Genomic DNA, 121,653 nt, shown 5'->3' with positions numbered 1-121,653 from the left:
GCTGTATGTGAGCACAAGATCTAAGGGTAGATAAATGAGGGGGTCATCATAATGGTGAGAGGGAAAGAGACCTATGGTTAAAAGGCTGATAGGAAGAGATAGAGCAAGTTAGAGAGAGTGAGATGAGGGTCACTGTGCATGAGAATGGCTTGACCCCTCTCCTGTTCCTCACCACGTCTCCAAAAGACCATAGTGATTAGCATCCCTTCGTACCACCTTTTCACCTTTCACTTCATCCCACATATCCCCCTCCCACACTCTAGCCTCTGGCAGCATTCTGTGTCCAGGGCTGGCTAAACAGGCTGTGTCTAGACCAGTTACTGTTGGAGGCACAATAAATACCACCCATACCCAGTGGCGACCCGTCATTCAGGGCAGGTGAGGCAGAGTTACATTAGAAGTGCCTATCCAAGAAGGCTCAAGGTCATTGGCCACAGATACAATGACGTCAAATCACGTTGTATCTACAGTAGATTTGATTGGACTGATCATGTCAACATCATACTTTCAAAATATTAGCAAGCAGTCATCCTCATGAATCAAGTTGACAATCTACTGGCAAATCCTTTTTAATCCTTGTCATATGAAGAGAAATAATGAAGATAAATTATAGATAAAATGTATCAGTGCTCATCGGCCACTGGACATAAACATTACACAACAAGTTGGAAATTACAAATTCAACAATGAGTGGTTTGGAAGGAATCAGTGGCTAACTGCAAGCATTGCAAAGCAATCATTATCCTGCTATTCAGTGGAGTGGCTGTGTGGTCCCAAGTCTAAGATTAACGGTCTCTTTTCCTAGTTTCAAATTATAAACATTCAACATTGTCCATGCTGTCAATGAAGCATGATTTTTGTCGTGCTCAAAACAACTGTTAACTTGGAACTGCAAAATCTGACTTTAGTGAGTTCAAGAAAACGGTGAACTCTGGGAAAAACGAGCTACGACTGGGAAAATACGTTTTGAACTTTCCTCTAACTCGGAATTGTAAATTGGGAACTCGGGCCTCTTTCTAGAGATACGACCTGAAGATCCCTGACGTCATCATGATTCAATCTTTTTTTTTCTCTCCCAGTTGTCTTGAAAGCCCATAAATCTGGTGAATGCCAGACTTTGATGACAAAGTTGATGACAAAATTTGCCCATGAAGAACCGCTGCGCCACCTTCTTATTCAAGTGAGCACAGCTCAACAAGTTGAGTCCAAAAATGTATTGTATGCTGCTGCATAAATTATGTAATATGCCAAGGAGATATGTATACTGTAGCTAAGAAAGTAATACTAAGTGTATGTTGTGTAATAAGCTGTTAGTAGCCAATGTGCCTCACCTCACCCTATTAAACTGGTCTATTTTCACCTCTAAATTTCGCCTCCTGTTCTAACTTGGTGGTGCACATGTAGCCTATAACCTGTTTTTGAGAAATGTAATCATTGAATATTGTACGAGCCTTCATTGTCTGGTTTGTCACTGTTTGTCGCCGTTATAGTGCAATTCACGTATTGTTTAGTGTTGTGTAGTGGCTTTGCTGGCATGCATCCCACTTTCTTTTTTTTTGCCCCACCAAGATTTACATGCTAAAATCGCTACTGCACATTCCAGCCTCCTGCTCTAATCATGCATCTGCTGCCATGACTGTATTGAGCATGCTAGTGGCTGTGGGGGAGTTGTGGAGGAGCTGCTTTGAAGTGAAATCATAACCAACAAATGCTTTATAACAGAGTTATAAAGTTTAACAGGCTAAGTTCTTCATGCCAGTCACCATCTTCTACCCCAGACTGTTTTCATCATCCATTGTGACATGGTAAATTTGCATTTTTATTACGAAGTACCTTCTTGCCACACAAGAAAAAATGTCTCTCAGAGTGGAAAAATTAAATTCCTGCAATATGTTCTGTTTTATTACTATGTATTTTACTTCCATCCAACAAAATGTAAAGGATAAAACACAGACTGTTGGAGGGCTAAATGAAGTGTCATACTATCTGTGAACTGTCACTCGAACATTCCTTTTCTGCCCTAATTCCTCTGGTGTAGAAAGTTAGATCTGAGAATGTCAGTGAAAATATCCATGAGAAGCAAACAACAGCTGTGAGGTCATGATCTGTTTGAGCCAAATATAAGCATGGCCGATATCCCATATTAACAACAGCACAGCCAAACACAACTACACCGAACAAAAATACAAACGCAACATGTAAATTGTTGGTCCCATGTTTCATTAGCTGAATTAAAAGTTCCCCCGAAATGTTCAATACACACAAAAAGCTTATTTCGCACAATTATTTTGCACAAATTTGTTTACATCCCTGTTCATTTTTCTTTGCCAAGATAATCCATCCCCCTGACAGGTGTGGCATGATCGTTACACAGGTGCACCTTGTGCTGGGGACAATAAAAGGCCACTCTAAAATGTACAGTTTTGTCACACAACACAATGCCATAGATGCCTGAAGTTTTGAGGGAGCGTGCAATTGGCATGCTGATTGCAGGAATGTCCACCAGTACTGTTGCCAGATAATTTAATGTTCATATCTCTACCATAAGCCAATGTCATTTTAGCGAATTTGGCAATACATCTAACCGGCCTCACAACCGCAGACCACGTGTATGGCGCCGTTTGGGCGAGCGGTTTGCTGATGTGAAAAGATTGCCACATGGTGGTGGTGGGGTTATGGTATGTGCAGGCAGGCATAAGCTAATGGAATTTAATCAATGGCAATGTGAAAGCACAGAGATACCGTGACGAGATCATGAGGCCCATTGTAAGGCCCATTTTTCTTAAGGTATCTGTGACCAAGAGATATGATGGCTTGCGAAAGTATTCACCCCCCCTTGACATTTTTCCTATTTTGTTGCTTTACAACCTGGAAATAAAATAGATTTTTTGGGGGGTTGTATCATTTGATTTACACAACATGCCTACCACTTTGAAGATGCTAAATATTTTGTATTGTGAAACAAACAAGAAATATGACAAAAAAACTGAAAACTTGAGCGTGCATAACTATTCACCCCCCCAGAGTCAATACTTTGTAGAGCCACCTTTTGCAAAAATTACAGCTGCAAGTCTCTTGGGGTATGTCTCTATAAACTTGGCACATCTAGCCACTGGGATTTTTGCCCATTCTTCAAGGCAAAACTGCCCCAGCTCCTTCAAGTTAGATGGGTTCCGCTGGTGTACAGCAATCTTTAAGTTATACTACAGATTCTCAAGTGGATTGAGGTCTGGGATTTGACAAGGCCATTCCAAGACATTTAAATGTTTCCCCTTAAACCACTCAAGTGTTGCTTTAGCAGTATGCTTAGGGTCATTGTCCTGCTGGAAGGTGAATCTCCGTCCCAGTATCAAATCTCTGGAAGAGTGAAACAGGTTTCCCTTAAGAATTTCCCTGTATTTAGCGCCATCCTTCAATTCTGACCAGTTTCCCAGTCCCTGCGGATGAAAAACATCCCCACAGCATGATGCCACCACCATGCTTCACTGTGGGGATGGTATTCTCGGGGTGATGAGAGGTGTTGGGTTTGCGCCGTACATAGCATTTTCCTTGATGGCCAAAAAGCTACATTTTAGTCTCATCTGACCAGAGTACCTTCTTCCATATGTTTGGGGAGTCTCCCACATGCCTTTTGGCGAACTCCAAACGGGTTTGCTTATTTTTTCTTTAAGCAATGGCTTTTTTCTGGCCACTCTTCTGTAAATCCCAGCTCTGTGGAGTCTACTGCTTAAATTGGTCCTATGGACAGATACTCCAATCTACGCTGTGGAGCTTTGCTGCTCCTTCAGGGTTATCTTCGGTCTCTTTGTTGCCTCTCTGATTAATGCCCTCCTTGTCTGGTCCGTGAGTTTTTGGTGGGCGGCCCTCTCTTGGCAGGTTTGTTGTGGTGCCATATTCTTTCAATTTTTTAATAATGGATTTAATGGTGCTCCGTGGGATGTTCAAAGTTTCTGATATTTTTTATAGCCCAACACTGATCTGTACTTCTCCACAACTTTGTCATGACCTGTTTGGAGAGCTCTTGGTCTTCATGGTGCTGCTTGCTTGGTGGTGCCCCTTGCTTAGAGGTGTTGCAGACTCTGGGGCCTTTCAGATCAGGTATATATATACTGAGATCATGTGACACTTAGATTGCACACAGGTGGACTTTGTTTAACTAATTATGTGACTTCTGGAGGTAATTGGTTACACCAGATCTTATTTAGGGGCTTTATAGCAAAGGGGGTGAATACATATGTACGCACCACTTTTCCGGGGGGGGAGTTTAATAATTTTTTTAAACAAGTTATTTTTTAAATTTCACTTCATCAATTTGGACTATTTTGTGTATGTCTATTACATGAAATCCAAATAAAAATCTATTTAAATGACAGGTTGTAATGCAACAAAATAGGAAAAACACCAAGGGGGATGAATACTTTTGCAAGGCACTGTACATATCTGTATTCCCAGTCATATGAAATCCATAGATTAGGGCCTAATGTATTTATTTAAATTGATTTCCTTATATTTATTTATTTTTTATTTCACCTTTATTTAACCAGGTAGGCAAGTTGAGAACACGTTCTCATTTACAATTGCGACCTGGCCAAGATAAAGCAAAGCAGTTTGACACATACAACAACACATAGTTACACATGGAGTAAAACAAACATACAGTCATGAAGTCATACAGTCATATGAACTGTAACTCAGTAAAATCTTTGAAACTGTTGCATATTGCATTTATATTTTTGTTCAGTATAACTTCTTCCTCCCATCACCCAAATACCAGAGGGCAGCAACCATGTGTGCTGGAAGTAGGGGAAAGGTGATTCATTTTGGTATGTTCTAAACATATGAGGATGACCTTCCAGAGAAGAACTCTGAGGGTCAAACAGCTGTGTTCCAAATAACAGCTCCACTGCTTCTATTTATACAGTTGCTAGTGAAAGTCTACACACCCCTTGCACAGTCTTCACATTTTGCTGCCTTAAAATTAAATCTATAAAGAGAATACATTCAATTTTTTTCCGTACCGATCTACACAACCTTCTCCACAATTCCAGAGTGATAGAAAAATTATAGAACATTTTCCAAATTAATGAAAAATGAAGATGTATTGATTGTGTATGTCTTCCCATCCAGAGTTAATACTTGGTGGAAGCACCTTTGGCAGCCATTACAGCTGTAAATCATTTTGAATAAGATTCTACCAACTTTGCACAACTCTTAGAGCAACATTTATCCATTGTATTTGTCAAAATTGCTCAAGCTTATAAAAAATTTGGTTGGGAATCATTGATGGACAGCAATATTCAGAATCAAAAAAAATATGAAAGGAGCAAAGCCCAGATAAAAAGTTATTCTGAATACCTAACCCTGGGATAGAGTTTTATTTTTAAGTGGAACAATTACACAAATTGTAATGCCAAAGACACAATAGAATGGCTTTCCAATAGGTGTTGAGGTTTTGTGAATGGTCCAGTCTCAGTCCTGACTTCCACCTCATTACCAAAAGTGTGTGGACACCTGCCCGTCAAACATCTCATTCCAAAATCATGGGCATTAATATGGAGTTGGTCACCCATTTTCTGCTATAACAGCCTCCACTCTTCTGAGAAGGCTTTCCACTAGATGTTGGAACATTGCTGCGGGGCCTTGCTTCCATTCAGCCACAAGAGCATTAGTGAGGTCGGGCACTGATGTTGGGCGATAAGGCCTGGCCCGCAGTCGGCATTCCAATTCATCCCAAAGGTGTTCGATGGGGTTGAGGTCAGGACTCTGTGCAAACCAGTCAAGTTCTTCCAAGGATCTTGACAAACCATTTCTGTATGGACCTCGCTTTGTGCATGGGGGAATTGTCATGCTGAAACAGGAAAGGGCGTTCCCCAAACTATTGCCACAAAGTTGGAAGCACAGATTTGTCTAATGTCATTGTATGCTGTTGCGTTAAGATATTTCCCTTCACTGGAACTAAGGGGCCAAGCCCGAAAAACAGCCCCATTAATCCTTCTCCACCAAACTTTACAGTTGGCACTATGCATTGGGGCAGCTTTACACCACTCCAACCGACGCTTGGCATTGCGCATGGGGATCTTAGGCTTGTTTGCAGCTGCGCGGCCATGGAAACCCATTTCATGAAGCTCCCGATGAACAGTTCTTGTGCTGATGTTGTTTCCAGAGGCCGTTTGGAACTTGGTAGTGAGTGTTGTAACCGAGGACAGACGATTTTTACGCACTTTAGCACTCGATAGTCTCGTTCTGTGAGCTTGTGTGGCCTACCACTTCGTGGCTAAGCCGTTATTGCTCCTAGATGTTTCCACTTCACAATAACAGCACTTACAGTTGACTGGGCTACGTTGAAAGTCACTGAGCGCTTCAGTAAGGCCATTCTACTGTCAGTGTTTGTCTATGGAGATTGCATGGATGTGTGCTCGATTTATATATCTGTCAGCAACCGGTGTTGCTGAAATATCCGAATCCACTATTTTGAAGGGGTGTCCACATACTTTTGTATATATAGTGTAAATCTGCTTGAAAATGAGACAATGTTTGAATATTGCTGTCCATTAATGACTCACAACCAAATTTACTGAGCTTGAGCAATTTTGACAATGGATATACAGGTAACTGACAAAATAAATGAAACACCAACATAAAGCATCTTAATAGAGCATTGGACCACCACGAGCCGCCAGAACAGCTTCAACGCGTCTTAGTATCTGGAACTCTGTTAGAGGGATGTGACACCATTCTTCAACAATAAATAATAATCATATATTTTTAACTTAATGTAATATCTTATGTTGTTCTTGTCTATAACTGTTCTGCACTTTGCCATGTACTTGTATGTTTTATGCGGATCCCAGGAAGAGTAGCTGCTGCATGTGCAGAAGCTAATAGGGATCCTAATAAACTAAACTCTCAGGTGAGACCATGGCCAGTATATTACCTACCTCCTCTCTCTCACCTGAGACCATGGACAGTATATTACCTACCTCCTCTCTCTTGTGAGACCATGGCCAGTATATTACCTACCTCCTCTCTCTCACCTGAGACCATGGACAGTATATTACCTACCTCCTCTTTCTCACCTGAGACCATGGACAGTATATTACCTACCTCCTCTCTCTTGTGAGACCATGGCCAGTATATTACCTACCTCCTCTCTCTCACCTGAGACCATGGACAGTATATTACCTCCCTCCTCTCTCTCACCTGAGACCATGGACAGTATATTACCTACCTCCTCTCTCTTGTGAGACTATGGCCAGTATATTACCTACCTCCTCTCTCTCACCTGAGACCACGGACAGTATATTACCTACCTCCTCTTTCTTGTGAGACCATGGCCAGTATATTACCTACCTCCTCTCTCTCACCTGAGACCACGGACAGTATATTACCTACCTCCTCTCTCTCACCTGAGACCATGGACAGTATATTACCTACCTCCTCTCTCTCAGGTGAGAGCATGAGCAGTATGTCTGTACCTACCTCTCTCTCAGGTGAGACCATGGCCAGTATTGTTACCAACCATCAATTCATTGATGGTGAAGTGATGGTTAAATTCATAAACGATGGGTAAGTTCTCACTATAATTCTCTCATACTCCATCAAAATGATATGATCAAATCAACATCAATGTTTGTTTGGCATATGCACAGGATACAGTGGGGTGTATACAGGAATATATCATTGCATTGTACCGTGCACTATTAAAGTAACAATTCATTTGATGTTTTACCACACAGTGCCAACAAGCTCTCATCCCTCCTGTCCCACTACCAACCAAGCAAGAGTTTCTCCAGGAACATCAGTGCAAAGGTTTGGTAGGAAACTTTTGTTCATACAGAAGGGCAGACATTATGCTTGTTACAAGTATTTTCCCCTTTCCTGATTAAACTTCAACAATTAGTATACAATTACTTTGAGTTACAATCAATAAAAACTTGGTTTGGAAAGGCCATTGACACTAATAAGTGATTTCAATACATGTCAGTGATATTATTCTTTAATTGGTTGAATGAATGTTGAAGAAACATGGGCAACTGCAGAGTTTATAAAAGAGATGGGTGCTGCCATAGATTTACATTATAAATGCCCATCGAAGAAGGCTCAAGGTCATTGGCCACAGATAAAATTATGTTTAATCACGTTATATCTACCGTAGCTTTGATTGGACTGATCATGTCAACGTCATACTTTCAAAATCTTAGCTAGCAGGCTAGACAACCAGTCATCATCATGAATCACGTCGACAATCTACTGGCAAATCCTTTTCAATCCTTGTCATATGAAGAGAAATTATAGATCAAACGTATCGGTTCTCATCGGCCATTGGACATAAACATTACACAACAAGTTAGAAATCGCAAATTCAACAATGAGTGGTTTTGAAGGATTCAGTGGCTACCTGCAAGCGTTGCAAAGTAATCACTATTTTTCATCCCCTGCCTGCTATTCGGTGGAGAGGGTGTGTGGTCCAAGTCTGTGCTTAAGGGTCTCTTTTCCAAGTTTAAAAGGATAAACATTCCCACGCAATACCATGGGCCAGAATATATTGGCCATGCTGTCAATGAAAACAACTGGAAATTCGGAACTGGGAAATCTCAGACTTCAGTGAGTTCAAGACAACTGGAAACTCAGAAAAAAACATCCTCCGACTGGTAAAATAAGATTTGAACGGTCACCCAACTCGGAATTCCAAGTCGGGAACTCGGGCCTCTTTCTGGAGCTCCGACTTGAAGATCACTGACATCATGATCCAACCTTGTTTTTTTTCGGAGTATCCAGTTGTCTTGAAAGCACCGTAAATCCGGTGAATGCCAGACTTTCATGACAAAGTTTCATGACAAACTTTGCCCACAAGAAGAATCACCGCGCCACCTTCCTGTTCAAGTGAGCACAGCACAACAACGGTTCCACGAGTCCAAAAATGTCTTGTATGCTGCTGCATAAATTATGTAATATGCCAGGGAGATATTTATACTGTAGCTAAGAAAGTAATACTAAGTGTATGTTGTGTAGTAAGCTGTTAGTAGCCCATGTGCCTCACCCTAATAATTTGGTCCCTTTCTCTCTCATAACTTAGCCTTGGTGGTGCACATGTAGCCTATAGCCTGTTTTAGAGAAATGTCATCAACGAATATTGTAAGACCTTTCATTGTCTTCTCATATGCCCCCTTGATTTACCCTATTGTTCTGACTTGGTCTACAGGGAGAATACTGTAAGAACGGCCCATGTTCTGAATTCTGTCGCTGTACGTTTCAAAAGTGCTGAACAAATAGCTATATTGACTACATCCGTCTTATCTCGCTCATTAATGTCTTAATCAAAATTACGGATTGCCTCTAATCCGCTCATCGTTCCCTTATGCCATAGTTTGTACATCTCAATTGTCAGTAGCAACCATATTTGTTTAAGCAAGTCAGCCATATCAGCATTTTTTTTTTTTTTTAAAGACAGTAAATGAGGCTGACTTAAATGTTTCGCTGTCAGACAAGGCTCCACTGATAGCCAGGTTGTAAGGATTCACTCCATGGTGCTGAAAAGAAAGCTCTGCTGTTGGGATTGATTTATGTAGGCCCTATCAGTTTGTGGGCACCGTTTGTCACCGTTCTAGTGCAATTAATGTATTGTTTAGAGTTATGCAGTGGCTTTGCTGGTGTGCATCTACATTTTTTGGGGAGTTCGCACCACCAAGATTTACAGGCTAAAATCGCCACTGCAAATAAGCCGGCTATGTGGGAGAAGCTCACAATTATGCACTTTTCAATTATTATTTCCAGCTCTTTGTTGGACAGTTATATCGATATTAATTCATTCACTGAATCACAAGGTGGCATGTACAAAAAAATCACTCACTTTGGGTCTACCGGTGCTCAGAGCAGACGGATGTTGCATTCCATTGCAAGGCATTGATGTTACAAGTCATTATAAACTATCAGCCCAGAATGCTAATTGGCTGACAGCCGTGCTATATGAGACCGTATTCCAATGGTATGACAAAACATTTGTTTTACTGATCTAAGATCAAATTACTTCAGTAACCAGTTTATAATAGCAATAAGGCACCTAAGGGGTTTGTGGTATATGGCCAATATACCACGGCTAATGGCTGTATCCAGGCACTCCGCGATGCATCGTGCCTAAGAACAGCCCTTAGCCGTGGTATATTAGCCATATACCACACCCCCTCAGGCCTTATTGCTTAACTATACCACCCTACCGTTAGTGATCCGCCTGCTCTATACCCTGGTGGGTCAAGACTAGTGACTGTAGGCTACTCCAGTGGTTATAGGCCTGCATCCAGGGCCGGATTAATGTAGGGGCTTATCAGGTCTGAAGCCACTGGGCCCAGGGCCTTGGGGGGACCAAGAGGCAGAAAAAAAATAAAAATAAGGAAATATATACAGTATATATTATATATGCAATATATATTATATACAGTGGCTTGCGAAAGTATTCACCCCGCTTGGCATTTTCCCGATTTTGTTGCCTTACAACCTGGAAATAAAATAGATTTTTTGGGGGGTTTGCATCATTTGATTTACACAACATGCTTTGAAGATGCTAAATATTTTTTGTTGTGTAACAAACAAGAAATAAGACAATAAAACAGAAAACTTGAGCGTGCATAACTATTCATCCCCCAAAGTCAATACTTTGTAGAGCCACCTTTTGCAAAAATTACAGCTGCAAGTCTCTTGTTTGTATGTTTGCCCATTCTTCAAGGCAAAACTGTTCCAGCTCCTTCAAGTTGGATGGGTTCCGCTGGTATACAGCAATCTTTAAGTCATACCACAGATACTCAATTGGATTGAAGTCTGGGCTTTGACAAGGCCATTCCAAGACATGTAAATGTTTCCCCTTAAACCACTTGAGCGTTGCTTTAGCAGTATGCTTAGGGTCATTGTCCTGCTGGAAGGTGAACCTCCATCCCAGTCTCAAATCTCTGGAAGACTGAAACAGGTTTCCCTCAAGTATTTCCCTGTATTTAGCGCCATTCAGTGTGTACGGCTTAAAGTGGTCCTATGGACAGATACACCAATCTCCTCTGTGGAGCTTTGCAGCTCCTTCAGGGTTATCTTCGGTCTCTTTGTTGCCTCTCTGATTAATGCTCTCCTTGCCTGGTCCGTGAGTTTTGGTGGGCGGCTCTCTCTTGGCAGGTTTGTTGTGGTGCCATATTCTTCCATTTTTTAATAATGGATTTAATGGTGCTCCGTGGGATGTTCAAAGTTTCTGATATTTTTTATAACCCAACCCTGATCTGTACTTCTCCACAACTTTGTCCCTGACCTGTTTGGAGAGCTCCTTGGTCTTCATGGTGCCGCTTGCTTCGTGGTGCCCCTTGCTTAGAGGTGTTACAGACTCTTTGGCCTTTCAGATCAGGTGTATAAACTGAGAACATGTGACAGATCATGTGACACTTAGATTGCACACAGGTGGACTTTATTTAACTAATTATGTGACTTATGAAGGTAACTGGTTGCACCAGATCTCATTTAGGGGCTTCATAGCAAAGGGGGTGAATACATATGCACGCACCACTTTTCCGTTTTTATTTTTTAGAATTGTTTTAAACAAGTTTTATTTATTTTTTACTTCACCAATTTGGACTTTTTTGTGTATATCCATTACTTGAAATCCAAATAAAAATCTATTTAAATTACAGGTTGTAATGCAACAAAATAGGAAAAACACCAAGGGGGATGAATACTTTTGCAAGGCACTGTATGTAGTATATTTTTATTTTTATTTTTACTGCAGCTGCCAACCACAGGAGGACTCAGGAGCCTGCTCCCAATGAGTGTAGACAGCCTGCTGGCTTCTGTCAAACAGTTGTGGCAGACATTTGGCCAATGTTTCGCACGTTTTGACATGCAAGTTAGTTTTTGGGCGAACTGTTGCGATAAATTTGCGGCAACTTGTGAACTTCTAGCCGACAATTCTGGGAAAATCAGTATGAATATGCAAATTAGATCCGTTTTTTTGTTACTGTGTGTTAACAACATTGAAATGTATCTACAGTCGTGGCCAAAAGTTTTGAGAATGACACAAATATTAATTTCAACAAAGTCTGCTGCCTCAGTTTGTATGATGGCAATTTGCATATGCTCCAGAATGTTATGAAGAGTGATCAGATGAATTGCAATTAATTGCAAAGTCCCTCTTTGCCATGCAAATGAACTGAATCCCCCAAAAACATTTCCACTGCATTTCAGCCCTGCCACAAAAGGACCAGCTGATATGATGGGGGGTGTCAAAGGCTTTTATTGACAATTACATGAAGTTGATGCAAAGAGTCAATATTTGCAGTGTTGACCCTTCTTTTTCAAGACCAAATCCGCCCTGGCATGCTGTCAATTAACTTCTGGGCCACATCCTGACTGATGGCACCCCATTCTTGCATAATCAATGCTTGGAGTTTGTCAGAATTTGTGGGGTTTTGTTTGTAATTATACTTCAGTATTCCATAGTAACATCTGACAAAAATATCTAAAGACACTGAAGCAGCAAACTTTGTGGAAATTAATATTTGTGTCATTCTCAAAACTTTTGGTCACGACTGTACTATGAAGGGGAAGGGGAAAGGGGATACCTAGTCAGTTGCACAACTGAATACATTCAACAGAAATGTGTCTTCCGCATTTAACCCAACTTTTCTGAATCAGAGACACTCATGGTTCATCCATCCATTGATATATTCATTCACAGGAACACTTCTCACACTACACACAAGAGCAGATCCTTATCCACTATTGTTCAGTGGAAAAAAGACATGCTTGCAACAGTCTTACTGCGGGGGATTATGTTCCTGGCAGCTCATACACTGTGGTCTGTGGGAAAATGTACAGTACTGTGCAAAAGTTTTAGGCAGGTGTGAAAAAATGCTGTAAAGTAAGAATGCTTTAAAAAAAGAGTTAATAGTTTATATTTATCAATTAACAAAATGCAAAGTGTGTGAACAGAAGAAAAATCTACATCAAAACAATATTTGTTGTGACCACCATTTGCCTTCAAAACAGCATCAATTCTTATAGGTAACAAACCAGAGCCATACAGGATGTTATTCATCCTGTGTGGCTACGCATGAACCTTGATAGCACACAGGGCTGCGGGGCGAAAGGTTGAGGGTTCGCAAACCACCGTGGACAAGAGTAGGGGTGGAAAGTACTGGCCCGCGGGTCAGCTGCTTGTTCACCTTCATCTGCCCGACTAAATGTGATAAGGTGAAAATCTGAGGCCCCGCACCCAACACTAACCCGCAAATATAGAAAATGTGCTACGTTCAAACACAGCAGAATGATTTTTTGACAAGGGGTGCAGGATTTTTTTGTTGTTGCCCGATTTAGATATGTTTCTGATTATAATTTCCAACAATTTGGTAGGCTATTTGTTAGTTAACTTGTCTATAATTATTAGACACATGTAGCTTCTCTTCTGTCAATATATGATGCCCTAGAAGACTAAATAAACACTTGCTCAACATAATAATGTAATAGATAGACAGAATGAATGAATGCTTCAATCTAGTTGACATCTGTAAAGTTTTCTCTGTCATCTTTCACGGAGGAAAGACATTTAGGGACTGGGGAGAAAAGACAATAACGCAAAAAAGAAATGGGAAAGATTTTCTGTGCAAAATGTCATCAATTTGACCGGTTGCAAGGAAAAATAAAGCTGTGAAAACAACCCAACATGTTTCTGATAAGATTTCAGATCGGCTTTGATGCATATTTTACGTGGTTGAAATTCTATCAGCTTTTATTATGCTTTTATGAAGAAGACGGCACCTCTGCAGATGGTATCTAATTGCGTTCTCACAAGATGCAGAAATACATAAATCATATTTCTCCACTCCTGTTCCCAAATCGAAATCGAAATGTTGCCTACCATTTTACTGCAAGAAATGCTTAATTCTGCATGAGTTATTATTAAGGCTATATGAGAGGTTAGTGTCCATATTTCAGTTTCCATTTAACCAATCTAAACAATAGGCCACAGTTGCCTTGACATGCCATAGGCCTATTTGAAATTCTCGTCTTGAATGTGTATAGCGTCTCACAGTCAACACACATAACATAGCTGGTAACATAGCACTGCTACCATCCTATTTTACCACTTCACAAAATCTTTTCCAAACATTACTTTTCTGTCCCTCCCTTCTCTTTATTTTCAACTCTCCTTTCGCAGCTTTTGTCTTATTGGCTACCTCAATTGGCCCGACCTACCAGTGCTCCCGCACATTGGCTAACCGGGCTATCTGCATTGTGTCCCGCCACCCACCACCCGCCAACCGCTCTTTACGCTACTGCTACTCTCTGTTCATCATATATGTGTAATGGATGTGAAATGGCTAGCTAGTTAGCAGTGGTGCGCGCTAATAGCCTTTCAATCGGTGACGTCACTTGCTCTGAGACCTTGAAGTAGTGGTTCCCCTTGCTCTGCAAGGGCCGCGGCTTTTGTGGAGCGATGAGTAATGATGCTTCGTGGGTGACTGTTATGTCTGTGTGCAGAGGGTCCCTGGTTCGCGCCCGGGGCGAGGGGACGGACTAAAGTTGTACTGTTTCATTGATGCTGTTGCCCTGGATCACTGGTTGCTGCGGAAAAGGTGGAGGTCGAAAGGGGGGTGAGTGTAACGGATGTGAAATGGCTAGCTAGTTAGCGGTGGTGCGCGCTAATAGCCTTTCAATTGGTGACGTCACTTGCTCTGAGACCTTGAAGTAGTGGTTCCCCTTGCTCTGCAAGGGCCGCGGCCTTTGTGGAGCGATGGGTAACGATGCTTCGTGGGTGACTGTTGTTGATGTGTGCAGAGGGTCCCTGGTTCGCGCGAGGGGATGGACTAAAGTTAAACTGTTACATATGCATAGTCACTTTAACCATATCTACATGTACATACTACCTCAATCAGCCTGACTAAATGGTGTCTGTATGTAGCCTCGCTATTTTTATAACCTCGCTACTGTTTTTCACTGTCTTTTTACTGTTGTTTTTATTTCTTTACTTACCTATTGTTCACCTAATACCTTTTTTGCACTATTGGTTAGAGCCTGTAAGTAAGCATTTCACTGTAAGGTCTACTACACCTGTTGTATTCGGCGCACGTGACGAATAAACTTTGATTTGATTTGTCATGTTATATGCCCCCTTTATTTATCCTACAGTTCTGACTTGATGTACAGGGAGAACACTGTAAAAATGGCCCATGTTTTGAATTCTGTCGCTGTACATTTCCAAAGTGCTGAACAAATTGTTATATTGACTACGTCCGTCCTAGCTCGCTCATTAATGTCTTAATCGAAATTACAGATTGCCTCTTATCAGCTTGTCGTCCCCTTATGCTATAGTTTGTAAATCTCAATTGTCAGTAGAAACCACATTTGTTTAAGCAAGTCAGCCATATCAGCTATGTTTTTTAAGGCAGTAAATGAGGCTGCATGAACTGTTTCGTTGCCAGACAAGGCTCCGCTGATAGCCAGGTGTAGCAGTGGTAAGATGTTGGGACTGCTATTGGGACTCTGCTGTTGGGACAGCTTTATGTAGGCCCTAACAGTTGGTGGGCACCGTTTGTCACTGTTATAGTGCAATTCATGCATTGTTTAGTGTTGTGTTGTGTTGTGTCTTTGCTGGCATGCATCCCACATTGTTTTGTTTGTTTGCCCCACCAAGATTTACGTGCTAAAATCGCCACTGCCCCTGCTATAGAAGTAGCTCAGCCTCGGAAGGTCAAAGAAACGATAATGAAATGATATCCCGATATGCATCGGAGACACATCTTTCCCGACTATTTTACAGCTTGTTTCTAGCATAAAGCATAGTGGACCAAAGCACTGTTATAGATCACTTTATATAAACTGATCCGTTTCATTTTCTTCAAAATCTTAACCTAACAAGGGGTAGGCCTGTGCTTTTTGTCATTTTCTTTCATAAAAGTAGGCCGATGGCATACCTTCTCATATCCAGTTGAAGTCGGGAAGTTTACATGCACTTAGGTTGGAATCATTAAAACTAGTTTTTCAACCACTCCACAAATTTCTTGTTAACAAACTATAGTTTTGGCAAGTGTGAGAGCAAATTTGCAAGATTATGTTATAATTCTTTTATTGCATCAAATGGTTGTTTTATGCAACATAATAGAGTATTTTCTTAACTATTGTGTGTGTTCTACTGAGGATGGGCCTCTGGGAGATAACACTGAGATTTACAATGTCTTTTGGGTGATAAAACCTAACGAGCATTCCAGAGCATGAGTTAATGTTTCTGTTCTATACCGTAGCAGGGAGAGATGGTTCCAGTTTGGAGTCGGAGGGCCAGACACTGGTCTCAATACAATGAATACTGTTGACACAGCAGATACTGTCTGCTATGTATTATAGGTATCTTTCATACAAATCTTAACCTTGTGACCCATTCTATATATCTGTTGTTCGTCATGTAGGTTGAAAGGGGTGTATGTTGAGTATAAAAGACCTTTGTACTTTTGTCTCGGGGCTCTCAACAAATCATTTGATCGTGAATTGTCGACCAGCCATCACCAGCCATCATTATCGTAGAGCACTCAATCGATTCACTTTATATGTGTGCGTTGCATTGACCTGCTCCCTTATTAATAAGTGGTTAAAGATTTCGTTTAAGTATAACTCTGACTTGTGTGATAAGTTTGTCTCTCCTCATTTAATAGTAAAGAAATTAACCACCAGACAAGTGAGTTAGGACATCTACTTTGTGCATGACACAAGTAATTTTTCCAACAATTGTTAACAGACAGATTATTTCAATTATAATTCACTGTATCACAATTCCAGTGGGTCAGAAGTTTACATACACTAAGTTGACTGTGCCTTTAAACAGCTTGGAAAATTCCAGAAAATTATGTAATGGCTTTAGAAGCTTCTGATAGGCTGATTGACATCATTTGAGTCAATTGGATGTGTACCTGTGGATGAATTTCAAGGCCTACCTTCAAATTCAGTGCCTCTTTGCTTGACATTATAGGACAACAGAAAATGCCCCTGTGAAGATGCTGGAGGAAACAGGTACAAAAGTATCTATATCCACAGTAAAACGAGTCCTATATCGACATAACCTGAAAGGCCACTCAGCAAGGCAGAAGCCACTGCTCCAAAACCGCCATAAAAAAGCCAGACTACGGTTTGATCTGCACATGGGGACAAAGATCGGGACTCCGGCCGCAAAACCTGAATCCAAATGGGGAGGGTAGGGGGGTGACTAGTGTCGGTGTCGGCTCCGGTGCGGGTCTTTGCCCCCGCCCAGACCACGGGTCCGGGCATGGAGCCGGGTAGAACCCGTGCCCGGACTGGGCATCGGCGCAGAGGAGGACCCCAGCCATGGAGCTGAGTTGGCCGCCATGCCTGGACCGGGCATCGGTGCAGAGGAAGGCTCCGGCCTTGGAGCTGGACTGGACGCCGTGCCCGGACTGGGCCCTGACGCAGAGGAAGGCTCCGGCCTTGGAGCGGGACTGGACGCCTGGACTGGGCACCGGCGCAGAGGAAGGCTCCGGCCTTGGAGCAGGACTAGACGCCGTGCCTGGACTGGACATCGGCGCAGAGGAAGGCTCCTGCCATGGAGCCGGACTGGACGCCGTGCCTGGACTGGGCACCGGCGCAGAGGAAAGCTCCTGCCATGGAGCGGGACTGGACGCCGTGCCTGGACGCCGTGCCTGGACTGGGCACCGGCGCAGAGGAAGGCTCCTGCCATGGAGCGGGACTGGACGCTGTGCCTGGACTGGGCACCGGCGCAGAGGAAGGCTCCGGCCTTGGAGCGGGACTGGAAGCCGTGCCTGGACTGGACATCGGCACAGAGGAAGGCTCTTGCCATGGAGCGGGACTGGACGCCGTGCCTGGACTGGGCACCGGCGCAGAGGAAGGCTCCGGCCTTGGAGTGGGACTGGACGCCGTGCCTGGACTGGGCACCGGCGCAGAGGAAAGCTCCTGCCATGGAGCGGGACTGGACGCCGTGCCTGGAAGCTCCGGACCGTTGACCGGCGCTGGAGGTTCCGGACCGTTGACCGTCGCTGGAGGTTCCGGACCGTTGACCGTCGCGGGAGGTTCTGGACTGTGGACCGTCGCCGGGAGGTTCCGGACTGTGAACCGTCGCCGGAAGCTCTGGACTGTGAACCGTCGCCGGAAGCTCTGGACTGTGAATGCGCACTGGAGGCCTAGTGCGTGGAGCCGGTACAGGTGGCACCGGACTGTTTACACGCACTTCAGGGCAAGTGCGAGGAGCAGGCACAGGACGTACCGAACTGGGGAGGCGCACTAGAGGCCTGATGCGTGGATCCGGCACAGGTGGCACCGGACTGGTGACACGCACTTCAGGGCGAGTGCGGGAAGCTGACACAGGACGTACCGGACTGGGAAGGCGCACTGGAGGCCAGATGCGTGAAACCGGTGCAGATTTCACCGGACTGGTGTCACGCTCTTCAGCACGCCTGTACGGCAGCATTCTCATCGCTACCACCTCTCTCCAGAATCTTTCATCAAATTCCTCCTCCGACTCCCAAACAGGCTCTGGCATCTTGGGGTTTCTTTGGCCGTGGTCCCCGGTGTCGTCGCTGTCCTTCCATGCTCCTTGGCGACTCCCGCCAAGGAAGGGTCTCGTGTCCTCTCATGTCCTCCCAAGTCCAAAACTTCCTTACCTCATTTTCACGCTGCTTGGTCCTTTGTTGGTGGAATATTCAGTCTTGATTTTGGAAATGAGCGGACCAAGGAGCAGCGTGAATTGAGTTCCACATCTTTAATTACAAAGTGAATCTAGAAACAAAATAACAAAATAACAAAACTTACAAAGACCGTGACGACATAGTGCTCAAACACACTAACACAAACAATATCCCACAAATGCAGGTTGGGTAAAAGCCTACCTAAATATGATCCCCAATGAGAGGCAATGATTACCAGCTGCCTCTAATTGGGAACCACACAAACCACCAACCTAGAAATCTATAAACTAGATAACCCCCCCAGTCACGCTCTGACCTAAACACCATAGAGAACCGAGGACTCTCTATGGTCAGGGCGTGACAAACAGTCTTGGTTTTAACTTAACAGCCCTTCACTGGCAAGGAGGTTGGCTATTTAAAGAGTGCATGGTGGGTGGAGGAATTGACTGTTAAATCTATGGATATATTAGCCTAATTTCTTCCGTCAAACAGTTAGGCCTAACTCTTCTTCAATAGGAATAAATAGGCTCCAACACAAAGCCCTCTTGATGTTAGTAAAGTCTAATTAAAATGAAGACTTTTGAAATGAATTATACCTATTTGAATTTACCTACTTTCAGCAACATGAGCTGTCCATTTCTGATTGTGCTACTGCTGCTCCTTCAAGTTTCAGCACCACAATGTAAATTACTTCAATCTAGCTATTTGTGAGGTCAATAACTCTGATAAATAGGCCTACATCATGTGCAAGAAACATATTGTTTTTAATCAAATCAATTATAGTGGTATTACACTATCAATGTTGACCTCCGGTCCTCCTTCTCATCTACACGCTCTCCTTCTCAAAATGAACAGTACATAGGCTATAGGCTAGTCCACCCGCAAAACAGGGCATTTGGACTAGGCCTAATCAACAACAAAACATTTGGAAGAAGCCTTTGACTCTCCTCCTGAACTGCCACTGTAGGCCTACACAGCACAGCCATTGGTTAGGCAGCACACAAAAACGTTTTATGATCAGCATGAGCAAAGCAGGCTGGGGCTCAAGGTTAGAATATCCATTGCAGTGGGTCATTCAGCTTAGTTTTATTTACACCATCCCAGCCAGTGGCGGTCAGTGCCTTTTAAGATGAGGGAGGACGTTACATTTTTCTAGGAGCATGGCCTTACTTCTATTACAGAATATTGGATGACTGTCATTCATATTCCATTCACCCAGCTCAATGTAACATCGATAGGTTTAGGCTACTACATGATACTCTAATTTTCCCTATACTCATCTTGAGGTTGCTACAAGCTAGCCTATGAATGATAGTTTACAACGTAGGTGTACAGGTTGAGTTAATTTTTAGTAATCAAGGTGACAGTGACACATTCAATACTGCCTTGCACACTCTTACCTATATCTAGCTGATCTAGGGTGTAATCATTAGTCCAACAGTTAATTGCAAACAAGAGTTTCTATTGGACAATTTCCAGGTATGTTTATCCGCGTTTCGTACCGTTTTCTTCCGTTTAAGAAATGTTTTTTATCAGAACCTGCGGAATGGATACACCCCTAATCACACACAAACACAGTTCACTTTCATAGCAGTCACATACAAACAGCATGATCACTTTTCTCGCATCTACGTGCTCTCCCCCTTTCTCACCTTTTCCCTTCACTTGTGGACTTCAGTGCGAAACACATTAGCTGTCTGTGACCAGGCGAAAAAACCTTTCCAAGCCAAACCTTCATATCACTTTTTTTATGTTTCACTATTTTAATTTTTAGGAAATTCACTGAGGATGGTACTCCCCTTCCTTCTCTGAGGAGCCTCCACTGATCCCAGCAGCTAACTTAGAAATATAACTTTGCTCTGTGCTTCTCATGCACTTTATAGCCTATAGGCTATGGATAATTTGACTGAGACCACACTAAATAGCTTATAGGCACACTTGATATTGCGCGCCCAGCGGAGAATCAGAGATGAGGGGTGGCATCGGGCACACATCGATATATAGCCTTAAGAGCAAATAATTCTAAAACAATGAGAAATTTGGACATTTTATCAATTACAAATGATATGACCCTCTCCTGGACTAGATTTAAAAAATAGTAAACCCTCCCTTGACTGAAATTGAAAAACCATGACCGTCCCCCATTTTCCTCCAGGTACCCATTCTGTACTGTACATTTTGATCCATCCCTAAGGTTGCCCTGATCTCACAACCATGACAGTGACTGCTGTGCTACAGTATCTATCGGGGTTATATTATCCAGAGACTACCCTGGACTGCATGAAGGACCTTACTAAAAACAGTTTGTTATTGTAGTAATGTGTACAAGCAAGCCTACAAAGGTACCTGTTTTAAACCTGTTTTAGACTATAATTACCAGCCAGCATCTAACTTTTAAGTAATGACATCCAGTTAGTTGGGACGAAGATCCTTTTGAGGAAACTTGTCAAATGATGTGAGTTGCCTGTGTTGACTTTGATGCCTGTGAGCCAATTCTGTGTGTGAGTGAGACTGCCATGACTCTATTTTAGGCCATAAGCAATTGACAGGACAAAAATGTTGCAAAGTTTGTTTTAATCGCTGAAAAAAGGACCAAAAAAGACATTGTAACAAACACTGACAGTCAATGGTTGGTCTGTCTAGCTACCTCATCATTTCCACCATGCACCCATGTTTTTAGGTGTATGATCTGTGATATGTGCTCCTCTATTGTGCATGGGAAAGAGAAAGAACCTGAAATGGATAGGCAATCCAGCACAGCTCTTCATCATTAGGGGAGACCGGGGTTGGCTTTTACTCTTGTGTGTATTTCTCAGCACCTGTAGATCTTATAAACTCTTTTCAATATTAGGAGAAAGACCAAGGTCTTGGCTTGAAATGGAGACTGTTTTCTATCCTCATTAATTATTCCAACATGGAGTTATAATCCATCAAACACACTCGTGGGATTGGATGTCACACCCCACTGGGCACAGACATCAATTCAGCATCTATTCAACATCATTTCATTGAATGGATTTTTACCTTTATTTAACTAGGCAAGTCAGTTAAGAACAAATTCTTATTTACAATGACGGCCTACCGGGGAACAGTAGGTTAACTGCCTTGTTCAGGAGCAGAACGACAGCTTTTTACCTTGTCGGCTCAGGGATTTGATCCAGCAACCTTTCGGTTACAGGCCCTAAGCTTTAACCACTAGGCTACCTGTCGCACTAAATGATGTGGAAACAATGTTGATTCAACCAGTGTGTGACCGGTGGGACAGTGCCTGTTTGCTGGTAGCTTATGCCTTTTGTAACAGGAAATTAAGCAATATAGAAATAGCCTTTCTTTGATCAAACGATATTCTTAACAAAATTCAGCATTTTATGCCGTGAGAATAAAATATGGCATTTTGAGTAAATTTGTGTGTATGCGTGTTTGCACACATGTGCGTGTTGCAGAAAAAATACGTTTGTGAGGGAGAGGAAACTAAATGAGCTCTTTATAGCACAAGCACAAAAGAGCTTGGGATTTATTATAATGGAGTTGATAGTGACAACCAACCCCACATTCCAAGTGACAACCATCCCTAACCTGCTCCCCAAAGCTAACTAAGATGCTGGCTACCACATGGCTTGACCTTGGAACTCAGAAATATGTTTGAAATATAGTTCTCCCTTTTCAACAAACATAATTGTTCATGGATACTCCCACAATTAAAAAATTTACAAAGAAAATACCAATATATATATATTTTACTTCCACCTACAAAAAACATAAATTCCCCTCACCTCAATGTTTTGTCATGCTGACATGAATTGACCAGCTGGATGAATTCCTTCAAATAATTCACACATTTTTACCTTACAAATTACACATTGCCATTTAGATTGGGAGTAATTAGCACTGAGACAACCAACCCCGTTCTCCCTTACCAACACACACAAAAACACACAACAAACATACATTAAATTATATATAGCAGATCCTGAACAACCTTTCAAATTAACACACACATACACAAAAACACAATCAAATTAAAATTATGGAAGGCCTACAGTATGAAGGCCTGCTGATAAGAGATGCAGACTTTGTCATCACTTCATGTGTCCTTCAGTTCGACTGATTGCTGAGAAGCTTCAAATCACATTTCCCTGCTGTTCCCTAGCAGTACCCCTCCCTCCTCTAGGCATTACTCTTCCCTCTCTGCTGTATGAACACATTCCTCATGCTAAGTCTCTTCTACACATTCCTGCCCAGACCTCCCACAACCTTTTCCCTCTTAGCTGTTCCAGTTGTATCTACCCTCCTTCCTCTGGGCTTCCCTTCCACTTTTTCTGCTGTTCCGGGTGTGGTTTCCCTCCCATGTCAGTCTCTCACTGGCTGTTGCAGACGGTGCCTCCCAATTTGCCCCCGGCAGCAGCCTTCTTGCGCCTCTTGTTGAGCAGAGGGTTGCTGGAAGTGTCCAGGTCTTTGATCTTCACCTGGTCGTAATCCACACGCATGGTGGCCAGAGCACTGGTCATCTCATCCTATAGTACACAGAGCGTAAGGAGTTATGAGAGAGGGAAATAGAGAAGAAAGAGAAATAACAAGATTCAGAGTCAGGGAGGTTGCATTTCATGATAGATAAATAGGAGATGGTAGATAGGCAGAAGATAAAGCTCTGCTCTGAATATGCAGCATAATAAAGAGGAGGGAATTAGCCCTCTGTTAATAAACATGGCCTCAAACCAGACTGTGATGTCTGCCTCCACTTGTGGAAGGTCAACCACTCCAGGGTCATCTCCAAAGTTTGGGAGCAATTCCATTTCACATGAATTCCACAAAAGGAATGAAATTCCACTCATATTTTGAAATATCTACATGGGAAAACCATGTGTAATGTTCATAATATCAACCGTATTTAAAATGTTGTCTGGATGTAAACTCAATGGCGCAGGAAGGGGATGGCTGCCGTTTTATGGGCTCCTAACCAACTGTGCTATTTTGTGTTTTTTCGCATTGTTTGTAACTTATTTTGTACTTAATGTTGCCTCTACCGTCTCTTATGACCAAAGAGAGCTTCTGGAAATCAGAACAGTGATTACTCACCTCGAACTGGACTAAGATTTTTTCTTTAATGAGTCTGACGCAAACGATATACTGCTTCTCTGAGACTAGGTCCAATCCCCGCCATTCGTGTGAAGAAAAGACGGAAATACAGGGGGTGGCGATCGTGGTGCCTTGAGAGAATTAGTCTGCGAGTGGGTAACCCACCTCTACCATCCGTTCTAAAGGCAATCACTGGAGAGTAAACTGGATGATCTCCATTTTGAGACTATCGTACCAACAGGACATTAAAAACTGTAATATCTTATGTTTCACAGAGTCTTGGCTGAACGACGACATAGATAATATACAGCTGGCTGGGTTTTCCGTGCATCGGCAGGAAAGAACAGCTACGTCTGGTAAGATGAGGGGTGGGGGGTGCGTGTCTATTTGTAAATAACGTCTAATTTTAAGGAAGTCTCGAGATATTGCTCGCCTGAGGTAGAGTACCTCATGATAAGCTGTAGACAACACTATCTACCGAGAGAGTTTTCATCTATACTTTTCGTGGCAGTCTATTTACTACCACAAACCGATACTGGCACTAACACCGCACTCAATGAGCTGTATAAGGCCATAAGCAAACAAGAAAATTTGTCGATGCAACAACCTCTACCTCAACAAGACAAAGGACCTGATTGTGGACTATAGAAAAGGAGGGCCGAACACGCCCCCATTCACATTGACGGGGCTTTAGTGTCGTGGCACTACAGCCATGACACTACAGACTCCAGTCAACCAACTCTCTGCTACCGCACGGCAAGCAGTACCGGAGCACCAAGTCTAGGTCCAAAAGGTTCCTTAACAGCTTCTACCCCCAAGCCATAAGACTCCGGCCACCAGGACTATTTACATTGACCCCCTCCCCCTTTGTTTTTACACTGCTGCTACTCGCTGTTCATTATCTATGCATAGTCACTTTACCCCTACCTACATGCACAAATTACCTTGACTAACCTGTACCCCCGCACATTGACTCGGGACCGGAAGCCCTGTATATAGCCTCGTTATTGTTATTTTATATATTTTTTTTTTTACTTTAGTTTAGTAAATATTTTCTTAACTCTATTTCTTGAACTGCATAGTTGGTTAAGGGCTTGTAAGCATTTCACGGTAAGGCCTACACCTGTTGTTATTTCGGCACATGTGACAAATACAATTCGATTTGATTTGATTCTGCTGATCCTGGGAAGAGATGTAAGTCCCTGGATGGCCAGAAGGTGTCAGTGCTGGTCTGATTCTGACCTTCACGTCATCCCACATCTCTCTGTCCTCAGTCAGGACCCGTGTGGTGTGGAGCGGTGTGGAGGGAACAACCATGGACTGCTGCAATGACAGAACACAGACACATCATCAGGCATGAGGTTACAGACTGACATACATGAACTGATGCACGCTTTCACACACAAGCGTGCACGCACTCACATTGATCCAGGGGTGGTTCGTAAACTGTGTGATGGTCATTCTCTCGTTGGGGTCTGTCTTCAGCAGCTGATTGATCAACTGTTTGGCTGAAAAAGGAAAAGCAATAAGAGGAAAGAGGTCAACATTCAATGAAAGGCACACATTTGCGCATGCTTACCTATGCGTCAACAATCAAGTCAACAATCAACTCCTTTGTTTTGCTGACATTGCGGGAGAGGTTGTTGTCCTGGCACCACAATGCCAGTTCATTTACCTTCTCCCTATAGGCTGACTAGTCGTTGTTGGTTATCAGGCGAACAACTGTGGTTTCGTCAGCAAACTTGTTGATGGAGTTGGTGTCATGCAAAGCCACGCAGTCGTGGCTGAACAGGGAGTACAGCAGAGAGCTGAGGACACACCCCTGGTGTGGGGGGGGGGGCCCTGAGTTAACAGTCAGTGTGGAGGAGGTGTTGTTGTCAGTCCTCACAGCCTGTGGTCTGCCCGTCAGGAAGTGCAGGATCCAGTTGCAGAGGGCGGTGTCCAGACCCAGGGCTCTGAGCTTGGAGGGAACAATAGTGTTGAATGCTTAACTGTAGTCAATGAACAGCGTTCTTATATAGGTGTCTGTCTTGTCCAGATGTGTTACGGACGTGTCAATAGCGATGGAAATGGCATCTTCTGTTGATCTGTTGGAGCGGTAGGCAAATTGGACTGAGTCCAGTGTTCCTGGCATGCTCCCCTTGATGTGGGCCATGACCAGGTTCTCAAAGCCCTTCATGATGACCGGGGTGAGTGCGATGGGGTGATAGTCCTTTGGTCATGTCACCTTGTTTTTCTTGGGCCCTGTGATGATGGTGTTCTCCTTGAAGCAGGTGGGGACTACAGCTTGGGACAGGGACAGGTTGAAAATGTCAGAGAAGATGCCTGCCAGCTGGTCAGCACACACTCTGAGGACGTGGCCAGGGATCCCATATGGGCTGGCGGCTTTGTGAGTATTCACTCTTTTGAGAGTTCTCACGTCAGCCTCGTAGAGCGAAAGCACCTGGTCTTCCGGAGCAGCAAGATTCTTCCTGGACAGCTCGGTATTGTCTGACTCGAAGCGAGCATAGAATGTGTTAAGCTCGTCTGGGAGGGTGGGCACCACACAGCTGGATTTGCCTTTGTAGTTCGTGATTGTCTGTAGCCCTTGTCACATGCGACGCGAGTCTGAGTTGTCGAACATCAATTTAAGTTTGAGTCTGTATTGTCTTTTGCATCCCTAATGGATTTGCGGAGCTCGTACCTGCTTGCCTTGTAAGCGTCGCGCGCCACCGAGTCATTGAGGTTCATCCAGGGTTTTTGGTTGGGGTATGTCCGTATTGCTATTATGGGTACAACATCATCAACACATTTTCTAATGAAGTCTGTGACTGACAATGTATATTCCTCAGTGTGGACGGATGAGTCCTGGGTGGATGAATATTTGAACATACAGTACCAGTATTCTCAAAACAGTCCTGTAGCATTGAGTCTGCCTCCTCGAGTGGTTGTCACTAGTTACCACAGCCACAAAGTCAGGAGACCCGCCTACTCGACCAATCAGATGAGGGAGTGTGATGACGTTTATACACACCATATACACACTCACACACTACATTTACACTCCCACACAAAACCCACACACATTCACTTACACTACATATACGCACGAACGCACACTTTTACGAGAATAATTTCCTGCTGCTACTCTGTTCTTTATTTTACTCTTATTATTGTCTATCCTGATGCCTAGTCACTTTACCCTGCCTTCATGTACATATCTACCTCATTATTATCTATCCTGATGCCTAGTCACTTTACCCTGCCTTCATGTACATATCTACCTCATTATTATCTATCCTGATGCCTAGTCACTTTACCCTGCCTTCATGTACATATCTACCTCAAATTCCTCGTACCTCTGTACATTGATATGGTACTGGTACTCCCTGTATATAGCTCCACATTGATCTGGTACTGGTAATCTCTGTATATAGCTCCATCATTGATTTGGTACTGGTACTCCCTGTATATAGCTCCATCATTGATCTGGTACTGGTACTCCCTGTATATAGCTCCATCATTGATCTGGTACTGGTACTCCCTGTATATAGCTCCACATTGATCTGGTACTGGTACAACCTGTATATAGCTCCACATTGATATGGTACTGGTACTCCCTGTATATAGCTCCACATTGATATGGTACTGGTACTCCCTGTATATAGCGCCACATTGATCTGGTACTGGTACAACCTGTATATAGCTCCACATTGATCTGGTACTGGTACTCCCTGTATATAGCTCCACATTGATCTGGTACTGGTACAACCTGTATATAGCTCCACATTGATATGGTACTGGTACTCCCTGTATATAGCTCCACATTGATATGGTACTGGTACTCCCTGTATATAGCGCCACATTGATCTGGTACTGGTACAACCTGTATATAGCTCCACATTGATCTGGTACTGGTACTCCCTGTATATAGCTCCACATTGATCTGGTACTGGTACTCCCTGTATATAGCTCCACATTGATCTGGTACTGGTACTCCCTGTATATAGCTCCACATTGATCTGGTACTGGTACAACCTGTATATAGCTCCACATTGATCTGGTACTGGTACTCCCTGTATATAGCTCCATCATTGATCTGGTACTGGTACTCCCTGTATATAGCTCCATCATTGATATGGTACTGGTACTCCCTGTATATAGCTCCATCATTGATCTGGTACTCCCTGTATATAGCTCCATCATTGATCTGGTACTGGTACTCCCTGTATATAGCTCCATCATTGATCTGGTACTCCCTGTATATAGCTCCATCATTGATCTGGTACTGGTACTCCCTGTATATAGCTCCATCATTGATCTGGTACTGGTACTCCCTGTATATAGCTCCACATTGATCTGGTACTGGTACAACCTGTATATAGCTCCACATTGATCTGGTACTGGTACAACCTGTATATAGCTCCACATTGATCTGGTACTGGTACTCCCTGTATATTTCTCCACATTGATCTGGTACTGGTACAACCTGTATATAGCTCCACATTGATCTGGTACTGGTACTCCCTGTATATAGCTCCATCATTGATCTGGTACTCCCTGTATATAGCTCCATCATTGATCTGGTACTGGTACTCCCTGTATATAGCTCCATCATTGATCTGGTACTCCCTGTATATAGCTCCATCATTGATCTGGTACTGGTACTCCCTGTATATAGCTCCATCATTGATGTGGTACTGGTACTCCCTGTATATAGCTCCACATTGATCTGGTACTGGTACAACCTGTACATAGCTCCACATTGATCTGGTACTGGTACTCCCTGTATATAGCTCCACATTGATCTGGTACTGGTACAACCTGTATATAGCTCCACATTGATCTGGTACTGGTACTCCCTGTATATTTCTCCACATTGATCTGGTACTGGTACAACCTGTATATAGCTCCACATTGATCTAGTACTGGTACTCCCTGTATATAGCTCCACATTGATCTGGTACTGGTACTCCCTGTATATAGCTCCACATTGATCTGGTACTGGTACTCCCTGTATATAGCTCCACATTGATCTGGTACTGGTACTCCCTGTATATAGCTCCATCATTGATCTGGTACTGGTACAACCTGTATATAGCTCCACATTGATCTGGTACTGGTACTCCCTGTATATAGTTCCACATTGATCTGGTACTGGTACTCCCTGTATATAGCTCCATCATTGATCTGGTACTGGTACAACCTGTATATAGCTCCACATTGATCTGGTACTGGTACTCCCTGTATATAGCTCCATCATTGATCTGGTATTGGTACTCCCTGTATATAGCTCCATCATTGATCTGGAACTCCCTGTATATAGCTCCATCATTGATCTGGTACTGGTACAACCTGTATATAGCTCCACATTGATCTAGTACTGGTACTCCCTGTTTATAGCTCCACAATGATCTGGTACTGGTACTCCCTGTATATAGCTCCACATTGATCTGGTACTGGTACTCCCTGTATATAGCTCCACATTGATCTGGTACTGATACTCCCTGTATATAGCTCCATCATTGATCTGGTACTGATACTCCCTGTATATAGCTCCATCATTGATCTGGTACTGGGACTCCCTGTATATAACTCCATCATTGATCTGGAACTCCCTGTATATAGCTCCATCATTGATCTGGTACTGGTACAACCTGTATATAGCTCCACATTGATCTGGTACTGGTACTCCCTGTATATAGCTCCACATTGATCTGGTACTGGTACTCCCTGTATATTGCTCCACATTGATCTGGTACTGGTACAACCTGTATATAGCTCCACATTGATCTGGTACTGGTACTCCCTGTATATAGCTCCACATTGATCTAGTACTGGTACAACCTGTATATAGCTCCACATTGATCTAGTACTGGTACAACCTGTATATAGCTCCACATTGATCTAGTACTGGTACTCCCTGTATATAGCTCCACATTGATCTGGTACTGGTACTCCCTGTATATTGCTCCACATTGATCTGGTACTGGTACAACCTGTATATAGCTCCACATTGATCTGGTACTGGTACTCCCTGTATATAGCTCCACATTGATCTGGTACTGGTACTCCCTGTATATAGCTCCACATTGATCTGGTACTGGTACAACCTGTATATAGCTCCACATTGATCTAGTACTGGTACTCCTTGTATATAGCTCCACATTGATCTGGTACTGGTACTCCCTGTATATAGCTCCATCATTGATCTGGTACTGGTACAACCTGTATAAAGCTCCACATTGATCTAGTACTGGTACAACCTGTATATAGCTCCACATTGATCTGGTACTGGTACTCCATGTATATAGCTCCATCATTGATCTGGTACTGGTACTCCCTGTATATAGCTCCATCATTGATCTGGTACTGGTACAACCTGTATAAAGCTCCACATTGATCTAGTACTTGTACAACCTGTATATACAGTGGGGAGAACAAGTATTTGATACACTGCCGATTTTGCAGGTTTTCCTACTTACAAAGCATGTAGAGGTCTGTCATTTTTATCATAGGTACACTTCAACTGTGAGAGACGGAATCTAAAACAAAAATCCAGAAAATCACATTGTATGATTTTTAAGTAATTCATTTGCATTTTATTGCATGACATAAGTATTTGATCACCTACCAACCAGTAAGAATTCCGGCTCTCACAGACCTGTTAGTTTTTCTTTAAGAAGCCCTCCTGTTCTCCACTCATTACCTGTATTAACTGCACCTGTTTGAACTCGTTACCTGTATAAAAGACACCTGTCCACACACTCAATCAAACAGACTCCAACCTCTCCACAATGGCCAAGACCAGAGAGCTGTGTAAGGACATCAGGGATAAATTGTAGACCTGTACAAGGCTGGGATGGGCTACAGGACAATAGGCAAGCAGCTTGGTGAGAAGGCAACAACTGTTGGCACAATTATTAGAAAATGGAAGAAGTTCAAGATGACGGTCAATCACCCTCGGTCTGGGGCTCCATGCAAGATCTCACCTCGTGGGGCATCAATGATCATGAGGAATGTGAGGGATCAGCCCAGAACTACACGGCAGGACCTGGTCAATGACCTGAAGAGAGCTGGGACCACAGTCTCAAAGAAAACCATTAGTAACACACTACGCCGTCATGGATTAAAATCCTGCAGCGCACGCAAGGTCCCCCTGCTCAAGCCAGCGCATGTCCAGGCCCGTCTGAAGTTTGCCAATGACCATCTGGATGATCCAGAGGAGGAATGGGAGAAGGTCATGTGGTCTAATGAGACAAAAATAGAGCTTTTTGGTCTAAACTCCACTCGCCGTGTTTGGAGGAAGAAGAAGAATGAGTACAACCCCATGAACACCATCCCAACCGTGAAGCATGGAGGTGGAAACATCATTCTTTGGGGATGCTTTTCTGCAAAGGGGACAGGACGACTGCATCGTATTGAGGGGAGGATGGATGGGGCCATGTATCGCGAGATCTTGACCAACAACCTCCTTCCCTCAGTAAGAGCATTGAAGATGGGTCGTGGCTGGGTCTTCCGGCATGACAACGACCCGAAACACACAGCCAGGGCAACTAAGGAGTGGCTCCGTAAGAAGCATCTCAAGGTCCTGGAGTGGCCTAGCCAGTCTCCAGACCTGAACCCAATAGAAAATCTTTGGAGGGAGCCGAAAGTCCGTATTGCCCAGCGACAGCCCCGAAACCTGAAGGATCTGGAGAAGGTCTGTATGGAGAAGTGGGCCAAAATCCCTGCTGCAGTGTGTGCAAACCTGGTCAAGAACTACAGGAAACGTATGATCTCTGTAATTGCAAACTAAGGTTTCTGTACCAAATATTAAGTTCTGCTTTTCTGATGTATCAAATACTTATGTCATGCAATAAAATGCAAATAAATTACTTAAAAATCATACAATGTGATTTTCTGGATTTTTGTTTTAGATTCCTTCTCTCACAGTTGAAGTGTACCTATGATAAAAATTACAGACCTCTACATGCTTTGTAAGTAGGAAAACCTGCAAAATCGTCAGTGTATCAAATACTTGTTCTCCCCACTGTAGCTCCACATTGATCTGGTACTGGTACTCCATGTATATAGCTCCATCATTGATCTGGTACTGGTACTCCCTGTATATAGCTCCAATTTGATCTGGTACTGGTACTCTCTGTATATAGCTCCACATTGATCTAGTACTGGTACAACCTGTATATAGCTCCACATTGATCTGGTACTGGTACTCCCTATATATAGCTCCACATTGATCTGGTACTGGTACTCCCTGTATATAACTCCACATTGATCTGGTACTGTCCCTGTATATAGCTCCACATTGATCTGGTACCGGTGCTCCCTGTATATAGCTCCACATTGATCTCGTACTGGTACTCCCTGTATATAGCTCCACATTGATCTGGTACTGGTGCTCCCTGTATATAGCTCCACATTGATCTAGTTCTGGTACTCCCTGTATATAGCTCCACATTGATCTAGTACTGGTACTCCTTGTATATAGCTCCACATTGATCTGGTACTGGTACTCCCTGTATATAGCTCCACATTGATCTAGTACCGGTACAACCTGTATATAGCTCCACATTGATCTGGTACTGGTACTCCCTGTATATAGCTCCACATTGATCTGGTACTGGTACTCCCTGTATATAGCTCCATCATTGATCTGGTACTGGTACAACCTGTATATAGCTACACATTGATCTAGTACTGGAACAACCTGTATATAGCTCCACATTGATCTGGTACTGGTACTCCCTGTATATAGCTCCATCATTGATCTGGTACTGGTACTCCCTGTATATAGCTCCACATTGATCTCGTACTGGTACTCGCTGTATATAGCTCCACATTGATCTGGTACTGGTACTCCCTGTATATAGCTCCACATTGATCTAGTACTGGTACTCTCTGTATATAGCTCCACATTGATCTAGTACTGGTACAACCTGTATATAGCTCCACATTGATCTGGTACTGGTACTCCCTGTATATAGCTCCACATTGATCTGGTACTGGTACTGGTACATGTATATCGCTCCACATTGATCTAGTACTGGTACTCCCTGTATATAGCTCCACATTGATCTGGTACTGGTACTCCCTGTATATAGCTCCATCATTGATCTGATACTGGTACAACCTGTATATAGCTCCACATTGATCTGGTACTCCCTGTATATAGCTCCACATTGATCTGGTACTCCCTGTATATAGCTCCACATTGATCTGGTACTGGTACAACCTGTATATAACTCCACATTGATCTGGTACTCCCTGTATATTGCTCCACATTGATCTGGTACTGGTACAACCTTTATATAGCTCCACATTGATCTGGTACTGGTACTCCCTGTATATAGCTCCACATTGATCTAGTACTGGTACAACCTGTATATAGCTCCACATTGATCTGGTACTGGTACTCCCTGTATATAGCTCCACATTGATCTGGTACTGGTACAACCTGTATATAGCTCCACATTGATCTAGTACTGGTACTCCCTGTATATAGCTCCACATTGATCTGGTACTGGTACTCCCTGTATATAGCTCCACATTGATCTGGTACTGGTACTCCCTGTATATAGTTCCACATTGATCTGGTACTGGTACTCCCTGTATATAGCTCCATCATTGATCTGGTACTTGTACTCCCTGTATATAGCTCCATCATTGATCTGGTACTGGTACAACCTGTATATAGCTCCACATTGATCTGGTACTGGTACTCCCTGTATATAGCTCCACATTGATCTGGTACTGGTACTCCCTATATATAACTCCACATTGATCTGGTACTGGTACTCCCTGTATATAACTCCACATTGATCTGGTACTGTCCCTGTATATAGCTCCACATTGATCTGGTACCGGTGCTCCCTGTATAAAGCTCCACATTGATCTCGTACTGGTACTCCCTGTATATAGCTCCACATTGATCTGGTACTGGTGCTCCCTGTATATAGCTCCACACTGATCTAGTACTGGTACTCCCTGTATATAGCTCCACATTGATCTAGTACTGGTACTCCTTGTATATAGCTCCACATTGATCTGGTACTGGTACTCCCTGTATATAGCTCCACATTGATCTGGTACTGGTACTCCCTGTATATAGCTCCACATTGATCTCGTACTGGTACTCCCTGTATATAGTTCCACATTGATCTGGTACTGGTGCTCCCTGTATATAGCTCCACATTGATCTAGTACTGGTACTCCCTGTATATAGCTCCACATTGATCTCGTACTGGTGCTCCCTGTATATAGCTCCACATTGATCTCGTACTGGTACTCCCTGTATATAGCTCCACATTGATCTGGTACTGGTGCTCCCTGTATATAGCTCCACATTGATCTAGTGCTGGTACTCCCTGTATATAGCTCCACATTGATCTAGTACTGGTACTCCTTGTATATAGCTCCACATTGATCTGGTACTGGTACTCCCTGTATATAGCTCCACATTGATCTAGTACTGGTACAACCTGTATATAGCTCCACATTGATCTGGTACTGGTACTCCCTGTATATAACTCCACATTGATCTGGTACTGGTACTCCCTGTATATAGCTCCACATTGATCTGGTACTGGTACTCCCTGTATATAACTCCACATTGATCTGGTACCGGTACTCCCTGTATATAGCTCCACATTGATCTGGTACCGGTGCTCCCTGTATATAGCTCCATCATTGATCTGGTACTGGTACTCCCTGTATATAGCTCCACATTGATCTAGTACTGGTACTCGCTGTATATAGCTCCACATTGATCTGGTACTGGTACTCCCTGTATATAGCTCCACATTGATCTAGTACTGGTACTCCCTGTATATAGCTCCACATTGATCTAGTACTGGTACAACCTGTATATAGCTCCACATTGATCTGGTACTGGTACTCCCTGTATATAGCTCCACATTGATCTGGTACTGGTACAACCTGTATATAGCTCCACATTGATCTAGTACTGGTACTCCCTGTATATAGCTCCACATTGATCTGGTACTGGTACTCCCTGTATATAGCTCCATCATTGATCTGGTACTGGTACTCCCTGTATATAGCTCCGTCATTGATCTGGTACTCCCTGTATATAGCTCCATCATTGATCTGGTACTGGTACAACCTGTATATAGCTCCACATTTATCTGGTACTCCCTGTATATAGCTCCACATTGATCTGGTACTGGTACAACCTGTATATAACTCCACATTGATCTGGTACTCCCTGTATATTGCTCCACATTGATCTGGTACTGGTACAACCTTTATATAGCTCCACATTGATCTGGTACTGGTACTCCCTGTATATAGCTCCACATTGATCTAGTACTGGTACAACCTGTATATAGCTCCACATTGATCTGGTACTGGTACTCCCTGTATATAGCTCCACATTGATATGGTACTGGTACAACCTGTATATAGCTCCACATTGATCTAGTACTGGTACAACCTGTATATAGCTCCACATTGATCTGGTACTGGTACTCCCTGTATATAGCTCCACATTTATCTGGTACTGGTACTCCCTGTATATAGCTCCACATTGATCTGGTACTGGTGCTCCCTGTATATAGCTCCACATTGATCTAGTACTGGTACTACCTGTATATAGCTCCACATTGATCTAGTACTGGTACAACCTGTATATAGCTCCACATTGATCTGGTACTGGTACTCCCTGTATATAGCTCCACATTGATCTGGTACTGGTACTCCCTGTATATAGCTCCACATTGATCTGGTACTGGTACTCCCTGTATATAGCTCCACATTGATCTGGTACTGGTACTCCCTGTATATAGCTCCACATTGATCTGGTACTGGTACTCCCTATACTTAGATTTACGTGTATTTTTGGTATATGTTGTGAAACTGTTAGATATTACTTGTTAGATATTACTGCACTGTCAGAACTAGAAGCACAAGCATTTCGCTACACCCGCAATATCATCTGCTAAACACGTGTATGTGATAAATCCCATGACACTTACTGCAAGAGTTTATAAGTGGGGTTAGAGTGGTTAGTTTCCCCTTACACTGTTAAGAGCTTTGGGTGTCTAGAAAAGAGCCATTTAAGTCCAATCAGTTATTAGTATTATTAGCTTGAAGACCATGCCTTTGTACAGAGATGGAAACTGGTACAAAATACCAAAAAGTTAGACTGCAAGGCTATAATAAACAAACATTGCCCACATTATCTGCTTTCCTGGTTTTAAGGTACATGTGAAAAAGTATATCAAGGTCTAGGCCTACTGTTGGCAAAGTCTAAGGCTCCGTTTACACAGGCAGTCCAATTCCAATTATGGCCAAAAGAGCTGATCTGATGGTCAAAGCTGATCTGATGTAAACACAGCCAAAGCTCGGACCGAGAAACTAAAAAACAGCTTCTATCTCAAGGCCATCAGACTGTTAAATAACCATCACTAGCCAGCCTCCACCCAGTACCCTGCCCTGAACTTAGTCACTGTCACTAGCCAGCTACCACCCAGTTACTCAACCCTGCACCTTAGAGGCTGCTTCCCTATGTACATAGACATGGAATCCCTGGTCACTTTAATAATGTAACACTGGTCACTTTAATAATGTCTACACACTGTTTTACTAATTTCATATGTATATAGTGTATTCTAGTCAATGCCATCCTACTCAACCATTTCTGTATATATACTATTATATTCTACGTATTCTACAGATATACTAAATATTCTATCAACATACTGTCCATAATGTCTATACATATCATGACATATACAGTTGAAGTTGGAAGTTTACATACACCTTAGCCAAATACATTTAAACTAAGTTTTTCACAATTCCTGACATTTAAACCGAGTAAAAATTCCCTGTCTTAGGTCAGTTAGGATCACCACTTTATTTTAAGGATGTGAAATGTCAGAATAATAGTAGAGAGAATGATTTATTTCAGCTTTTATTTCTTTCATCACATTCCCAGTGGGTCAGAAGTTTACATACACTCAATTAGTATTTGGTAGCATTGCCTTTAAATTGTTTAACTTGGGTCAAACATTTTGAGTAGCCTTCCACAAGCTTCCCACAATAAGTTCGGTGAATTTTGGCCCATTCCTCCAGACAGCGCTGGTGTACTGAGTCAGGTTTGTAGGCCTCCTTACTCGCACACGCTTTTTCAGTTCTGCCCACAAATGTTCTACAGGATTGAGGTCAGGGCTTTGTGATGGCCACTCCAATACCTTTACTTTTTTGTTCTTAAGCCATTTTGCCTAAATTTTGGAAGTATGCTTGGGGTCATTGTCCATTTGGAAGATCCATTTGCGACCAAGCTTTAACTTCCTGACTGATGTCTTGAGATGTTGCTTCAATATATCCACATAATTTTCCAACCTCATGATGCCATCTATTTTGTGAAGTGCACCAGTCCCTCCTGCAGCAAAGCACCCCAACAACATGATGCTGCCACTCCCGTGCTTCACAGTTGGAATGGTGTTCTTCGGTTTGCAAGACTCCCTCTTTTTCCTCCAAACATAACGATGGTCATTATGGCCAAACAGTTCTATTTTTGTTTCATCAGACCAGAGGACATTTCTCCAAAAAGTACCATCTTTGTCCCCATGTGCAGTTGCAAACTGTAGTCTGGCTTTTTTATGGCTGTTTGGAGCAGTGGCTTCTTCCTTGCTGAGCGGCCTTTCAGGTTATGTCGATATAGGACTCATTTTACTGTGGATATAGATACTTTTGTACCTGTTTCCTCTAGCATCTTCACAAGGTCCTTTTCTGTTGTTCTGGGATTGATTTGCACTTCTTGCACCAAAGTACGTTCATCTCTAGGAGACAGAACGCGTCTCCTTCCTGAGCGGTATGACATGAGTAGGATGCCCTACCATCAGACTTCAGAGATTAAGTCAGATTATCCCTGGAATTTAAGAGCTGCTATTCTGTGTTTTTGTGCCTTGTGTATGTTTGTGTGTGCTTTTGGATGAGTGTTGTGCTGTGAAACTGACTATTTAGAAGTTTGCTTATGTTTTCTAGAGTAAAAGGTCCCTGGGACTGACATCATTGGAGGAATGCAACGCTATACTAACTAAACAAAAGCCAAGGTAACCCGACCCAGTCTCACCTTCCTCTGACACTTCAGCCCACTCAGGTTTTGGGAACTCGTACTGGCCCAGCCTGATTCTCCGCTTCATCCCTGGAGAGATGGCTTGGCCTGTGTTAGAATAGAACGGAGGGAACCCACACAGCCTGCAGAGGAGACAATTGCGTAGAGGTTGATAGTTATTAAGTTGCACTGACTTTCATATGATTATATACTATATATGTACTGTATTTGCACACACGAAAACTAACACACACACAAGTTATGATGTTCTATCATCATGGGGACCTAACCCTACCCTACCCTTACCTTAACACAAACCCTAAACCTAAATCCTAACCCCTTACCCTAATTGTAACCCTAACCCTAAATCTAACCCCTAAGCTTAAAATAGCCTTTGTCCTCATGGGGACGTGGAAAATCCCTCGTGGGACGTCCCCACGAGGGAGAATTTTCCTTGTTTTACTATTCTTGTGGACAAGGATGAAGAACCAACCAAACACACACGCACACAGTACTCACAGGATGTACATGATGACACCCAGAGACCACATGTCACACGACTTGTCATATTTCTCCGGGCCCAAAACCTCAGGGGCTTATCAACATGGAAACACACACAAATAGAGACAGACGGAAAATACAATTACATGATGGAAACCACTTAAGTCCAAAGTATGCATAATATAGTGTAATAAATCTGATTGTCACACATATTTCTATTCCTACAGTAGTATAGTAACTTACCCACGTAGTAAGGGGTGTAGCAGGGGGTCTGCAGGAGGTTGTGCGTGGTCTCCTTAGCGAAGCCAAAGTCTGTCAGTTTGAGAGTACCATTGCGCTCCTGATGGGTGTACAGCAGGTTCTCAGGCTAAGGGAGAGGAAGTGAAATGTATCCATCATTAAACATGTCACTGTTTACACATAGTATTAATAAATGCATGCCAACTCTGTTTGTCACTATCTGCTGCTCTTATCTTGATCTGTGTGTGAGTGACATTGCTCACCTTGATGTCTCTGTGTGCGATGTTCATGTTGTGGAGGAACTCGATGGCCGTGCCAATATCCCGCATGATCTCTGAGCCCTCTAGAAGAGGAGAGCAGAGAGACACAGTCTCAGGACAACACAGTTTAGGACAACACAGTGTGCCATGCACATGTCCGTATTTTGGAACTGCCACACCGTACGCGGATGCAGACAGTTCTGTACGTGGGCACAGGCGCCAAGTATATTGGCCGGGTACACGCAGACTGGGCTGAGGTGATCTTGGGGAACAATGACAGAGTTCGCTAAGAGTGTTGAGACACCAATGTTTATTGTTCAATTAACTTTTTGTTTAGTAGTCAGGAACAATTCTAGTTTTGTGAACAGAAAATTGTATTGAGATCAAGTGTGTAATCGATGACAAATTTAGGAGAATGTCGGCCGAAATTAATCTTACTTCTGTCACGCCCTGACCTTAGAGAGCTTTTTATATAAAATAAAGTGGTGATCCTAACTGACCTAAGACAGGGAATTTTTACTCAGATTAAATGTCAGGAATTGTGAAAAACTTAGTTTAAATTTATTTGGCTAAGGTGTATGTAAACTTCCGACTTCAACTGTGTGTGTATTAATATACACTGCTCAAAAAAATAAAGGGAACACTTAAACAACACAATGTAACTCCAAGTCAATCACACTTCTGTGAAATCAAACTGTCCACTTAGGAAGCAACACTGATTGACAATAAATTTCACATGCTGTTGTGCAAATGGAATAGACAAAAGGTGGAAATTATAGGCAATTAGCAAGACACCCCCAATAAAGGAGTGGTTCTGCAGGTGGTGACCACAGACCACTTCTCAGTTCCTATGCTTCCTGGCTGATGTTTTGGTCACTTTTGAATGCTGGCGGTGCTTTCACTCTAGTGGTAGCATGAGACGGAGTCTACAACCCACACAAGTGGCTCAGGTAGTGCAGCTCATCCAGGATGGCACATCAATGCGAGCTGTGGCAAGAAGGTTTGCTGTGTCTGTCAGCGTAGTGTCCAGAGCATGGAGGCGCTACCAGGAGACAGGCCAGTACATCAGGAGACGTGGAGGAGGCCGTAGGAGGGCAACAACCCAGCAGCAGGACCGCTACCTCCGCCTTTGTACAAGGAGGAGCACTGCCAGAGCACTGCCAGAGCCCTGCAAAATGACCTCCAGCAGGCCACAAATGTGCATGTGTCAGCATATGGTCTCACAAGGGGTCTGAGGATCTCATCTCGGTACCTAATGGCAGTCAGGCTACCTCTGGCGAGCACATGGAGGGCTGTGCGGCCCCACAAAGAAATGCCACCCCACACCATGACTGACCCACCGCCAAACCGGTCATGCTGGAGGATGTTGCAGGCAGCAGAACATTCTCCACGGCTTCTCCAGACTCTGTCACGTCTGTCACATGTGCTCATGTGCTCAGTGTGAACCTGCTTTCATCTGTGAAGAGCACAGGGCGCCAGTTGCAAATTTGCCAATCTTGGTGTTCTCTGGCAAATGCCAAACGTCCTGCACGGTGTTGGGCTGTAAGCACAACCCCCACCTGTGGACGTCGGGCCCTCATACCACCCTCATGGAGTCTGTTTCTGACCGTTTGAGCAGACACATGCACATTTGTGGCCTGCTGGAGGTCATTTTTCAGGGCATAACTATTCACCCCACAAAGTCAATACTTTGTAGAGCCACCTTTTGCAGCAATTACAGCTGCAAGTGTCTTGGGTTATGTCTCTATAAGCTTGGCACATCTAGCCACTGGGATTTTTGCCCATTCTTCAAGGCAAAACTTCTCCAGCTCCTTCAAGTTGGATGGGTTCCGCTGGTGTACAGCAATCTTTAAGTCATACCACAGATACTCAATTGGTTGAGGTCTGGGCTTTGACAAGGCTATTCCAAGACATTTAAATGTTTCCCCTTAAACCACTCAACTGTTGCTTTAGCACTATGCTTAGGGCCATTGTCCTGCTGGAAGGTGAACCTCCATCCCAGTCTCAAATCTGTGGAAGACTGAAACAGTTTTCCCTCCACAATTTCCCTGTATTTTGCGCCATCCATCATTCCTTCCATTCTGACCAATTTCTCAGTCCCTGTCGATGAAAAACATCCCCACAGCATGATGTTGCCCCACCATGCTTCACTGTGGGGATGTTGTTCTCGGGGTGATCAGAGGTGTTGGGTTTGCGCCATACATAACATTTCCTTGATGGCCAAAAGGCTCAATTTTAGTCTTATCTGACCAGAGTACTTTCTTCCATATGTTTGGGGAGTCTCCCACGACGTGTTTGCTTATTTTTTTCTTTAAGCAATGGCTTTCTTCTGGCCACTCTTCCGTAAAGCCCAGCTCTGTGGAGTATACGGCTTAAAGTAGTCCAATGGACAGATACTCCAATCTCCGCTGTGGAGCTTTGCAGCTCCTTCAGGGTTATCTTTGGTCTCTTCGTTGCCTCTCTGATTAATGCCCTCCTTGGCTGGTCCGTGAGTTTTGGTGGGGGGCCCTCTCTTGGCAGGTTTGTTGTGGTGCCATATTCTTTCCATTTATTAATAATGGATTTAATGGTGCTCTGTGGGATGTTCAAAGTTTCTGATATTTTTTATAACCCAACCCTGACCTGTACCTGTACGACCTGTACCTATGATAAAAATTACAGACCTCTACATGCTTTGTAAGTAGGAAAACCTGCAAAATCGGCAGTGTATCAAATACTTGTTCTCCCCACTGTATATATACTGAGATCATGTGACACTTAGATTACACACAAGTGGACTTTATTTAACTAATTATGTGACTTCCGAAGGTAATTGGTTGCACCAGATCTTATTTGGGGGCTTCATAGCAAAGGGGGTGAATACATATGCACGCATCACTTTTCTGTTTTTAATTTTTTGAAACAAGTAATTTTTTAAATTTCACTTCACCAATTTGGACTATTTTGTGTATGTCCATTACATGAAATCCAAATAAAAATCCATTTAAATTACAGGTTGTAATGCAACAAAATGTGAAAAAACGCCAAGGGGCATGAATACTTTTGGAAGGCACTGTAGTACATCCATTCCCAGAAACATGTAGCCCAGTCCTTCTTCCCTGGCTCCCTCCCTTCTGAGCCCCCTCACCTCTCTCAGTGAAAGCCTGGTCCCCTCTGGCCTGGATCCGGCTGAACAGTTCTCCCCCTTGCATACTGGAACCAGAGAAACACACACATTGAGTTAATATTGAGATGCTGTCATGGAGTTATCATTCTAAAAACAACACTGCTTATCACTCTCCCACATAATAAATGTTTCTACAAGATAATCTCTGCTACGTCAATAACAGGCCCTTGAAAAGGGGAACCATTTAGAAGCAGTCTTGATGAGCATGATGTTAGTGGGTGTCACACCCTGACCTTAGAGATCCTTTTTATGTCTTTTTTTTGGTTGGTCAGGGCGTGAGTTTGGGTGGGCATTCTATGGCTGGTGTTCTATGTTGTCCTTGTTTTGTATTTCTATGTGTTTGGCCTGGTATGGTTCCCAATCAGAGGCAGCTGTCTATCGTTGTCTCTGATTGAGAACCATACTTAGGTAGCCTGTTCCCACCTGTGTTTGTGGGTAGTTATTTTCTGTTTAGTGTGTGTCGTCACCTTCCAGAACTGTTCGTTTGTCGTTTTTGTTGTTTTGTTCAGTGTTCAGCTGATTGATTAAAATATGAACACTTACCACGCTGCACCTTGGTCCTCTTTTCCTTCTCCCGACGACGTTCGTTACAGAACTACCCACCACCAAAGGACCAAGCAGCGTGGAAGGATGGACTCCTGGACATGGGAGGAAATATTGGACGGCAAGGGACCCCGGGCACAGTATCGTCGTCCGAAAGAGTAGCTGGACTGCAGCTAGAGCGGAGCGGCGACACTACGAGGAATTGGCTCGAGGTAACGGGCACGAGAGGCAGCCCCAGATTTTTTTTTTGGGGGGGGGGGGGGGGGGCACATGGGGAGATTGGCGGACTCAGGTAGGAGACCTGAGCCAACTCCCCGTGCTTACCGTGGCGAGAGAGTGACTGGGCAGGCACCGTGTTATTCGGTTAAGTGCACGGTGTCCCCAGTGCGCACGCATAGCCCGGTGCGCTACATCGCAGCTCCTGTAATCGGCCGGGCTAGAGTGGGCATCGAGCCAGGAGGGATGATGCCGGCTCAGCGCATCTGGTCTCCAGTGCGTCTCCTCGGCCCGGGGTATACTGCACCAGCCCTACGCACGGTGTCCCCGGTTCGCCAGCACAGCCCAGTGCGGCCTTTTCCAACTCCCCGCACTTGCCGGGCTACAGGGGGAACCAGCCAGGACGAGTTGTGCTAGCTCTGCGCTCGAGACCACCAGTGTGCCTCCACGGCCCAGTGTATCCGGTGCCTCGGCCAAGGAAGAGGCCTCCTGCATGTCTCCCCAGCCTGGTGAGTTCTGTGCCTGTGCTAAGTCCTAACCCTCCTGCATGTCTCCCCAGCCTGGTGAGTCCTGTGCCTTCTCCCAGAGCCAGGCCTCCTGTGTGTCTCTCCATTCCAGTGATGATCCATGGCAAGAAGCCTCCAGTAATGATCCATGGCACGAAGCCTCCAGTGATGATCCACGGCACGAAGCCTCCAGTGATGATCCACGGCACGAAGCCTCCAGTGATGATCCACGGCACGAAGCCTCCTGTGATGATCCATGGCACGAAGCCTCCAGTGATGATCCATGGCAAGAAGCCTCCAGTGATGATCCATGGCACGAAGCCTCCTGTGATGATCCATGGCACGAAGCCTCCTGTGATGATCCATGGCACGAAGCCTCCTGTGATGATCCATGGCACGAAGCCTCCAGTGATAATCCATGGCACGAAGCCTCCAGTGATGATCCATGGCACGAAGCCTCCAGTGATGATCCATGGCACAAAGCCTCCAGTGAGGATCCGTGGCACGAAGCCTCCAGTGAGGAGTTGTGGCACGAGGCCTCCAACGAAGGACGTAAGTCCGGAGCCTCCAGCAACGCTCTCTAGTCCGGAGCCTCCAGCGTTGCCCTCTAGTCCGGAGCCTCCAGCGACGCCCTCTAGTCCGGAGCCTCCAGCGTCGCCCTCTAGTCCGGAGCCTCCAGCGTCGCCCTCTAGTCCGGAGCCTCCAGCGTCGCCCTCTAGTCCGGAGCCTCCAGCGTCGCCCTCTAGTCCGGAGCCTCCAGCGTCGCCCTCTAGTCCGGAGCCTCCAGCGTCGCCCTCTAGTCCGGAGCCTCCAGCGTCGCCCTCTAGTCCGGAGCCTCCAGCGTCGCCCTCTAGTCCGGAGCCTCCAGCGTCGCCCTCTAGTCCGGAGCCTCAACACTTACCACGCTGCACCTTGGTCCTCTTCTCCTTCTCCCGACGACGTTCGTTACAGTGGGACAACGTTAGACTGGGAACAGAACAGTATGCTATGCACTTCATCTCCCCCTCTGTCTTCCCATTTTGTCATTATACACATAAACACACACTGACATTCAAAAGTCCATACACACTGTTACTCCTCTACCCTCCTTCAAGATCTCTGTCTTTAGAAAAACACTGCGAATCACTCTCTGTTATATGGAAAGCATTGATTATACACTGAGTGTACAAAACACTAGGAACACCTTACTAATATTGAGTTGCACTCCCTTTTGCCATCAGAACAGCCTCAATTTGTCGGGGCATGGACTCAACAAGGTGTCAAAAGCGTTACAAAGGGATGCTGGCTCATGTTTAGTCCAATGCTTCCCACTGTTGTGTCAAGTTGCCTGTATGTCCTTTGGGTGGTGGACCATTCTTGATACACACGGGAAACTGTTGAGCATGAAAAACCCAGCAGCGTTGCAGTTCTTGACACAATCAAACCGGTGCGCCTGGCACCTACTACCAAAGGCACGTAAATCTTTTTTCTTGCTCATTCACCCTCTGAATGGCACACATACACAATCTATGTCTCAATTGTGTCAAGGATTAAACATCCTTATTTAACTTGTCTCCTCACCTTTATCTACACTGATTGAAGTGGATTTAACAAGTGACATCAATAATGGATCATAGCTTTCACATGGATTCACCTGGTCAGTCTTTGTCGTGGGAAGAGCAGGTGTTCCTAATGTTTTGTACACTCAGTGTAAGATCTTTTGAGTGTGTTTATGTGAGAGATAGAAAGAGTGAGTATGGAGGAAGTGAGTAAGAGAGAGATCCAAGTCCAAATCCAACATCTGTGTCCAACTCAGTTACCGACTATTCTCCTTCATTACGCTAGCTGAGCTGAGCTGGTGCTCTCCTCTGACCCTCTCGGAGACAGGAAAGAGCTGACCACAAAGAGAAAAGACTTTACAGAGAACACACCCTTAACTCAGCTCTGAACCATCAGGCTCCCTGTCTACGACTGGTCAGTGCACTATTGTCACGTTCGTCTTCGTATTGTGAGAGAGAGGACCAAGGCGCAGCGTGATATAAATACATCTTCTTTATTTGAAGATGAAAAGAACACGAACACTAATACAAAACAAAAACACGACCGTGAAGCTACAAACGAAAGTGCATACACAAGCTACTAACGTCAAACATAGACAATTACCCACAACCTACCTAATGCCTATGGCTGCCTTAAATATGGCTCCCAATCAGAGACAACGATAGACAGCTGTCTCTGATTGAGAACCATACCAGGCAACCATAGACTTACCTAAACACCTACACTGAACACAACCCCATGAACTCTACAAAAACTCCCTAGACAATACAACCACCCAAGACGAGACAAACACACAAACATCCCCCATGTCACACCCTGACCTAACTAAAATAATACAGAAAACAAAGATAACTAAGGCCAGGGCGTGACAACTATACTCCCATGTCTCTGAAAATGCACCTCAAGGGAAATAATTGTCAGTATCTAAACATGAGGTTTATGTTTCTTATGTCATGTTTAAAATTCCACATATTTAAAATTTATTTTTATTTCACCTTTATTTAACCAGGTAGGCTAGTTGAGAACAAGTTCTCATTTGCAACTGCGACCTGGCCAAGATAAAGCATAGCAATTCAACACATACAACAACACAGAGTTACACATGAAATAAACAAAACATACAGTCAATAATACAGTAGAACAAAGAAAACAAAAAGTCTATATACAGTGAGTGCAAATGAGGTAAGATAAGGGAGTTAAGGCAATAAATAGGCCATGGTGGCGAAGTAATTACAATATAGCAATTAAACACTGGAATGGTAGATGTGCAGAAGATGAATGTGCAAGTAGAGATACTGGGGTGCAAAGGAGCAAGATAAATAAATAAATACAGTATGGGGATGAGGTAGGTAGATAGATGGGCTGTTTACAGATGGGCTATGTACAGGTGCAGTGATCTGTGAGCTGCTCTGACAGCTGGTGCTTAAAACTAGTGAGGGAGATATGAGTCTCCAGCTTCAGAGATTTTTGCAGTTCGTTCCAGTCATTGGCAGCAGAGAACTGGAAGGAAAGACGACCAAAGGAGGAATTGGTTTTGGGGGTGACCAGTGAGATATACCGCGTGCTACGAGTGGGTGCTGCTATGGTGACCAGTGAGCTGAGATAAGGCGGGGCTTTACCTAGCAGAGACTTGTAGATAACCTGTAGCCAGTGGGTTTGGCGACGAGTATGAAGCGAGGGCCAACCAACGATAGCGTACAGGTCGCAATGGTGGGGAGTGTATGGGGCTTTGGTGACAAAATGGATGGCACTGTGAGAGCCTGCATCCAGTTTGTTGAGTAGAGTGTTGGAGGCTATTTTATAGATGACATCACCGAAGTCGAAGATCGGTAGGATGGTCAGTTTTACAAGGGTATGTTTGGCAGCATGAGTGAAGGATGCTTTGTTGCGATATAGGAAGCCGATTCTAGATTTAATTTTGGATTGGAGATGCTTAATGTGAGTCTGGAAGGAGAGTTTACAATCTAACCAGACACCTAGGTATTTGTAGTTGTCCACGTATTCTAAGTCAGAGACGTACAGAGTAGTGATGCTGGACGGGCGAGCAGGTGCGGGCAGTGATCGGTTGAATAGCATGCATTTAGTTTTACTTGCGTTTAAGAGTAGTTGGAGGCCACGGAAGGAGAGTTGTATGGCATTGAAGCTCGTCTGGAGGTTAGTTAACAAAGTGTCCAAAGAGGGGCCAGAAGTATACAGAATGGTGTCGTCTGCGTAGAGGTGTATCAGAGAATCACCAGCAGCAAGAGCAACATCATTGATGTATACAGAGAAGAGAGTCGGCCCAAGGACTGAACCCTGTGGCACCCACATAGAGACTGCCAGAGGTACAGACAACAGGCCATCCGATTTGACACACTGAACTCTATCAGATAAGTAGTTGGTAAACCAGGCGAGGCAATCATTTGAGAAACCAAGGCTGTCGAGACTGCCAATAAGAATGTGGTGACTGACAGAGTCGAAAGCCTTGGCCAGGTCGATGAATACGGCTGCACAGTAATGTCTCTTATCGATGGCAGTTATGATGTCGTTTAGGACCTTGAGCGTGGCTAAGGTGCACCCATGACCAGCTCTGAAACCAGATTGCATAGCGGAGAAGGTACGGTGGGATTCGAAATGGTCGGTAATCTGTTTGTTGACTTGGCTTTCGAAGACCTTAGAAAGACAGGGTAGGATAGATATAGGTCTGTAGCAGTTTGGGTCTAGAGTTTCACCCCCTTTGAAGAGGGGGATGACCGCGGCAGCTTTCCAATCTTTGAGAATCTCAGACGATACGAAAGAGAGGTTGAACAGGCTAGTATTAGGGGTTGCAACAATTTCGGTAGATCATTTTAGAAAGAGAGGGTCCAGATTGTCTAGCCCGGCTGATTTGTAGGGGTCCAGATTTTGCAGCTCTTTCAGAACATCAACTATCTGGATTTGGGTGAAGGAGAAATGGTGGGGGCTTGGCATATCATATGTTCTTTATTTCCTTGGCACTTGACTGGTTTACTGACCAGAGGATAAGAGAATACTACAGTATATCAAGAGAGTCGGGTGTCATTTTTTTGTGAGGCACAGGTGGAGCCCCAGCCATGGCCCAGGCCTGCCACATACTTGGCCTGCATAGACATACCAAGGCCAAGTGAGTGAGCTTTCCATCAAGCCTAATGGTGTCAAAGAGAAGCTATGAGGGATTGGCACTATGTCAATAGTTTATGGCTAGTGGCTGAGGACAGAGCAATACAACTTATATTCCCACAGAGAGCAGAGGATTCTGGGTAAAAGAGCTGACAGGGCAGGATCCTACCATTCCATGATGATGAGCAGGCACTTCTTCCCATGATGCATGTTCTCATACAGACTGAGAATGCGAACGATGTATGGCCCCCCTGACACCCGCCAGTGTAGCTCAACCTCCCGCCTCGCCTTGGGACTGTCATAGAGGATCTGAGAGAGAGAAACAGGAAGAGGTGGGGTAGGAATTGTATTTTTTCCCTCTTTCAGTTCCCTACCATACATGTTAGGGGGCCTGTGTGTGCAATGACTTAAACAGAAACCCTGACTTGAAATAGACATTACACATGCACAGACACACACACACGTACGCACGAATACGCATGCACACACACACAGCAGGCCTTGACATAGCACCTGTCTTCCATCAGAGGATATTTTTGGGTGCTGACAGTGACAGAGTGGGCTCCAGCTGGATACAAGACCAGCCAGTCACAGAGCTGCAGCTGAGAACAGAACACAACACAGCCAGTCTGGCTACCACTCATCCTTTACCACAACCACAAGTCTTTAACCCTTTTACACAATCTCTAACACACCTTTTACAGATTCAATTATATGATAACGTGGATGGTGAGAAATGTGGAAGCTACTGTACATTTCTCTTGCGGATGGAGACGGAGTTTCATCTAAGCTGTGGTTTTAGAATGACTGGCTATAAACGGACTTAAAGGTCTCATTCGATAACAGAAGTCATAATCGGCAACCTGTCTCCCTCAATGAACAATTAATGCATTTTTTTAACACAGGTAAAGTGAACAAAAGTTAGGATTTGGTCCTAAGAGACAAGCTCTCATCATATCCTCATGGCATCATCCATCCAAACTGAATGGCCTATGAGTGGCCAAGTTACGCATGTGTTTGTTAAGAGCAGTTTATAAAATATACAGATAAAACTTCAAACAAAACAGTCATCAACCCTTTTTGAAGATTTACAATGTTACTATAGGAAGCAGGAACTAGGTTTTATATATCAAAATGATTCTTCGTTTTAGGGTAGATGCATATTTATATTGTGAATTAGTGTGTGTTTTTATGTGTGTGTTTAGAGCAGAAGTACTCAACTACTATTTGAGAAGGTCCAGTGACACAAAATCCCGAGGTGGTAAAGGTCTGGTTGGACATTGTCCTTTATTGGCGCTGTGGTACAGCGTAGTAACAAACATAGTCGTCTAAGACTTTGGAAACATGTTGTTATATAAAATGTACATTAAATACATTAAATGAGACTAAGAATTTCAATGAATTACAACATTGCTGAAAAACAAAAGTAGTTGCATAATTGTCTATGCAAAAAGTGCACTGTGAACCATTGGGCCTTGAATAAAAACAAATGTATTTAAATTAAATAAAGTGCATGTTTTCTGGAGAACAAAGGATAATTCAACAAAAATAATAATCTGAATGCACAGAAGGTCACTGGTCAATGTTCATGTATAAGTCACTCTGGGCCTTGCCCTGCATTAATGAGAGAAATGACACTTTCTGTCTCCTGCCAATGCTTTGAACTTTGGCACAAAAGTGTGAGAGCAACTCTGAGACACTGGAGCAGGTGTTCATTGGTGAGCCTGGAGGGGTATTTGTTTGTAATAAAGTTCATTGTGGAGAAGGCTGATTCCCAGCTGTATGTGGAGCCAAACATGGTCAGGATGTATAGTGTCAGTCTCCTGAGAACAGGGACATCAGCTGCAGGCACAATCTTTCCCCAGAAAGTGACAGGGTCACAATCACCAGCCTGCTCATTCAAAGACACATTTTCTTGCAGCTCAATCAACTCCAGCTGCAGTGCTGCAACATCTACCCATCTGAAGATCTGTTTTGCTTCTTCTGACAACTTTGACACACTTGTGACCAAGAAGGGGTTCTGGATGAGCACCAGCAGTTCTCTTCCAACAGTGAAGTCATCAAAGCGAGCCTTGAAGTTATCCATCAGCTTCTGGATGAAATCAACATGGTTGAGAACATCTGTGTCTCCCTGAGTTTGCACCAGAAGATTGGGGAAGTGGACAAGCTCTCCCTGGGGATCATTCTTGAAAAGCTCCAAATTCTTCTGGAAAGCCCGGACTGCTGTTATCATATCACACACTGTGTTGAACCGTCCCTGCAGATTAACATTCAGTTGATTAAGGTGTGATGTAATGTCTGTCAAAAATGCAACTGTTTCCATCTTCTCCTCATCTTCCAAAAACAGAGAAAACTGCCTTGTCACTCTTTTGCTGTGATAAGAAAGCTTTGATTTCCTCCTGAATGGCCCAAAATCGTTCCCAAACCCTGCCTTTGCTGAGCCATCTGACATTGTTGTGCAGTAGTAAGTAATCAAAACTGGCATTGGCCTCTGTCAGGATGCCTCGTAGCAGGTGTTGTAGGGATGATGTGGCACTCAAAACGTTTATCAGTTTCATAAATGTTGTCATGACCTCAGAATACTATTTTCCCAGACTGGCACACAGGACAGATTGATGGATGATGCCGTGATATCATTTCAGGTCAGAGTGGTCCTCTTTCAAATGTGCAACCAGTCCCCTCCCTCTTCCTATCATGGCTGGAGCTCCATCTGTGGTGATGGATACTACTGACTTCAGATCTATCCCCCTTTTTGTCAGCATCCCTTTGATGGCCTCATGGATATCCTCTCCCCGTGTGTGTGCTTCTAGATTATTATATATTTTTTCCACCTTTATTTAACCAGGTAGACTAGTTGAAAACAAGTTCTCATTTACAACTGTGACCTGGCCAAGATAAAGCAAAGCAGTGTGACACAAACAACAACACAGAGTTACACATGGAATAAACAAAAAAATAACACAATAGGAAAAAAATTATATATACAGTGTGTGCAAATGAGGTAAGATTATGGAGGTAAGGCAATAAATGGGGCGTAGTGGCGAAGTAATTACAATTTAGCATTTAAACACTGGAGTGATAGATGTGCAGAAGATGAATGTGCAAGTAGAGATACTGGGGTGCAAAGGAGCAAAATAAATAAATAATAAATAACAATATGGAGATGAGGTAGCTGGATGGGCTATTTACAGATGGGCTCTGTACATATGCAGTGATCTGTGAGCTGCTCTGACAGCTGATGCTTAAAGTTAGTGAGGGAGATATGAGTCTCCAGCTTCAGTGATTTTTGCAATTCGTTCCAGTCATTGGCAGCAGCCCAACAGCTTCTTTGTTTCGTTATAAAATCTGACGAACACCAGAAGCTAGGCATTATCAGTGTTATCTGTTGATTCATCCACAGATAATGAAATGCATGCTGCATTCTGAATGGCCTCATCAAGTTGTGGAGTTAAATCTTCAGCTAATATTTCAGTTCTCCTCATTGCTGTGGAATCTGACCGTGGGATCTGTTTGAGATGTTCCCTGAGCTCATCTTTTTGTTTACCTTCAAGCAAGGTGTCAGCAACTTCAAACATGCATCCTTTCATCATCTCAGCGTCTGAAAAAGTATTTTTGTGTTTTCCCAAAACCCAAGCTATCCTCAGTGAACCCTCCATTGCATGTTGTTGGGCTGTAAGGGAATTGACAAGGACTTTGCTGGACCTTTCATATTGGGATTTGAGTTGGTTAGTCTTGTTTGTTCTCACCTCCGTGTTCAGGGGATACGTCTGATCGAATTTACTATGCCTGGTGTCATAATATCGCTTAACATTGGCACTTTTCACGAGAGCCACGGACTCACTGCATATCAGGCACATTGGTTTTGTGCAATTTTTTTTTAACAAGCCATATTAACAAAGATACTCCTTCTAGCTGTGATATTTATAGTTGAACCGCTGTCAAATCTTTCTGTTTCATTCTGCCTGCTTGTCCCAAGGTTCCGCGGAGGATATTTGGATTAATGTGATTGGGTAAGACGTGGCCCTTTGTATTTGCATATAACCACGGGATTGGATTAGACGGGGCACTAGTAGAGGCGGGTGTTGCTTTGAGAGAGACAGTGATAAAGAGGCCGCTGCGCCCGGTTGATTTTAAAGCTTTCTAAAAAATGATGTATTGACTTTTATATAACAAAATGCGATGATGTCCGGTCTGGATTGATCCTTCTCTGGGTCCGGACCCGGACCGCAATCTGCCAGTTGAGTTTAGGTGGTTTCGAGTATGCATGTGCTTAGGTGTGTCTTCTTTATCATTAATGAGTGTGTGAGTGTATTTTTATACCCATGCATATAGTGATAGTCTCCATAAAGAGGAAGTCCTTCCCTTTTTGTTGCAGGGTGTGTTGAAAGTGGAAGCAAAGGACTTCCGTTGGCCTCTTTAACTGATGTCTGTTTATCTTCACAACCCACAGTACCCAGGGTATCTCTAAGAGTGCTCCGTACTCCTGTCTAGTATCTGGAGAGCATGTGAGAGTGAATCTTGGATACCTTATTGCTAGGTCGAAAATACACTGGTTAGGACAAGAGGATTCTGATATCCCATAAGTCTTTGCATAAATGCGGAAGAATTCTAAACAATGGGACTAGCAATATGAGGGGAAATGACAGGAAGTGAATGTTAGCAGTACACAAAGTTTGCCATCAAACTTGGAAAATAAACACATACGTATTGAATTTCAGCTAACTACTCAGCAAACACATAGCATAACTATTTTACTGTTATTGTTTAAATTTAAACGTTTTTCAAATTATCTACAGGCACTCTACTACCTGATCTCTGGTCACGTTTTCAATGCTAATCCTGTAGAATAAAATCAGCAATGGCGCTGGTCCAATGAATTTGTTAATTTTCGAACGCTGCCACATGAAATTATTACATTACCCTAACCTGTACATTTTCGACCTCGCCTTATTGTGTTCTATGGGTCCCCATTTGAAGAAACAGACAGCTTATGGCCTCATACCCTTAACTTCCTGTATAGTGAAGAAATTCCCTGTGACTAATTCCTAATTTTAGTAAATGTAAGTCGCTCTGGATAAGTGTCTGCTAAATGACTAAAATGTAAATGTAATGTAGGCAAGACAAGCAACGTTGGAAAACTTTAATACATTTTCAACCTCTCCTTGATCCAGTCTGTAATACCTACATGTTTCAAGCATAGTCCCTTTGCCCAAGAATGCCAAGGTAACCTGTCTAAATGACTATCGCCCTGTAGCACTGACACCTGTAGTCATGAAATGCTTTGAAAGGCTTGTCTTGGCTCACATCAACACCGTCATCCCAGACATCCTGGACCCAGTCAATTTGCATACCGCCACAACAGATCCACAGATGACACAATCTCTATTGCACTCCAGACGTATCAGTGATTTTGGTTGTCCAGTGACGTCATCAAATAAGTGCGTTGCATGAAAAACTATGCCAGTAGGCCTAAAACTAGTGTTATTAAGCCAACTGGTAAGTGTATTTTGTTTGGGAGAAAACGTGGAGTTAGTGTTAAACTCTGTAGGTGCTTAGTTTGCATCTTTTTTTTTTTTTTTTTTTTGAGTTGTGCTGTTTGGTCCTTAGTTTTGGTTGCTGTTTGTTTGGTAAACTTGCCAATACGGTGGATAGTTGGTTGTGTGCTGCGTTGGAGAGAGTAACATCAGTTACTTTCCAGGCCCTTTCCCAGGCTGGAAACTCTTGCTCTACTTGCTGTTGGGACATCGGTCCGAGCAGGTGAGTACAGTCTGCTGTGTACCTCAGTGGGAGATTTGGGTAGGTTAGTGCTATTTGCTACCCGGAGCTATAGACTTTCTTTTCCCCAGTTAGGCTTAGCGACATGTTCCACTTTGGAATACGTTGGGCATGGTTATTTTGTTTGTTATTTTTGTGTGGTGTCAGTGGATTGAGCAGTTGTCTCGGGGGCACATCCGTGGCTTGGGGGGAATCCGCCAGCGCGCTGGGGGGGTTTCCATGGCAGCGGGATACAATGCGTAATTACCAATAATACAGAGGGTAGTGGTGGTTTACTCACTCACCGACAAATTCTCGCAAGGCATCCAGACCTCCACCCCCTGTATTTCTGTCTTTTCTTCACGCGAATGACGGGATGAGGGCCTGGTCTCCGGGAAGCAGTATATCATGTCAGACTCATTTAAGATAATCTTCGTCCAGTTCGAGGTGATTAATCGCTGTTCTGATGTCCAGAAGCTCTTTTCGGTCATAAGAGATGGTAGCAACAACATTAGATACAAAATGAGTTACAAAAAATATGAAAAAACAAACAAAATAGCAAAGTTGGTTAGGGGCCAGTGAAACGGCAGCCATCCCCTCCGGCGCCATTATGTCATATTGTACCAGTCAAGTTTTGTGAGTTGATGTTGAAAACTTCCCACGATGATGTTGCTGAACATCTGTTGCATTATTTAGAGTGACTAGTGATCCATTTATTAAAGTGGCCATTGATTGGGTCTCAATGTAGGCAACAGCCTCTCTGAGTTAGTGATTGCTGTTTAGCAGCCTGATGGCCTTGAGATAGAAGTTGTTTTTCAGTCTCTCAGTCCCAGCTTTGATGCACCTGTACTGACCTCGCCTTCTGGATGGTAGCGGTGTGAACAGGCAGTGGCTCGGGTGGTTGTTGTCCTTGATGATCTTTTTGGCCTTCCTGTGACATCGGGTGCTGTAGGTGTCATGGAGGGCAGGTAGTTTGCCCCCAGTGATGCGTTGTGCAGACCGCACCACCCTCTGGAGAGCTTTGCGGTTGAGGGCGTTGCAGTGATATAGCCTGACAGGATGCTTTCGATTGTGCATCTGTAAAAGTTTGTCAGGGTTTTGGGTGACAAGCCAAATTTCTTCAGCCTCCTGAGGTTGAAGAGGCACTGTTGAGTGGATCATTTCAGTTTGTCTGTGATGTGTACACCGAGGAACTTAAAACTTTCCACCTTCTCCACTGCTGTCCCTTTGATGTGGATAGGGGGGGTGCTTCATTTGCTGTTTCCTGAAGTCCACAATCATCTACTTTGTTTTGTTGACATTGAGTGAGAGGTTGTTGTCCTGACACCACACACCCTCACCTCCTCCCTGTAGGCTGTCTCGTCGTTGTTGGTAATCAAGCCCACTACTGTTGTCATCTGCAAACTTGATTGAGTTGAAGGCGTGCATGGCCACGCAGTCGTGGGTGAACAGGGAGTACAGGAGGGGGCTGAGCTATTTGTGCTCAACACTTGTGGGGCCCCAGTGTTGCGGGTCAGCAAAGTGGAGATGTTGTTTCCTACCTTCACCACCTGGGGGCGGCCTGTCAGAAAGTCCATGACCCAATTGCACAGGGCAGGGTTGAGACCCAGGGCCTCCAGCTTGATGATGAGCTTGGAGGGTAGGTAGTATGGTGTTGAATACTGAGCTGTAGTAAATGAACAGCATTCTTACATAGGTACTCCTTTTGTCCAGATGGGATAGGGCAGTGTGCAGTGTGATGGCGATTGCGTCATCTGTGGACCTGCTGGGGCGGTATGCAAATTGAAGTGGATCTAGGTTGGCTGGTAAAGTGGAGGTGATATGATCCTTGACTAGTCTCTCAAAGCACTTCATGATGACAGAAGTGGGTGCTACGAGGTGGTAGTCATTTAGTTCATCTTTGCCTTCTTGGGTACAGGAACAATGGTAGCCATCTTGAAGCATGTGGGACTGGGATACAGACTGGGATAGGGAGAGATTGAATATGTCCGTAAACACACTAGCCAGCTGGTCTGCGCATGCTTTGAGGACCCCGGCTAGGGATGCTGTCTGGGCCTGCAGCCTTGCGAGGGTTAATACGTTTAAATGTTTTACTCACGTCAGCAACGGAGAAGGAGAGGGAGGGCGGCGCAGTCCTTGTTAGCGGGCCAAGACGGTGGCACTGTATTATCCTCGAAGCGGGCAAAGAAGGTTTTTAGTTTGTCTGGAAGCGTGACGTCAGTGTCCGTGACGTCGGTGTCCGTGTCCGTGGGATTCTAGCGGTGCTCCAGGATGACTGGAAGTCTCCCATGCCACCTCAGTCCCTGTTATCTTGTGATTACCGGTGACGCCTGTACGCCGCTGGTGAGATGGCTAAAGAGAAGCTATCATCTTCACAGGTGAGGATGAAATGAATATTTGATCTGCGAGCTGAGCCGTGTCACTTTAGTCCAGGTGACCAGGTTATTGCTCTGCTGCCAATTGTTGCTTCACCTTTTCAAGCCAAGTTCCAAGGTCCATATACGGTTGTGCACCAGTGCACTGAGCAAAACGATCTAGTTGCCACTCCGGAATGAAGGAAAGCGCACCAACTGTGCCACATAAAACCCTATTACGCACGTTCCTCTGGGGTCGAACAGTGGGAGTCTGCAGAGGATGGTAAAACCTGTTATTTTGGCCGTCCGTTACATCGTTGGGTTCTTGTTTTTGTCATGCTAGGTCTGTGCATGGTGAGGAGGATGTCCCGATGATTGCGTACTGCAGGGTAGATATAAACAATTCAGAGTCACTGGATATTTTGGATAGCCTTCTCGCTCATCTACCTGCTGATTGGCGAGACGAGCTGGTCGATCTGATGATGAGTTTTCCAGTTTTGTTTCCTGGTACACCTACACTTACAAACTTAATAGAACGCGATATTGACGTGTTATTTTCTCTTTGCTCTTGTTTTCCTCAATAGGATGTCGGTGGGCGGAGCCGGGGGGGTCGTCAGCAAAATTGGACACGCCTGTGCTCGGGTGTGGGCTACAAGCCGGTTCATTAACAATAGCCTTTGTCACACCCTGATCTGGTTCACCTGTCCTTGTGATTGTCTCCACCCCCTCCAGGTGTCGCTTATTATCCCCAATGTATATATCCCTGTGTTTCCTGTCTCTCTGTGCCAGTTCGTCTTGTTTGCCAAGTCAACCAGCATATTTCCTTGCTCCTATTTTTCCCAGTCTCTGTTTGTTTCTAGTCCTCCTGGTTTCGACCCTTGCCTGTCCTGACCCGCCTGCCTGACCAATCTGCCTGTTCTGACTACCAGCCTGCCTATCCCCTTGTACTGTTTTGGACTCGGATCTGGTTTCTGACCCCTGCCTGGCCTGACCTCGAGACTGCCTATCGTCTGGTACTGTTTGGACTCTGACCTGGTTTACGAACTCTCGCCTGTCCCCGACCTGCCTTTGCCTACTCCCTTTGTTATAATAAATATCGGAGCTTTACCATCTGCCTCCTGTGTCTGCATTTGTGTCTCGTCTTGTGCCCTTATAAATGTTTCATACTTTTTATCTCTGCATTGTTGGGAAAGGGCTCATAAGTAAGGATTTCACTGTAAAGTCTAAACCTGTTGTAATGAATTTGATTTAAGACACACAAGAACACACAAAGTTGAGTGAGTTAATCCTCAAATGGACTCATTTCTAAGGTGAGGTGACATCATCTGGGCCCTCTGCAGACACTATGGGCCCTAAGAGCACACCTGTCCCCGATTCCCCTCTAAACCAATCAGCCCCTTCTCTGCTGAGGCCCCAGCAGTGAGACAGGTTTAATCTGGTTTAATCTACCCAGCTCCTTCCTAACAGAGCATTGTGTCCTGATATCCATTTAAGAATCTCATATTTTCAATTCATAGACCTTTTCACACACACTGGCACAACATCAAAGCTTTAAAGTTGATGTAAATTATGAAGTTTAGAGACTGTTAAAGGTTGAGGGCAGTCTGGATATTGATCTGTGTATCTCAGTACAGTTTGTCTAACATACCTTTCCCTTTATAAGTGCTCTATTCAATCTGTATACAGATAGCGTGATAAATGTAAAGTTAATTTCTGACATATGCAGCGTTTACCGTGAATGCGGTCTCCACTAACGCAGGAACATTGCCTTTACATGGATATCACGCTGTAATGTTGAACTACCACAGTATGGCTGGAATAGAGCCATAAAGTGAAGAAAATAGAGTAAATGAGTAAGTAGCTAGGGAGTGTAAAGAACCACTAACTCCAGGAATTAAAAAAATAATAACCTAACACGTACACTAAGTGTACAAAACATTAGGAACACCTTCCTACTGTTGCGTTGCACCCCCTTTTCCCCTCAGAACATCCTCAATTCATTCAACAGACTTTACAATGTGTTGAAAGTGTTCTACAGGGATGCTGGCCCATATTGACTCCAATGGTTCCCACAGTTGTGTCAAGTTGGCTGGATGTCCTTTGGGTGGTGGACCATTCTTGATACACACGAAACACTGTTGAGCGTGAAACCCAGCAGCGTTGCAGTTCTTGACACACTCAAACCGGTGCGCCTGGCACCTACTAACATACCCCGTTCAAAGGCACTTAAATCTTTTGTCTTGCCCATTCACCCTCTGAATGGCACACATACACAATCCATGTCTCAATTGTCTCAAGGCTTAAAAATCCTTCTTCAACCTGTCTCCTCACCTTCATCTACACTGACTGAAGTGGATTTAACAACTGACAATAAGGGATCATAGCTTTTACTTGGATTCACCTGGTCAATCTGTCATGGAACGAGTAGTGTTCCTAATGTTTTGTACACTCAGTGTATACTGAAGGCCTTATGAATGTTAAGATGAAGAGATACTGCTGATATTAGATTAGTAACATATGATACTCAAGAGAAAATAAGATCCCACTTGAAACAAAATGTAGCTAAATCTTTGCAAATATATTGTAATAACATATATTGTAGGCTACACAGGTAGACATTGTTACATTGTACTAATATAGTACTTCATAGTAATAGCTCTTTGAGGTATGTAGTCAGATATAATCCTGAAATATACGTTCACATGAACAGAACATGTTTAATCTATAATACATATCATCCCACCATCCCTCTCTGACTGATTAACTGTTTTTATTGGCATGGCCGACTTTCCTGGGGCTGGGGCCACTGTTCCGGTTAGTAGGTTCACTCTGCTACACACTACAGATTCTCAGATCACTTTCATGTGAACCGAAAGCATAGTAATTTAAGTGGGACACAGATGGACCACAACCCTGCTAACCCTGCCAAGAAGGAAAAGCCCTGCCAATGGCTTATAATATAAGAAGAACAACCACAAAGATGAACAGAAGCTGAAGAAACTGAACAGTGAGCTAAAACCAGATAGATGCAAAACCTTACAATGAAATGAATCTAAAAACTATTTGAAAGAAGAAGAGCTTGGCTATGAAGAGAGTGCAGTAAAAGTTTGGTTGGAAGAAATGGGAGTTCCAGAATGGAACATTCACCTGCCAAATAGAGGTTCTAATGGAACATACAGCAAATTGAATCTCAGGAGTTCCTTCATGGAACAACACAGGGTCTTTTCAGGCTAGACACTGATTCTTAGAGCTGGCAGCCAGGCAAGTCCAAGACGAGAGAACCCTGATCGCTTTAATTGAATTAGATTAAAAGGATGGCTTCACTCCAGGTCTAGTAGAGTGGATTAAACCTATACTCATCCATTACACTTAGCACTCAGGAGTGGACTTAATTAAAAAGTGACTGAGCTTGACAGCCCTTCACCCCCATGCCTCGTTCTCTCTATGCCTGTTTGTCTTGTATTAAAAACAAACGGGAAATCGAGTTGTAAATTACCAGCAGTGTCAATGTGATTCTTTATGCACAAGGCTCACCCAGGCAACTGAAGGTTTAATAACTACTGTATAAACAGAGAGGCTGGTTTCTGTACAATCACAAACACCACCACACGCCTGCCAGAATATTTTCCAATCCACGTCACACTTTGGGTTTTATTTGGCATACAGTGGGTGGTGGTGTCCCTGCAATCAATATTTTAATTATTTCAATTTCTCTCGCTCTCCAGCCTTCGGTCGTCACTAGTTACCACAGCAACAAAGTCATAAACTCTACCTATTTCTACAATTGATCATCTTAAAATCTGATTTTAAACTTAACCCTAACCTTAACTACACTGCTGTGATCAGGCACCTGGTGAGACACCCAGCTGTGATTGCAATGAAATGGCTAAACAACACTAGACTGGATGATGCGACTCACATGGTACACAGCAGAGGGGGAGCAGTGACACACTGGTCTGGACAGGAGTCCGTTGTGAATGCAGTATTCACACAGAAATGGGCTGAGCTTGGATTGGTTCTCTATAAAAATAAATAATCCTGGGAGGTTAATACCTTATGTTGTTTGGATTTGAAAATCCAACAGTTGTATTGGAAGGGGACGGGGCTTGGGGGGCTGTGTGTGGTTGTCCATGTGGGTGTGAGTGAGAGACACAGAAGAAAACCAATCAGTAAAAAGGGACATCCCATTATTTATCAACACATCGTGCCGACAACATCACAATAGCCTTTCCAGACTCTGAAGTCAGGAGGACTTTGAGTTAGGTGTCAGCCAGACTATAACAACACAACTTCTTACCTGCAATAGGCAACTATAGCAGACAATGTCAGGCAGCAGGCCAATATAAAGTCATCCAATTTAACATGCTCAGTACTAATTATCCATAGCATCCACTTGACAAATGGTGTTTTCCCGACTAATTGCACTCTGCAGTATTTTGTCTCAAACTCTGAAAACTCTAATAACTGAATGTGAATGACAAGATTGATTTGAATTCAGGACAATTTCAGACACACTCTGCTCCCCTGTAAAATGACTTTCTCTCTTCTGTTCTCCTCTCTCTCTGTTCTCTGATTCTGTACTCTATCCAATCATTTTGTCCTGACCCCGCCCCCCTCTTGTCCTGTGTGTGTGTGACTCTGTGCCCCTGGTTTGGGGACTCTGATCCGGCTGAACTGCTGTAGACAGTAAATCGCTCCCTCTGTAGCCCTGTACTGGCGTTGACAGCTTGCCATTGCTTGACCAGAACAACGTCTGTGTGTGTCACGTGTGTATGTGTTCCTAATATTCCTAGGACTGTACATTGCATTTTCAGTACACTGTTTATAAACACCATATATTTATTTATATACCATATTCTTGAAATAGCTCACGCTACCTACCACTGTACATATCATTCTTAGTATATCTTGTGTAAATTCATGTGGTGTATATACGTATAGATTCAGTGGTGGAAAAAGTACCCAATTGTCATACGTGAGTAAAAGTAAAGATACCTTTATAGAAATTGACTCAAGTAAAAGTTAAAGTCATCCAGTAAAATCCTACTTAATTGAGTAAAAGTCTAAAAGTATTTGGTTTCAAATATACTTAAGTATCAAAAGTAAATGTAATTGCTAAAATATACTTAAGTTTCAAAAGAAAAAGTATTAAGCAAACTAGGCACCATTGTATTTTTATTTATGGATAGCCAGGGGCACGCTCCAACCCTCACATAATTTACAAACAAAGCATGTGTTTAGTGAGTCCGCCAGATCAGAGGCAGTAGGGATGCCCAGGGATGTTCTCTTGATAAGTGTGAGAATTTGACACATTTCCTGTCCTTCTAAGCATTCAAAATGGAACAAGTACTTTTGCGTGTCAGAAAAAGTATATTATTTTCATTAGGAATGTAGTAAAGTAAAGTATAAAATTGTCAAAAATATTGTACTTTCAAGTATTGTTACTTAAGTAATTTACATCACTGTATAGATTACATTTGAATTACTGTTACAGTGCTACTTGGCTTGTTAATTGGATTAGTTAAAAAAAAGAAGTTTTCCTTCTTTTTTATATTATTTGTGTACTTTACTGCATTGTTAGGAGCTAGTAACATAAGCTTTCCGTTGCACCCGCTATAACATCTGCTAAACTGTGTACATGACCAATAAACGTTGATTTGAGGTATGAGATGAGAATGATGAGAATTCCACCAGCTCTGGGGCAAAACCTAGGCGTTTAGCTCAGCAGGATAACAGTATCTTGCATCATGCCAATGATGTTGGTTCTATTTGGTCAGATCACAAGTTTGTTGCCTCTCAACCAGAATAGTGTATGTAACATGCAAAGCACACATGTGTAAATCAAAACCAGACAAACACATTTGTTATGAGCCTCAGCACATCGCATTTCCCCCCCATGCCCATCTTCCAGGTGCAGAGTCAGCACCGGAACAGATACCCTAAGCAAGGGTCACATGCCACTGCCAGCACACGCACACACCGTAAAACACATAGATATGTAGAAGATGCATTACACACACATATGGATACTGGTACACCACACACAAACACACGTTAATTGCTGTGCTATTACACCATCGTGGCCTTTCCTTGCTTTTCCTCAATAGAAGATGTACAATGTCATTAGTTTGTAGAGGCAGAGAGAAATCTGATAAAAATAAACTCAGAAGGTCAAAGTTCTTAGTTTTTATCAAGACTAGGGATATATTATGCAAGATCCCAATACCACCAAATGGCATCAGGACTCAAACTCTGAGCAACAGGCTATTTCCACAGGTAGGTGGTATTACCTTCAGTGCGCACTTCTCCCCAGTCTTCTTATTGGTGCATTCCAGAACCTTCCCATTGATCCCCAACCCAAGGACCTGACTGGAGATCTTATACTCGTCTGTCACCGCGTTACGCTTTATCTCCAATTTTGGGTAAACGGGCATAGGGAATTGCGTGGAATTCGTGTCTTCCTGTGCAGCCGGTGCCGCGTTGTCAGTGGAGTCTGGTTCGGTTTGAGGTTCTGATGGGGTGTCAAGTTTTGGCTCAGCCTTCGGCGATTCAGAAGGTTGCTCCTTACCGTTACCATTTTGTAGCATGGTCACACAGATGTGTCTGTGAGTGGTCACCTAGGATTTACAAAAAAAACTGCCCTCAAACGGCTAATATGACTTTGAAAATGAAATGACGCGAATGTCCCGTAATTTACCCTAAACAGAAATGACTCCTTGACACCGCTAAGGGCGCGCATTCGGTGTTCACTTTCTCTTGGCCAGTTCCTGTGTGCCTCGGGATGTTAAAAACATTGAAAAGACAATAGCCTACGAGTCAATAGTCCCACGATTAAAACGGTTTTGTACTAAAACTTTTCTAAAATGAAAACATAAAATGGAAAATACTTTACGGTATATACACAACAGCAGCCTATTGATCTTCTTCAACCAATTATTCAATTCAAGTTCAATACAATAATCCTGCATATCCGCAGGGTAAAAAAACCCACAATAAACATGTCCACATTTGAATAGGCTAGAGTAGAAAATTGGGAATTCTGGTCAGATGCCTTCGGTTAAACTTGCCTCGTAACTTTCCAACGTCCTTTTGTCACATGGGCTAATGACTGAGGGGAGTTTGCGTAAGCATTACCCTCTACTCGAGTCATTTCTCAACAGGCTTCCTCTTAAAGGAGCAGTACATTTGTCGGCAAATAACTAGTAGTCTGTACTAGGACAGCTAGGTCCGACGGGGTAGAGTTGAATGGAATTAAATAAATAAAAATATATACCCTAGACTAACTGCAATCTGTCAGAGTAGATGGTAATTTGTGTTTTTAAATGTATCTGCTTTTAAACAAACTCTCCTTCAAGCATGCACAAGTGTGTCAACATTTTGAAGGACATCCCAGGTGAGTGATTTGAATACAAAGTGCTTAATATAACCCAGGCTTAAACCCTCCCCAAATGCAAAAATGAATGAGTGTCAAGGAAAAAACTGATGATCAAGAGAAAGGGAGAGAGAAACAGATATATAGAGAGAAGGGTGGGGGTAAGAGAGAGGGATGGACATCCTTGAAAACTGAAGCAGGCCACATCACCTGCTTAGCTAAACTGTCATTCTGGCAGTCATTTTAAACACGTAATCCAACATAAATAGTATGATGGTATAGCTTAATCTGACATCTGAGAGTATATCATTTATTGCAGAGAGACTAAATATAGACTGAACTAAACTTTGCATACAGTCTTAAAGTGCAATGAATAAACGGTGTGCCTTACTGGTTCATCAGTTTAAATATTATCGGGTTATAGTGGAGGAAACTACTTTATTGCTCTCCTCTTCAAAAATAGCACAACTAAAATAAACTTCACTGCGGTTGGCAATGTACAATGCCTTCAGAAAGTATTCACACCTGCTGACTTTTTCCACATTTGTGTTACAGCCTGAATTTAAAATGAATTCAATGTAGATATTTTTGTCATTGGCTTACACACAATACTCCATAATGTCATAGTGTAATTATGTTTTTTGACATTTTTACTAATTAATTTAAAATGAAAAGCTGAAATGTCTTGAGTCAATAAATATTCAACCCCTTTGTTATGGTAAGGCTAAATAAATTCAGGAATAAAAAGGTGCTTAAAAAGTCACATAATAAGTTGCATGGACTCACTCTGTGTGCAAAATTAGTGTTTAAAATGATTTATGAATGACTACCTCATCTCTGTACCCCACACATACAATTATCTGTAAGGTCCCTAAGTCGAGCAGTGAATTTAAAAACACAGATTCAACCACAAAGACCAGGGAGGTTTTCCAATGCCTCGCAAAGAAAGGCACCTATTGATAGATGGGTAAAAAAATGCAGACATTGAATATCCCTTTGAGCATAGTAAAGTTATGAATTACACTTTGGAAGGCGTATCAATACACCCAGTCACTACAAAGATACAAGCTTCCTTCCTAACTCAGTTGCCGGAGAGGAAGGAAACCGCTCAGGGATTTCACCATGAGGCCAATGGTGACTTTAAAACAGCTACAGAGTTTAATGGCTGTGAAAGGAGAAAACTGAGGATGGATCAACAACATTGTAGGTCCTCCACAATACTAACCTAATTGAAAGAGTGCAAAGAAGGAAGCCTATACAGAATAAAAATATTCCAAAACATGCATCCTGTTTGCAACAAGGCATTAAAGTAATAATGCAAAAAAATGTGTCAAAAGCAATTAACTTTGGGGCAAATCCAATACAACACATTATTGAGTAACACTCTCCATATTTTCAAGCATAATGGTAGCTGCATCATGTTAAGGGTATGCTTGTAATCATTAAGGACTGGGGAGTTTTACAGGATAAAAAATAAATGGAATGGCTAAGCACAGGCAAAATCCTAGAGGAAAACCAGCCTCAGTCTGCTTTCCACCAGACAATGGGAGATGAATTCACCATTCAGCAGATCAATAACCGAAAACACAAGGACAAATCTACACTGGAGTTGCTTACTAAGAAGACAGTGAATGTTCCTGAGTGGCTGACTTACAGTTTTGATTTAAATCTACTTCAAAATCTATGAAAAGACCTGAAAATGGTTGTTTAGCAATGATCAACAACAATTTGACAGAGCTTAAAGAACGTTGAAAAAAATCATGGGCAAATGTTGCACTATCCCGGTGTGAAAGGCTCTTAAGAGACTTACCCAGAAAGACTCATAGCTGTAATCGCTGCCAAAAATGCTTCTACAAAGTATTGACTCAGGGGTGTGAATACTTATGTAACTGAGATATCTGTATTTCATTTTCATTACATTTTCAAAAATGTCTAAAAACATGTTTTCACTTTGTCGTTATGGGGTATTGTGTGTAGATGGGTGAGACAAAATGTAAATTTAATAAATTTTGAATTCAGGCAGTAACACAACAAAATGTGGAATAAGTCAAGGGGTATGAATACTTTCTGAAGGCACTGTAGAAACATACAAACATTCCCCCTCAGTTAAAATGTGCATCCTGCCAGGAAAGTCCAGTTTGTTTGATTTTGATGTTTTTGTTGTGTATGTAGTAAGCGAAAGGGAAACTGTGTGTGTGTTGATTGTGTTTAGTAGTCCAGTGCACAGATGAGGGCCACTCCCTGTTTGATCCAGTATCTCTGGGTGGTGTGTGTGGGCAGCTCCACAGCGATCACGTAGTTAGTAGAGTGACCCGTCGTAGACAGAGTTCCTATAGAGGAAACACAGAGCTGCAGTCAGGACCAGACTCAAACTACTATACTACCTTTTATGCTGATTAAGGTAAATCATGGTGATCTCATCTGTCAACAAACTGTAATAGTCCCTGGAAGCTGACGATGGAAAATACATAGCTACAGTATGAAGCATTTCGTTATTAGACACCGGGTCTATTTTGGGCATGTAATAAACCACTTAAAAGAAGCACACGGGCTAATACACTATTACACAGACAGACACACTAATATAAGGATATGCAATCAAACACCAGCACACACACAAACACTGTTGGAGCCAGATCCTTGTACATGAGTGTATATAGTAGGTGCAGTATTGGCCTGTTGTATTGCTCAGGCACTGACCGGCGCGTGTGAGGGTCTTGTAGATGGGACAGATGTAAACTCCTGAAGTGGGTGGTTTGCGGTTGGGCTCAGGAACCATCCAGATGACAGCCATCTCAGTGTAGAGCTCTTTGGGCCGGGACTCAGTGAGCCGGCCTACCTTGGCGTCCCAGCGCGCCCCCTCCAGGAACAAGCCGTGGATGTAGCAACCCATCTCAGGCCTCTCCTTCAGCGCAGAGGCAGACTCCCTCATCACCTGGGATGGGACATAAAGGAGAAGGCACAGATGTCATTAAGTTCAAGGAAAAACTTCCAACGTAGAAATCGGCCAAGTAATACCCAATCAAAACAAGTAATCCATTTTCCAACAGGGTTAATTTCTCACTATAAATGTTTTTTATTTATTTTATTTCACCTTTATTTAACCAGGTAGGCAAGTTGAGAACAAGTTCTCATTTACAATTGCGACCTGGCCAAGATAAAGCAAAGCAGTTTGACACATACAACAACACTGAGTTACACATGTAGTAAAACAAACATACAGTCAATAATACAGTAGAAAAATAAGTCTATATACAATGTGAGCAAATGAGGTGAAATAAGGGAGGTAAAGGCAAAAAAAAGGCCATGGTGGCGAAGTAAATACAATATAGCAAGTAAAACACTGGAATCGTAGATTTGCAGTGGAAGAATGTGCAAAGTAGAGATAGAAATAATGGGGTGCAAAGGAGCATAATAAATAAATAAATAGAGTAGGGGGAGAGGTAGTTGTTTGGGCTAAATTATAGATGGGCTATGTACAAGTGCAGTAATCTGTGAGCTGCTCTGACTATAAATGTAACCTCCAATATGAAATACATTCTCATTTGGGGAGGAGGGAAGGGAGGAAGGGAATGAGAGTGTGCTGCTATCTCACCCTGAAGTCAAAGCCAATGGTATCTATGGAGACCACGGAGCGGCGGGCAAAGTTCTGCAGTGTTCCTGTGAGGAAGGCCTGGGGGAAGAAGAAGCCACTGATCCAGAAGACAGGTGGGACACCGTCAGAGATCCAGCCATGTAAGAACTTGATCCTCTGGAGCAGGTCAGACACCCAGGAGGCCAGGGGTTTCAAAGAGGGGTAGGCCTGGTGGAAGACAGGGAGAGACAGAGGGAATACTTAATGACATGACACATTTCAATGGGGTTCTCAAATGAACAGGAATCAGACACCGGTATACAGATGAAACAATGTATTGTAAAACCAATAACGAATTGGGCTCCCGAGTTGCGCAACGGTCTAAGGCGCAAGAGGGGTCACTGTAGTCCCTGGTTCGAATCCAGGCTGCATCACATTCGGCCGTAATTGGGAGTCTCACGAGAGAAAATAAATATAGTAGAAATTATGAACATTTAGTTGAGGATCCCCGATCACAGTGAGCTCAGTGAGGGAATTGTTGCTTCTAATTTCTCGGACTGAGACGAACAACTGTCATCAACAGGCTGTTCTTTCTGCCTCTCGACCGCTATGCTGAGAGACTGCGTTACAACGATCGTGGTAAAAGAGAGAGGAATTCATAGTTTGAGTGGTCCCGTGGGGGTTTTCACAAAAGGAAAAGTGTAGAGTGATTTCAGTGTGTCTCATAGATGCAGTAAAGAGGTCAATCGAACTTGACCAAAACAATGGAATTACCATGGAAAGGACCCGGGGGAAACAGCCATGGGGGAAAGATTCTGAATCTCCTCATAGAGTACCACAGTATGAGTCATAATACCCGTTAAACCTAGTGGTCAAACAAGGAAATGGTTCCAATCATTTTTTCCACCATAAGTTTTTCCCATTGGGTTTTTTCTAAACACTTAAAATAAGGGCTGTGTTTCGTGTAGGCTTACCCTGGCATGACATTTTGATAACCGTGTAAGTCTTTCTAGGACAAGGTGACTTTTATCAATATATTCGCCTGTATTTACCCCCCCAAAATGAAATGCTAATTAGCTACTAATGTGGCTATCAAAGAACTACAAATGTCATGATGATCTGGACAAGACTGCCGAATTGAGGCAAAGGTAAGAATCTCTGGATTAACTATCTAATGTTAGCTAAATTTAGGAATTAATAAATTGCCTACATTTCTTTAAATGGATAATTCTGTGAACTGTCTTGTGGAAGTTTTAAATTGACACAATACCTGTTAGCAAAGGTGTCTGCTAGATATGATGTGCAGGAGCTTGCAGGGATTTGTAGTCTTGCATGATGTCTACTTTGATGCTAATTAGCATTTTTGAATCTGAGAGTTAATAGAGCCAAATATATTTATAAAAGTCACCTTGTCTGAGAGATTTACATGGTTATTAAAAAACGTCACGCCAGAGTAGGCGTACACAAAACACAGCCCTTATTTTAAGTGTTTATAAAATTCAGTGGAAAAACGATTGTAACCATCTCCTTATTTGACCGCTAGGTTTTTATGGGTATTATGACACCTCCACTGTGGGGCTCTATTGCCCCCCAGCAAAGTTTGTCTATATTTAGGCTATTGTTTATATGTGTATTTCACGCTATGTTGAGGTAAAAATCTGAGTATAATGCTTGTATAGATGTCATCCCTAACACATGTTCATGTCATGGTTACCAATCAACTGCATTACAGTTAAACACGACTTTGACTACCATCAACGATTTCTGTAAGCTAGATATGTTAACCAGCTTATACAAACGGGAGTTAGCATTTACCAGTCACTACTTTTAAATCTGAAAAGGGACAACTTCTACATGTCATACAGCGAAAACAGCCAAATCGGACTTAAGTAAGCACATTGTAGGCCTGTTACAATACATAAATCATGACGGATTCGACAAATATTCACTTTTTTAGATCAGATTTGTGGAATGTGCGCCAATCTTCCATTGACTCCTTGATCGCATCTATTTGGGATAGCCACAGGTCCGTTGACTAGTGGTTTCCATTTGCGCGCCGTGCCTCTGTCACGCGCCAGTAAAGTTTAGAACGATTCGTGAGTCTATTTGTGACTTTGCATTTTTTCGTGTTTCTTTTATTGTGTTGAAGGGGAATCCCATTTAAAGTATCTATGAGCGCTCTGAGGTGTTAAACTAAACCCTGGTACCAGGTCTGTACTAATTAGATGAGTGTGTATATACAGTCGCTGTGATTGATTTAGTGATTCAAAAGGAGTTGATAACTGTTGGTGTATACCATGTTTTCAACTTGCGTTGTTTATTGAAACTGAATTGACATGTTTTCCTTTTAATAATAATTCACAACCATCGGTTGTTTGTGATTATTCTTTTGCATAGTTCAAGGGATATCTAATTGGTGTGTATTTCAATACTGTGTGTGCATATTATATTTCCTAGTGGGTAAACTATATATTCTTTCGGGGTATATTACCTACTAGGTTAGGCCCAACCCAGTCCACACACTAATTTTCACATGCTGCCTGCTTACATAGTTTATTGTTGCCACACACCTAGATACTAGGTTCAAACTGATATTAACTCAGGTCCCTCAGCATAGAGGACTACAATAATGTAACTCTAAATATGTTCATGTATATGTTCCTGTAAATACCTTGGCCTGCCACATGTCAGGGACTTTGTTGATGAATAGGCTGTTGGCCATAAGCTCCAGTTCTGATGACATCACCACTAAGCCCTTCAGAGCCTTCACAATATCACTGAGGCTCTGGGATATGACCACTAACAACCGGTTATACCTGAGAGAGAAGGGTGGGTGGAGAGGGATAGGGGAAAGAAAGAGATACTCAGGAGAATGTTGACTATAGAAGAGCTCTCTGATATGGAATATTGTGATGGTAACTGGAACTGTCTTGAAGTTAATGGTGGGAGAAACAGATATGGCACAAGACAGAATGTTATGGACTTCAGCAGTGGTTTATGACAGAACTAGGTTACCTGATGACCTCCTGGATCAGGACTGTGTTCATGGACTCCTCATACTGGACTGGGTACTTAGTCATCACCTCCTGTACACTGATAGGCTGGGGAACCTTCTCAACAATGCCTGCCACTATCTCCTCTACGATCTACAGGGAAAGAAACAAGATCCATTACCAGCCCAGCCAAACTTACAACACACAATCACTCAACACAACCCCACCACACTTTCTGAAGGTACAGTGCCTTTAGAAAGTATTCATACCTGTCACGTTCTGACCTTAGTTCTTTTGTTATTTCTTTGTTTTAGTATGATCAGGGCGTGAGTTGGGTGGGTTATCTATGTTCGTTTTTCTTTTTCTTTTTTATCTTTTTTTCTTTTCTTTTTAAAAATTGTATCCCCTTTTCTCCCCAATTTTCGTGGTATCCAATCGCTAGTAATTACTATCTTGTCTCATCGCTACAACTCCCGTACGGGCTCGGGAGAGACGAAGGTCGAAAGCCATGCGTCCTCCGAAGCACAACCCAACCAAGCCGCACTGCTTCTTAACACAGCGCGCCTCCAACCCGGAAGCCAGCCACACCAATGTGTCGGAGGAAACACCGTGCACCCGCCCCCCTCGGTTAGCGCGCACTGCGCCCGGCCCGCCACAGGGGTCGCTGGAGCGCGATGAGACAAGGATATCCCTACCGGCCAAACCCTCCCTAACCCGGACGACGCTATGCCAATTGTGCGTCGCCCCACGGACCTCCCGGTCGCGGCCGGCTGCGACAGAGCCTGGGCGCGAACCCAGAGACTCTGGTGGCGCAGCTAGCACTGCGATGCAGTGCTCTAGACCACTGCGCCACCCGGGAGGCCCTTATGTTCGTTTTTCTATGTTGGTTTTTTCGTTTGGCCTGGTATGATTCTCAATCAGAGGCAGGTGTCGTTAGTTGTCTCTGATTGAGAATCATACTTAGGTAGCCTTTTTCCACCTGTGTTTCGTGGGTGTTTATTTTCTGTGTCTGTGTGTTCCACACGGAACTGTTTCGGTTGGTTATTTCACGTGTTGTTTATTGTTTTGTTTCAGTGTTCGATTGTTTTAATAAAGAGCATGAACACGTACTACACCGCGCATTGGACCTCCGATCCTTACTACTCCTCGTCTGAGGAGGAGGAAGACAGCCGTTACAATACCCCTTGACTTATTCCACATTTTGTTGCGTTAAAGCCTGAATTCAAAATGGATGAAATGTATTGTTTTTCCTCACCCATCTACACACAATACCCCATAATGACAAAGTGAAAACAAGTTTTTATACATTTTTGCAAATGTATTGAAAATGAAATACAGAAAAATCGCATTTACATACAGTATTCACACCCTGAGTCAATACATTTTAGAATCACCTTTGGCAGCAATTTCTGGGTAAGTCTTTCCGGGTAAGTCTCTATGGGCTTTGCACACCTGGATTGTACAATATTTGCATATTATTATTATTATTGAAAAAATTCTTCAAGCACTGTCAAGTTGGTTGTTGATCATTGCTAGACAGCCATTTTCAAGTCTTGCCATAGATTTTCAAGCCGATTTAAGTCAAAACTGTAACTAGGCCACTCAGGAACATTCAATGTCATCTTGGTAAGCAACTTCAGTGTATAGTTGTGTTTTAGGTTATTGTCCTGCTGAAAGGTGAATTTGTCTCCCTGTGTCCGTTGGAAAGCAGACTGGACCAGGTTTCCCTTTAGGATTTTGCCGGTGCTTTGCTCTATTTAGTTTCTTTTTACCCCCCCCCAAAAAAAATCCCTAGTCCTTGCCGATGGGACAAGTATACCCATAACATGATGCAGCCACCACCATGCTTGAAAATATGAAAACTGGTACTGTGATGTGTTGTGTTGGATATGCCCCATACAAAAAGCTTTGTATTCAGGACATAAAGTTCATTTCTTTGCCATTTTTTTTTGCAGTTTTACTTTACTGCCTTATTGCAAACAGAATGATGTTTTGGAATATTTGTATTATGTACAGGTTTACTTATTTTCACTCTGTCATTTAGGTTAGTATTGTGGGATAACCAAAAATGTTGTTGATCCATCCTCAGTTTTCTCCTTTCACAACCATTAAACTCTGTAACTGCTTTAACGTCACCATTGGCCTTATGGTGAAATCCCTGAGCGGTTTCCTTCCTCTCTGACAACTGAGTTAGGAAGGAAGCCTGTATCTTTGTGGTGACTGGGTGTATTGATACCCAATCCAAAGTGTAATTAATAACTTCACCATGCTCAAAGGGATATTTAATGTCTGTTGTTTTTTTTACCCATCTACCAATAGGCTCCCTTCTTTGCGAGGCATTGGAAAACCTACCTGGTCATTGTGGTTGAATCTGTGTTTGAAATTCACTGCTCAACTGAGGAACCTTACAGATAATTGTATTTATGGGTAACAGAGATCAGGGAATCATTCAGACATCATGCTAAACACTAATATTGCACACAGAGTGAGTTCATGCAACTTATTATGTGACTTGTTAAGCACATTTTTACTCCTGAAGTTATTTAGGCTTGCCATAAAAAAGGGGTTGAATACTTATTGACTCAAGAAAATTTCAGCTGTACATTTTATATACATTTTAAAAAATGTCTAAAAACATAACTCCAGTTTGACATTATGGGGTATTGTGTGTAGAACAGTGACACAACATCTCAATTTAATCTATTTTAAACTCAGGCTGTAACACAACAACATTTGTGTCACGTTCTGACCTTTATTTTCCTTTGTTTTGTCTTTAGTTAGTATGGTCAGGGCGTGAGTTGGGGTGGGCAGTCTATGTTATGTGTTTCTATGTTTATGTTTGTCAATTGGCCTGATATGGTTCTCAATCAGAGACAGGTGTTTTGCATTGTCTCTGATTGGGAACCATATTTAGGTTGCCTGTTTTCACTGTTGGTTTGTGGGTGTTTGTTTCCTGTGTCTGTGTTCGTGCCACACGGGACTGTTTCGGTTAGGTTACTTTGTTATTTTGTATTTTTTTGTCGTGTTCAGTGGATTATATTAAAACATGAACACTTACCACTCTGCGTCTTGGTCCGATCCTCTTCAGACGAAGAGGAGGAAATCAGCCGTTACAGAAACACCCACCAACCAAGGACCAAGCAGAGTGGTAAAGGACAGCAGCAGCGGCGGCAGAAGACACAGGATTCATGGACTTGGGAGGAGATTCTGGACGGCAAAGGACCCTGGACTCAGCCAGGGGAATATCGCCGTCCCAGGGCAGAGTTGGAGGCAGCGAAGGCAGATATGAGGAGGCAGCGCGGCGACGCGGTTGGAAACCCGAGAGTCAGCCCCAAAAATGTATTGGGCGGGGGCACACGGGGAGTGTGGCTAAGCCAGGTAGGAGACCTGAGCCAACTCCCCGTGCTTACCGTGGAGAGAGAGGGCGTCGTACTGGTCAGGCACCGTGTTATGCGGTGGAGCGCACGGTGTCCCCAGTACGCGTGCTTAGCCCGGTGCGATACATTCCAGCTCCTCGTATCGGCCGGGCTAGGTTGGGCATCGAGCCAGGTGCCATGAAGCCGGCTCAACGGATCTACATGGCGTACATGGCACCAGCCTTACGCATGGTGTCCCCGGTTCGCCAGCACAGCCCAGTGCGGGCTATTCCACCTCGCCGCACTGGCCGGGCTACGGGGAGCATTCAACCAGGTAAGGTTGGGCAGGCTCGGTGCTCAAGAGCTCCTGTACTCCTTCACGGTCCGGTATATCCGGTGCCACCTCCACGTACCAGTCCTCCGGTGGCAGCCCCCGCACCAGGCTGTTTCTCCATTTTCTCTCTACAGTTGCTCCCGCCTGTCCAGCGCTGCCAGAGCCTTCCTCTACTCCAGCGCAGCCAGAGTCTCCCGTCTGTCCTAAGCCGTCAAAGCCGCCCGTCTGCCCAGCGCCGTCTGAGCCGCCCGTCTGCCCAGCGCCGTCTGAGCCGCCCGTCTGCCCAGCGCCGTCTGAGCCGCCCGCCAGCCAGGAGCCGCCAGAGCCGCCCGCCGGCCAGGAGCCGCCCGCCAGCCAGGAGCCGCCCGCCAGTCAGGAGCCGCCAGAGCCGCCCGCCAGCCAGGAGCCGCCAGAGCCGCCCGCCAGCCAGGAGCCGCCCGCCAGTCAGGAGCCGCCAGAGCCGCCCGCCAGTCAGGAGCCGCCAGAGCCGCCCGCCAGTCAGGAGCCGCCCGCCAGTCAGGAGCTGCCAGAGCCGCCCGCCAGTCAGGAGCTACCAGAGCCGCCCGCCAGCCAGGACCTGCCAGCCAGCCAGGAGCTGCCAGCCAGCCAGGAGCTGCCAGAGCCGCCAGTCAGCCAGGACCTGCCAGAGCCGTCAGTCAGCCAGGAGCTGCCAGAGCCGCCAGCCAGCCAGGAGCTGCCAGAGCCGTCAGTCAGCCAGGAGCTGCCAGAGCTGCCTGTCACGCCGGCGATGCCGGAATTGCTCCTCAGTCCGGAGCTGCCCCTCAGTCCGGAGCTGCCCCTCAGTCCGGAACTGCCCCTCAGTCCGGAACTGCCCCTCAGTCCAGAGGTGCCTTTCAGTCCTATGAGCCCATTTATTGGGGTTACCAGGCCAAGGTCGGCGGCGAGGATCGCCGCTCGTAAGAGGCCACGGGGGCGGTTAAGGAGGCGGACAAAAACTATGATGAAGTGGGGTCCACGTCCCGCGCCAGAGCCGCCACCGCGGACAGACGCCCACCCAGACCCTCCCCTATAGGTTTAGGTTTTGCGGCCGGAGTCCGCACCTTTGGGAGGGGGGGGGGTACTGTCACGTTCTGACCTTTATTTTCCTTTGTTTTGTCTTTAGTTAGTATGGTCAGGGCGTGAGTTGGGGTGGGCAGTCTATGTTATGTGTTTCTATGTTTAGGTTTGTCAATTGGCCTGATATGGTTCTCAATCAGAGACAGGTGTTTTGCATTGTCTCTGATTGGGAACCATATTTAGGTTGCCTGTTTTCACTGTTGGTTTGTGGGTGTTTGTTTCCTGTGTCTGTGTTCATGCCACACGGGACTGTTTCGGTTAGGTTACTTTGTTATTTTGTATTTTTTGTCGTGTTCAGTGGATTATATTAAAACATGGACACTTACCACTCTGCGTCTTGGTCCGATCCCAGACGCAGAGGAGGAAATCAGCCGTTACAATTTGGGAAAAGTCAAGGGGTGTGAATACTTTCTGAAGGCATTGTATGTTTCCACTGGATATCATAAGGTGAATGCACCAATTTGTAAGTCGCTCTGGATAAGAGCGTCTGCTAAATGACTTAAATGTAAATGTAAATGTAATGTTAGCATGTCAACAGAATGGTACCCTGAGTATTACCTATGAGCTTTCGTTAACAAGTCTAACAGCTAAGGAGGCTAGAGTAAGAGCAACAAATATAAGTAAGACTAGCTGCTGCATGACCCCAGATAGGACAATAAACAAAACAAAAGTTAAAAACCTGTTTCTTGCTGGGGTAGAGTTTCAGCGAGAGTAGACACAGGAGAGGACACACACAGTACACATAGTACACACAGTACCTCTTCTCTGGCCTTGCCCCCGCTGGCTGCTGCTTTAGGCTGGAGCTGCACCACGGCTGCCAGCAGGGCAAATGCCTCGTTCTGGGCAAAGCTGATGTTAGCATTGTCATGGAGACCAAAGATCTCAGGTGTGTCGTTGATGGGCAGGCCACGGATGTACGCCAGGTAGCCCTGAGAGACAAGCAAAACGGATATTAGTGGTTGTTGGTTGGGAATTAACCAGTGTTTATTAATGCTAACTCAGACCAAACTAACCGTCTCATTCTCTGACCTTGATGTCGAGCTCAGTGTCGATCTGCCTGTAGACTCCGGAGGCGGAGTATGCGTAGTCGGCACCGAGCACAGCAGGACAGTAGAAGTCCTCCAACACGTTGAGGATGCAGCGGCGGTCCCAGTCATCGGTCACACGACCACCATAGTTGATCTCCCCCGCAGTGTACTTCAGAACCTGGACAGATCGAGTAGAGAACAACGGCACAATCAATCACTGACAGAACGCAGGCACATACACACACCAGAAAAAAAGGACACACTGAAACATAAAAAATACATAATCTTGCTAGAAGTAGGGTAGGAAATGAGAGGAGATAAAAGATAAAGAAGGAAAGGGGAGATGAAAAGAGAAATACTAAAGGAAAAGCTAGAAGAGAAGGAAGCTAGAAAAGAGAGAGAGAGAAAGAGAGAGAGTGTGTGTGTGTGTGTGTGTGTGTGTGTGTGTGTGTGTGTGTGTGTGTGTGTGTGTGTGTGTGTGTGTGTGTGTGTGTGTGTGTGTGTGTGTGTGTGTGTCTTCCCCACCTTGTAGGGGATGTCCTGGTACTCGTCCAGGAACATCTTGAGCTGGCTGATACAGATGCGCAGGTCACCATCAGTGAACTCATATGGGATGTTGAACCCCAGTGGGCCGAACTTTCTGCGCTCAATGGCATTACCGTGGAACAGACACAGAGATAGGAGCAGGGACTTAAGCTCTGCAGCCTGGAGAGGAGAGGAGGAACAGGGGACAACGTTAGACGAGGGGTCTGGGTATGTAGTTTTCCACTTGAATTACACAATACAGTACACAGTATAGTATGGGAGTGAGAGGAGCCAGACCCTGGTGCAGGTAGTGATGAAGTCATCATTCAGGCTTAGGTAGGTCTTCAGCAGGTTGGCCTTGATGCCTCTGGGAGGCTCGATGGTCATCTTAGAGCCATTCTGCAGAATAGACACGGGGAACTTGTTGCTGGGCAGGCTGGTGAGCCACAGACGGAAATCCCGGTGTACCTAAAGAGGAGTGAATAGGGTGTTGGCAGGTTTAAGAGTGACAAAGGTTTCTACATCTCGCTTTACTGTATAGCTTCAGTTGTGTGTTTGTGTGGATGTGTATTCTTCTAGGTGAGCCCACCTTATCTGTGTCAATGTTCTCAATGAGTCTCTCCATGGAGGGCATCCAGCTGGGTGCCAGGTGACAATTCTGGAAGAAGACCCACTTGCCCCTCTCCATGGCACTGTGCATCATGGCCTCAGCCCAGGGACCCTGACACACAACCACAACAGACAGGACCAGTTGCACAGAGGTCTCAAGATGATACCAACATGACAGTGAAATACTGTAGATATCACAAGGCTTAGGTTCAAACATCATGACTTTGAGCCTGGGCTTGATTCTGTCTGTCTCAGTTATTTCTCAGACTGGCTTGCACTCATGGTGATGGTGAATGTAGCACGTCTTTAGAAGGGGATACATACAGGACACAGAGTCCTAGTCCTCTAGCTAGAAATAGACTGGTAATTATCACTGAGGTGGGGAGACTAAGCTTTTCTTAGCATGACAAATGAGAGTGACCTCATTGGGAGGACTAATTTCCAGTGGGATGTCTCGTGGGTGGGAGGAGTGAGTTTTCCCAGGCATTCCCCAGGCCATACTGACCTGCCCCTGGCCCAGGGAGATGGCACTCATCTTCTTGGAGAACTTCATGACGTCAGCAAACTTGTAGAGGTCAGCGGCAGGGTCGGTTCCGGGAGATAGGACGAAGATGAGCGGCGTGGAGGGGGACGACTCCTTAAATACAACAGACAGATCTGATGCCTGAGGGAGAAATGGAAGGAAGGAGGGATGGAAGGAAGGAGGGAGGTAGGGAGGTAGTAAGGAGAGAGAGGTACAGTACAGAACGAGGTATGAGAAACATCAAATAAACAATGAGGTGACCTACATTGGGAAAAACTCTGATGAGTTTATATTGTAAATATTTAAGCCAAATGGTTTTAGAATAAACCTGGTGGCAAAGTGTTTACACTGAGTTGGATACAAGGCAAAACAACATATACTAAAGATGGCATTGACAGTGGCACTGAGGTAAATGCAACTTAGGATGTCTTCACTACCCAGAAAGGCAAAAGTGCAGCACCTGTGGCTCTATAAAGCGCTGGCCCAGCTGAGCAGCAACAAAGTCCTGCAGGCCGTGAGTCATGCGGTCAGCTCTCAGGCAGCGCAATATCAACAGCTTCTGGAAAGAGTCCAGTTGGGTATTCCATTCCCCTGGGACCGGCTCCCTAGACACACACGCACACATCCATGGACACCAGTCAGCAGTCAGAGTAGGTGTAATTTGCAGTATCTATTGACACACTGCAAACTAGCATGTGTTGTGTCTACACTCTTAGAAAAAAAGGTGCTATCTAGAACCTAAAAGTGTTCTTAAACTGTCACCATAGGATGACCCTTTGAAGAACCCTTTATGGTTCCAGGTAGAACCCCTTTGGGTTCAATCTAGAACTCCTTTCAAAAGATGGTTCTACATGGAACTAAAAAGGGTTCTCCTATGGGGACAGCCAAACGAAGAAGCCTTTTGGAACCCTTTTCCTAAGAGTAAAGGGTTGGCAAGCACAATATCAGTGGCACGATAATCAGAAGTATCATGGCAAGTGAACAAAACATGAAGCGGACTACATTTCTTGGCTATAGTACACAATACTTTACATAGGACCATAAAGTTCAGTCTGCCTGTTGTTTTCTTTTTTGACATGGAAAATCAAGTATTGTGGTATTGCGATACGGGTATCAGGACAACCCTAGCTGTGGATATAAAATATGTAGCTTCTGTGTTTGTGAAGACCTGTTTGGCTCGCTGCTGTCAAATATCCTCTTGAAGGCCTTCATGTGTTTGGGGAAGCTGTCTGCCAGGCTGTTGAAGGTGGGCAAAGCGCTGAGGCCCAAGATGTCCTGCCAGGCACGCTCAGACAGCCACCTCACTGCAGGGTTGGACAGCTGCTGCTGGGGCATGCCCCCCGCCAGCAGGTACCGCCACTCAGACTGGCAGGTGGAACACAAACAGAGTATGAGCACAGATGCACTTTAAAAACAACAATACAGACCAAACACTAAACACCACCAGTTCCTCCTACCATATCGATCTTGTTCTCATTCATCATGATGCGAGCGCACAGCAGGAAGGCAAACATGAGCTTGTGCTTCTCAAACAGAGAGCGGCACACGTTGCTGTAGAGGCTGAAGGTGAAGAACTCATTGATGTTGATGATCCTCTGCTCCACCGTGTCTGGGGGGGACACACAGGGCCAACAAAATGGGAAAAGAGTTTATTAAGGGGGTTGGATATATTCATGCTACCTTTGGTGCTTAATGATACATGCTACATTGCTGTGATGTTAGCAGTTAAGCAGTTAAGCAGTTAGCAGTTAAGCATTCAGTTGTGAAAGGGTTGTCCTAAAATGCGTACAAATACAGTATGTGTGTGTCTACATTTATGTGGGTGAGTTCTCTTTACCTGCCCTCTCGGAGTTGGCAATGCCCGACATGAAGATGCCCAAAAACCACTCCAGGGAGTACTGGTACATGGGGTCCACGTTGGAAAGGTCCGATACGCAGAAGAAGAGGATCTGAGTACGCACAGCCACAGGGACATACTCCAGACGAGTGGCATCAATGTCCCGCTCTGTCTCCTCAGCCACCATCACTTTGGCCTGACAATGACATCAGCCTTTGTATAGTCATAGTGCCACATCAACGACTCAACAGTTGATTGAACAGTAACAGTATGTTCTTCGCATGTAAAAGCCTTATTTTGGGAAATCAAAAGGGGTCAAGTTGAAGTGTGGTGGTTACACTGCTCCCCATGTCTGACCTGGATCTCTCCGGCCTTGATCTTGGAGGCTCCCAGCACCCGTATGAGTTCCTCATCGTCCACAGGGTTTCCCTCTGAGGAGCTGAGGCGGAACAGGATCTGGTCTTCTATCTCCTTCAGCTCCTGCTTCATACGAGCGTTACTCACTATCAGCTGGTTCTTAGCCTCCTCCAGGTCAGGCCTCTCCTCAGCCACCACCCGACCCAGCAGCTGGTCCTCCAGACCACTACACACACACACACACACACACACACACACACACACACACACACACACACACACACACACACACACACACACACACACACACACACACACACACACACACACACACACACACACACACACACACACGCGCGTCAGGGTCAGAGGTCAACCGGCCAGGGAGTAGGGGCCAGTGTGAAGTGAAGTGAAGGTGGGTGAGCACAATACCTGGGGGACAGGGTGAAGTTGATGAGGGTAACCTTAGTGGAGATCTCAGGGGAGTAGTGTGGGTTGGGTAGCTTGGTGGTGATGTACATTTTGAAGTCATCGTGGTAGGGAATGACAGCGTCTCCAAGCTTCAGAACTGTGCTGCCCTGCTGCTTGAACGTCTGAGGGCGACAACAAGCAACAACTGCAATGAGTTGACTTTATTGTGTGTTGACTGAGTGTTGTATCGACGTGTTATGTGCCCTAGGTAAGGACCTGTCGCAGTAGGACGGGTTCTAGAGCAGGGTCTAGTTCCTCTCCGACGTTCTCCAGTAAGCAAGGCTTCCCGAAGCGAATGGCATTTTCCAGACTACGCAGGAAGTCCCGGTCACTCAGCTTCATTACGTCCAATCCATTGTCACGCTCCTGAGAGGAAGAATGAAGCAGGGTTCAACCATCATGTCTAACCAACAGCTTCTGCATATACATAGGAAATATATGACCATATCCCCTTTTAAATACAGGTGTCTCCTTACATACAGATGCTGAAATAAAACAACATTTACTTACACAATGTAAAGCAGGACATTTTGGTTCTCTCTATTTTCTAAAGATACTATCTAAAGCTGTGCAGTAATGGTTGTGGATAATGAGAGTATTAGCTCTATGGCTCCCTCTGTGGACTACGTTTGGAATCAGACCAGTACACAGGAATCACTGAACATTCTCACCATGTTTTTGACCCACTTGTTGGCCTGTCCCTGTGGGTCGATGAAAAGAGCCCAGCGCTGAGAGTACTGTGTTATCACACCATTTTCCACCGACAGGTTATCCTTAGGCAGCCCTGTGATCTATACACACACACACACACACACACACACACACACACACACACACACACACACACACACACACACACACACACACACACACACACACACACACACACACACACACACACACACACACACACACACACACACACACACACACAATGGGATATTGGGAGTATTTTACATTGCTATATTATTTGACACCACGGGTCAGTCTGATATAGGATATTATGTTGTATCTGTGCTAGTAGTGTTGTGAGGGGTTCTAACCTGCCAGGAGCGGATCTTGACCTTGTCCCCTAGAGTGCTGATGAGGTTGGGCTCCTCTGTGTGGGGCACCCCCTGCTCTTTAAAGCCACGCAGCCACTCATCTGCCATGGAGGCCCGGTACTCTCCCTGTCAAGGTCATATACAGACAGCTCACCAAATCAACACAATGGTCATCCATGGGTCATTCTCTCCACAAAATACCTAAAAGCACTACTTACTGTGACAAAACTCTGACTAATACCACAGCACAACACATACATGTAACAGTAGCACAACAACAGAGCAGCACTCACAGTAAAGGGTCCCAGGTAGGCCACATATCCTGCTGCTAGCAGCACGTCTCCTGACACGTTATTAACCATGTACTCCAGGTGCTGCACGGTCTCCTTCCAACGCACCTTCTCATCCGCTAGCCCTCCAATCAGCTGGAGAGACACACACAACACTCATAACATCAGCACCCACAGACACAGTAGACAACACTGAGTTATGTCTGATGTAAATAAATATGGCATTGCAGAAATTACATTGGAAGAGGGGGAAAAAACTTGTGTAAAATGAAAAGAACAAAGTGACAGAGTAACAGTCAATAGTAGGGTTGCAAAGTGGAGAATATTACTGGTAATTTTGGAAATGTACCAGTAAACTCACATCATTTTTTTTTAACTTCCAAGGATTTTAGGTCATTTTAATAACATATAAAATATATAAAATATGATATTTCTAATGTGGAAAATAGAATCATAAAGCTGTGAAACATTATACTAAGTATAACCCATCAACAAATTGAATACGTTGCTGTTTCTACATGGAATATCCTTTATATTTTTACAAGTTATTATTTTATTTAAAGAGTGACTTTCAAAACAACTTCTCGTTTTGAAAATGGCCTATGTGGCATCGATATGAGTCAGAAACATTTACTCTAGTGTAAAAATGTACTACAAAGTGTAAATAGGATAATTCAGTCTTGTCCAAAATGGAGATTTGCGAGATGATAGGAAAAAAAATGGATGTCACGGAATGAAGGGTACCGTAACAGTATTCCATGGGTTGGGTTTATTTTAATGGCCATGGTCAATTTGGTTTGACATTCGATATCCCTATGGGGCAAGTTATGGACCATTAGTAAATTACACAATGTACATTGTACAATATTTTAAAAAGGTCAATAGCTCCAAATTTCAATGAATTAAAAATCCTAATCAACGTAAATTGTAGAAATTAATATACAAATATTGAAAATTTACATTGTGTAATTTATTGATGGTTCCTAACTATCCCCAGAGATAGGCTATCCAAAGTCAAACCAATTTTGCCACAGTCGCACACCAGCCGAATGAATCTAATTGGCAAAAATAATTTGGCTAACTCTTCCCACCTGCGAACACACACAACAGACACCGACATCAAACCACACCTCGAAACCAACTCACGTTTGAATTCAGTCATGGCCAAATCAGGAAGCATCAGGAAGCATTTCTTAATAAACCAAACGAGGCCAAATCAGGAAGTGGAGTCGCCTTGAAGTACTGTTTGTCAACATATCTTTGTTGCAAATGTTGCAGGGCCAAACTGATGGCAGTTGTGAAACAAGTCAATAGTTGGAAGAGTTAATTGCAATTACATTAGAAGTCATTTTATGTTTTTTTATTAATTATGCTATTTTGCAGTGCTTTGAGCCGGATCACTGTTTGAAATGTAAAGATTCAAATAAAAGTGGTCAGAGTTCATTTGAGTTGCCTCCTCTGTAATTCTGCTGCCCCCTAAAAAAAAGTAAATGTGAAAATGTTTTTTTTTAGCCCGTGCCTGATATTCTAGAATTGATTCTGGTTTGGCCGGCCGGTTTATGGTTTGCGCAACATTGTAACCTAGAGATCAATAGCTTATTTTTCTTTAAATAGCCTAGCTGTGGATTGTGTGTAGCTCAATCACAAGGCATCGCCTTCAGTCGGTAAAGTGTGGCAAATCTGTCAGTGAACAGCAAACAGCCAAAACAGGCCTTTCGCAATATTTCAAATACAATCGTGGGAAAACACAGGTTTTAATGCAAATGGCTCCTGCTGAAAAGAGAAGACTCTAATGTGTCTGATGTGTCCAACATATTTTATCAACTTCCAAATTGGCCTATTGAGTGAACAGCATTTTTTTTTTTTAAGTAAAACGAGCGAGATAGGCTTTTGGCACGAGCGCATCGGCCATCGCCAGTGAGTGAGCTGTGCATCATTGGGTGAGTCAGTTTTTTAGAACTATAATTTCCAAATATTCTACACACCTTGGCCTAGGATATTCATGGATTCAAGACAAGGTTGTTCTCAGTTAGTCCATGTAAAAGGCATCTGTCATTTCAATCATTTTTGCAGTATTAAAAAAAGATTCTGCTTAAGTCGGCAGCCATGTAAAATGGCATAGAATTGCATGAAATTGCCTAATTTTTCCCATGTGTGCAACCTCTGCAAGTGCCTCTACCTACTCTACTGCTCTATGCCACCACACAAATATGATGATATGCATGCAATGTTTTATTATAAAGGCGATTCTTTTAATGTGTACCTCAGAGCTCTTCAGGTCACCCTCCTCTTGTGCTAACTTTTTAGCACTGCTACTTTCTCTTGAACCATATGTTCTATCTACCAGAAAACCATGGACAACATGGACACAGATATAAAGGGGGGGAGAAAAATAAATAAATATATATATACAGTTGAAGTCGGAAGTTTAAATACACTTAGGTTGGAGTCATTAAAACTCGTTTTTCAACCACTCCACAAATTTATTGTTAACAAACTATAGTTTTGGCAAGTCGGTTAGGACATCTACTTTGTGCATGACACAAGTAATTTTTCCAAAAATTGTTTACAGACAGATTATTTCACGTATAATTCACTGTTATCACAATTCCAGTGGGTCAGAAGTTTACATACACTAAGTTGACTGCGCCTTTTAACAGCTTGGAAAATTCCAGAAAATGATGTCATGGCTTATTGACATCATTTCAGTCAATTGGAGGTGTACCTGTGGATGTATTTCAAGGCCTACCTTCAAGCTTAGTGCCTCTTAGCTTGACATCATGGGAAAATCAAAAGAAATCAGCCAAGAAAGAAAATAAATTGTCTGGTTCATCCTTGGGATCAATTTCAAACACCTGATGGTACCACGTTCATTTGTACAAACAATGGTACGCAAGTATAAACACCATGGGACCACGCAGTCGTCATACCGCTCAGGAAGGAGACGCGTTCTGTCTCCTAGAGATGAATGAAAAGTGCAAATCAATCCCAGAACAACAGTAAAGGACCTTGTGAAGATGCTGGAGGAAACAGGTACAAAAGTATCTATAGCCACAGTAAAACGAGTCCTATAACGACATAACCTGAAAGGCCGCTCAGCAAAGAAGAAGCCACTGCTCCAAAACCACCATAAAAAGGCCAGATTACGGTTTGCAACTGCACATGGGGACAAAGATCGTACTTTTTGGAGAAATGTCCTCTGGTCTGATGAAACAAAAATAGAACTGTTTGGCCATAATGACCATCGTTATATTTGGAGGAAAAAGGGGGAGGCTTGCAAGCCGAAGAACACCATCCCAACCGTGAAGAACGGGGGTGGCAGCATCATGCTGTGGGGGTGCTTTGCTGCAGGAGGGACTGGTGCACTTCAGAAAATAGATGGCATCATGAGGTTGGAAAATTTTGTGGACATATTGAAGCAACATCTCAAGACATCAGTCAGGAAGTTAAAGCTTGGTTGCAAATGAGTCTTCCAAATGGACAATGACCCCAAGCACGCTTCCAAAGTTGAGGCAAAATGGCTTAAGGACAACAAAGTCAAGGTATTAGAGTGGCCATCACAAAGCCCTGACCTCGATTCTATAGAAAATGTGTGGGCTGAACTGAAAAAGCGTGTGCGAGCAAGCAGCCCTACAAACCTGACTCAGTTACACCAGCTCTGTCAGGAGGAATGGGCCAAAATTCACCCAATTAATTGTGGGAAACTTGTGGAAGGCTACCCGAAATGTTTGACCCAAGTTAAACAATTTAAAGGCAATGCTACCAAATATTAATTGAGTGTATGTAAACTTCTGACCCACTGGGAATGTGATGAAAGAAATAAAATCTGAAATAAATCATTCTCTCTACTATTATTTCACATTCTTAAAATAAAGTGGTGATCCTAACTGACCTAAGACAGGGAATTTTTACTCGGATTAAATGTCAGGAATTGTGAAAAAAGTTTAGATGTATTTGGCTAAGATGTATGTAAATGTCCAACTTCAACTGTATATTAATCAAGTTTAAATTACCAAAACTTACACAGATTACCAAAATGACCCGTTAATAACCCAGATTTTTTTTAAATCTGGTAATTTTGTATAAAATCTTTGCAACCCAAGTCAACTGTGTATGGTCTGGCCTCTATATCCTTTTAGATTTGTCCTGCACCTGCCAAGCCAGTGCAAATATGTGTGTTGTTATCAGTGAGCTTTCAATCAATTAAATGTATTTATAAAGCCCTTTTTACATCAGCAGATGTCACAAAGTGCTATACAGAAACCCAGCCTAAAACCCCAAACAGCAAGCAATGCAGAAGCTTTGTCCCCGTCTCTCTCTCTCTGACCTTGTCTGCGCGGACCAGGCGGTTCTCACACAGCTGGCACTTGTTGTCCAGCTCGTCCCTCTTGGCCAGACAGTCGTGGTACTTGGCCTGCAGCGTTGCGATGCCCTCTTCCACCTGTGCCAGCTTCTCATTGGCATCGTCCAGGATGAGCTGGGTCACAGCCAGGTCCTCCTGGGCCTCCTGCAGAGCTTTCTGCGTGAGCACACACACACACACACACACACAGGAAGGAAAGATACACACATCAACACTCACACAAATAGTGCATATACAGATGCAATAGTCTTGTTGTACAAGAGAGGGCAGCATTTAAAGCAAATATATTCATACCCTTTTAGGCTCCACACCCTTGGCCACAAAGTGGTACACGTGCATGGCTCGCACCCATTGGCAGATGGAGGTGCAGGCCTTGGACACCTTGGCAATGTTGGCTGGCTGGAACTCTTCATTATCAATGTAGGGTTGCACTAATTTGATCACGGAGTCTGGGATATTTTCCTACAGAGGAGATCAGTGCCAAAATGATTCCAGTCAAAAAGCTCCCTTTAAACTGAAAGAAAGTAAAAAGCTTTGTTTGGGATAACGTGTCAGGACACTGACATACTTTGTCAAATTTGAAGAGGCCCTCTAGGAACTTCCCGGGGTCCTGCAGAAGGCTCTTGCCAGGCTCCCAGTAGTCGTCCACCTTGGTGCCTGGCTTCTCTCCGGCCACCTTCTTAGGCTTGACGGACCTCATGATGCAAACAGCCTCTATCACCAGTTTCACCCCATGGGGCGGGCGCTGCATGGCCCTCACCTGGAGAGACCCAGACCCAGTCATACAGTACAGAGCAATCTAGGAAAACAACAAGCCAAAAGTACAAGTACAACCATTACTGGGCAAAATAATGTCACCTCAACAACGTCGTTCTTGTTGAGAGACTTGAGGCTGGTGAGGGCGGCGTCTAGAGCTGGCAGCGCTTCATCCAGGTCTTTCTGGGCGTCTTCAGCGATGGCCCCGGCCACACATGCTTTCTGTGAGGCTTTGGCTTCCTCTGCCTGCACCGCCGTACGGGTCTCCTCTGCAACCACAGTGTCTACCTGTCAACACACACACACACACACACACACACACACACACACACACACACACACACACACACACACACACACACACACACACACACACACACACACACACACACACACACACACACACACACACACACACAAAGATTAACGTGCATAACACATGTGCTATATAAAGGATACAGCATATGCAGGCGTTTGAAGAGCCTAATGAGGTTTCCTGGTCTAAGTTACCTTGATCTTCTCCATGGTGAATACTGTGTCTTTGGAAGCTTCCTCCAGCAGAGGCCTCATCATCTCCAGCTCCTCCTGCATCTTACTCACATCCTCTGCTGTCCTCAATAGCTATAGACACACAAAGACACACAGTAAAATCACACGGTTAAACGCAGTCCCATATGAACACAGACACACATTTAAAGCAACATACAAAATACATTTGAAGCAAAAGACACAGAAGAGAAGACTATCTCTTAGATACAAAAATTGTGGCATTGAGGGTCCCTCCTCTCACCTTGTCCAGGCCAGTCTTCATGCGCTGCCGGGCACTGTGCAGCTCCTGTTTCTTGCGGCCGATGAGAGAGGAGAAGATTGCGAGTAGCTCCAGATAGCTCTTGGGCGTGACATAGTTATATCTGGACAGCTCAGCCAGGTACTGTGCACATTTCCTGGCTACCATCTGGTGGATCTCCACACACATCATAATCTAGACAGGGACACAAAAGTGGTGAGGGGAGGCTGGCAGGAGACAAGAACACAAACAAACACTCTCTCTTTCTCCTCACCAGGCCTTTCATTGCAGTGGGGCTGGCTTCCAGCTCTGGCAGCTCGTAGAGGAAGGAGGCAGCCACAGACTGGAGGGCCTCCTCTGGCCAGGCACTGAACCAGTCTATAGTGCAGCAGGTCACCAGAGACGGGAACTGTCTGAGCCGCGCACGGAACACCTCCCCTATAGGACTAGACATGGGGAGAGGAGGAAAAGAGGCAAGGAGGAGGGGCGTGGTGAGGAACGGAGAGGTGGAGAGAAGATAGGTAAGGACAGGAGAGTGAGGGAAGAGATGGAAGTGAGTTAAAAAAAAAGGGGGTGGAGAGAGGTAAAGAGAAATTAGTAGAGGTTCAAGTCATTAGCTGATCTCTTTACTGTACCTTTCAGATGCTGTGAGTGAGCAGTTTAGTTCAAGTTTTATTGTCACATGCACAAGAACAGTGGAATGCTTACCATGCGAGCTCTTCCCAACAGTGCAGTAGTATAACTAATACAAATATAACTATAAATAATAAAGAAAACATGACAAATATCAAATAAGAGAGGAAGCTATACACAGGGTCAGTGCCAGTACCAAAATGTACAATGTGCAGGGATACTGGAGAATATGAAGTAGATATGTACAGTACCAGTCAAAAGTTTGGACTACTCATCGATGGGTTCGTCTTTATTTTTTTTACTATTTTCTACATTGTAGAATAATAGTGAAGACATCAAAATGATGAAATAACACATATAGAATCATGTTGTAACCAAAAAACTCTTAAATCAAAATATATATTATATTTGAGATTCTTCAAAGTAGCCACCCTTTGCCTTGATGACAGCTTTGCACACTCTTGGCAGTCTCTCAACCAGCTTCACCTGGAATGCTTTTCCAACAGTCTTGAAGGAGTTCCCACATATGCTGAGCACTTGTTGGCTGCTTCTCCTTCACTCTGCTGTCCAACTCATCCCAAACCATTTCAATTGGTTTAATGTTGGGTGATTGTGGTCAAATATCCCTTACACAGCCTGGAGGTGTGTTGGGTCATTGTCCTGTTGAAAAACAAATGATAGTCCCACTAAGCCCAAACCAGCTGGAATGGCGTATCGCTGCAGAATGCTGTGGTAGCCATGCTGGTAAAGTGTGCCTTGAATAAAATTTAAAAAAATCACAGACAGTGTCAGCAGCAAAGCACCCCCATACCATCACACCTCCTCCTCCATGCTTCACGGTGGGAACCACACACACAGAGTTTGGAACCAAAAATCTCAAATTTAGACTCATCAGACCAAAGGACAGATTTCCACTGGTCTAATGTCCATTGCTTGTCTTTCTTGGCCAATAAAGTATTGTCTTCTTATTGGTGTCCTTTAGTAGCGGTTTCTTTGCAGCAATTCGACCATGAAGGCCTGTTTCACACAGTCTCCTCTGAACAGTTGATGTTGAGATGTGTCTGTTACTTGAACTCTGTGAAGCATTTATTTGGGCTGCAATTTCTGTGGCTGGTAACTCTAATGAACTTATCCTCTGCAGCAGAGGTAACTCTGGGTCTTTCTTTCATGTGCCGGTCCTCATGAGAGCTAGTTTCATCATAGTGCTTGGTGGTTTTTATGGCTGCACTTGAAGAAACGTATTGACTGACCTTCATGTCTTAAAGTAATGATGGACTGTTGTTTCTCTTTGCATATTTGAGCAGTTCTTGTGTACCACCCTTACCTTGTCACAACACAACTGATTGGCTCAAACTTTTAACAAAGCACACCTGTTAATTGAAATGCATTCCAGGTGAGTGCAAAGCTTTCATCAAGGTAAAGGGTGGCTACTTTGAAGAATCTCAAATATAAAATATATTTCGATTTATTTAACACTTTTTTGGTTACTACATGATTCCATATCTGTTATTTCATAGTTTTTAATGTCTTAGAAAATAGTAGAAAATAGTAAAAATAAAGAAAAACCATGGACTGAGTAGGTGTGTCCAAACTTTTGACTGGCACTGTACATGAAGGCGGAGATTAGGAGAAAGTGACCGGTAGAAGGATTAATAATAGTAAACAGTATGGCAGCAGCAAAAGTGGTGGGTGGGTGTGTGCATGGTGGTGAGTGTGTGACGGAGTGTGTGAGGGAGTGTGTGTGCAACAGTGACAGTGTAGGCGTGATAGGCAGATATACAGTGCATTCGGAAAGTATTCAGACTCCTTGACTTTTTCCACATTTTGTTACGTTACAGCCTTATTCTAAAATTGATCAAATAAAATACAATTCCGCATCAATCTACACATAATACCCCATAATGACAAAGCATAAACAGGTTTTTAGACATTTATGCAAATGTATTAAAAATTAAAAACGGAAATACCTTATTTACATAAATATTCAGACCCTTTGAGCTTAGGTGCATCCTGTTTCCATTAATCATCCTTGATATATTTCTACAACTTGATTGGTGTCCACCTGTGGTAAATTCAATTGATTGGACATGATTTGGAAAGGCACACACTTGTCTATATCAGGTCCCACAGTTGACAGTGCATGTCAGAGCAAAAACCAAGCCATGAGGTTGAAGGAATTGTCAGTAGAACTCCGAGACAGGATTGTGTCGAGGAACAGATCTGGGGAAGGGTACCAAAGCATTACTGCAGCATTGAAGGTTCCCAAGAACACAGTGGCCTCCATCATTCTTAAACGGAAGAAGTTTGGAACCACCAAGACTCTTCCTAGAGCTGGCCGCCCGGCCAAACTGAGCAATCGGTGGAGAAGGGCCTTGGTCGGGGAGGTGACCAAGAACCCGATGGTCACTCTGACAGAGCTCCAGAGTTCCTCTGTGGAGAAGGGATAACCTTCCAGAAAGATAACCATCTCTGCAGCACTCCATCAATCAGGCCATGGTAGAGTGGCCAGATGGATGCCCCTCCTCAGTAGTAGGCACGACAGCCCGCTTGCAGTTTGCCAAGAGGCACCTAAAGGACTCTGACCATGAGAAACAAGATTCTCTGATCTGATGAAACCAAGATGGAACTCTTTGGCCTGAATGCCAAATGTCACGTCTGGAAGAAACCTGGCCACATCCGTACGGTGAAGCACGGTGTTAGCAGCATCATGCTGTGGGGATGTTTTTCAGCGGCAGGGACTGGGAGACTGGTCAGGATCAAGGGAAAGATGAACGAAGCAAAGAACAGAGAGATCCTTGATAGAAATCTGCTCCAGGACGCACAGGACCTCAGACTGGGGCGAAGGTTCACCTTCCCACAGGACAATAACCCTAAGCACACAGCCACGACAACGCAGGAGTGGCTTCGGGACAAGTCTATGAATGTCCTTGAGTGGCCCAGCCAGTGCCCGTACTTGAACCCAATCGAACATCTCTGGAGAAACGTGAAAATAGCTGTGCAGCGGCATTCCCCATCCAACCTGACAGAGCTGGAGAGGATCTGCAGACAAGAATGGGAAAAACTCCCCAAATATAGGTGTGCCAAGGCGGTAGCGTTATACCTAAGAAGACTCAAGGCTGTAATCGCTGCCAAAGGTGCTTCAACAATGTACTGAGTAAAGGGTTTGAATACTTATGTTTTTCAGCGTGATGTGATATGTGAAATTTTGTTTTTCTATTTGTAAGAAATTAGGAAAAATGTCAATTTGTGGGGGGGGGTGTTTGTCATTACATGGTATTGTGTGTAGATTGATGAGGAAAAAATTAAATCTAATTATTTTTTGAATAAGGCTGTAATGTAACAAAATGTGGAAAAAGTCGACGGGTCTGAATACTTTCCGAATGCACTGTACATGTAAGGGTACGGTGCCATGAGGCTGACCTCATGCAGAGCACGGTGTGGATGTTACTGCGGACTCTTTTTATGTAGGCAGTCATGAGGTTGGCTTTGGTGGGCTGCTGGCCTAGGTCCTGCACCACAGGCTTCATGGCGGTCAGGATGCGCTCCTGCTCGTCCACCGCATAGAGGTTGGGCACGTCACCAGAGTTCAGGATGTTATTCACATCCTCCAAGAACGACTCGCTCTTGATCTGAGGTCAAACACACAGGGTTAGAGGACATGTCGATATGTGGGTATGTGTAAGTGCTGACACTGTGAAAAAGTCCTCACCTGTGTGTCTACAAACAGAAAGGTGATCTGTACATTCTGCAGGCCAGCCTTCAGCATGATGCTCTTGAGGTCTTCCCTCCACTCTGTGTGGCCGTAGTTCTTAGCGAGCTCAATCTGGAAACACTCATAGTCTGACCTGAGGTGTAAAACAACATATTAACACCATATTATCACAGTAACATACTTTCAGATGTTTAATAAAATAGAAGGTATGAGCCTCACATGTGCGTGGCCAGCTTGGTGAGTGACTGGCGCCCGCTGCCCCCGACCCCCAGGAGCAGGGCGTTTCCCAGGGGCTGGCGCAGGATGCGGCTGATGCGGCACACATGCTGGATGGCATCCATGAAGAGCACCAGCTTCATCTTGGTGGTGCTGATCTGGTTGTAGTCGTCCATGTACTCCTCCATGACTCTGGCCAGCTGTGGGAGTTACAAGACAGTATTGGGATGAAAAACACCCATAAATCTCACTACTATCCTAGTAGTGTCACCAAACGTTTTTATGGAAGTCTTTTAAAGGGCAATACCGCCACTTTTCAACCTCATATTCATCATCTCCCATACCAAACCAGTGTCTACATATGTGAAAACAGTGTGATTCTATGATATGTGGTTAAAAAGATAAGAAGAAAGGTCCTAAAAAAAAAGAGTGATTTTCAAAAAGTGCAACGAGTTTCTAGTCCAAGGGAGGGTATTTTCTTGCTCCCCACGTCACCGCAAATCTCATAGTGTTTGAAAATCAAAATGCTTTAACTTTTGATGAAGCCATCGGGTAGAACTTTGTAACGTTATATTTTTGTAGAAATGTGCTGTTTTCACATACTGTATGTTGGTAATGGTATTGTTCTGAAGATAATGAAAACAAGGTTGAAAAGTGGTGGAGTTGCCCTTTAAGTTTAGCAGTGAAGTCTCACCTTCTCCCTGTCCTCAATGAGCTGGTAGGCTTTGTTGTCAGCTCCGGGGATCATGAAGTCTCCAAACAGGACCGGCTGGCAGGGCACAGCATCCTCAAAGCTGCAGCCAAACTCCTCAATGCGGGCCTGTAGGAGCTTATCAAACCAGTCCCGGTCCTCAGCACTCACCAGCCGGTCCTGGAACACCCGGCAGCTTTCATGGTACCACAACTGCAGCAAGTGCATCTTGTCCTGAGAATCAAAACAAGCAATACATCCTCCGTTTGAAAGCCTTTCAGGGTTTCTATACTGTATGATCTCCTGTTTGAGCCGTCAGTCATTCACCTCTATCTTGGTAGCCTCTGCCATCAGGATGCCCTGGAAGACCTTGGAAAGGTCCCTAAGGTTGAATGTGTAGTGGGATTTGGCTGGTGTGGGAAGGAGCTGGGAAGTGATGGTGGCGTAGACGCGGATAGTGGCATCCACCAGAGGCCCGTTCAGAGGCTGAATCTCTGGAACAGGTCCTTAGGGAAGAGAGGGGTATGGGAGATGGGTTGGATATAAAATTAGCAAAGACATATGGAGAACTTTCCTTTTTGTGTGTGTAAAAGACCAGCAACAATTTAATACTTTAGAATTTCATCAACATCTACTCTTATTAATAATCTACATAAATTACTAAACTCTGCAAAAAAAGAAACGTCCTCTCACTGTCAACTGGGTCTATTTTCAGTAAACTTAACATGTGTAAATATTTGTATGAACATAACATGATTCAACAGCTGAGACATAAACTGAACAAGTTCCACAGACATGTGACTAACAGAAATTGAAAAATGAGTCCCTGAACAAAGGGGGGGTCAAAATCAAAAGTAACAGTCACTATCTGGTGTGGCCACCAACTGCATTAAGTACTGCAGTCATCTCCTCCTCATGGACTGCACCAGATTTGCCAGTTCTTGCTGTGAGATGTTACCCCACTATTCCACCAAGGCACCTGCAAGTTCCCGGACATTTCTGGGGGAATGGCCCTAGCCCTTACCCTCCGATCCAACAGGTCTCAGACGTGCTCAATGGGATTGAGATCCGGGCTCTTTGCTGGCCATGGCAGAACACTGACATTCCTGTCTTGCAGGAAATAACGCACAGAGCGAGCAGTATGGCTGGTGGCATTGTCATGCTGGAGGGTCATGTCAGGATGAACCTGCAGGAAGGGTACCACATGAGGGAGGAGGATGTCTTCCCTGTAACTCACAACGTTGAGATTGCCTGCAATGACAACATGCTCAGTCCGATGATGCTGTGACAGACCGCCCCAGATCATGACGGACCCTCCACCTCTAAATCGACCCCGCTCCAGAGTACAGGCCTCGGTGTAAAGCTCATTCCTTCGACGATAAAGGCGAATTCGACCATCACCCCTGGTGAGACAAAACTGTGACTCGTCAGTGAAGAGCACTTTTTGCCAGTCCTGTCTGGTCCAGAGACGGTGGGTTTGTGCCCATAGGCGACGTTGTTGCCAGTGATGTCTGGTGAGGAACAACCTTACAACAGGCCTACAAGCCCTCAGTCCAGCCTCTCTCAGCCTATTGCGGACAGTCGGAGCACTGATGGAGGGATTGTGCATTCCTGGTGTAACTCGGGCAATTGTTGCTGCCATCCTGTACCTATCCTGCAGGTGTGATGTTCAGATGTACCGATCCTGTGCAGGTGTTGTTACACGTGGTCTGCCACTGCGAGTACGATCAGCTGTCCGTCCTGTCTCCCTGTAGCGCTGTCTTAGGCATCTCACAGACATTGCTATTTATTGCCCTGGCCACATCTGCATTCCTCATGCCTCCTTGCAGCATGCCTAAGACACGTTCACGCAGATGAGCAGGGACCTTGGGCATCTTTCTTTTGGTGTTTTTCAGAGTCAGTAGAAAGGTCTCTTTAGTGTCCTATGTTTTCATAACTGTGACCTTAATTGCCTACTGTCTGTAAGCTGTTAGTGTCTTAACGACCGTTCCACAGGTGCATGTTTATTAATTGTTTTTGGTTCATTGAATAAGCATGGGAAACAGTGTTTAAACCCTTTGCAATGAAGATCTGTGAAGTTATTTGGATTTTTACGAATTATCTTTGAAAGACAGGGTCCTGAAAAGGGGACGTTTCTTTTTTGCTGAGTTTAAAATAATGATGCATGGTAACACATTTCTAGAGCGTCAGTCTTCTCTTTCTCTCTCTCCTTCTTCTGTCGCTCTGTCTCCCTCTCTGACTTACTCCCTGGTTCCTTTTTACTTATATTTCCATCTGTAAGAAAGCAAAGAATATATTAGAAAGGATTGCAGCAACTTAACAAACTACCTCCTCAATGTGACTGGTGCCTCAACCATACCTAGCCTCCCTCAACCCTTCACCAAAATGAACATCAGTTGGATACATTTTCAGCAGTCAGGCCGTCTCACCCATCCAGTTGCCCAGGATAGTAGAGAAGATCTTCTTCTTGCTGGCGTCCTCCATCTCAGTGAAGGAGAGGAAGTTAAAGTGGCGTGTGAAACGCTGGGTGATGGGGTTCCTGCCCCCTCCTGGGGGTCCCATAGCGCAAGCAAAGTTGATGTCTACCAGGTGTTTAAAAGTGCCTGCAGGACAAGGCAGAGTTCAATTTGGTGGCCTTCACAGAGCCATGGGAGCTAGATGTGCAGACTCAGTTTTGGAGGAAGGGTCCTCACCTATCTGCTTCCTGTCATACCAGCCTCCATGGTCCATCCACTGGCGGAGAAGCTCAATGGGGGGCTGGGCCCCGTAGGTCTCCAGAATGGGCATGTTCAGGTCATCAATGAAGAAGATAAAATACTTCCCCAGGGGAGGCCCAAACACACCCTTACGCCTGACAAATACATGCTTTGGTTAGAGAGGTCAGTATATAAAGGAATGAGACTGCCTTTAGACATTACAGCACAGATCCTACAGTACAAAGAGAGATGTTGGTAAAAGGCTTACCTCTTGTCCAGTTTGCTGTCAATATAATCCTGTGTCTGGTTGGCTGAGGTGCGAGCAGAGAACATAAGGAAGTGTGTAATGTACTCAGCAGGCATGTTCTTCAGCAGCTTGTCAGACATGGTCAGGGTCTTTCCTGTGCCGGTCGGTCCAATGCACAGCACCTGGTCAACACAGAGCCTCTAACTAAGAACAACTCTACTCACAGAAAGACTCCTCCATTACACTCACAAAAGCTTTCACCAGGAATGATACACTGATAATACACTATTTATGAGTGCCTTATTGGGCGGCACTTACAGGCTTCTTGTTAGACAGCAGCATATCCATCAGGAAGGAAATGCGGACTGTGTCTGGTGTGGGTACGATGATGTCAGAGTAGCTGGTCTCTGGCGTGATGACCACATTCTGGGCAGATTTCATCCAACTGACCCAGTGCACCTACACAACAGGATGTATGTCACTTGTATGGCCCTTTATGTTTCTAAAGGTATATCCAGAATGTTTGCTTTTCAAATGCTCACCTTCCTCCCTCTGTCCTCCTCCTCTTCGTCTCCCATGTTGCTGATTCCTGCATCATCAAGCTGGTAGTCATACACCAGGCCTTCCTCTGGAAAACACAACTCAACCTTCTCCTCTGCCATCTTGGCCCTGAGCCAAGCACTGAAGCGCTGGCAGCTGGGGGCGTCCCCTGTGGCTCCCACACTCCACACCAGAGAGAAGATGAACCAGGGCTCAATCAGCTCCTTCAACCGGTCAAGCTTCTCCTGCAGAAGAGGCCTCTCCCCCTGGCCAAACATATGACAGACTAGTCATCAAGAGATGAACATCTCCGTCACCTCAGCTGATCACTCATCCCTTTTGTCTCCTGATGGTGGGTAGATTGTGTGGGTGTTTGTGGCATGGAGTGGTGTTCACTGACCTCTCGATGGATGAAGGGTTGGAAGAAACAGTCCAGCAGTTTGAGCAGACTGCATGTGAGGTTGCTGTCCATGGAGAAGATTACCTCTTTCACAGACTTCCTTACAAACGTGATGGAATCCTAGAGACACACAGACTCAATTTCCCCTGAGGCCCAACAGAACAAGGCCTGACACAGCCAGACACTCACAACAACTAACTTATGATACAGTTGTAAAGTGGAATAAACATTATTAAAATGCCTGTTGAGCGGCCCTCTGTGTTACCTGGAGAAACATGATGAAGAGGGAATTGAGCTGGTCTGTGTAGGGCCTCAGGGGTTCGGGGACCGTCCTCAGCCAGCACTCAGTGAAGGGCGTGAGGCCCAGGATGCTAGGCTCCAGGTACACCATCCCACAACGAGACACTGTGGCCGGGGACGCCACCGCCAGGTCCTGCACCTCAAACATCATCGTCTGCACCTGGAGGAGGATACACACATGTATCTGAATGTGCATAACTGGTATGAGGTATGGAACAAAATGAGAGCGGGAAAGCTGACAGAAGAGATGTAAAGGTTTCTCACGTCTGTGAGTTTGATGATCTCTCCAGAGCTCAGGCAGAGTTTTTTATTGTCATCCAGCACAGTGTTCATGTTCTCGATCCACACAGCGTCCACTGGCCCGTCAAACATGTACCACTTCTTCTCCTCGTCCATGGAGGACGACCCCCCACGGATCAGAGAGGACAGGATACCATCCGACCTGAAGGGAGATACACAGAGGGAGAAGAGGCATGTGTGTGTGTGTGCATGGATGTGTGAGAGTGTTCAGGATATTCAATATGCTATCTACTGTATGTGTGTTTGTAATGTACAAGGTGTATAAGAGTTTATGTACTGTATGTGCCCAAATCTGCAGATGGTATGCGATGGTCTGTTATGTGCACATGGAGCAATTACTCACCATTCATGTGTCAACAGGTCAAACTCCCCGTAGAGCTGTCCCATGGTAATGGACTTGGGGTTGAGGACATAGGTCTGTACAGCCTCATAAACACCACCACTCACAGAGACCTGGCCCTGCAGAGCCGTCATCGCTGTCCCTAGGATCTCATAACACTGACACACAAACCAAGCCAATGGCAATATATTACATTCATTTGTAATACCAGAATCATCTTGAAATACATATCATGTGCTGCTGGTAAAGAGAGGTTTTTGGGGAATGCAGACCTTGGTTTTTCCGGAGCCGGACGGTCCCACCAACATCAGTCCGTGCCTCACAACAGTAGTCTCATACAGCTGAATACACTTGGTGATGTATCCTGCATTTACACATGGGAAATTAAACCATGTTAAAAAATATATATTATTTCCCTAACTTATACCTATATTCTAATCTCAATAGCACAGTATCACTAATAAGCAGATATAATGTAGGTTAGACAGTACAAAAACAAGCTGTGTGTCCTCATAGAGTACGAACCATCCACATCCTTGAGGTTCTTCTTGGCACAGACGTTGCGAATGGATTTCTCCAGGGTGCCATAGTCGATGGGCTCCTCCCGTATCTTGGGGAAGAGATCGGACACAATGCCGTTGAAAAGCTTGAGGTCATCTTGGAGGAACTTGGGGACGTTGACGTCTCGTATGGCCCGTAGACAGATCAGTTCCTGGAAGTTAGAGGTGGGAGACGGGCCGATTACATCAGGTTATTGATAGCCTGGTCAGTGTATTTAGGATATAAAGTGTTGTTCTAACCTCATTCATATCTTGATTCTCCCTCTTCAAGTTTCCAGCAGCAGAGATCACGGTCTTCACAGCTCTCATACCAAAGTCATAGTGATCCTGCACACATATACATCAGTCAAACTTTATTGTAGAGAAATTACATGATTATGTTAATAATACTGTTATTGCAACAAATGGTTGTTGTATGCAACAAAATAGGGTTCTTAAAACTGAGGGTTTTAACTTTGAGTGAAGCAACTCATGTATTATGGATTGATTGGTGAATGGAGAGGGTGAAACTGATCCTAATCTATTTGACTTATATCCATTACCAAATTACATTTTTGATGACAATGATAATACTCTGGAACTATAGCAGGTATGGTGCTAATGGCACATAGAGACTATAGGAGTTGCCTTATAAATAGTGGAATCATGATGCTTGCCCTGGGTCATGTTCATTAGGCACCAACGGAATAAATTTCCCTTAAACCAGGAGTCACTACCTGGATTTATCCAACAAGATATGCAAATGTTTTGTTTTTGGGGACGGTATGCTCAGTATCAACAAGATGATTTGTTTCATACTGATGAAAAATGTACTCTGATTAGATTGCTGATAATTTCTTAACAATATTTTAATGTTTATATCATTCCCAATGAAGGATAATTTTATGTTAAGTTAAAAGGCTCAATGAACCAACAGATGGTCATTTACAATGGTAGTTGTCAACGGTGGGTGTAGCTGGTGCATGGAAGTCAGGCGCAGGAGAGCAGAGATGAGTGAACACGAAGTACTTTACTGAGGCAAATAGTAAGACCAGAACGCAACAGCGTCACCAACACCAAATGCCCAAAACAAGTAAGCAGCACACAGTACCACAAACAAAGTACAAAGTACCGGCTGCCACAAAACACAGGTATACATAAAACCTGGCGCTAACCAGCCGGAAACGTGCCAACGTCGACAATAAACAATACCCCACACAGACATGGAGGGAACAGAGGGCTAAATACACAGTAATTATGAGGAGACGTAAACCAGGTGTGCAGGAAAACAAGACAAAACAAATGGAAAATGAAAGGTGGAGCGGCGATTGCTAGAAGACCGGTGACGTCGACCGCCGACCGCCACCCGAACAAGGAGAGGGACCGACTTCGACGCAAGTCGTGACAGTAGTATACTAGTGCAAGGAAGTTTTTTTCCCCCTATACGTTTGGGTTGATGCCTTATTTGTTTTCTACATGTGAATTCATGTTTTAAACCTTGTAATTTTCTATTAGGTTGAGAAAAATCTCAAAATGGGGGATTATCGTGGAGAAATTACATGATTATGTTCATAATACTGTTATTGCATCAAATGGTTGTTTTATGCAACAAAATAGTGTTCTTAGAACTCTATTGTGTCTGTGTGAACTGAGAGGAGCTTCTGAGATTGAACTCTAACAACTGATTTATGATGGTCTTGTCCTCTTTTGGAGCCCGCATTCCATAGAATGAGTTGGTGTTTATGTACTGGGAGGTATCAGGGTGGAGATGGCTCCAGTATGGATAATGATGAGAGGAACTTTGTTTTGGGGGTCAGACCCTGGTTTCTACACAATGAGAACAGTCTTTACAGCAGATATAGTCTGCTGTAAATTATTAGTATCTTTCATACAAATCCTAACCTTGTGACACATTCCATACATCTGTTGTTTGTCATGAACATTCAGGGCATGTACTTTGCTATAAAATGCTGTTGCTCAAATCCGCTCGTTGGGCTGTCAACGAATTACCTACGGGTGGTGATCGTTGACCAGCTTCATTATTGCAATAATTTATTGATGTTATTAATACATTTTGAATAAAGTAACACCCTGATTGATGACTGACCTTGTCTCTACTCATTATTGATTATAATTTCCACGACAACTTTCACAAAGAAATACAGCACTGTATATAAAGCTTGACCCTCAATAAGGCATGCTGCGGGTATGGTTACTGGGGCAAAGATTCTATGTAGACTAGGGTACCACCTGGGAGCTGAGCTGCTCGGAGGACAGTTTGAAGGTGGTGGTGATCTTCTTGGAGAGGACTTTAGCATCGCTGAAGCCAAAGGAGTAGAGAGAGATCTCAGCGATCATCGCATAATCAGGGACCATCATAGCAACAGGACGGAACAGAGCCTTAAGACAAACAGATAGAAATATAATGTGTTACAGTCACACCTCAGTGCTTTGTTTTACAATACCCTGCCAGGGATGTGAACTTTTAAATGTTTTTGGGCAATTTTATGTAGCTACCTTTAGGTTATCTGGTAGTTCAGTGCGGCCGGCGTAACCAGGGTTCATGGTGATGAAAACAGCACAAGAGGCAACAAGAGGGATCTCTTGCCCCTCAAACACAAATCGCTCCGCCTGAGAGACACAAACACACGCACAAACGAATGCACGCACGCACCGACATACAAATCTGTAATATTTTCATGTGTGTATGCACTTTTGACTGTGTACATTGTCTATGACTGTGTTTGTGTATGTTTTTGTTCACCCTCTGATGCTGGGCCTTATTGATGGTGGCGATTTGTTGGGCCACCACTGACAGCACCTCCACATCAATGCGGTTAAACTCATCAAAACATGCCCAGGCTCCAGAACTACAGGAGATACAGTAGATCACAGTAGCCCCACAAAACAATTTAAATACATTCAACAGGATATACAGTGCATTTGGAAAGTATACAGACCCCTTCCTTTTTTCCACATTTTGTTCCGTTACAGCCTTATTCTAAAATGGATTGTATTTATTGTATTTTTTCTTCATCAATCTACACACAATAACCCATAATGACAAAGCATAAACAGGTTTTTAGACATTTTTGCAAATGTATTAAAAATAAAAAACAGAAACCTTATTTATATAAGTATTCAGACCCTTTGCTATGAGACTCGAAAGTGAGCTCAGGTGCATCCTGTTTCCATTGATCCATCCTTGAGATGTTTCTTCAAATTGATTGGAGTTCACCTGCGGTAAATTCAATTGATTGGACATGATTTGGAAAGGCACACACCTGTGTGAGGTCCCACAGTTAACCAAGCCATGAGGTCGAAGGAATTGTCCGTAGAGCTCCGAGACAGGATTGTGTTGAGGCACAGATCTGGGGAAGGGTACCAAAACATTTCTACAGCATTGAAGGTTCCCAAGAACAAAGTGGCCTCCATCATTCAATTTGTTTTCTAAATTATCGTTTTTTCCTCTTTTGTTATTTTTCTTTTATTATTATTATTTTACCCCTTTTTCTCCCCAATTTGTAGTTAAAGTCTTGTCCCATCGCTGCATCTCCCGTACAGACTTGGGAGAACACGGATCTGTAGCGATGCCTCTAGGACTGCGATGCAGTGCCTTTGACCGCTGCGCCACTCGAGAGGCCTCCATCATTCTTAAATGAAAGAAGTTTGGAACCACCAAGACTCTTCCTAGAGCTGGCCGCCCAGCCAAACTGAGCAATCAGGGGAGAAGGGCCTTGGTCGGGGAGGTGACCAAGAACCCGATGGTCTGACAGCGCTCCAGAGTTCCTCTGTGGAGATGGGATAACCTTCCAGAAAGATAACCATCTCTGCAGCACTCCATCAATCAGGCCATGGTAGAGTGGCCAGATGGATGCCCCTCCTCAGTAGTAGGCACGACAGCCCGCTTGCAGTTTGCCAAGAGGCACCTAAAGGACTCTGACCATTAGAAACAAGATTCTCTGATCTGATGAAACCAAGATGGAACTCTTTGGCCTGAATGCCAAACGTCACGTCTGGAAGAAACCTGGCCACATCCGTACGGTGAAGCACGGTGGTGGTGGCAGCAGCATGCTGTGGGGATGTTTTTCAGCAGCAGGGACTGGAAGACTGGTCAGGATCATGGGAAAGATGAACGAAGCAAAGAACAGAGAGATCCTTGATAGAAATCTGCTCCAGAGCGCACAGGACCTCAGACTGGGGCGAAGGTTCACCTTCCCACAGGACAATAACCCTAAGCACACAGCCACGACAATGCAGGAGTCAGCCAGGGCCCGGACTTGAACCCAATCGAACATCTCTGGAGAAACGTGAACATAGCTGTGAAGCTGCACTCCCCATCCAACCTGACAGAGCTTGAGAGGATCCGCAGACAAGAATGGGAAAAACTCCCCAAATACAGGTGCCAAGACGGTAGCCTTATACCCAAGAAGACTCAAGGCTGTAATCGCTCCCAAAGGTGCTTCAACAATGTACTGAGTAAAGGGTCTGAATATTTATGGAAATGTAATATTTCAGTGTTTTATTTTTAATAAATGTGCTAAAAATTGCTTTGTCATTATGGGGTCTTGTGTGTAGATTGATGAGGAAAAAATACAATTTAATTAATTTTAGAATAAGGCTTGTGTTCTTTTGTAGCACATACAATTTATATTTTTACCAGTTTTATATAAGGACTAACCTGGCCAGTCCCTTGAGGAACTTGCCCATGGCGATGAAGTCCAGCTGATCCGAGCAGTTGAAGACTACAGTCTGGATAGCCAGGGCTTTCCCCAAGTCTTTAGTGGTCTCTGTCTTCCCTGTTCCTGCTGGACCCGCAGGGGCCCCTCCAAACTTCAGGTGCAGTGCCCCTGTCAGGGTCAGGTAGCACCTGAGAGGGTGAGGGAGAGAGGGGTGAGACCATACCCACAAACCCTAAATCCTTTATCGAACAGCCATGTGCAAGTATATCAGTCACCAGAGTTTTCATCAACTGGTTTTAGCTTGTTGTAGCCTGCCTGCTGCTAGCTTCACTGACAAACACTGGGATGGAATTTTATCTCCTGCTAGCTATAGATTTTGGGCACTGCACTTATAAACAGTGTGTAGCTTGTCACTTATTTACGATAGTTTAACAGCTTGCTGATAAGTTGTAGACATGTTCCCAGCAGTCAGTCTGTATTTCAGCATGTTTCCAAAGCACCAATTGCTATGTTGTAACGTTGGGGGGTCAGATAAATAAACAGCGCAGCAGCAGACTTGATACTGTAGACTCACGGTAGAGCACGTTGCTTGCTGCTTCATTAAAAATCATTCATTGTGATAAAATAATGTTACTAAAATAGCTAGCTAACTAGCTAGCTTGCGTATAGAAGCATCAGTGCATTTTACAGTAGCTAGCTAGCTTGCTTATAGAAGGAGAATTGCATTTAGTGTTGCACTAGCTGGTTGGTTAGCTTCTCTTTCGTTTATATAGGTCAGTGACTGGCTCAGGCTCAGCTAGCAAGGTAATAATGGACAAGTTTTCAAGTACATGATCAAATTTCAGAAATACACTGGACTACTTTGCTAGGTGTAAACCGCTAGACTAAGACATCCTCAAAATTAAACTTGAAAATTAATTAATTACAGATTTCTTGATTTATCTTGGTTTATTCTGACTGCTTTTGAGAGCGCCGCAGTAGTGACTGTTGATGCTTGGTAACATGCTAAGATTCATGGGAAGAAGTTGCTACCAAGGGCGCAGTCGGCATAGGATGCCCACTAAATATAGAGGTTCCAAAAGGCGCCGTGGAGCCCTTGATGACTCGACAACTAGCATTTGAGATTGACTCGATTGACTCGTGAACACACATATCGAGTGATCTAGTGCTTGAAGTGCTCAGTGGTCGGTTTGAGTGACATTCAGCTTTAGATAGACATTGTATCATTGTATCTATTCCATTATGGTGTCTGTGAGAGCATCGCCAGCGCCATTGAGGCCGTCTCCATTTTGAAGTAGTCCATTTTCTACTTCTACTACTTCTACGAGTTGGCAAACAAACTGAACGGGTGTACACTGCCACCTAATGTGTGTTGTTTGAACAGCTTTAAAGCCAAGGTTGGCGATTTACTGTCAACTGCAGTTATGGAATGTTTCATCACAAGTATAATTCATTGGCTGATCCTTCCTGGTCATCTAAATGGAATTATGTGATCCTTCCTTAATACATAGGAAGACCCACCCAATTGACTACTTCAAAATGGGGAAAGTCCTCAATGGTGCTGCCTATGCTAAAACGGGCTTTTGGGCACTAGAGTCCTCAATCTTTCTCTATGGGTGAGACATGCTTTCATAACAAGGGCGGGAGTCATTGAGATCCAATGGCGGGTAGCCAAAGCTTACCGGTCTGTGAGTGGGGTGATGACCAGGCGTCCTGAGTTGCCCAGGTACTCATACCCATAGAGGAACTCTGCGTTCACCGCTCGGATATACAGGTCATTTCGAGCCCAGTAATACCTAGAAACAAATATTAATTAAGGGGAATCTGGAATGTTCACAGATTTTTGCATGTCATCTGCACACAATGGTTCAACCCAAATCGTTAGCTCTCTAAGGCTAATGATTTACTCTACGTTAGCTCTCGAACTCTTTAAGTACATCATATGAGCAGCAGGTATATTTTGTTGGGCAGGTCAAACCTGAGCTGGCTGATCCACTCAAAGTCATTGATGCTGGAGACGCCCTCCTCTACCAGCTTGGCTGCCACGTCCTTGGCATGGACCTCTATGACGATGAGGGCAGACAGAACGGCTCTCTGCATCTTAGACAGGCGGCCCCTCACCAGCTGCACCAGGTCTCCCAGCTACACCATAACAAAGGGGAGGACACTGTCAGTCACATATTCTCTTTCACATTCTTCACAATGATATCATAGCCCATTGAAGCCATACTGATGGTCCCAGTTGGTTCAGTAGGTAGATCATGGGGCTTGCAACACCAGGGTTGTGGGTTTGATTCCCGCAGAGAAAAACGTATGCACTCACTCTACTGTAAGTCCCTCTGGATAAGAGCGTCTACTAAATGACTAAAATGTCAAATGTTTTCCATGCACATCTGAACTTCAGCTACAAAATAGACAGGTTGATTGTTTAGCAACAACTGACTTGTGCGCAACTATGGGCCAAACAGATGAGGTTGGCTTAGATTGACAACATGTAAGCTATATTTCGTCTCCAATGTTTATTGAAAACATAAATACATTTGCACAATAAGCACTTGTTGTCTCTCAAATACATTGTTACAGTTGTTGGTTAGCTAGCTAGCACACTTTAGCAATATGTATTAACATGAAATCAGTCAAAACACTTAAAAACAAGACACTTACGATTCCCCATGTGGCAGTTTCTTGTCATTCTTGCTAACAATCTGGCCATTCAGAATCACAACAATACACACATAGTTTTCGTAACGTTGTCAACTAACCCATCTATAGCCAAGCTTTGGGAAAACTTAGGATACACACCTGTGTTTGTAGCTGGGGATAGAGTCGGTCAGTCAGGTCTCCCTGCTCCAGTGCATTTGACACCTCAGTGGTCCAAAAGGTCTGGCAGCCAGCGATCACCACCTGCCCAGGCCATGATAACACCCACTCTGTACGCGGTTGCTAAGGGGAAGGGACAGGAGGGCACACACACATCACAGTTGTCAGTGCGTTTCACAAAGCTTGGGCACCTTTTGTCAAATCCAAAAACCTTAGCCCAGTGTAACAGATGACAATACAGTAAGACAAAATCATGTTTGAACTGTGTAGTTTTCTGTCAACTGGTTGATATATTGGCAGTTGTGTGTATTCATGGCTGCCAAGGGAAGTCAGGCTTCGCCCGAAAACGGACCAAGAAAAAAACAATCATATCCATGGATATATACAAAGAAATGTAAATTGAAAAACGGTAAAACAAAATGAAGTGCTAGTTTGCAGTCTTTCCAGCTTCAGTTTGAAGTGATTGTGTTGTTAGATAGCTTTTCTGAACAACAGTGTCCTGACGAGTGAGCACATTTTCTATGCCAGGCGAAATCGCGCCTCATTAGCTCAATGTTCTGGCTGTAACATTATCCAAATAAATGTCACTAGAAAACAGCTTAAACAAATGCAAATGCAGCTACTTTGCTTTTATTCTGACTGCACTTTTTGACGTGACTGTAAGTTAGCCATAGTTGGCTAGATAGCAAGCAAGGGATAAGAACGTTGCTAGCTAGTATGGCAATGGAACATTTAGAAGGTATGACTGGGTCAAATCAAATCAAGTTTATTTTATATAGCCCTTCGTACATCAGCTAATATCTCGAAGTGCTGTACAGAAACCCAGCCTAAAACCCCAAACAGCAAGCAATACAGGTGTAGAAGCACGGTGGCTAGGAAAAACTCCCTAGAAAGGCCAAAACCTAGGAAGAAACCACGTCGCGTCCATAGATTCAGAACAAAAAGACTGAAAGACTGGGTCACGTCTAAGGCAACGGAACTGATACAACGAACGACCAGACAGCATGGGTAGCAACCCTAGAAAGCCTAACAAAGCCTAACCCATGCCAATATATCCTCTAAACATCGCCTTTTCGGCCATTATCACTTAAGTATCTGATGCTGTCTGGCCTAAAACTGTATGATATCATTGCCACCCACAGCATTGAATTCAATAGCAAGGGAAGCCAACAAGCATTTGGTCTCCCTTGATAAAAACATTCTAAAATAATAGCCAATGAGCTAAACTCAGTGAGCTCAACTGTGGTTGGTCCTGGCGAACCAAAAAAAAGTGTCAAGGGAAGTCAGTTCGGAATTATCTTCACACCAATCACATCACATCAAAAGCATAATGTAATTGACAGAAAAAAATTGAATTGTTGCATCTCGTGTCGTTGTCTTCCGATGGCTGGCTAGCTAGCTAGTTAAAATCGTCCCTTTCCTAAATTAGACATGGATGGAGATAAGGATTTGGACTTTTACTTAATTCTCCGTACTGGCCAACGATTACAACGGTGAATCTGATCCAACTATAAATGAATACCTTGTGCCCCTGGCCTGAGAGGATGGGAGTTCAATATGTAGAAGACTAATATTAACTAGCTGGCTCATTGTTGCCCATTAAAGGAAGTTAGGTTAGCGAGCAAGCATTTTAGCCAGGTAGCCTAGGACAACAAAAACTAAAAGCGTTTACTGTATGACAGTCATAGACCATTTGGGCAACATGAAAGACAGGAGAATTGGCATTTCTCTACAAGTACGGCGAGTCTACATGTTTTTCTACTTGCACACACACACGAACATAAATCAATACCATGGACAGCCACACATATTTAGCTTACGTTGATTGGTCTAAATTGTTTTTGGTATCTTTAAGTTGTCACTGTATTAGAACAAGCATAGGTGATTTGATGATATTGAAATGTTGAAGTTAAAATGGTGCTTGAATAGAGGAGGCATCTCCTGTTTTCTTTGTGACTTGCGGTAACTCTGTGGCTCTAAATCAGTGACTAGTTCGAAAATGTCCGAAACATTAACTTGCTTGCCCATGATGTAGGTCATGTAACTGTTACATTCAAATATCCTTTGTGGACTTCACCAGACAGATGTTGCTCTCCGGTTTTGTGATGAAACAACCATGTGGTTGAATTTATTCTGCCACTGTGTGACTGTTGTCTTCTTATTGTCTGGGCCTTAGGCCTATATATCACAGTGGCATATGAACTAACAGGTTATAGAGCAAACAACGCAATTATAACAACACATAGATTGTAATATGGCTTTTTCCCCCCTGGCTTGGCTTCCCCAGAAATTTTACCCATGCACTGCTACTGTAGATTTGGTAAGGGGCTGACCTGTGGGTAGACCTTCAGCGAGCGTTCAATGTTGTCCCTCAGACAGGCCTTCATAGACTTCTCCACCTCCCTCAGCCAGTCCTCCACATTCCCAGAGGGCCACACTGGCAGGCAGAGCTTGACCTCCTCCCCCTCCCCAGAGTACATATGAGTGATCTGCAGGTCTGACTGGAACTTAAGCTGTGGGACACAGAGAAGGAGAAGAGATAGAAAGAGATACAACTCGAGAAAAGGAATATTTGAAAAGGGGCGCAGGGGGATAGAGAGAGACAGACTAACCCGTGCAATGTTCTCGAAGCATTTGCGCAGATGAGGCTGTACTGCTGTGGGATCCTTGGTCTGGGAGAGAATCTCCAGGAGCTCGTCGTCAGACAGGAAATAGAACCTGCAAAGGCAAAAGTTCTCTATGTTGCCATTTCTGAGAAAGATCAATTCAAAGCTGTTTCTAATGGTATTAATCAACAACTATCGAATTCATCTGTAATACTGAATCTAAATAAACAGTCACATTGGTTAGAGCTGAAACACAGTCAATAGTGACAGCATACCTGGGGAAGGAGCCACGCTTGGTCTCTAGGTAGTCGCTCAGACCCTTCTGCACCAGCTCCAACAGCTTATTACAATCCCTCAGACTGTCCAACAGACGGGGGTCCGGGCACAGGTCAATCACCTAGACACACACATGCACGTACGCACACACACAATACACATTTCGTTTACACTCAGTATTAACACTGTACCTTATTGAAGTAAATCTAAGCATGATGTGGGTTGTTGTTGTATTGTGTTGGGATTACAGTATCTCACCTGTTTGTTGTCGTAGGCGCTCTTCATCACTTTCCTCCAGGTGCGCTCCATGGTCTGGTACCTCTTTCCCTCTACAGGCAACTGGCGGTTGATGTCGTCAGAGCTGAAGATAGGCTCCAGGTAAAGCCAGGAGCGCTGGCAGGTCAGCCACTCTTCCAGCACATCCTGCAAGCACCAGCAGAGGGCAGTCACACAACATTAATGAGGCTTTGAAACATCTCATGAAGAATGAACAACATCTACTACAGGGATTTTAAATGGGCCAAATGGGCCAATGGGCCAATCAGCCTTTTAAGGCTCTCCATTCACCTAGTAGGACACTTTCAATGTTACTTTAGCCTCCTTCTCCTTACAATGACACCCAGTCAAACTTATGTATCTTTCTGCTGTACCTGAGTCATCCTGAGCTTGCTCTCCCACGTGCTGATGCGTTCCTCAAATGGTTTCTTGTAGGGGGAGAAAGACATGCTCTGGGTCATGACTATGTGGTCATCCAGCAGCTGTGACGCCTCGTCTGGGCTCTTCAGGATGTAAGTGCCCGTCTCCTTGTAGGGCAACACCTCGAAGGCCACCGTCGACCACTCTTGCTCCATCTTATCCAGAGCCTGAATGGGGAGAGGGAGGACAGGGACACATTCAGTTCAGTCCAAAATTAGGATATTAGATAACTGTGTCCGTCAGCGCTATTGGCTAAAACAGATATTAGCCACTTTATTATTGCCTGCAGTTATCCAGTACCTGTTCGATGGCGTACTCCTTCCCTGCCACCTCGGCCACCCGTGCTATCTCATCCACATGGTCCTGCAGGCCTAGCTCCAGGCAACGGGAGAAAGTGAGGTTGGCCTTGGGCTTGACATTCATGTGGATGCGGTCTGACAGCAGCTGCCAGTGTCTGCCCCTCATCCCAGGATTCCTCAGGCCCTGGATCAGAGGGATGTAGGGACGGAAGTCATCTATCTTCCCCCGGATGTCAGAAGCCACCTCCTGACACGCTGGTGTGTGTGTGTAGGTAGGTAGGGAGGGAGAGAGAGAAGGAAAGAGGTAGAGAGACAGATCTTTTTCCCCTTGCCACTCATTGATTCTTGCTTTTGGGAGGTTAAGGCCATGGTTATGTTAAGGACTTTGTATACAAATCAGATTTGATTACTTGATAAAGCATCACTCACCGGCAGTGGTGTAAAGTACTTAAGTCATTTTGGGGGGTATCTGTACTTTACTTTACTATTATATTTTTGGCAACTTTTACTTTTACTTCACTACATTCCTAAAGAAAGTAATGTGCTTTTTTTTTTACTCCATACATTTTCCCTGACACCCAAAAGTGCTTGTTACATTTTGACAGGAAAATGGTCCAATTCACACACTTATCAAGAGATCATCCCTGGTCTTCCCTACTGCCTCTGATCTGGCAGACTCACTAAACACAAATGCTTTGTTTATAAATTATGTCCAAGTGTTGGAGTGTGCCCCTGGCTATCCGTCAATAAAAAATAAAAAATGGTGCCGTCTGGTTTGCTTAATATAAGGAACTTGAAATGATTTATACTTATACTTTTGATACTTAAGTATATTTAAAACCAAATACGTTTAGACTTTTACTCAAGTAGTATTTTACTGGGTGACTTTCACTTGATTCATTTTCGATTAAGGTATCTTTACTTTTACTCAAGTATGACAATTGAGTACTTTTTCCACCACTGCTCACCGGGGATGTCCTTGAACATTTTGACACACTTGTGCATGGTCTTGAAGGCGTCTGTGACGTTGCGCTCCAGCTGCTCGGGGTCAATGATGGAAAGGGGGTCATTGTGCCAGCTCTCGTGCCACCGCAGCCAGTCTGACGTGGTGGTCCACAGGTCTCTGAACGGCTGGAAGTCCCTGATCAGCTTCTGCAGACGGTCGTACTGCAACACAGACACAGCCGCCAGTCAGTACAAGTCAGTCTTTGTTTTTACATGTTGGTTGATTGCTCAACAAAAGCATAGTCTATATCAAGGAGAAGCCATTGGGGAGGCAGATCGAGTCAGTAACGCCACACTCACGTTGGTGACAGGGATGCCAAACAGACGGTCCCGGTTGTTGTATGTCTGGGCCATGGTCTGGGACTCCTTCAGCTGCTTGCCCACGCGTCGTACCTCGTTGGCCACCTCGTGGGCTCGGCTGATGTCCGTGTACCCAGAAAAGCCAGCCACCACCATCTGCAACAACATATACAGAGGCAGGCAACAGAAAAGGGTAATTTTTTTCAAAGGCTGGGGATTTGAAAGCATGGCTCACCTGTAGAGAGTCCAGGCGCTCCTGGAAGTTGTTCTGGTCAGCCTGCTGGATCTTGTTGAAGCGTTCTTCATCCTCAACATGCTGGGACGACACCGTCTCCATCTGGGTCACAATCTTATGTGGCCACCCAATGGCTGTCCACCTGCACAGCAAAAGGGACAGACACTCACGCTCTCACTTTCAGCATTCACTCAAACCTATTTACTTCCTACACTCCTAGTTTGACCTCTCGTTCTCACTCCAATACAAAATCAGTATGTCAATCTTTCAACGTGTTGTAACAGCCAGCCTTACTTTCCATTGAAGTCCTCATTTGACAGGGTGTAGAAGAACTCATCGATCAACTCGTAGTCTGACATGGCTTTGAATAGGAGCTCCTGAGGAAAGTGACACACAAAATGAGAACTCTCTAATCAAGAGGATGATCTTTACAGTACCAAAAATGATGTATTATATTCTCTGCAAGTCTGTATCATTTATTCTCTGTACCTCATGGGCCTTGAGCTGATCTGAGATCTGCTTCATCCATTCACGTTGGTCGGACAGCTCCTCAATGCTGTTCGGCTTCTCATGCAGCTTCCTGCTGACAGCCTTACACTCTTCACATGCCTGGAAACAAACAAAACACACAGTACAGACTGGTATGAGCCAAATACTAACAAACATATCTGCACTTAACGTCACATGCAATGCCTACTAAACAACGTTGACCATTGTACATCCTCAAGTATGATATTCCTGTACTTTGCTACACAAATCTATTGAAAAGACTTGAGACTTACGTCCTCCACTTGCTTGCGGAGTTTGAGGGCAAGCCGGTCGAGCACGGCGTTAGCCAGGGCTCTGCGTTTCTTGGACAGGCTCTGGCGGACACTCTCCACGCTGACGGTGAAGGGGCCGATGACGATGGAGGATGGGAAGGAGTGGTCTAGACGCTCCTTCTCCTTTAGGTGCTGTACCACCTCCCTCTTCACCTCCTGGGGAGTCTGCTCCTCCTGGCTGTGGGCCCTGGGACACATACACACAAAGACTTAGTTACAGACATAGTCACAAGTGCTACAACTACAAGTTCTACTGAGACAGGTCTTACTTAAGGAAGGTCTCTATGTCTGAGTTGTGCAGCTCTAGGTATCTCTCATACTCGCGGGCGTAGGCCCGGAGTGGGATGGCAGCCTGTCGCAGGGCGGCACGGACCCTCTCCCTCAGCTCTGCCACCGCAGGCTCCCACAGACCCACTGACTCCAACAGAGGAGTGCCACTGATGAACATCTTCTGCATCACAAACTGAGAGACACAGAAAGCCATCATCATATATGGCAGAAGTGTGAAACAAATAAATTCTAACTTCATTACTGTAATTTAAATAAATTGTCAAAATGATGGAATGCATGGTGTCTTGTCTTGCCTTATCCAGCTGAGGTACATTGTGGGTGGAAAGGATCCCCTTATCAAACAGGGTAATGATGGAAGTCTCAAAATTCTCCAGAGGAGTGCTGTAGTGGACCCCAGTCACATCCAGAACCAGATCTACCAAGAACAGCGGGTTCTTCTTCGGCCTGTGGAGATACATAGGAGTGCATAACTAAAATGCTGACCACACCGCTCGCGTTGCGTGCGCAAGCATTGCAAAATAAATGTACACAGACATGTTGTTCAATCATTTAATCTAATCTGCTCGCGCTCGTCAACGAGCGTCTGCGTAGCCAGGCGGTAAAATAGAACTTGGCTAAATGTCCATGAATGTTTCATGTGTTTCGACCTGTCCCCAAATTAATATAATAATAAATATCAGAGTTCGTTTTGATATTTCAACCTGCGTGTCTGGAGCGCGTTTGGTGTGGATGCCCATAGCCACAGTAGCTGCCATGTGAACCAAACAAACAGACTTTCTAGTTTAGCTAACCAAACCATCAGTCCTAGCTTGCTACTATGGAAATCGAATTCAACAATGCCAATGTTTTCAATTAGAATTTTGGTTTCAAAAGCAGCTCAAACAAAACACGTAAGAATGAACTATAGCCATTGAATTCTACTGTGCTCATATAATGTACGTTATAGGAAAATAATGCACACTCTAGAAAGCCCTTCAAGCCAATCAGAAACAAGTATTCAATGCCATGGCAAAATTTACCAATAAGGCACGAGGGGTGTGGTATCTGGCCAATATACCACGGCTAAGAGTTGTTCTTAGTCACGACGCATCATGGAGTGCCTGGACACAGCACTTAGCCATAGTATATTGGCCATATTCCACAAACCCCCGAGGTGCCTTATTGCTATTATAAACTGGTTACCAACGTTATTAGAGCAGTAAAAATAAATGTTTTGTCATACCCATGGTATACGGTCTGATATACCACGGCTGTCAGCCAATCAACATTCAGGTCTCAAACCACCCAGTTTACAATTTAAAATAATCTTATTTTATATATTTTACATTTGATAAGGTCACAGAGAGGGCCAAAGCTAATTACAGACACCTGTGATAATCTGAAGTACCCAGAGGTGAAAGAAATGCACACCTATTTAGGCGAGGTGCTGGCTAGCGGAGTGGAACACACCTGTGTCTGTCTTTTGATACTATATAAATGAGTCACCCAACAGTGTTTGTCATTATACCCTGATGAAGAGAGCTTGTCTGTCGAAACGTTGGACATAAAATATTTTTGTATCTGAGCTCCTAGAGTGTGCGGCTCTCCTTTATTAAAAAAAATCTGAAGTACCCAAAAAGGCCACAAGATATCATGTGATAAAAACTAAACTCAGCAAAAAAAGAAACGTCCCTTTTTCAGGACCCTGTCTTTCAAAGATAATTCGTAAAAATCCAAATAACTAGAAAGGGCTTTCACAGATCTTCATTGCAAAGGGTTTAAATACTGTTTCCCATGCTTGTTCAATGAACCATAAACAATTAATGAACATGCACCTGTGGAACGGTCGTTAAGACACTAACAGCTTACAGACGGTAGGCAATTAAGGTCACAGTTATGAAAACTTAGAACACTAAAGAGGCCTTTCTACTGACACTGAAAAACACAAAAAGAAAGATGTCCAGGGTCCCTGCTCATCTGCGTGAACGGGACTTAGGCATGCTGCAAGGAGGCATGAGGAATGCAGATGTGGCCAGGACAATAAATTGCAATGTCCGTACTGTGAGACGGCTAAGACAGCGCTACAGGGAGACAGGACGGACAGCTGATCGTCCTTGCAGTGGCAGACCACGTGTAACAACACCTGCACAGGACCGGTACATCCGAACATCACACCTGCAGGACAGGTACAGGATGGCAACAACAACTGCCTGAGTTACACCAGGAACCAGGAATCCCTCCATCAGTGCTCAGACTGTCCGCAATAGGCTGAGAGAGGCTGGACTGAGAGCTTGTAGGCCTGTTGTAAGGCAGGTCCTCACCAGACATCAACGGCAACAACGTCACCCATGGGCACAAACCCACCGTCACTGGACCAGACAGGACTGGCAAAAAGTGCTCTTCATTGACGAGTCGTGGTTTTGTCTCACCAAGGGTGATGGTCGGATTCGTATTTATCGTCGAAGGAATGAGTGTTGCACCGAGGCCTGTACTTTGGAGCGGGATCGATTTGGAGGTGGAGGGTCATGGTCTGGGGCGGTCTGTCACAGCATCATCAGAATGAGCTTGTTGTCATTGCAGGCAATCTCAACGCTGTGCGTTACAGGGAAGACATCCTCCTACCTCATGTGGTACCCTTCCTGCGGGCTTATCCTGACATGACCCTCCAGCATGACAATGCCACCAGCCATACTGCTCGTTCTGTGCTTGATTTCCTGCAAGACAGGAATGTCAGTGTTCTGCCATGGCCAGCGAAGAGCCCGGATCTCAATCCCATTGAGCACGTCTGGGACCTGTTGGATCGGAGGGTGAGGGCTAGGGCTATTCCCCCCCAGAAATGTCCGGGAACTTTTTTTAAAACATGCATTTATTTTTATTTCACCTTTATTTAACCAGGTAGGCCAGTTGATAACAAGTTCTCATTTACAACTGCGACCTGGCCAAGATGAAGCAAAACAGTGCGACACAAACAACCCAGAGTTACACATGGAATAAACAAACGTACAGTCAATAACACAATAGAAACGTCTATATACAGTGTGTGCAAATGTAGTAAGATTAGGGAGATATAAGGAGATGAGGAGATGCACTGCAGTACTTAATGCAGCTGGTGGCCACACCAGATACTGACTGTTACTTTTGATTTTGACCCCCCCTTTGTTTAGGGACACATTATTCCATTTATGTTAGTCACATGTCTGTGGAACTTGTTCAGTTTATGTCTCAGTTGATGAATCATGTTATGTTTATACAAATATTTACACATGTTAAGTTTGATGAAAATAAACGCAGTTGACATTGAAAGGAAGTTTATTTTTTTGCTGAGTTTATAAAAAAACTTGAAAGTTACCAGAATCGGGTAGTTTACTTGTAAACTTCTAAAGTTACCAGTAATATACCCTCACTCTGCAACCCTATGAGGGAGACAAATAAATAGAGAGTAGTTAGAAAGAAAGAGAGAGCAATAGAGACAGAGTGGTGATGTGATCTCACTTGTAGGGGCTGTTGATGAGGTTGGAGCCCCAGGTCAGGTCCTGTGGGCAGTGGAGAACACTGTGGCAGGCATCCAGCAGCAGCTGAGCCAGGCTGACCAGGGAGTCCTGCACCAGGAAGCGCAGTGAGTCCTGCAGGCTGTAGCGCACCAGAGCCATGAGGCTGCACAGCTTGGACATCCTGTACACCTCCCAGCGGGACTCCGTCAGACTAAACCAGCCAGGGCCCACGTCTCTCAGGCTGGTGTGGATGCCCTTACACAGGGTGGTCACCCATGAGTCCCGCAGGAACAGCTGCACCTAAGGGGCCACGAGGGACCAGGGATGGGTTAGCTTTTGATGTGTATGGCTTTCAATGTATGGCAGTGTATGGCTGCTAGTAACTGTCTTGAATTTCACAACAACTAGAATTCTTCAAAGATATTCTTCAGAGAGCAGGACTGATGCCAGCAGAGTATCATAATGTTTCTAGGGCTGTGTGTTACAATACCTGTGCATGTGTCTGAGACTGGGTGAGCTCAAACTCCTCTAGACGCAACGACTTGGTGAAGGTGACATGGAACAGACTCATAGCAGCCACCCTGTTGCACTCGCCCCGCACTTTGGACAAGGCAGAGATCACCTCCGGCTTGGTGAGCAGGGAGTTGAAGGCAAACGCAGCACGGTTCTTCTCAAAGGGGTATGTAGGGACAGACACAAAGCCTGTGGACATGTCAGGTGTACAATGTTTAAGAGGTGTCATTACAGGTGTCATCGACTGCTCATCTCGTAAACCCATTTCTGTCAGGGTTCACAAAGAGACCCTGGCCCCCTGAACCCAATCTTATATCTTACTAGTAGAGGGATGGGCTTTTTTTACCGCCTTTTCCTCCCCAATTTCACTTCTTAACACTTTAACACTTAACCTGGAAGCCAGCTGCACTAATGTGTTGGAGGAAACACCGTTCAACTGATGACTGAAGTCTGTCTACAGGCGCCCGGCCCGTCACAAGTAGTCGCCAGAGCGCGATGAGCCAAGTAAAGCCCATCCCCGGCAAAACTCTCCCCTAACCTTGACAATGCTGGGCCAATTGTGCGCCGCCCTATGGGACTCCCGTTCACGGCCGGTTGTGACACAGCCTGGGATCGAACCCGGGTCTGTAGTGACGCCTCAAGCAGTGCGATGCAGTGCCTTAGACCGCTGTGCCACTCGGGAGGCCGGGGATGGTCATTTTAAATGTTTCACTATCCAATAATATCATGATTTTTTTTCAGATACCCCCCTGCCTGCAGTTCTCCGGTAGTTATTGGAAACAGTGGGTTGAGCCAGTGGGTTGAGCCACCCAAAAAGTACCGATTGGATGATTCCATCCGCAACATTTCAAGCTAGCTGCGGTGTGAGTTTACGGAACGTTCTTAACGCCGTTACATCAGAGCTGCAGGTAGCCTAGCAGTTAAGAGCATTAGCCAACTAGGTGAAAAATCTGCTAAATGACTAAAATGTTAAATGTACATCAGGTCTTGTGGAACCTCCTGTGTGCGCATGCAATTGCTATTTGAAGAGGAGAAAATAGCATATCGTTGTCAGGGCTGACTGGAGGGCTAAATGCGCTAGCTCATGGCACCGTCATAAAAACTTCATTCAAAAGTTTGTTGTTTTATTAAATAAAGGAAATTCAAATGTCATGGTATATCCCTGTATGTATCAATGTCACAAAGATAATTTAATTTAGACAAAGCTTTTTCATTGTTATAATCCCACATGAAAAAATACTATAGTATTCTCTGTAATGTTTTTGCGGACTTTACTGTAGTATTCACTGTAGTATTGCAGACATGGCTTTAGTATACTGTAGTATTCACCATTTACTATTGTATAAATACTGAAAAAAACGGTAGTATATACTATAGTAATTACTTTAGTGTTTTTGCGGACTGTAGTATACTGTAGTATTTACTGTAGTGTTTTTGCAGACCTTACTGTAGTATTTACTATCGTGTTTTTGTTATATTATCTTTGACATAGCAGTGGGGGCTTCCTTGAGGAAACCTATTGGACAAAATACTCAAAGAGCACATTTTCCATAACCTATACGTAAGTAGGACTGAGGTCTGAATGGATAGTTCAGAGCTTCTGCTCGTATCTATAACCTGTAGGGAACAAAATATATGGTCTATACTTGTCATGTAGGTTTCTCACTTATGGGTGGCACAAATTGGGATATGGGAGAGGAGAATGGGAATGGGCAGGGTATATACAAATTAAATACTGTAGCACATGCTATAGTAATTACTGTAGTGTTTTTGCGGACTGTAGAGTTTTTGAGGTCATTACTGTAGTATTTACTGTCGTGTTTTTGCGGTCTGTTGTATACTGTACTATTTATTATAGTATTCTAGTATATTACAAAACGATATATAGTAAATACTACACGATCGAGGGATACAACAGTGTGTAGAATAATATTCTACAATATACTAGTTTACTACATAATTATATAGTAAGTACTGTACTATTCTATAGTAAACTGTAGTATAACACTCACACAAGTAATCGAACACTAACGTCCACCCCGTTTGGATATTCGAATAAACATGCCCATCCTTAGGTCTTACATCTCAAAAAAAAACTCCAGTGAACTCACCATTCTGGGGCACACGTTCTGGCTCTCTCTGGGGCAGGGTGATGTGGGAGAAATCCTCAGGGTTGGTGAGCACTACCCTATCAAAGCTGATCCGGTTCATGGTGCGGTTATACTCCAGATTGATCTCCTTCTCCAGACGTACAATACACTCCTGCAGCCTGCCACCACAACACATTACACAGAAATGCATCCTAAAGGTAATGCTCCATTTACTGTACAGTGTTATGCACAATTCAGTCTCCTGACATTCATATCCTGCTCTTATTCAATAAACACAGCCTGATGGTCAGTCTGCTTTAGAAAAAAGATAGCTAAACAGTCTCTACCATGAATGAAAGGCTAACTGTAAAATATGAGTATTAGATTAGAAAATGAGGGATGTCTCTCACAGTTTGAGTCGAAGGCCAGGTGTAGAGAGGGCATGCTCTTTGACACGGGCAAGACTTTGTGCATTGAGAGACGAGGTGCCACTCCACACTGGCATACAGTCTACAGACAGGTGGTAGAGCAGCAGGGCCTCTGTGTTCTCTCTGCAGCGCTGGGCAAACTGCACCCGCTGGGAAAACAGATGAGGGTCCTCTGCACTGAACAGCAGCCTGATCCTGGAAATCCAGTACTGAGTGGCTGACAGCAGAAACACACCTACTAAAGTCAAGGAGATGGGACAGAGAATGAGACTTTGTGTATGCTGTATAAAGGTCAAGAAAATACTGCATTGATACACTAGAAGTGGTAATAAACTATTACTTGTTCTCTGTCCTTCGGTTAGGACTGGTTTTCCATTGGCATCCCTCACTCTGCCATTCTTGTCGGCCTTCTGGACCAGATAAAGCCCTTTCTCCTGGTTGTAGTCAAGAACCCCAACAAACTGCCAGCTGTACTCCAGGTTGGGGCTTTTGGGGTCCTCTACAGAACCAGAGAAGAAAAGAGAGAGGAAACTGTCTAACTATTTTCTGTTCTCATGATGCAGAATGATGATATGGTACACTGTTCACTACAACAGACAGAACTTGTAGGATACAATCATTTCTATTTGGGACATCCCTATGTAAACAGCTAATTCAAATTAAGAGCTATTATCAAAGCACCAACCTGGTGGTATCTTGTCAGTGGTGGGCAGCAGAGCTTTGGCAGGTATGGGTTTGTGATCAGTTGATCCATTTTCATAGCCAAGGGCAAGCCAGTCTTGAGGAGTGCGACAGTCAAACTCCTCATTGTCAAACACCTAGGGGAGAAAACCAAGAAAGACGAGTGAGTCAAACAAGGACCACAATGTGATAGTGTTTTATTAACGAAAAATGTATGTTTTAACTATGAAGATGTTTGAGGAGCTCACCTCCAGAGGTAGGTAGTTTGAGACAGGTGGGAGTGGATTCTCTGGTGTGGTCACATGTTCTTCAATGCTATGGTGTCGAGGCATCAGGAGGTTGGAGTCTATGCCTTGCTCTGTCAGGAGCTGTGCAATATCCAGCTTCAGGTACTCCCGTCTGCGCCTGAGAAGAGACACAACACATGTCAGAGCATTCACTTCCCCATACTGTGTGCGTGTGTATTTAGCTGTGACCCTCACAGATGCACACACCTCTCTATCTCTATCTTGCGGGGGTGCTGTCCAGGCAGGCTGTGGTAGGGCAGCTGGACTTTGGCTGTGTAACCTCCAGTGGAGAAGTCCGTGTGCTGCTGGTGCTGGGTGGTGGGTCCATGCTTGTCCCTCTCAACCAGACTGTGCAGGTCAGACGGAGTCCGGAATGTGGTTACTGAGGAACAGAATACATATGGGCCCAAATAAATCAATTGTTATTTACAGAATATACCAATACATATTTACACATACACAAATGTAAAGTAGCTGATGTATTTTAGTGTGATTTTTATCATCCAACAGGCCCTGGCTAAAAGTCTCACCTTTAGGAGTATTGGACTCATAGCCCGCTTGACACAGTAAGCTCTGTTGGGTTTCTGGCCCATCTGTACAGGACTGATACATGAATAGGCAGTTAGTGTAAGCTCATAACTTCATAAAATATTTCTTAGAACAAACATATCACAGGGTAGTGTTTTTAGCTGCCCTCTGACTACAGTTGAATGTGTAGGCTAATTATTACCTGTAGGTGGGGTTTTGCTGCTGTAGTGATGAGCTCGGAGTAGTACCCTTTCTGTTCAATCACAGGGTACTTTCTGACAGGGAGGAGTTTGCTCCTGTGACTTTGCAGTGGGGGTAACTTGTGTTCTGCAGGTTTGCTAGGGGTGTGTGGCACAAATACACCAACCCCATGGGGATGGTTTTGGGGAACATGCTTTGCTTCCATCTTCAGACACACATCTGTAGATGTCTGCCTCAAGAAATAAGCGTTAGTAAGCATTCCAGCACGCGCTTCTTTGTAGCTACCAGTATTTATTATTTTCAATGCGCAACCCATTCTTTTATCATGACAGATAGACCTGGACAATCGCAAATGCCTAATTTGCTATTACATAACTAGCTAGATAACTTAGACATTATGCTAATTTAGGACAAAAGCACTTGAAATGGATGCATTTCATTGAAATAAGCGTTAGTAAGCATTCCAGCACGCGCTTCTTTGTAGCTACAAGTATTTATTATTTTCAATGCGCAACCCATTCTTTCATCATGACAGATAGACCTGGACAATCGCAAATGCCTAATTTGCTATTACATAACTAGCTAGAGAACTTAGACATTCTGTTAATTTAGGACAAAAGCACTTGAAATGAATGCATTTCATGGACTAGCATCTAAATTGACGTTGGCTGATGACCTTGCTGGCTGGCTAGCTAGCTAGCTAACGTTAGTTAGAAAACACAGAACGTAGACTACATGATGGAGTAAATAATATCGTTAGAAACTTTATAACAGGCTGTATATATTAAAGAACATTAAACCTTAAATAGCCCTCGGAGATGCTATGAGTTTTAATAGACAAAACTTGCCACTTGTTAACTTCAAATTCACCTTCAACTTCCTTCACTCTTTGCTGAAATCTCGGTTTCCAAGTGCGCCTAGTTGAGGACGCGGCAACGGTTGTCAGGGAGGTCTATCAAACAGCTGGGGGTTAGAGCGGTCGTTTGACTTCTTCTAATGTCTCTTAAAGGGAAAGTAATCCAAAAGTAACAAAGTAATTAGTAGGCCAACTACAGGGCTCTAGACAGACCATACTATGTTAGCATTGGCTGTTTAGGGCTAATAAATATATGTATATATAAAGTTTAGCAAATTAAGTGGAAAAGGCTAATAAAGGGACTACCATTATATTATAAGATTTGGTGGGTGGTGCTATCTGTTCTGTAGCAAATCAATATCAAAATCTACTACATTTTTCCAAAACTGCAATAGTTGTAGAAAATACATTCCAATCTGAGTGTTGGGCTACTAAAACTTTTAATTCGAAGGTAGGTCTCTCTTCCTAACGTGTTAACTCCTAAAAGCCCAAATCGATAATGCTGATAATGAAGGTAATGATAATGATAGTAATGATAATGATGGTAATGATGATTAGCTAGAACATTGGAATGGACATGTTCATGTAATCAAATGAGCAATTCCTTCCTGTCCCACCCTGAATGTGTCTGGTGGGGGAGAAACCCTTCTGACCTGT

At 44.1% G+C, this 121,653-nt stretch overlaps 2 protein-coding genes and 1 long non-coding RNA gene across 3 annotated transcripts; 1 reads left to right on the top strand and 2 right to left on the bottom strand.

The window, feature by feature from the left end:
- Nucleotides 1-21,228: 21,228 nt before the first annotated feature.
- Nucleotides 21,229-63,124, bottom strand: mapkapk3 (MAPK activated protein kinase 3). Its single transcript, XM_071371831.1, has 10 exons — nucleotides 62,293-63,124; nucleotides 48,064-48,203; nucleotides 41,935-41,999; nucleotides 38,811-38,890; nucleotides 38,551-38,674; nucleotides 38,326-38,401; nucleotides 37,825-37,949; nucleotides 25,170-25,255; nucleotides 24,990-25,070; nucleotides 21,229-23,185 (listed from the first exon to the last, which is right to left on the bottom strand). Exons 1-10 carry the CDS (start codon nucleotides 62,587-62,589, stop codon nucleotides 23,030-23,032), a joined length of 1,230 nt encoding a protein of 409 aa, XP_071227932.1. The 5' UTR covers nucleotides 62,590-63,124; the 3' UTR covers nucleotides 21,229-23,029.
- Nucleotides 25,700-57,109, top strand: LOC139557272 (uncharacterized). The gene is made up of 3 exons (XR_011671356.1): nucleotides 25,700-25,936; nucleotides 26,021-26,136; nucleotides 56,587-57,109. It is a non-coding gene; the product is annotated as an uncharacterized lncRNA (long non-coding RNA).
- Nucleotides 63,125-63,500: 376 nt separating the features above from the next.
- dnah1 (dynein, axonemal, heavy chain 1) lies at nucleotides 63,501-120,365 on the bottom strand. The gene is made up of 76 exons (XM_071344527.1): nucleotides 120,142-120,365; nucleotides 119,942-120,014; nucleotides 119,619-119,793; nucleotides 119,373-119,529; nucleotides 119,129-119,261; nucleotides 118,784-118,942; nucleotides 118,426-118,681; nucleotides 118,037-118,194; nucleotides 115,903-116,114; nucleotides 115,414-115,712; nucleotides 112,236-112,386; nucleotides 111,921-112,114; nucleotides 111,613-111,838; nucleotides 111,320-111,439; nucleotides 111,125-111,207; nucleotides 110,831-110,972; nucleotides 110,596-110,751; nucleotides 110,259-110,457; nucleotides 109,292-109,545; nucleotides 108,946-109,158; nucleotides 108,554-108,718; nucleotides 108,295-108,416; nucleotides 108,026-108,131; nucleotides 107,747-107,926; nucleotides 105,396-105,536; nucleotides 104,572-104,735; nucleotides 104,276-104,389; nucleotides 102,593-102,781; nucleotides 100,676-100,781; nucleotides 100,429-100,542; nucleotides 100,162-100,311; nucleotides 98,173-98,259; nucleotides 97,898-98,084; nucleotides 97,645-97,736; nucleotides 97,376-97,530; nucleotides 96,997-97,174; nucleotides 96,698-96,892; nucleotides 96,433-96,552; nucleotides 96,035-96,298; nucleotides 95,811-95,951; nucleotides 95,514-95,674; nucleotides 95,243-95,400; nucleotides 94,979-95,152; nucleotides 92,877-93,055; nucleotides 92,553-92,783; nucleotides 91,862-92,058; nucleotides 91,640-91,775; nucleotides 91,351-91,559; nucleotides 87,572-87,743; nucleotides 87,301-87,492; nucleotides 87,021-87,131; nucleotides 86,613-86,798; nucleotides 86,323-86,514; nucleotides 86,049-86,216; nucleotides 85,719-85,910; nucleotides 81,395-81,526; nucleotides 81,102-81,227; nucleotides 80,730-80,849; nucleotides 80,275-80,424; nucleotides 80,020-80,180; nucleotides 79,588-79,813; nucleotides 79,231-79,426; nucleotides 78,851-79,002; nucleotides 78,562-78,758; nucleotides 77,854-77,998; nucleotides 77,376-77,534; nucleotides 76,851-76,982; nucleotides 76,559-76,729; nucleotides 76,262-76,441; nucleotides 75,738-75,914; nucleotides 75,467-75,637; nucleotides 69,964-70,094; nucleotides 69,620-69,764; nucleotides 66,970-67,176; nucleotides 66,075-66,309; nucleotides 63,501-65,704 (listed from the first exon to the last, which is right to left on the bottom strand). The coding sequence occupies exons 1-76, from the start codon at nucleotides 120,343-120,345 to the stop codon at nucleotides 65,583-65,585; spliced, it is 12,627 nt and encodes a 4,208-aa protein (XP_071200628.1). The 5' UTR covers nucleotides 120,346-120,365; the 3' UTR covers nucleotides 63,501-65,582.
- Nucleotides 120,366-121,653: the final 1,288 nt, after the last annotated feature.

The sequence above is a fragment of the Salvelinus alpinus genome, chromosome 2 (genome assembly GCF_045679555.1).
Source record: "Salvelinus alpinus chromosome 2, SLU_Salpinus.1, whole genome shotgun sequence".
NCBI lineage: Eukaryota > Metazoa > Chordata > Actinopteri > Salmoniformes > Salmonidae > Salvelinus > Salvelinus alpinus.
The sequence above is the reverse complement of the archived record's forward strand: the minus strand, read 5'-3'. Positions and strand labels throughout refer to the sequence as shown.

What these genes read in the sequence shown, in the direction of transcription:
- mapkapk3 (XM_071371831.1), bottom strand. Translation starts at nt 62,589, where the DNA reads ATGCTACAAAATGGTAACGGTAAGGAGCAACCTTCTGAATCGCCGAAG. An exon ending in CTGCTCATCATCATGGAATG is followed by an intron (nt 42,000 to 48,063) that starts GTAGGATCCTGC and finishes CTCTGGTTCCAG; the next exon opens with TATGCAAGGGGGAGAACTGT. An exon ending in GGTGTCATCATGTACATCCT is followed by an intron (nt 37,950 to 38,325) that starts GTGAGTACTGTG and finishes TCTCCTCTGCAG; the next exon opens with GCTGTGTGGGTTCCCTCCGT.
- dnah1 (XM_071344527.1), bottom strand. Translation starts at nt 120,345, where the DNA reads ATGGAAGCAAAGCATGTTCCCCAAAACCATCCCCATGGGGTTGGTGTA. An exon ending in ATCAGCTCAAGGCCCATGAG is followed by an intron (nt 111,208 to 111,319) that starts GTACAGAGAATA and finishes CACTTTCCTCAG; the next exon opens with GAGCTCCTATTCAAAGCCAT. An exon ending in GCGCCTACGACAACAAACAG is followed by an intron (nt 108,417 to 108,553) that starts GTGAGATACTGT and finishes GTGTGTGTCTAG; the next exon opens with GTGATTGACCTGTGCCCGGA.